We start from the raw sequence: 144,179 nt of genomic DNA, 5'->3' as shown, positions 1-144,179 counted from the left end.
CTATTAATGACCTGTACTATGCCCATTCTGTCACACCAAAATATTACAGTCCAGTTTTCCAGGAGTTCCCACCATAATTCCAAAGCCACCATCACTGGAAAAAGTTCCAACAAAATAAAGTTCACAGTCAGGCCTGCAGCATTCCAATCCCTGGCCAGGGTGCAGCACCCCCTCTCCATTCAAAATATGCACAAAAGTCAGAGGATCCAGCTGCATCTATTGACTGTTGGAGAACAGGATGGAGACCAGTGGGGCTACCCAAGTTTGCCCCCATTAAACTGAACCAGAAACAAATCCCATGCTAGACGATTATGCTGTTTCTCGCTGGACAACTGTATAAAATGGTGCAACTGTTGAACACCCTCTGTAACCCTTTCCTACTTTCTGCGAAACTCCATACCAGAAAGGTCAACATAAGTTTTTACAATTTTTTCATTTTTGTAACTTTTTCATACTTTACGATACATGTGGACTACAGTTGGGAACAGTAAGCTGTGCTGAGCACAGCGGTAGCAGAGCGAGACACCTTGCCCAAAGCATGGTGAGCGAAGCGAGCCATGCGAGGGGACATGGTGCACTAATTGGGGTTCCCCGTCACTTTACGAAGAAACTACTCCAAAAACAGTCAAAGAACTCATGTCGACCTTTTCCATGTCGACCTATTGACCATGTTGAAGTATTGACCATGTCGACCTATTGACCATGTTGACCTACTGCATGTCGACCAATAGTGGTCGGCCTAATGACTGTCTATCTAAGTGTGGTCAACCTAATGACCCATACCGTGTGACTTTTCCTACAGAGCCAACAATATCCTGTCTCACAAGCAGGCAATAATAACTGCTGGTAGCCAGCACAAACCCCATAAAGTATCAATCTTGATATCCAAGTACTCAATAACCTCAACCATCTCTACAGTCATGTCATGCGCAATGGGAACCCCAAATACAATAAACAATGCTGAAACAAGAGCTTCCCATATCATGCCATGGCAACCGGAGCTTAACTGCGATTTGACGTGGGGTTGCCATAGTTCCCTGTGATGTTGCTAGACAGCAAACAGGAAGCTTACAGCTCACCAGGGGACTATGGGACTGATGGGTAATGATGTATAGAGTCCAGCTGTACTTCAAGGGGAATTATGTGTCATCAGGGGTTTAAAAACATGTGACTAATGCTTACCATATACACATCAATCACCTTGAAAAAGAAAGACATTGGTGTTACCAGTGAAGGTCTCAAAGAGCAGATATAAGGACTGGAGACAGACCTTGTTACATCTCAGTGCAGATAAGTCGGAATTTCTGGAATTCCTTCTTATCCATATGCTTAAGAACTGTTTACCAGCAGTTCCATCATAGCTGTAATTTATTTATTTATTACCAGTTATTTATATAGCACACACATATTCCGCAGCGCTTTACAGAGAATATTTGGCCATTCACATCAGTCCCTGCCCCAATGGAGCTTACAAGCTATATTCCCTGCTATATGGACACGCACAGACATTAACGCTAGAGTTAATTTTTTTTGTTTGGATCCAATTACCCTACCAGTATATTTTTGGATTGTGGGAGGAAACCGGAGTACCTGGAGGAAACCCACGCAAGTACGGGGAGAATAAACAAACTCCACACAGTTAGGGCCATGGTGGGAATTGAACCCATGACCTCAGTGCTGTGAGGCAGTAATGCTAACCATTACACCATCTGTACTACTCTGGTAATTGCCCTTTTTGGCTGCTATACAGGACTTGCACAGATTATTTTACATCAATGTTGTTTATGTGTTTTAACATATGATTTGTGTTTTATGTAATTAAAATCTGTACTTCACTATACATTTCATTCTCCATTTTGCATGTATACTATACTATGGCTGGAGACAAGTCTGTATCATATGATACATTCAGGACTAAAACCTTAGGACCCTTGTTAGCGCTGGTTAAGTTGAATCCCTGACTATTTTTATATATGTTGGACTGGTGAAAATTTGAGGATACCTTTGTAAGGAAATCAACTCTACCCAGGGGCATAGCCAGAAAGTTGTGGGCCCCATAGCAACATTTTGAAGGGGCCCCTGTCCCAATGCTTCTAGAGAGATCCTTCTCTCCAATAGTTGTTCATTGTATGCCCCATAATATTGTTCTAGTTTATTTACTGAACTATAGTAGTGCCTTAATTAATGTTATCCCCCATAGTACTGCCTTTGTTTATTTTATTTAACATAGTATGTCACATTGTAGGGCTGCCACTACACACTGGGGGTCATTCCGAGTTGTTCGCTCGCTTTCAGATTTTAGCAGCATTGCACATGCTAGGCCGCCGCCCTCTGGGAGTGTATCTTAGCTTAGCAGAATAACGAACAAAAGATTAGCAGAATTACGAATAGAAAATTCTTAGCAGTTTCTGAGTAACTCGAGACTTACTCCTACACTGCGATCAGCTCAGCCCGTTTCGTTCCTGGTTTGACGTGACAAACACGCCCTGCATTCGGCCAGCCACTCCCCCGTTTCTCCAGACACTCCGCGTTTTATCCTGGCAAACCTGCGTTTTTCCGCACAGTCCCAGAAAACGGTCAGTTTCCGCCCAGAAAAACCCACTTCCTGTCAATCACACTCCGATCACTTCAATGATGAAAATTATTCGTTCGGTCGTGAGTAAATCTACTAAGTTTTGTGCTAAAATACTTAGCGCATGCGCTCTGCGTACCATGCGCATGCGCATTTTTGCCTTAATCGCTCCGTTGCGAAAATCGGCAACGAGCGAACAACTCGGAATGACCCCCATTATGTAATACAGTACTACTAATTCACATTACTATATACAGTGTTCCCAGTTCATAGTATGCCACATTACAGTGCCCCAGTTCATATTACTGTATGTAACATTACACACGTTAATGTATGTAACATTATAATGCACTCAGAGTTTATTTTATACCACAGTACAATTAGCAGGTCCAGGGGTGTAACTAGAGATATTGTAGTACGAAAGGCAAAAGTTTGAAAGGGCCCCTAAGTACCACCCAAAGGTGGGAAATGTATACAACACATGTAACTGTGACAGCAAAGGTGGGCCCCTCTCAGTTCTGGGCACCTGTAGCACAGACAGGTGTGTGGGCGGAGACTCTGAAGTTTGAGTTGAGAGTAAAGGAGTGTGTTTGGTGAGCTCCAGAAACTGCAGTTACATCCAGAGCTTGCAGGGGTATTCCCTGCAGGTTTCCCCCATGGGAATGGATCCTCCTGGGTGATAGGGCTTCCGGCGGTCACCCCATGGTACTGGTTCTAAAGTACGCAAAACCAAAACTCCTGGTGCCCAGACAACTTGTGTGGCTGGCCAGTCTGGTGCATCAGGAAGCAGCATGAGCAGCTGAAGAGACAATGTCAGCAGTGACCCCAGCATGGCTTCAGTACAGAAAGAATTGCAGCTAGCCCTCCGTATGCTACAGGGTGCTCTCCTGTATGACGCAGCACAGGATGGAGCGGTATTGAAAGCTACCTGCCCCGCTGGCACGACTCCAGCAGGGCAACTGGAGCCGCAGTTGGATACCCCCAAACTCTCCCCAAGTACTCCCCTGCATGATGTAATGCAGGGTGGAGTGGCAGCGGCTGCTGTCTGCCCAGGGGAGTGAAGCGAGGGGGGAGGTGAAGCCTTTAGATGCTTTGGAGAATGTACCTGGGTCCCCAGATGATACCAGGGATGAAGAAGAGTGTGAAGAGGAGGAGGAACAGTCCTTTGACAGCTTCTCCATAGAAGACCTGCAGAAAGAAGCTAGGCGTATACAGTCTAGAATTGCTGATAAAAAGAAAAAAAAGAAATAACTGCTACATGTGGGTAAAAGCTGTGTTAAAAGATGCGATTGAAGCTCTCTCTATCACCCTGGAAAGGGGTAAAACCAAATTAAAGGAGAAGCGGCTGGAGAAAAAGGAGAAGCAGATGGAGGCAGAAGTGAAGGGGTTACCTGATTGTGATGGAGGTTAGCTGAAACCTGTGGCCAGCGTTTCCATCAAGTGTACAGAGGCAGTCTGTGCACCTGAGAGTGATTCCAGCTCATCATCCCATGTGCAGATGTCTGCTGAGCTGCAGGAAGAAGCAGCAACTGAGAGTGTGTCAGTCCTGGCAGCAGCAGAGAATGCAGAGGTCACCAGTAAGGTAACACTGTCTTGTCCAGCTCAGGGTGTCTCTGCTCCTGATGATTTCCCTACAACATCTGTGTTATGCACACCAGTGCCTGCAGGAATGTACTGGTGTCTGAACTATTATGCACACCTGTGCCTGCAGGAATGTACTGGTGTCTGAACTGTTATGCACACCAGTGCCTGCAGGAATGTACTGGTGTCTGAACTGTTATGCACACCAGTGCCTGCAGGAATGTACTGGTGTCTGAACGGATAGGGATGCAAAACAAATGAACTCACAGACAGACTGGGGAATATGACATTACGTACACAGAAGGTGATAGGGTAACAAAATAAACACAGAGTGAACAGATAAGCCCAGAGGCTAAACAACTGGGTGTCTCCCTAGTATTAGGAATGCTCAGATGGAAAAAGCAAGATGTTGTGTTTTAATACGTAGAGAACCCGAAATGCTGCTGCTAAGGGCAACAGCAAAACCCTAAAGGGTTACCAATGGGTGTGGCAGTAAACTCCTTGGTCAGAGATGGAATGATAGACACAAGGAGAGTCTCCACAATCCTAATCCTCACTTGCAGTGCTCAGGTTCAGCTTACCGCCACTAAACTGACACCTGAACACCTTTGCACAGTGAGAAAGGATTTAGGCAGGCAAGTCTGAGAATACAGCCACAAACTTGCTAAATTCACAGAGTAGCAAAAGAACCCCAGCAAGTTAAACGACTGACTCCAGTTTTACTGCTAGGTCTGGATTGGCAGAGTGTAGTACCAAACTCCAAGGCCTATTTGCAGTAAGCAACAACAAATACAAAGCTACACAGTACTGGCTAACTTTCAGGAACTGACTAACCAACAAAGATTCAGCAGCATCTGCTTAACCTGAGAAGAGGCCTTATATAGCAGGTGCTGTCCACGCCCCACTCAGACCTCACAGACTGTGAGCACAAAAACAAGCACCGGATCCCCTGCCGTGCACAAAGCCTGTAACCACTGCACAGCAAAAGACCCGAACCGGAGTATCAGCTGCGCTCAGGCCACTCCGCTAGCACTTGTCTCCCGGTTGCCATGACGACGTGGCAGCACAGGGCAGGAGACCCTAACAGTACCCCCCCTCTGACGAGGGGTCAAAGAACCCCTACCACCGGGTTTATCGGGGAACTGCGAGAAGTAAGAGCGTATCAGTCTGGGGGCATGAAGATCACAACTGCGCACCCACGACCGCTCCTCCGGGCCATACCCCTTCCAGTGCACCAAAAATGACAGCCGACCCCGAACCATCTTGGAGTCAAGAATCCTTTCAACAACAAACTCCCTCTGGCCACGTATCAGAAGAGGAGAAGGTCTTCCACTGGAAGAAGGATTACTAATCGCCCGTTTTAAAAGGGAACAAAGAAATGTTTTATTGATACCCAAAGAACGGGGAAGATCTAACTGAAATGCCACCGGATTGATTACCCTGGTGATCTTATAAGGGCCGATGAACCGGGGGCCTAACTTATGAGATGGCTGTCTCAACTTCAAATTCTTGGTAGACAACCAGACGAAGTCTCCTAATTTGAAGCTGCAGGGTCTTTTCCGCTTATCAAAAACCCTTTTGGTCACTAATGACACAGACACAAGGGCTTTCTTCACTTTCCTCCAAATACCTCTAAGGACCGAAACCACAGAGGAACCACCAGGCGTGGAGTCCAGGGGGTCAAAAAAATTGGCCTTAGGATGATGCCCATACACACAAAGGAAGGGAGAGATCCCTGTAGCAGAGTGAGCCACGTTGTTATAGGCAAACTCCACCATGGACAGATGAGCAACCCAGTCAGTCTGACACTTGGAGACATAACACCTGAGGAACTGCTCCAAGGACTGGTTCACTCTTTCAGTCTGCCCATTAGACTGCGGATGGTAGCCTGACGACAAGCTGACAGAAATCTGGAGATCGGAACAAAATGCCCTCCAGAATTTGGCCACAAACTGGGATCCGCGGTCAGAGACCACATCAAGTGGCAACCCGTGGAGACGCACAACATGCAGCATAAATAATTCAGACAGGCGTCTGGCCGATGGCAGCCCAACCAGTGGAACGAAGTGCGCCATCTTCGAAAACCTGTCAACGACAACCCAGATGGCTGTCATCCCCGAGGATTTGGGCAAGTCCACCACAAAATCCATTGAAATGTGGGTCCATGGCTTAGATGGAATAGAGAGTGGATGTAATGGGCCAACAGGAACCCCTCTAGGAGTCTTATTTCGGGCACAGATGTCACATGCCCGAACCCACTGATCCACATCCTTAGCCACCGAGGGCCACCACACCGCCCTAGATAGCAACTCCCGAGTTCTGGCAATACCCGGGTGACCTGCCGACTTCTTGGCATGGAATTCCAGGAACACTCGCTGTCTTAAACTAGGAGGCACAAACAAAAGACCTACCGGAAGGTCTGGAGGAGCCTGCTCCTGTGCTCTAAGGACTAATGACAAGAGGTCCTGGGTAATGCCCACTTTAATACATGATGGGGACACAATGGGCAACGGCTCCTCGGTGGTCTCCTGGATTGGAGCAAAACTCTGCGAGAGCGCATCAGCCTTGATGTTTTTTGACCCAGGGCGATATGTTATCAAAAAATTAAAGCGAGCAAAAAACAAAGCCCATCGTGCCTGCCTGGCATTGAGACGCTTCGCTGACTCTAAATATGCCAGATTCTTATGGTCGGTGAGAATTGAGACCACAAACTTAGCCCCCTCAAGCCAGTGTCTCCACTCCTCGAGTGCATCCTTAATAGCCAACAATTCCCGGTTACCCACGTCATAATTCATCTCGGCAGGCGAAAATTTACGGGAAAAGTAAGCACAAGGATGAAGGCGATTATCAGACACTCCCATCTGAGAGAGCACTACCCCAATACCCATCTCAGAGGCATCCACCTCCACCACAAAAGGACGCTCTGGATCTGGGTGTCGCAGCACCTTGGCCGAGACAAATGCCCTTTTGAGACGGGCAAAAGCCGCTTTAGCCTCACAAGACCAGTGAGCAACATCCGCCCCTTTCTTAGTGAGTGCCACCAAGGGCGCCACTATAGACGAAAATCCAGCGATAAATCATCTATAAAAATTCGCAAAGCCCAGGAAACGCTGAAGCGCCTTCAAACTAGTGGGCTGCACCCAATCCAGGACTGCCTGTACCTTGGAACCCTCTATTTGGAAACCTTCTGGGGAGATAATATATCCTAGAAATGCGATTTGCTGAACTTCAAATTCGCACTTCTCCAGCTTCGCCCCAAGCCGGTGGTCTCTGAGTTTCTGGAGGACTAAGCGTACATGCTTCCGATGTTCCTCCAGGGAATGGGAGAAGATTAGGATGTCATCTAAGTAAACAACTAAGAATCTATCCAAATATTCCCTGAGTACATCGTTCATGAAATCCTGGAAGACTGCCGGGGCATTACAGAGCCCAAAAGGCATCACCAAATATTCATAATGCCCTGAGTGGGTATTAAAGGCAGTCTTCCATTCATCCCCCTCTCTTATTCGGATTAGATTGTACGCCCCGCGTAGGTCAATCTTAGAAAAAATGGTGGCAGTACGAAGCTGGTCAAACAAGACCAAAATGAGAGGCAGTGGGTATGAGTTTTTAATCGTGATACGGTTCAATTCCCTGAAGTCGATGCAGGGTCGCAACGAACCGTCCTTTTTACCCACGAAGAAGAACCCCGACCCAACTGGAGACTGTGAAGGTCTGATAAATCCCTTAGCCAAGTTCTCCTGAATGTACTCTGCCATAGCCTGAGTCTCAGGACGTGACAGGGAGTACAACCTGCTCTTGGGAAGCTTAGCATTCGGCAACAAATCAATGGCACAGTCATAGGGGCGATGGGGAGGTAGTACCTCTGCAACTTTTTTGGAGAACACGTCCGCAAAATCTGCATAACACCCTGGCAATCCTGGCAAACTTAGCTGCGAGAGCCTGACTGGAAGGCTCAAGCAACTCCTGAAACAATCAGTACCCCAACTAAGAATCTCCCCAGAGACCCAGTCAATTTGAGGATTGTGGGCCCTTAACCAGGGTAACCCCAACACCAATGGGGCAAAAGTACAGACAGTCACATAAAAGGACAATTTTTCAGAGTGTGTGGCTCCAATAAACAAAGAAATCTGGCTAGTGCAAGAGGTAATTTTACCTTGGGATAATGGTTCCCCGTTTAACCCACAGATCTCAATTTCCAATGCCAAGGGTACTAAGGGAACAGAGTGTTTCAGGGCAAATTGGCGGTCCATAAAAACCCCGTCGGCCCCACTGTCCACAAAGGCCTCAGTCTTGACAGTTTGACCGAGGATCTTCAAGGTCACCGGAATGATAAATGTCTTCTTGGGAAATTCTTACTTCTGGCCTGACAGGATATTTCCCATCACCCTCAGGCCCTGAAGTTTTCTGGCTTTTCTGGGCATGATACTACCACATGACCTTTATTCCCACAGTACAAACACAACCCCTGCTGTCTCCTCCGCGTCTTCTCACGCGAGGAGAGGCGGGTAGCCCCAATCTGCATAGGCTCCTCGGAAAATTCCTCAGAGTCTGAGGTTCCCTTGGGAAAGAAGGAAACCTCGGTCTCCCTTTCAAGCCTACGCTCTCTCAGCCGTCTATCCACCCGGATGGATAACTGCATGAGCTGATCCAAGCTATCAGGCAAGGGATATTGTACCAGTTGGTCTTTTATCTGGTTAGAAAGACCTCTTCGGTACTGGTGTCTCAGGGCTGGGTCATTCCACTGGGTATCATGGGCCAACCTCCGAAACTCCGTACAGTAAACCTCAACTGGCCTTCGCCCTTGCTTAAGGATCGAAATCTGAGCCTCGGCTGAGGCCGTCTTGTCAGGGTCATCATACAACATGCCCAGTGCCGTAAAAGAAGCATCAACACTTTTAAGCGACGGACAGTCAGGCTGCAACCCATATGCCCAGACCTGTGGGTCTCCTTGTAGCAAGGAATCACTATGCCCACCCGCTGAATCTCCGACCAAGAAGACTGAGGCCTAAGCCGGAAGTATAGCTTGCAGCTCTCCTTGAAACAAAAGAACTGCGAGCGATCTCCAGAAAAATGATCCGGGAGATTTACTTTCGGCTCCATAACCCCTGAAGGTGCTGCTGCTGCGGGAGCTCCGCCAGCGGCCTGGGAGGTGTGCATTTTAATGGATAAATCATTAAATTGTCGAGTCAGGACCTGCACCTGATCGACCACCTGTTGCAACGTATTTTGAGGGGTATGCTCCATATTCCCACAAAATTTCAACAGGAGTATTGGGCTGCTGAATATGTTATGCACACCAGTGCCTGCAGGAATGTACTGGTGTCTGAACTGTTATGCACACCAGTGCCTGCAGGAATGTACTGGTGTCTGAACTGTTATGCACACCAGTGCCTGCAGGAATGTACTGGTGTCTGAACTGTTATGCACACCAGTGCCTGCAGGAATGTACTGGTGTCTGAACGGATAGGGATGCAAAACAAATGAACTCACAGACAGACTGGGGAATATGACATTACGTACACAGAAGGTGATAGGGTAACAAAATAAACACAAAGTGAACAGATAAGCCCAGAGGCTAAGAAACTGGGTGTCTCCCTAGTATTAGGAATGCTCAGATGGAAAAAGCAAGATGTTGTGTTTTAATACGTAGAGAACCCGAAATGCTGTTGCTAAGGGCAACAGCAAAACCCTAAAGGGTTACCAACGGGTGTGGCAGTAAACTCCTTGGTCAGAGATGGAATGATAGACACAAGGAGAGTCTCCACAATCCTAATCCTCACTTGCAGTGCACAGGTTCAGCTTACTGCCACTAAACTGACACCTGAACACCTTTGCACAGTGAGAAAGGATTTAGGCAGGCAAGTCTGAGAATACAGCCGCAAACTTGCTAAGTTCACAGAGTAGCAAAAGAACCCCAGCAAGTTAAACGATTGACTCCAGTTTTACTGCTAGGTCTGGATTGGCAGAGTGTAGTACCAAACCCCAAGGCCTATTTGCAGTAAGCAACAACAAATACAAAGCTACACAGTACTGGCTAACTTTCAGGAACTGACTAACCAACAAAGATTCAGCAGCATCTGCTTAACCTGAGAAGAGGCCTTATATAGCAGGTGCTGTCCACGCCCCACTCAGACCTCACAGACTGTGAGCACAAAAACCAGCACCGGATCCCCTGCCGTGCACAAAGCCTGTAACCACTGCACAGCAAAAGACCCGAACCGGAGTATCAGCTGCGCTCAGGCCACTCCGCTAGCACTTGTCTCCCGGTTGCCATGACGACGTGGCAGCACGGGGCAGGAGACCCTAACAATCTGTTAATGTGTGGTCTGCTCTCCCAGAGGCAGTGCCTGAGTGTATGCAGATTTCCCCAGCAGCAGCTCAGCAGGGCAGTGACTCTTGCACATTGGGGGTTATTCAGACCTGATCACTCGCAAGATATTTTTTGCAGCTCTGTGATCAGATAGTCGCCGCCTATAGGGGAGTGTATGTTAGCTTTGCAAGTGTGCGATTGCATGTGCAGCCGAGCACTACAAAAAAGTTTTGTGCAGTTTCTGAGTAGCTCAGAACTTACTCAGCTGCTGCGATCACTTCTGCCTGTTCTGGCCCAGAATTGATGCCAGACACACTCCCTGCAAACGCTTGGACATGCCTGTGTTTTTCCAAACACTCCCAGAAAATGGTCAGTTGACACCCACAAACGCCCTCTTCCTGTCAATCTCCTTGCGATCGGCTGTGCGAATGTATTCTTCGTTAAATCTATCACTCAGTAACAATCTGCTTTACACCCATACGATGTGCCCATGCATTGCTGTGCATACGCATGCGCAGTTCAGACCTGATCACAGCGCAGCGAAAAACCTAGCATGCGATCAGGTCTGAATGACCCCCATTGTCTGTCTGGGATGGGTTAACAGACAAAACTGGGGAGATTGTTTCTAACATTGTAAACGCACATTATATACTTATAGTGCCGGCCGGCAATACACAAAATCAACAAAATGTCACAATAAACACAATATTTATGCTCTAAATACTTAGTTTCATATGCACATTTGGGTTATAACCACAGCAACTCTGGCTTATATTATGTGCAAAACATGTAACGAACTCTTACATTCAGATACATTGTAATAATTTACCCAAGTTAACAGTGGACCATGTACCTTTGTAGCAATGTTATATAGTACTTATGTCCATATGTCCATTAAAATGGTTAATAAAACACGTGTTAATAGCAATGAGTTGAGCAGTCTTAATATCAGCTTGTTAGTGATACTTAAAGCAGTTCATGCAGCAGCTGATTGTAAAAGATAATCACTGTCCCGCAGTGATGTATAATAGATTTGTGTACCGTACAAAAGCCTCTGTTCAGTCACAATGCAAGCGACGGTCCTCCTGGCTAATCTTTCACGGGTAGCCTTTTAACGGAGTAGAACAAGTATCTGCTTTTTCCACGGTGCGGTGACTTTTTCCCTCCCGGCCGGTGCAAGTACCCTCGGCCTTATCTGGAGTCCGTGGGCAGGTGATTGAAGAGGCGTTCCCCTGCTATGGGGATAGAGCTCAGCTGGCCGGCTGATAGAGATTGTCCACTGTAGTGTGCAAACGGAGATGCTGACAGACGCGTTTCCCCGCCTACTCGCAAGCATCGGCGGCTTCCTCAGTGTCATAAACTCTCTCCTCTACTTCCTCTTTTTAAATAGCCGATTCCTTAATTGGTACATGTGCATTAAATTACTTCTTAAGTCTCCATATTATTTCTTTAGGGAGCTCTGCTTCAAAGCTCACACACAGCTGTGTGTGAGCTTTGAAGCAGAGCTCCCTAAAGAAATAATATGGAGACTTAAGAAGTAATTTAATGCACATGTACCAATTAAGGAATCGGCTATTTAAAAAGAGGAAGTAGAGGAGAGAGTTTATGACACTGAGGAAGCCGCTGATGCTTGCGAGTAGGCGGGGAAACGCGTCTGTCAGCATCTCCGTTTGCACACTACAGCGGACAATCTCTATCAGCCGGCCAGCTGAGCTCTATCCCCATAGCAGGGGGACGCCTCTTCAATCACCTGCCCACGGACTCCGGATAAGGCCGAGGGTACTTGCACCGGCCGGGAGGGAAAAAGTCACCGCACCGTGGAAAAAGCAGATACTTGTTCTACTCCGTTAAAAGGCTACCCATGAAAGATTAGCCAGGAGGACCGTCGCTTGCATTGTGACTGAACAGAGGCTTTTGTACGGTACACAAATCTATTATACATCACTGCGGGACAGTGATTATCTTTTACAATCAGCTGCTGCATGAACTGCTTTAAGTATCACTAACAAGCTGATATTAAGACTGCTCAACTCATTGCTATTAACACTTGTTTTATTAACCATATTAATGGACATATGGACATAAGTACTATATAACATTGCTACAAAGGTACATGGTCCACTGTTAACTTGGGTAAATTATTACAATGTATCTGAATGTAAGAGTTCGTTACATGTTTTGCACATAATATAAGCCAGAGTTGCTGTGGTTATAACCCAAATGTGCATATGAAACTAAGTATTTAGAGCATAAATATTGTGTTTATTGTGACATTTTATTGATTTTGTGTATTGCCGGCCAGCACTATAAGTATATAATGTGCGTTTAGGATATATTAATATTTAAGGAAAAATAAAATCCACATTAGATGTGAATAGCGCTCTCGTTTGGTTTTTCCTTTTCTTTTTCTATTATAGGGGTAAAATACCAATTGCCCCTGAGAGAGCAGCATACACACCTATTTAATCACAGCGCCAGGAATCTTTCTTGTTTTGTTTGTAACATTGTACAGAATATTACTTCTCACACCGACAGTAACTTAGTGCAGCCTTCTAACACCGCGTAAGGGATGCCGGTATTAGACAGAAACACTTTGTCTGAGGGGGTAAAGAAGTGATTCAGGCTGTGTATGGGCAGTTGGATGCTCCAGCCAGGTTAAAATCTGCAGCTGAATTAATCAGTAGTGAAAAAAGGAGACGTGAAGTTACAAATGTAGATAATGTGTCTAATGCTGTAAGTAATAATGATGATGCAAATAAGCAAACTGTACCAGGCACAAGGTCCTATGCTAGCATGGTGAATGCAAAGGTACCCCCGACAGCAGTTACTTCTGGTCAAATTACTAAGAGGAGAAATCTATTGCAATTTAAATTACCAGGGGCAGGTGAAGTCCCAACAAAAGAAATCTTTCTAGAGATGATTTTCATCCTGGGCTTCCATGCTTCGCATCTGTATGCCTGTATCCATCCAGTCAAAACACCTGACTTCGATGTGAGCTTCCTATGCTTTCAGGGCTTACAGACCTTTTGGACGAAGTGGCAGGCATGCAGATCCCAAGCACCATATAACTATAGAACGAATTTGGTGACCAAGCAGGATAAGGTTAAAATAACAATATTAGTTAGAAATTAGTCCATTCCTGCCCAGGACATTTTGTTCTGGCTGTCCAGATTCTGGACGGTACAATCTCATTTGAAAAAGGTTGGTTTCACAATGGGAGTCTGAGGAGGTGCTTGGTCTGCTATGGTTCAGTTAAAAAGTACAGATAAAGGTTTCTTGCACATTCCTTTTGCTGCCTATATTGGTCGAGACCGAGTACAGTTCTTCTACCTGGGCAGCCGCGCACCTGCTTCAGATGTGGAGATTTCGTCACCTGAGTAGCGAATGTAATGTCACCAAGTGCACGTTCTGTGGAAAAGTTGAACATGTGTCAAGAGACTGTAATGATGTTAAATGCAACTTATGTGGGGAGGACAGCCACCCTTACAGTCGATGCCCATGGGCAAGCCATAATATAGAAAATGAACAAGAACAGAGGGAGGAAGCTGTCAGGAAAGAGAAAGAGGATCCAGTAAAGGAAATTGTCTTTGTAGGCCTACAAACCAGGGCTGCTAAAAAAGTGGAAAAGGCAGATACATTTCAGATGGAAAATAGAGGGAAGAGGAAAAAGAAGGTTGACAGTGATGAATTAGTCCTCTCAAATAGATTTGATGCCTTTTCCACTGATGAAGAACAGTAGAGGGCGGTAGTAACAAATGGTAAAGATTTAGTTGATTGTCTCCAAGGTTAGTAAGAGGAAGGCAAAGCAGGGTGAGAAAGCTTCAGTAGGTGACAAAAGAAGGAAACAAGTGGGGAGTGGGGAGAGTAGTGGAGAAGAAGGATTAGAGTGGGATCCAGCATGCACAGATTAAGGGAATGAAGAGGTGGCTGGAGATTCTAAGGACTGCCCGTTACAGGAGATGGTAATAGAGGAAACACCACAGGTAGAGGAGTAGGAAGTGATTGAGATATATTCCTCAGGTTCAGTAATTGCCCCAAGTGGGGCACCTGCAGGTGATCTGTTGGGGGTTCCAGGTTTGCCTCCTAGGTTAGAGCATAAACCACCAGATCCTGGACCCTCACAAAGTAAGGGTGGCCTGTCCCAAAATTCAGGTAATGGTGATGGCATGCAGGGTGCCATTGGGGAGTGGGAAACCTCTCTCAAAGGGAAAGACAGTAGAAGATCTAGGTCTTCAAATAGGGTGTCAGGGAAGAATGTAAAGGAAAAGTGAGCAGGGTCCTGCTTCTATAACCCAATGACACATGGATCCCCAACCCATACGATGTGCCACCATTAATGTGGCTTCCATAGTTTCTGAGCGAGCTCGTTTTATGATTTTTTCAATACAGTTGAAGCTACTCATAAGGGTCAGGGCCTATGGCTACTGAATTCTGAACTACTAAAGGAGGAAAAGATTAGACAATACCTTAGAGAGTTATTTAAATCTCAGGAAACACTTTTGGAGGCTGGATGAGTAGATCTGAGTGGTGGGAAGAAATTAAAAAGAGAATTCTGAGATTCTTCAAGAGGTTGGTAGCAAAAAAGAACTTGATAAAGCAAAATATCTACCAGAGTTAGAGAAAGAAATTAGATTTCTGAGTGTGAAGATAGTGGGGAAATCTCCCGAATGACGGCACAGATAAGGGACTATCAGTATAAACGGCTGGATTCTTTGATTTTGGAGAGGGATTTTGGAAAATACCACTCGCCTGATCCTTACCAGAATTGTGGAAAATCAGTTGAGATGAAGGAGGTGAGGGGTCTTTTTGACAGATAGGGTGTTCTTTGTGAGGATAAGGAAGGCATCTTGGGAGTCATTAGATCCTATTACTCCAATCTTTTGTCTGAGCAGCCACTTATCAGAGAAAGGATGGAAAAATTTCTGAGGGAGATGCCTGGACTTTGTAATCCAAATGCATTGATTGAAACCTTGGGCAGGGCTGTGACGGCAGAGGAAGTTAAGATGGCAATTGATAAGTTAAATTGTAGAAAATCCCCAGGCACAGATGGTTTAACATCTGAGTTTTATAAAGTATTTGCAGATCTCTTGATTCCCCGCCTAGTAGAAGTATATAATGAGTGCCTGGGTGAGGGAACCCTCCCTCCTTCTATGAGGATATCTGTCCTCATATTACTTTCCAAAGGGAAAGATCCATCTCATTTTGAGAACTGGCACTCCATTGCCCTATTGCCCTCCTCAATACAGATAGAAAGATTTTGGCAAAAGTACTTTTCAACAGGTTGTCAGAATTTTCAGAGCAACTGCTATCCCCATATCAGTACTGTACAGTTAAGGGCTGTAGCACATTTAGTGCTGTTCTCGGTGTCTGGGAGGCCATAGAGCGGTGCCGTGATGAGAAATGGGGAAAATACTAGCATTGGATCAGTCTAAGGCTTTTGACCGATTAAATCATGGGCTCTACTTGAAAGGTATAGTTTTCCAGTCAGGGTAGTGAATTAGCTCAGAACAATATACAGTCAGGCCGAGAGCGTCCTGCTTGTTAATGGTTGGGTGGGTCCTACTTTTGAGGTGAGCTCTGGAGTCCATCAGGGTTGTCCCCTGAGCCCCTTCCTGTATTTATTCACGATTGACCCCTTCATAAGAAGATTAGAGAATGGTACGGTGGGAGGGGTGCAGCTGAGCCCAGAGTTTCCTTTTAAAGGGGTGGCTTATGCAGATGATGTCACAGTGGTTCTGTCATCAGTGGCAGAGGCATGTGACGTGGAAGAGCTTATCTGTGAATACTCTGTAGCCTCGTGCTCTAGGGTAAACCAAGAAAAGTGTGAAGCTTTCTGGATGGGGCTGAAGAAGGGAAATAATTTTCCCTTCCGGACAGCCTCCCCCAGGCCACTCCTCAGATAAAGATTCTAGGTATTTATTTTGACCATGGCAATTATGCCACTCTAAATTGGGTGAGGTGTCTGGTGAATGCTGCCCAGAAAGTGGAGTGCCGGAAGAGATGTAAATTCTCTTTCAGGGAAACGGTGGACTTGTGCAAAACTTACTTGATCCCGTTATTTTTATATGTCAGCTATATGTACTTTTTGCCTCAATCTTTATGGGTCAGATTGAACTCCTTGTTTTTCCTTTTATTTTGGGGAAACAGGATGAATCTAATCAAGAGAGGAATTACTTACAAGTCGAGGATAGATGGTAGGGCTGACATGGTCAACTCTGTAGTCTTTTTTGTTACAACCTTTTTAAAATTTAACCTTGGGAGTTTATTGTTAGAAACTCCTCCTCGATGGGTAAGTGGATTTGAGGTCTGGGTGTCCCCCTTCCTTCAACTTTGGCTAGGTGGTGGCCAAGTGAAGAATCCTCAAATTTGGAAAGGGTATCTTCCGATCTATGTTGTCCAGAGCTTGAAAGTGACAAAGCATTGGGGTCTGGAAGTGGGGGAAGTCAAAAGCCTTTCCAGGAAGGAGTTTGGGGGGAGAGGATTTTGCAAACTCATTTTCATGTTCCGCTGTCACTAAGGGATTGCCCAAGTGATGTAGCTTCTGCTGAATTAGCTCTCATAAATTCAGAGAGGATACCGTTGAAGTTTAGAGACATTGCTTGGCTTTCTTTCCATGGGAAGCTTTACGTAAAGGGGAACATGATGTGGAGAAATGCCAATGATCGTGGTTGTCCACGGGAGGAATGTCTAGGGGTGGTGGAGACAATGGACCATATCTTGATCAAGTGCCCCTTTAATGTAAAAGTTTACAAGAGAGTTTCAGGAGCTTTGGGTATCCCATACCTTTTGGAGCTTAGTTACCAAGAGTGGGCTTATGGAGCATTCAAAAGATATGGTGTATTTAATTTGACCACAATTTATTTAGTCAGTTTAGTAGTTAGATATCACACATGTAGGGTCATTCCGAGTTGTTCGCTCGCTAGCTGCTTTTAGCAGCATTGCACACGCTAGGCCGCCGCCCTCTGGGAGTGTATCTTAGGTTAGCACAATAGCGAACAAAAGAGTAGCAGAATTGCGAATAGAAAATTCTTAGCAGTTTCTGAGTAGCTCGAGACTTACTCCTACACTGCGATCAGCTCATCCCGTTTCGTTCCTGGTTTGACATCACAAACACGCCCTGCGTTCGGCCAGCCACTCCCCCGTTTCTCCAGACACTCCCGCATTTTATCCTGGCACACCTGCGTTTTTTTGCACACTCCCAAAAAGCGGTCAGTTTCCGCCCAGAAACACCCACTTCCTGTCAATCACACTCCGATCACTTCAACGATGAAAATTCTTCGTTCGGACAAGAGTAAATCTACTAAGTTTTGTGCTAAAATACTTAGCGCATGCGCACTGCGTACCATGCGCATGCGCATTTTTGCCTTAATCGCTTCGTTGCGAAAATCTGCAATGAGCGAACAACTCGGAATGACTCCCATGGATGGATGGCACGGTGTCAGGTTTCCCTAAGAAATAAAATCCTTCCTTTTGAAGTGGTGGTGGATTTAATTCTGCATGAGGTGGAGAGGATGATGGTTCTAGACAAGAAAAGGGTGGATGCTGTCAGGTGCTCCAATTGGTGGGGCCACCTGAAATCCCCTTGAGTGGGTGGCAGAAATCCTTTTTTAAAGTCTAGCTGGAACTTTTTCTATCCTTCCACATCCCATAGATTTTTGTGATATGATTATTTGATGGAACAGGTTTGCATAGCTCTAAAAAACATTGCTCAGTTTTCCTTTACAAAATGTGTAAATAGTAGGATAATAATATGAAGGTTTTTTTGTTTTGTTTTTTGTACATATTTCTTTACTTCGATGATTTTTCTTGGTATATTGCGGATTGCATTTAATTTATGTTATATTATGTATCATGAGTATGATATATTATTTATTTATTGTATTATATTGTAAATGATAAATTTGTATTTATATATGTATGTACAATATATTGTAAAATAAATTATAAGTTGCAAGTTCAATAAATGGGAGCATTCCCTTTCAGCTCTGGGCCCCATAGCAGCTGCACTCATTGCACCCATGGTAGCTACGCCCCTTGACTCTACCGGCTGCTGATTTATGCACTAATAGATATCCACCCTCCAATTTTTCTTTGTAAGGCCCTAAGTTGCCTTGTGTGAACTGTGCTCATGCATATGCACATAATGGGCCGGATGAGGATAACTTACGTTATCCTTCTAAAATAATAGGGTTCTACTGTATGTGACTATGAATTTACTCTACAAAGCTTTAAATGTCATAAGCCATTTTAGCCTATTGGAGCATTCCCTCCTTTATGTTAGGTTACTTCAACATACCAATCGATATCCCCCACAAAACCTTCTACTGCTAAACTCCTTAACCTCATATCATTTCTTGGTCTCTCCCAGTGGACCTCCTCTCCCTTCCATGTGAGTGGGCACTAACTTGATCATGGGGGTCATTCTGACCTGTTCGCTCGCAGCGGTTCTTCGCTGCGGTGCGAACGGGTGTGGAATGCGCTTGCGTGGTGGGCGCATTGTGCAAGCGCATTGTTGCTGTCGCCGGGCAATGATGCTAGCAAAGAAGAAAGCGGTCGCAGCAGCGAACTGTCAAAGTCGGAAAAATATCATGCTACACGTTGCCATAAATTCACCTTATGCGCTTGCCCGCTGCACATGCACTTTCTCTGGCGTGCGTGCGGATACTCGCAGCTGCGTAATGGAGCTTCTATGGCCGTGCGCATTGGCGCGTGGTATGTGCATTTACGGTAGAGTTTGTGTGCGTCTAGCGGGTGACTCAATCGTTAAATAATAAAACCAAATGGTATGTTTTATAGGTAATGTTCCCCTTAATGATAACTGTAAGTTTGTTTAATGTGACTTGTTCACGGACTTGGGAATCCCTCTTTACATGGTACAAAGGGTCTGATTAAGGTTGAACAGTGGTGTCTGGTACCTAACCGAAGAGTATTTTAACAGCAACAATCCGGTGTTGGTTAGGTAAAGATTAATCGCTCCTGCATATAGTTATGCCATTAGTAGTTTCTGGACGTTTCTCATATTCGCAGTTCATTAACCATGCGGCGGGAATCCGGCAATTCCCTCCCACCTGAGCAGTTTGTAATAGCCACAGCCCACCTGTTCAAATCCACCTATGACCTTTTGTTACAGTACAGAGAGACATTCCTGTGTCCAATGAACAATAAGATTGTAGGGCCCTTTGTAGTACACTGTATGTTGTGTATATAAGGGTCACTATCCCCAGACCGGCCAGTACTCTCTCTCTTCAACATTTATCTCTGATAATTGGAGGACTGGATTCCGGTTGCGCTTGCGAGTGTTCCCCGTATGGTATGTTTCTCTGTGGCCACTTTGTTACCCATTTTAATGTTAGCCATTCATTTTTAGTCGATGTATTTGTGTTTGCGATCGTTCGCTATTGCGTATATTTTTGTTCAGTTATTCTGTTAGATATTAATGTTAGCCTGTAGTGTATGAACTGTTCACTGTTTTCTTTTACTTAGCTAAATATTGTTAGTAAAGGTGTTGGAACCTTAGCAAGGTATTGTGTGTTTATTACATTGCTGAGGGTAATCGGAGCATCTCAATCGCTCAAACAGCTAGCTTACAGACCAAGGTTAAACAGCATTATATCATTGCAGTATCTCAACACTAAGATTTACAGTATAAGCATACTCTGTGTAAGGTTTGAAAGTTTATTATCTGTGTGTACGCTCGCTGTGTGTATTCCGTACTCACAGCGCAGCGTGTGTACGTAACTTGCGTACCACGTGCAAGGTCTTTGTACGCAAATAGCGTACGAAGTGCGTAGCACGTGCACGAGGGACAGCGGCCATTACGGCTTCACGATATTAATAAATAGCTTGTGTTCTAAGGTAAACAAATCAGCTTTATCAATTGAGGGCTCGTCCGTCCTCCACATATCCGCCACTAGCGAGCACAGACTTTATCTGTCAGCAAAGGGCGGGAACGCAGTATCCCTTCGTATCCGTATTGGTGGTGAGGGATACAGAGGTGCTGACTAGATAAGCATCTGTTACGCTACGCTGTAGGAGTGCTGGGGTGGAATCCGAAACCGGAAGGTAGGAAGGCAAGAACAAAACGCTATGATCTTTTAAAACTGTTTATTTCTGTTTTGCGTACGCACACACACACGCACGCACACATATACATTGTTGCGACTCACTCTCTTGTTGCCATTAGAATCGATTATTAGACAAGTGCTGAGGAAATCTGGTGCTATTTAGTTGAGATTATAAGGGATAATTTTTAAGGGAATAATTGTAAAGGACACGCACACAGCATAGCAAATACTGTGCGGTGTACGGTAAGCGATTACAGTTGAACATCGTTTACATTTATAGAAGCGTGTTAGTTGCGTTGCTGTGGGCATATCTGGACTTTGTGCATACGTGTCTCGGGCAACGTGCGAGATTACGTACGCAACACAAAGGCATATGCACATGGCGTGTTTACGCAACGGAGCGTACGGATACGCCCACCGAGACTCAAATCACACGATAACATTGTTTTAGTGGGGGCGGTATAGTATAGCCACCTGATAATAGCACAGGTTTGTTCAGTTTCCAAAAAGCTTAGTTAAAAGAGAACCTTTTTCTATTGCAATACTCAGGGATTGAACTACTGCCTGTATGAAAGGAATTTCTGTACAGAAAGATCAGTGTATATGAGTGAGTAGGAGTGAGTGTGGAAATAAAGGTATTATTTTTTGTGAACCCACAAATCGGGATCCCGTCGGAGACCACATCAGGTGAGTGGACACTTGGTGGCGTGGGACTGGCTTGCCCGCGTTAACATTATACAAGGTAAAAGGAGCAAGTAGTATCCGCAGACAAAAGGACTGCGAAGGTTTAAGCGCAGCCCGGGGGGTTTTGCGGATTACCCATATAGATTGAGCTCCGGCTGAAGGTTTCGCAGCCTAAACAACTGATTCCGTTGGTCGTACAGCGTATAAATATTAAGTTACTTATGCGCAGTGCGACTGGACCGCACGTAATTGTGTGCATTAGTTTGTTACCTTGTTACCCATTAAAATTTACTGTGGGATCATAAACGCTATTTGTACATTCTAACGTGATTTGTGTAGGTTTTTGTTATTTTAAGGGAGTTTCGCTGTTCACTCAGGAAATCTCCAACAACCAATACTTACTGGGGAGGGTAGCATACTCCCACACGCCCCAGTAAATAGATGTTACAAAAAAGATCCCGCGCATTGGGTATGTCCAGTGGTGGGCACATTGCTGGAACTCGTACTGGCCAATTCGGGCGTAAAGTGAGTGAAGGCACTAGTTGAACTTTCACCGTCGCCTTACCGCGAGCAACTTGGTTTGTTTTGTAAGAATTTGCTGAGACAGTAATATCTGCAAACAATGGGGGCCAGTTGTTCAAAGAAGGGACGTCCAACAAGGGTTCACGTTGGTAGTTGTTGGCCCAAAGGGTCAGCACGGTATATAATGTGTGAAAAATACGGATCACACACACAGGTATTTTGCAAAGAATGGGAACGAATTGTAGAGGATGATGGGGAGCAGTTTCCCCGGTTAGGCAGTTTGAACCCTGAGGTATTGCAGAATCTAAGAAAAAGGATAGGCCAAATAAAATCTGCAAAACAGAGGATTAGACATTATGATTGTTTACAGGTATGGCAACAGGAAAGTGAAATACAACAGGAATTAGCTCAGAAAGCAAATTCAAATCCTGGTAGGAGTCTGATAGCAACGGCACCACCACCGTATATAGTAGGGGACAAAGTGGCTGCAGAGAATGACATGCGGGTGTACGATAAGGGTGCACTTAATCAATGTAGTAATGATAAGAATAAAATGAAAGTTAATGCAAATGTTGATACTAACGCTAACCCATGCAAGTTGTATCCCATTTTAAACTTCCCCCAGGAATACGACCAGGAAGATGAGCCCACTACGATTTCAGCTCTATCTCTAGCGGCCACCATAAACGATACTTCAGTGGGCATCGCCCAACCAGTAAGAGTGGTGTTAAAGGCACATAGTTCAGGGACAGGTGAGGTTGTATCTAGAGGTAAATACGGCACTGTACAATATGCTGAAACTGTTGCACCACCCACTGTAGAATCAACCCAGAGTGAAGTAATTAATATTAATCCTGTTAGAGTGATAGCGGTCCCCAATGGGAAGACCGACACAAATGGGGTCACACCCATCAGGAATATTGCAATGCATTGTCCCTGGTCCCGAGCAGAATTAAGAACAATTTTGTCTGAATTTCCTGATCCCAGAAAAGATTTAGCTGCATGTCAGAGGTTCATTAAGGACCTGGGTAACTCCACAGAACCCAACAACAAAGATTGGCGGACACTACTGAGGGCATGTCTGCCCTCTAGTATTGACCTTGTGAAATTTATAGCTGACTGTAAATTAGATGAAGAAGTACCCCTTACAGATGAGTATAATCAAGATAATGTAACCAGAATCAATCTGCAGCTGGGAATATAATTCCCAGCTGTGGTAAAATGGAACAAAATTTTCTCCATCAAACAAACGGAAGGAGAAACGGCCTCTGACTATTTCCACCGGGCACTGGAGGAAATGGCTAAATATACTGGGATCGTGGAAATTGAGGCAAATGTACACCATAGAGAGGTAGCGGTGTCCGTCTTGATGGACGGTTTAAAGGAGGTATTAAGGAATAGGGTGCAAACCACTCAACCTAACTGGAGAGGTATGTCGGTGGCCGCCTTAAGAGAGACTGCTGTTGGGCACGACAGGAACATCACAAGACGCAGGGAGTCACAGAGTGATAGACTGATGGCTATAAGTATCCAAGCCCTTACAACAAGGCCGCCTCAGTCTAAATCTCAGACCCCTGGTGGTAAGCTGCATACGGTAAAATGTTACAATTGTAATAGGGAAGGTCATTTTGCACGTAACTACACCAGTAATCCACACAATGCATATAAAAACCCTAGACAACGACATGACATACGAGATTGGGATCAAGGACCGCAGAGACGGAGTTATGAGCCACACGCAGGGGAAACAAGAAGGTATCCCCCAAGAAGAGACTGGTAAGTCTCTGATAATTCTCATTTACCTCCTTCACAGGTAATAGCTGCCAGCGCAATGCAGGGAGTTCACCACGCACCATAGGGGTGGGGCCACACCTGTAGTCTGCAGCCAGTGAAATTAATTGCGAGCCTTGGAAATGAACCCGTGGTTACAATTGATGTAGCTGGTAAATCTCTAAATTTCCTTGTAGATACGGGGGCGGCCAAGTCAGTGATAAATTCGACCGTGGGCATGAGAACCACTGGTAAAACAATTCCAGCCATGGGAGTAACAGGAGTAGTGCGACAATATCCTTTAAGCAAACCAGCAGAGATTACGATAGGGCCTTTGCATACCAAGCATTCTTTTCTGCTGGCTGCATCGGCTCCGACTAATCTCCTAGGAAGAGATTTACTGTGCAAAATGGGATGCGTCATATACTGTACTCCTGAAGGTGTGACATACCCGAAAACCACGCTCAGGAAGCGCAGGATATGCTAGACTCCCCAACAAGATTAATGTCACACACTGTTGTTGTAAATAGGTGTCCGTCCAAGGTAGAGGAAATGATTTCCCAGATACCGGAATCTCTTTGGACCAAGGATGGACAAGACACTGGATTGATGGCAAACGTAGCCCCAGTAGTTGTGCAAGTAAAAGATGGTAGGATAGCTCCAAAAATCCCACAATACCCTCTGAAGCCAGAGGTGGAGTTAGGAGTTTACCCTGTAATAGAGCGCTTGCTACAACAGGGCATTCTGGTAAGAACGTCCAGCACTGCCAATAGTCCCATCTTCCCTGTTAAAAAGAGTGGGGGGAGGGGTTACAGATTATTGCAGGATCTAAGAGGGATCAACAAAATAGTTGAGAGTCAATACCCCGTAGTGCCAAATCCAGCTGTCATCCTTATGCAAATCCCTCCCACTGCCAAATTTTTCACTGTGATTGACCTCTGCTCCGCTTTCTTCTCAGTACCTCTGCACCCTGACAGTCAATACTTATTCGCATTCACATACAGAGGAGTTCAGTACACTTGGACTCGATTACCACAAGGTTTCATAGACAGTCCAAGTATTTTCTCACAGGCCCTGCATGATTGTTTACAGTCTTTCCAACCAGAGAGTGGATCAATATTGATACAGTATGTGGATGATTTACTGCTGTGTTCAGATTCACTGGAAGCGTCCCTGAGAGATACGAAACAACTCCTGTTTCATCTTTCAGACACAGGACACAAGGTTTCCAAGGACAAGTTACAATTATGCCAGACCCGTGTGAAGTATTTGGGACACTGTCTAACACAAGGACTGAGACACCTTACCGCTGATAGAATTCAAGCAATTCGTGACATGACCCTGCCACAAACCCAGCAACAGATTAGAACGTTTTTAGGAATGTGTGGGTATTGCCGTAACTGGATCCCAGGTTTTTCCATACTAGCCCTACCTTTGCAGGAGATGGTCTCCTCAAACAAACCTGATCGGATTTCGCACACAGACGAATCTGAGATGGCATTTGAGAGACTTAAACAGTGCCTAACGCAGGCACCGGCATTAGGTATGCCTGACTATGGGAAACCCTTTGAGCTGTACGGAACAGAGAGTGTTGGGTGCGCAGCAGGTGTCTTAACCCAGAAGCATGGTGATGCCAGCAGGCCGGTAGCCTACTATAGCGCTCAGCTAGATACGGTAGCGCGATCCCTTCCCACATGCTTGCGAAGTGTTGCAGCAATAGCATTGCTAGTCACAAAGAGCGAAGATGTAGTGCTAGGACGCAACCTCACAATTCATACACCACATGCAGTGTCAGCCTTACTGAATTCTGCCCAAACCAGACACGTCTCATCAGCGCGGTTTACAAGATGGTAATTGGCATTGATGGCCCCCATAAACATCACCATAAAGAGATGCAGCGCATTAAATGCTGCAACGTATCTCCAAGGTGTGCCTGGACAGGCACAAAGGGTGGAGGATGAGAGTGATGGTGAAGGAGGATTTAATACAGGGGATGACACGCATGATTGTATGGAATATTTGACCCCAAATTTCACGGCAAGGCCTGACATCAGTGACAACCCACTGGAAGATGTAGATTTTACTTTCTACACTGACGGTAGTTGTCACAGACAGACGGACTCGGGAGACTTGTGTACTGGATACGCAGTCGTAGATGACCAAGGTACCATAGAAGCAGAACCGCTAGGCCCACCACACTCAGCACAAGTTGCTGAACTGGTTGCCCTAACCAGAGCATGTGAATTGGCTAAGGGCAAGTCAGCCAATATTTACACAGATTCTAGGTACGCCTTCGGAGTAGTCCATGATTTCGGAGCCCTATGGCGACTCTGAAATTTCATGACGGCAGCTGGCACACCCGTAGCGCATGCAGCCCACATCAAAAGACTTCTAACAGCGATACAGGAACCCGACAGAGTGGCTGTTATCAAGTGTAAAGCTCACACATATAGCCAAGACCCGGTATCACTTGGTAACAGCCGAGCAGACGAAGCTGCTAAATCAGCAGCCGGTAACCCCATACAAACAGATAGTACACGACTGATGGTATTTAATACTGTAAACACACAGAAATTGTGTGAAATGCAAAGTTTGTGTTCCCCACAGGAAAAGGCAGTCTGGAGGTCAAAAGGATATGGCCAGGAGTCCTCAGTACTCTGGACAGATGGACATGGTAAGCCAGTGGCACCCAGAGCATACCTTCCAAGTCTAGCGGAAGCAGCACACGGGCTGGCTCATCTAGGCAAAGAAGGAATGTGTAAGCTAGTAAGAGCTTATTGGTGCGCCCCAGGATTTTCTTCCCATGCGGGTAAAAGAGCAATGACATGTCTCACCTGCTTGAGGAAGAATATCGGAAAGGCAATACCGACAGAGCCATCCCATATCCCTCCGACAGATGGTCCTTTCCAGGTAATACAGATTGATTTCATACAATTGCCACCTTGTAGAAATTTTAAATATGTATTGGTCTGTATTGATGTGTTCTCAAATTGGGTTGAAGCATTTCCCGCGGCCACAAATACCGCTGTATTCACTGCAAAGAAAATTGTGCAGGAATTTGTGTGTAGGTACGGTATCCCTAGAATAATCGAAAGTGATAGGGGTACCCATTTCACAGGTGAAGTCTTTCAAACAATGTGTAAGTTGATGGGAATTAATAGTAAGCTGCATACTCCGTACCGCCCCCAGGCGAGCGCGAAGGTGGAAAGAGTAAACAGCACTATTAAAAATAAATTGAGCAAGGTAATGACTGAAACAGGACTGTTATGGCCTGAAGCTTTGCCAATCGTACTATACAGCATCAGAACCACACCCAGGTCCCCTCTAAATCTGTCTCCTTTTGAAATTCTGTTTGGTCGACAACCCCATGTTATGATTAACCCCCAGGATGATTTGAAATGTAACAATGAAGTAACCGTAAAGTACTTGGTTAAGATGAGTAAGCAATTGAGGAATCAGAATGATAATCTAAAGTTGGTGATTCCTGATTTGCCAGACAGTAATTGTCATGACATTGAACCTGGGGATTATGTAATGATACGGAATTTTCTACGCTCAGGTTGCCTTATTGACAGATGGGAAGGACCATGGCCCTCATTCCGAGTTGATCGGTCGCAAGGCGAATTTAGCAGAGTTACACACGCTAAGCCGCCGCCTACTGGGAGTGAATCTTAGCTTCTTAAAATTGCGACCGATGTATGCGCAATATTGCGATTACTAACTACTTAGCAGTTTCAGAGTAGCTTCAGACTTACTCTGCCTGTGCGATCAGTTCAGTGCTTGTCGTTCCTGGTTGACGTCACAAACACACCCAGCATTCGCCCAGGCACTCCCACCGTTTCTCCGGCCACTCCTGCGTTTTTTCCGGAAACGGTAGCGTTTTCAGCCACACGCCCCTGAAACGCCGTGTTTCCGCCCAGTAACACCCATTTCCTGTCAATCACATTACGATCGCCGGAGCGAAGAAAAAGCCGTGAGTAAAAATACTTTCTTCATAGTAAAGTTACTTGGCGCAGTCGCAGTGCGAACTTTGCGCATGCGTACTAAGCGGATTTTCACTGCGATGCGATGAAAAAGAACGAGCGAACAACTCGGAATGAGGGCCCATATCAAGTCTTATTGACCAGCACAACTGCTTTGAAGGTTGCCGAGAGAGAGACTTGGGTCCATTCATCTCATTGTAAAAAAGTCACTGACCCAGAGAGGTCCCGTGATAAAGAACAGACGGTAGAGGTTGTATCACTAGAGTGTCTGTTCAGGGAGGATTGAGACGACACCTGAGCGCTGAGAATAACAAGACCGGAAGCTTGTCGAGCCAGATTTCTTTTTCCCATTTGTTATTTTCTCCAGTTCCCACCTCCCTCCTATTTCCTTTCCCCCTTCTTATTTTTTTTCCTTTTACTCCTCTAAGATGGACTTGCCCCAAGAGACTGTGATCCGAATTTTCCTGTTGACCATGATGTTGACCAGAGCAGTCTGTTTCGGTGAGAGTACCATGGAGGTCGAGAAAGGATCTCGAATGGGTTCTGATGACCAGGATGCAGGCGTAAATTTCCAAGAGCAACATAATCTCCGAGCAAAGGCGAGTATCAGAAAACGATCTGGTAGCATTGACAATAGAAGAAATTGTGAAGGATTGTTAGCTGAAGAGAACTGCATCTGTAGGCACTGTGACAATATAGTTGAGGATGGGTGCATCAAGAAATGTCAGTCCAGTTTTAATGTCCACATGGACCGGCATCCATTGAGTGACTTTCACTCCCTAGTGGGTAAAGTGTTAAACTAGACAGACTGTTGGGTATGCTCTCAAGTACCTCAAGGTCATAGCAAATCAGGACTAGTACCATTCCCTTTAACTGTAAGAGAGGTACTTGAGCTAAGTGGTGGGAGGCCGGTGGACAAGAGGTTTAATATCTCTAGTCCTCCTAGTTTGAAGCTCCACCAATATCATGTGGATAGGTCCTTAGTGTGCTTTAACATTTCCAATCCCCGAAAGCCGGGAAATTGGGAAGTGTCGAGGAGTAATCAAACCATGACCTTTTCATACAGAGCCGACAGAATGCCCATAGACACAGAACTTATACGCCAGATAGCCGACCATGGAAGATTTTTCCGGTATAGATACACTCTAGGAAGTAGGACCATGCGAGTTGGAGAAGTATCACCAGGATACTGTGCACATATCGTACAAACAGATACGTGTACTAAACAGATGGGAGAGTTAGGGTTAGGAGATTTCACATGGAAAATTTGTAACATGATAATGTCCTACTCCGTCCCATATGTTCTCCCCGATGATGCATATTTCATATGCGGGAGGAAGGCGTATAAGTGGCTTGCCCCAAACTCAGAGGGATTGTGCTTTATTGGAAAAGTACTGCCTGAAGTAATGACTGTATCCCATAACAAAATGAAAGATATTCACCGCAGTGCCCAAGCTCCTTATACTCACACTCATTACGAACACGTCGTTAAACGGCACCTGATAGAGAGGACAGAGCATTCAGCCTCTGATCTGATCCATGAATCCACTGGGATTCAATTCCTACTCGCGTTAGATATCACTCGTACCGCCAGAGGAGTGATAAATTATAAATATATATCTGCGCTTGCAAATTTATTAGACAATATCACCGAAATGTATGACAACACATTCAGGTACACTGGGAAAGAGTTACAAGCCTACAAAACAGAACTGGTTCAGCATAGGATGATTCTCAATTACCTCACAGCAGTGACAGGTGGGTATTGTGTTACCCTTGCAACTCAATATGGAATAAAGTGCTGCACGTACATTACAAACAGCACGGAGGACCCAGCCGAGGTCATAGACCAAAAGATGGATGACATTTTACAATTAAAGTGGGAGTTTCGAAGGAAACACAATCTCACACTCGCTGCTGTTGGTAATGAGCTGACCAGTTGGGTGTCATGGTTGAACCCACGAAATTGGTTCTCGGGTTTAGGAGAATGGGCCCAAGATATTATTATGGATGTAGGGAAATTTCTTTTGTGTATTCTGGGGGTCGTCATATTGGTTGACCTGATATTTAGATGCGTTCAGGTTTTAACGAAGAGTAAAAGCAATACCAGGGTGATGAGCTTGAGGAGCGAGGACACTGTAATAACAACAACTAATTTGATTTATGACCCAACGATAGAGACAATGGCCCTCATTCCGAGTTGATCGGTCGCAAGGCGAATTTAGCAGAGTTACACACGCTAAGCCGCCGCCTACTGGGAGTGAATCTTAGCTTCTTAAAATTGCGACCGATGTATTCGCAATATTGCGATTACTAACTACTTAGCAGTTTCAGAGTAGCTCCAGACTTACTCTGCCTGTGCGATCAGTTCAGTGCTTGTCGTTCCTGGTTGACGTCACAAACACACCCAGCGTTCGCACAGGCACTCCCACCGTTTCTCCGGCCACTCCTGCGTTTTTTCCGGAAACGGTAGCGTTTTCAGCCACACGCCCCTGAAACGCCGTGTTTCCGCCCAGTAACACCCATTTCCTGTCAATCACATTACGATCGCCGGAGCGATGAAAAAGCCGTGAGTAAAATTACTTTCTACATAGCAAAGTTACTTGGCGCAGTCGCAGTGCAAACATTGCGCATGCGTACTAAGCGGATTTTCATTGCGATGCGATGAAAAATACCGAGCGAACAACTCGGAATGAGGGCAAATGTTGTGATGAAAATGTGATTCCACGGTCCGTTTCTTTCACCCATTTCTCCTTTGTTTTCCTCCAAGGTACAAAGACATCCGCTTGGAAGAGGAATTTGACAACCTCTTTTATACAGACCATTGATGAACTATGCTACAAGCCCCATTTTCCCTAGTGACTTTAAATTTTACGATAGCCCAAATATTTTAGTGACTAACTTTCTGGACAATGGAAAAAAACTTTTGCCGTCATTTATAGCAAAAGCATAAGGAGACTACAGTCAACATGTACATCAAGACAAGACACAAGACAAGACCTCAATCGGCAAATGTATATTAAACTCACATAGTTTATGACTGCATTTACCATAATTGCTTCTTATCTTCATTTCTACAACCTCAGGTAATGACACACATAGTCGATAGGGAATATATGCACAGATATCAGCACTCACATATCCCCCCATTCATGTATCATCAACTAAAATGTGCTCCCCCATTTGTTGCAACCAAAAGCCGAAAAGAGCTCGGTAAAGTTTGACAGCCCATCTACAGACCCGTAATACGGGATAAGAAGGAATTCAAATGTATACTTCGCAATACCTCGAAGCTTGATTTAAAACACGTACGGCACGATGATACAGGACCCCTCAAACATGGATTCATACACACATGCTTCTACTATCTCACTAGGTCATACCTTTTTCCCACCTTCCTCTCATCTCCCTTACCCAATCATAGAAATGTATTTACATATGACATATATTTTTCTCTCTTTTTGAACTGTTTTAGGAAGTGGCAGTTATTGGTGACTGCCAAAGGGTGGACTGTCAAAGTCGGAAAAATATCATGCTACACGTTGCCATAAATTCACCTTATGCGCTTGCCCGCTGCACATGCACTTTCTCTGGCGTGCGTGCGGATACTCGCAGCTGCGTAATGGAGCTTCTACGGCCGTGCGCATTGGCGCGTGGTATGTGCATTTACGGTAGAGTTTGTGTGCGTCTAGCGGGCGACTCAATCGTTAAATAATAAAACCAAATGGTATGTTTTATAGGTAATGTTCCCCTTAATGATAACTGTAAGTTTGTTTAATGTGACTTGTTCACGGACTTGGGAATCCCTCTTTACGTGGTACAAAGGGTCTGATTAAGGTTAAACAGTGGTGTCTGGTACCTAACCGAAGAGTATTTTAACAGCAACAATCCGGTGTTGGTTAGGTAAGGATTAATCGCTCCTGCATATAGTTATGCCCATTAGTAGTTTCTGGACATTTCTCATATTCGCAGTTCATTAACCATGCGGCGGGAATCCGGCGATTCCCTCCCACCTGAGCAGTTTGTAATAGCCACAGCCCACCTGTTCAAATCCACCTATGACCTTTTGTTACAGTACAGAGAGACATTCCTGTGTCCAATGAACAAAAAGATTGTAGGGCCCTTTGTAGTACACTGTATGTTGTGTATATAAGGGTCACTATCCCCAGACCGGCCAGTACTCTCTCTCTTCAACATTTATCTCTGATAATTGGAGGACTGGATTCCAGTTGCACTTGCGAGTGTTCCCCGTATGGTATGTTTCTCTGTGGCCACTTTGTTACCCATTTTAATGTTAGCCATTCATTTTTAGTCGATGTATTTGTGTTTGCGATCGTTCGCTATTGTGTATATTTTTGTTCAGTTATTCTGTTAGATATTAATGTTAGCCTGTAGTGTATGAACTGTTCACTGTTTTCTTTTACTTAGCTAAATATTGTTAGTAAAGGTGTTGGAACCTTAGCAAGGTATTGTGTGTTTATTACATTGCTGAGGGTAATCGGAGCATCTCAATCGCTCAAACAGCTAGCTTACAGACCAAGGTTAAACAGCATTATATCATTGCAGTATCTCAACACTAAGATTTACAGTATAAGCATACTCTGTGTAAGGTTTGAAAGGTTATTATCTGTGTGTACGCTCGCTGTGTGTATTCCGTACTCACAGCGCAGCGTGTGTACGTAACTTGCGTACCACGTGTGAGGTCTTTGTACGCAAATAGCGTACGAAGTGCGTAGCACGTGCACGAGGGACAGCGGCCATTACGGCTTCACGATATTAATAAATAGCTTGTGTTCTAAGGTAAACAAATCAGCTTTATCAGACCGCAAGGAGATTGACAGCAAGAGGGCGTTCCTGGGTGTCACTTTACCGTTTCCTGCCATTTTCGGGGAGTGGTAAGTAAAACACAGGCGTGTCCAGGCGAACGGAGGGCGGAGATGTGACATCAAAGCCGGCCCCATCAATGCTGAGATCGTCGCACAGGGTAAGTATGTCCAGGGCTGGTCTTGTTTTACACAAAACTTTTTTAGCTAAGGAGGGCTGCATAAGCGTTCGCAGCCCTGCAAAGCTAAAATACACTCCCCCATAGTCGTGGATTAGCTGAAAGTTGCTGGCTGCGATCAACTCGGAATGACCACTATTGTCTTCACTCACTGTTGTAAGATATCAGACTACTCCAAATCCCCATTCCCCATCTCTGACCATCATCTGCTCTCCTTTAACTTATTCCCCTCTTCTTTTCCACATCTGTCTCCTAAGGCTAAATAGTGTATGGTGCACTGTTTAGTAGACTGTTTACTTTCTCAATCTTTCCTCTAACTGTAATTAGAAGAACGCCTCATTAACCTCTCCTCAATTTCCTTTGTGGAAGATGCTACTATTACTAATACTAACTGCCAAGGAGGAGTGAGCAGAGAGTCACACACCTAAATAAATAAGCATCTCCGGAATTAACATCTAGTCACACTGTTGTGCTTTCGGATCAATCAATTTACAACATGGCCATTTTCACTTTAGGATGCTGTGTTTGTACACACTTTAATGTATGTAAATCTAAGCAAGTTTGAAACTAAAGTGTTTATTTTTGTAATAGTTTTGGTCTTAAATCTCAATGTTCTGGTTTTCTAGATTTGAAAATGCAATTGGTATACAGAAAGCTGTATTTGGAAAATGTTTAAAACAGACACATTGATAAGTAGTGTTAAATTGGATCATTGTGTATTTCTGTAACCTACAATAACTGAGAGTGAAATGAGTAAGAGAATTGTAATTGCCAATTTCAAGCAGCTAAAAAATACAATTTATAACTAAATAAAAGTGGACAGCTCTTTAAATTGGAAAGCTCATTGGAAAATATTGTTACGTGGCCACTTTTAATCTAAGTAAAAAGCCTTACCGAGTCCATTAGGTATTTTCATATATCAGTGAGATATCACCCATTCAATTTTTATAGATAAAGCTTATGTTATAAAAGTGTACAATGTGGGATCAAAGTCTATGGTTTAAGCAAAAAGTTATTTTATTCTTTGCTATCCCCTAGCAAGCATGCAACATAACACGAATGCATCGGAGCAGTGGCGTATCTATAATAGGTACAAAGTGTACAGTGCATACAGGCCCCTGAGTTCAGGGGGGCCCACACTGCACACCCTGCCCCCAATTTTTTTAATACTTGACCTTTCGGAGTCCCGCGTTGGCAGCAGCAACGCTGCACGGATAATCCATAAAATGACGCTGTAGCCATTTTCCCTGCATTTAGCACATGTGCAGTTAAAAATAACCAGAAAAATGTCCACTGCGTCATTTTACTGGAGACCTGCGAATGCACACTGGACTCTGGTACAGCACTATGGTCTCTAGTGACCCTAGTTATACTGCGCTGCCAGCTAGAAAGGAGTGGGCACAGACAGAGACTGAACATGGCCCGCTCCTCTCTTAGTATGCCCCTGAACAGTGGCGTAACTGTAGAGGGTGCAGGGGATGCAGCTGCATTGGGGCCCGTTGGCTTTGGGGGGGGGGGGGGGGGGAAGGCTATCCCACTACACCCTCTAAAAAATATTTCTCTTCATTTTTTATTTCTAATCACTGCTACCACTGTGGGTTCAGAGCCCGGCAGTGTACTTACAGGGAGCGCCGAAACCAGATATATAATAAAAATAAATATACAGCTTTATAGTTTAGTGTATAATTGTTAGTATTCAATTTGGTGGAACAGTACCACCATTAGGAGCTGCAAAAACTGGATATTAAATAATAGTGGTTATCAATTGATAAGTATATGGATTTTTTGGTGGTTTTGTAAGCGCTGTGTTTTTATAAGGATTACTTACAGGGAGAGAGGATGGAGGAGGGAGGCGGAGCCGCTTGTTATGCAGAATCCGTAAGCATGGATGCGCCTGCAGAGGCAGTGCCGGTGGTGCATGGCTGACGGTTGTGGCACTGTATAAGCACAATCAGTGCACATCCGTCAGCTTCTGCAGGTGCAGCCACACTTCAGGGTAGTGTTTAACAAGTGGCTTTACCTCCTGCCTTATCTTCCCTGGCAGTAAGTACACTGCTGTGCTCAAGAATAAAAAAATAAAGACAAAAATAATAACAATTAATGATAGAGGGTACAAGCCACTAAGCCCTATAACAGCTGCATCCACGGCATCCTGTATAGTTAGCGGGACTGGCCATGTCTGTCTGTCTGTCTATATCCCCTCCCATCTGTCTGTCTATACCTCCATATGGTGCTCTATCCGTCTGTCTATGCCTCTTCCCGCCCTTCCGACTATACCCCCATGTGGTGCTCTGTCCAGATGTCCGCCTTTACCCCAGTCCATCCACCCCCCCATCTGTACGTCTATGCCTCCATCCCCATTCTGTTCTGTAGTCAAGTAGTGTCTCTCCTGCTCACTCCTTCTCCCTCTGTCTCCCCCTCTCTCTCCCTAATACTCTCTTTCTCTCTCTCGCTCCTCTCTTTTTCTCTCCCCCTGATACTGTCTCTCTCTCTCTCATTCCCTCTTTTTCCATACCCCCCCTCTCTCTCTCCCTCTCTTTAACTTGCTTTCTTTCTCTCTCACTCCCCTGTCTCCTGCCCCTAAGGGACATTGTAGTGACAAAGACTGGGGCCTTTTCAAGATTTTGCTATGGGGCCTAGTTATGCCCCTGCCTCTGCATCAGAGATCTGCCCCTGATAAAACAAATAGGTAACATATACAGTAGTTTTAAGACAGTACTATCCAAGAAAGGATATGAGAAGTACTCGCTTACGTGGGCACTCTGCCCAGGGCCGGTGCTAGGGTGTTTGGCGCCCCCCCCCCCCTGCAAATGATAAATTTGCGCCCTCCCATATGTTAAAAAGGGACAGCGTGCGCCACAAAAAAGGGTGTGGTCTCATAAGGAAGGGATGTGGCCACACAATGGTACCCCAATTCAAATTATGCTACACAGTAGCACAATTTTATTCACATTACCCCAAACATGGTGCCCCTGATTCACATTACACCACATAGCAGTGTCCCTTATTCACGTTAAAGCTACTCAGTAGTACTCCTTATACACAATGCCCACAGTAGTGCCCCTTATCAGAGATGTAGCCATGGTGCCTGGAGCAAGGGTATATTTTGAAAACCCCCTCCCCTGTATTGAATTGGGGGCATGTTACATTTGAAAAGAAAAAAAATATTTTAAAATCCTAAATTGGTGACAGGCCCAGTTTCCTTTCATGCCCGCCATGCTCAAAACAGGAATAGTGCATGCTGAAGGCGTGCATCAAAAATATAGTGGTGTGGCCACAGAATAGTACCAATTCACATTACACCATGCAGTTGTGTCCATTAGTCACATTACACTGCATAGTAGTACCCTTATACACATAATGCCACACAGTAGAGCCCCTTATACACATTATACCACACAGGACAGCCACTTATACATGTTATGCCAGAGAAGATCTGCTTATACATGTTACACCACAGTAGAGCCCCTTATTCACATCATGCTAGGTAAAGCCCAATCCACACATTATGCCAGGTACAGCCCATTATTCACATTTTGCCAGGTAGAGCCGCTTATACACATTATACCAGGTAGAGCATTTTTTACACATTACACCAGGTAGAGCCCATTAAACACATTATGGCCCTCATTCCGAGTTGATCGCTAGCTGCCGTTGTTCGCAGCGCAGCGATCAGGCTAAAAATCTGCATTTCTGCACATGCGTATGGGGTGCAGTGCGCACGCGCGACGTACTTTCACAAAAGCCGATGCAGTTTCACATAAGGTCTAGCGACGCTTTTCAGTCGCACTGCTGGCCGCAGAGTGATTGACAGGAAGTTGGTGTTTCTGGGTGGTAACTGACTGTTTTCGGGGAATGTGTGTAAAAACGCAGGCGTGTCGGATAAAAATGCAGAAGTGGCTGGGAAAACGTAGGCATGACTGGCCGAACGCAGGGCGTGTTTGTGATGTCAAAACAGGAACTAAACAGTCTGAAGTGATCACTAGCTAGGAGTAAGTCTCGAACTACTCAGAAACTGCACCCTCTTTTTTTGTAGCATCGTTGCGATCCTTTTGGTCGCACTTCTGCTAAGCTAAGATACACACCCAGTGGGTGGTGGCTTAGCATTTGCACTGCTGCTAAAAGCAGCTAGCGAGCGAACAACTCGGAATGAGGGCCTATGTCAGGTAGATCCAGTTACACACATTATGCCAAGTAGAGCCGATTATGCCAGATAGAGCCGCTTATACACATTATGCCAGATAGAGCCACTTTTACACATTATGCCAGGTAGAACCCAGTATACACATTATGCCAGGTAGATTCCATTATACACATTATGCCAGGTAGAGCATTTTATGCACATTATATTAGGTAGAGCCAGGGCTTAAAGTGGTCCTGGAGAGGTGTTGGAACTCATTTCCCCCACCACCTACTCCCCTCCCATTAGGCAGAGCCGGGGCTGATGGGAGGATGTTCGTCCCCCCTGCAAACTACAAATTTGTGCCCTAACCCACATACTGTAACAATAGTAACAATTCAAGTTCCGCCACACAGTAGCACAATCTTTATTACACTTCACATAGTGCCCCTATTTCATATTACAGCACAGAGTAGTGTCCCTTACTCACATTATGATGACACACAGTACTGCCACTTATACACAATGCGATGGTAGCAGTGCCCCTTTTACACATAATGCCCACAGTATCAGTGCTGCTTATACACATAATAATGCTCATAGTATCAATGCCTTTTATAGACATGCCCACAGTATCAGTGCCACTTATAGACATAATAATGCCCACAGTATCAGTGCCACTTATACACATGCCCACAGTAGCAGTAACCCTTAAACACATGCCCATGTTATCAGTGGCATCAATACACATGCCCACGGTAGCAGTGCCCCTTATACACATGCCCAGGGGAGCAGCGCACCTTTTACACATGTCCACGTTAACAGCGTCCCTTATATACATGCCGAGGGTAGCAGCACCCCTTTTACACATGCTGTGGGTAGCAGCACCCCTTTTGCACAATCCCAGGGTAGCAGTGTGCCTTTTGCACATTCCCAGGGTAGCAGCGCACCTTATACACATGCCCAGGGTAGGCGCGCCCCTTTTACACATGCTCAGGATAGCAGTGCGCCTTTTACACATGCCCACGGTAGCAGCTCCCCTTATGCACATGCCCATGGTAGCATAGCCCCTTATGCACATGATAAATGCCACATATACACACACACTGAGTGCCCTACACACACACTGCCCACACTCACATAGAGTGCCTGCACTGCTTGGCTGCCCTGGTGACTGGAGTGAATGAGTGATTTCACTCCAGTACACAATTCCGCAGTGTGACTAACTTTGTTTCATGCTCGGCGCTTGGGTCCTCTAAATGCTCCTCTGCGCGGCACACTCTCCTTCTCCTCTCCCACACCCCGTATCTGTAGAAGGTTTCGGCTGGGATTGCACCTCCTCCGCCTTCTCCAGCTACCTCTCGCATGCTCTGCTCTGTTACTCAGCCAAAAGCAGTGGCTCTGGAGGATGGCAGTGGCACTGTGTGTGGGCTGTCGGGTGGCAGCAGTCTCTCTGGGGCAGAGGGAGAGGCAGCCAGAGGGACATTACTCGGGAAACCGCGCTACACACTGCTGGCACCGCTGCTTGTCACCCAGTGTGACAGGCGAAGCAGGAGCAGCAAGGTAGCAGTGCAGTCAGAGTGCCTCTTCAGCTTGGCGCCTACCTGCACTGCATAGCCTTGCTGAGCGGGTAGTGCCGGCTCTGACTCTGCCTATATTGTATTAAGTTTGAAGATATGGGGGGTCATTCCGAGTTGTTCGCTCGCAAGCTGCTTTTAGCAGCTTTGCACACGCTAAGCCGCCGCCTACTGGGAGTGAATCTTAGCTTCTTAAAATTGCGAACGAAAGATTCGCAATGTTGCGATAAGACATCTCTGTGCAGTTTCTGAGTAACTCGAAACTTACTCGGCATCTGCGATCAGTTCAGTGCTTGTCGTTCCTGGTTTGACGTCACAAACACACCCAGCGTTCGCCCAGACACTCCTCCGTTTCTCCAGCCACTCCCGCGTTTTTCCCAGAAACGGTAGCGTTTTTTCACACACACCCATAAAACGGCCAGTTTCCGCCCAGAAACACCCACTTCCTGTCAATCACAGTACGATCACCAAAACGAAGAAAAAACCGTGAGTAAAATTCCTAACTGCATAGCAAATTTACTTGGCGCAGTCACAGTGCGAACATTGCGCATGCACACTAAGCGGAAAATCGCTGCGATGCGAAGAAATTTACCGAGCGAACAACTCGGAATGACCCCCATAACTTTTAATTAGTATGCATTAAAGAAAACTTTGTTTCATTAAAAAGGCAATGGTTAAAAAAAAATGAGTGAGCTATATACACGTGCAAAATATAGACACATGTTTTAGAAAGAATATATAAGGAATTATAAGAGGGGTACAAAAAGATGGATAAACCAAAACAAAACAATTTTTTTTTTGAGAGAGAGCAATAACTGTATATTACCATCATAAAGTATTCTATAAATTCCAATTAGCAAATTGCCCTTCTGTGTGGCATATTATACGGGCTCAATTTCAGCGATAGACTAAACATTATGGGTTTGTACAGTGTGCTGTTTGGTTAAGTAATCAAAGGAAGCCTGGGCTGTGCTGCTAGCTACAATCTGTTAAAGAAATATATAATTAGCAATATAAACATTGTTTCAAACTGTAGCAGCACGGACCAACCAGGGAGAAATTCAAGTCAGTAACTGACTGATAGGTGAGCTTTTTTGGTCTAAGGTAATAATGGGACATAGAAGATTAATAATAATTCATAATCATGCGTTCATATCAGTTATACCCCTTTCACACCGTCAATGACGGATTCCACCCGGGAACTGTAAATGGGTCATTCCCTGGTGGGATCCGGCATTGGATCCTATCAGCAGGCTAACTGACCCAGCAATTTACTTTGTCGGTTGCCAAAGCGGCGGGGGGGGGCGAAACCAGCAGCGGGGGCGGAGCTCATCTCCCCACCGCCTCTGCCTATGTAGTGAATGGGTCCCGGGTCGCATCAACCCGTTCACGCTGCCACTGACTCGGTATTCAACCCAGGTATAAAACTGTTTTATTCCCGGGTTGAATTACCAGGTCTGGTGACCTGGGAATTCGACCATGGACCTTTCACATCACACACTGACCCATGATATTTTCGGGTCGATACTGGGTTATTTGTGCGGTGTGAAATGAGTATCACTGATAGTATTGTCACTTTTATATTTTTTGCGGTATTACTCCTATTTGTTTTAAAGAACAGGGCACTTCATACAGTGAGCAAATTCCAGTGCTTCCAGTGGGTTATAAAGCAAGTTCCGGTTTCTACCTACAGTATGTGTGGTGTCTCCCTTGTCCTGTTGAAATCAGTGCAGGATAGGTGATAGACTCACTACGCAGTGAGAACACTGGTGAAATCAGATATTGAAGAGAAAACACAAATTATACTGTACATCAGTCTGTATTGCCATCAGATGCTGCTTCCCATTATATGTAATAAGTATAGTGGCAATGGGTGAGCGATACTCATTGGGATACTGTGATGTATGGAAGGAAGGTTAGACGTGTAGGCAGCTGTAATATCAATGGTTTGCACCCTGTTACTTAATAGTATTGTAGGACTGCAGTGTCCAAAAGTGAAGTTTCAGTAAGCCTTTTTACCAGATATATGAAATAAAGAAATGCCCCTTTAAAAATACGTTAATACTTGGTGCGGGGCTAGGTTGCCCTGGTGTAATTCTTTATCGCCCACTGGTCAGGTAAGGTTGGTTTCGGATATGTCCCTTTGTGGAACCAGAGGCTGCCGTGGGTTGTCAGCAGTGCAGGGAAATCCTGGAGGTTCGCTGTGTATGATCAAGTATAGCAGGGCATGCGCCCCGGGTGCAGGATGTGAGGGGGTGCCAAGGAGTTACAGAAGATCAGGGATTTTTGTTATTTTACCGGCAGTGCTGTGCTGTTCCAGTGAGACAGCAGACAGCTCCCAGGGCAATGTATCTTACACACTTGTCTGCCTGCAGCTGGCTCTGACGCTGTGCAGGTGAGCTCACTACTGTCTTAAACTCTCTTCTTTGCCATGCAGTGCTGCGACTAGCGTGCAGTGCACCGTACAAGCTATAAAAGTGCACCATGCTCCCAGTTAGCAGTACAGGTTGAGTATCCCTTATCCAAAATGCTTGGGTCCAAAAGTATTTTGGATATGGGATTTATCCGTATTTTGGAATAATTGCATACCATAATGAGATATTATGGTGATGGGACCCAAGTCTAAGCACAGAATACATTTATGTTTCATATACATCTTATATACACAGCCTGAAGGTCATTTAATACAATATTTTTGGTCTGAATTACCCCCATAGTACAGAGGAGCATGTAGTTGAAGCGGGGCATGTGATGCATAGGGCATTTGAGGCACATACGGGAATATTGTCCAATAGTATCTCCTTATCATTTTTTTTTTTAATAATCTGGCCTCTCGCATCTGCTGCACAGTCAAGGAGGCTGCCATTTTCCGGAAGTGGAAAGCCCGTGTATGTGATGGTTAGTGGGAACCCCTGCTCGTACACAGTGGACTCTGGTACAGCACTAGAGTCTCTTGCCTACTCTCTCGGAAAGGCCGGAAGGCTCCCGAAAATCGGATGGCACTCCCGACCCCCCGTGGAAGTAGGCAAGTCTCCCGCATGCAGCTCAATCCCCACTGCTCCCCGCCGCTCCCCACCACTTATCGCATCCCTCCAGCTCATATCACCATCCAGTCACACAGAAGGGGCGGGGCGATGACGTGAATTGTGTCACCGTAGCCCCTCCCCTTGCTTTACAATGCCGGTAATGTGGGGATTGTAAAGCGGGGGGTGGGTCTATGATGACGTGATCACGTCACCACGCCCCATACCACCTCCTCCACACCCCCGTGCCACCTCCTATACACCCCTCCTATGTGACCAGGCTGCTCCCTCCCTCCCGGAGCAGCTTGAATGTAGGCAAGTATGTTCTAGTGACCCTAGTGCTCAGACTTCTACTGCGCTGCGGGCTAGACAGGAGATGGCCCAGACAGAGACTGAACACATCCCCCTCCTCTCTTAATATGCCCCTGCATAAGAGATCTGTCCCTGATTAAACAAATGGGTTTTATAGGTTTTCATGGAAACTGCAACATTTTCCCTTTGATATACTGTACTTGCAATATGGTATATTACCATACAGTGCCAATCATATCTGCACTGGATTATCATTTGTAAGTGCATTCATTAAACATAGTAATGATTAATATGTAAAGATGCCAGTTCATTATCAGGGGTTGGGTGGCCACCAATAATTAAGTATCCAACTCACTGCAAGTAGCCGCAATGGATACTAAAACACAGGAGCAATTCAACATTGCTTGATTGTGGAGACAGCTGACATGGGAATGGATATTTATATACAGATAAGTGCTTTCTCTTCCCTGCAGCAATGCGTAATCACATGCACACTCATTGCGGTTGCAACTATGCACACATGCCCATACGCGAGCACACTTGCCGTAGCAAATAAAACACGGGTGCAAATAAATGCAACTGCGAGGAACAAGTGCACATCTGTAGGTCAGAAAACATCTGTAAGATGACACCTTAATTGTGATTGTGGGACTAAAGCAAAGGTGGATGGAAATCACGTCACAACGGAGTCTTCATGCGCAGTGGTACTGCAAAAATATGCTAATGTCGGGATTTGTGCAGAGACACCCGCTGGCTGCACCACAGGCAACAGCAGTTGCTCCATCAAACTCCTGCATCTGCTCAGATGGACCATTACAACTAAGATGTAGGAGCCAGTGCAAGTATGAATGGACTGCGGCACACCCAGAAAACATTGATAACACGCTGATGTTTGACAAGCCACCCCACCCCTTACTTCCCATCAAACTGACTGCCAATCACTGTCCATCCAAATCCTCACTGAGATCACCATCGCTAGTCAATCACCGGCCTGCGCATGTGCAGTTCAACATATGCGCAGTTCCAGGGGCACTTCTAGAGAGGAGGAGGCGCGTGTGCAGGATCGGTCTGGGTCCCCTGCACTCTAGCCAGCAGAACTATACAGATCTGGGCACTAGGGTCCCTAGGGATCCCTAGCGCTATCTCAGAGCCTAGAGTGCATGCGCAAATCACTGGGAAAATGGAGTGGCGGACAGTTTCCCAGTGATTTTCTTACTGCGTTTGCGCGAATCACAGGGAAAATGGCGCCATGCCATTTTCCCAGTGATTTCTGCAGTGCTGATGCTGCGCCACGGGACGCCGGAGGGTAAGTATTTAAATGAATGGGTGCAGGGCGTGCGGTGTGGACCCCCCTGGACCCCTGGGGGCCCGTGTGCACCGCATGCACTGCACCCATTATTATTACGCCAGTGCGCAGTTCAAAAAACATTGCTCAACTCTGCAAAAATCATTACAGTATTTTTCCCACCTCAGAATTAGGCCTAGTACTGTATCAGCCAATAAGAGGGGTGGAGTTGTGATTTTAGTCAGATAAACCTAAATGGTTGAATGTAACAAACAACTTACAGGTATTTATTATTTTTATGTATTACTTATGTGGCACACACACATTCTGCAGCACTTTACAGAGAATATTTCAGTCATTAACTTCTGTCCCTGCCCCAGTGGAGCTTACAATCTATATTCCCTATCATGTGGTAACACACACACTAGGGTAATATTAAAGATTACTGTGCCTCAGCCTTTTACTTCTAAACCTGCCGGTTTCGATCTCCAGATACATTTAAAAAAAAAAACAACTGTTGGTGACTATTTTTCACTTTTTGTTCCCACTCACGTCAATACCTGGTTATGTCACTGCCTCTGGAAACGACTCCAGACCTCTAGATGTCCTCTGGTGAGCTATCCACCAGGGGTTAAAGTGGGGGGGGACGAGGTGGAACTGAGTTCCACCACCTGTAATGGTAGGGGGAACTAGTTCCACCATCTCCATTGCCCTGCACAGTAATTCCAACAGAAAAGCCCACCCCATTATCTGCGTATATCGATGATACAGGTGGCACTAGTGTTACTGATGAGCTGCAGCCACCTACTCCTTCCTCAGGTCCTGGTGCCTCCATGGTCCTCCTCCGTGAGTTCCACCACCTCACCAGGACCACTTAAAGCCCTGCTATCCACTATGGTCATCTTTTACTATAATCCTGACCCAAATTCATCAGGAGTAGCACATGTCCAGCTTCCTCACCCACCTGCTCCCCTTCCACTTTGCATCCTCTTATCTCCGCTTGGTACCTGCTCTGGCTTTCAAGGCCGGAGCTCCATCTCCACGTCACTCTTGCCTCACACTTGCCTTCCCCAGCTACCATCCTATATATTACTAGCAGAAGGATGACTTTTATGATTTTCATATTTCTATGATGCCATTGTCTAAGCAGGGCACATCATATATCAAATAAAAGGTCTCAGTCTGTAGATTTGCAGGCTTTGTATTTGGATGCTTAATTTCGGAGTTATGAGGCAAAACATCCATCTGCCATTTACAATGCATCACCATTTATCTCTGGAAAATGTGACAGTTGGTGAACTCTGCCTGTGCACATGCTGAATGACCTGGAACATGTGACCTGCCAGTTGGTCTGAAAACTGAGACAGGTATTTGCAGCTACCCACTAAGCAGGGATTTTTCAAAATTTGACTCCTAAGGGGATTAAAAAGGGTCAAATGTTTAATCGATCAAACCTTTGGCAGATTGAAACTAGGCACATCAGATAGTTTCCATTAATGTGGCCTTTGATCTCAGACAAGCCTAACTGCTTCCCACCTGGCATCAGCTACTGGTGTAACAGCAGTACTCCATAAAGAGGGTGAAAGCATTTATCTGGGTTTTCTAATTAAGCGTAGTCTACTGCATTTTGGAAGAAACAAACAATGTAGACTTCACACCCTCTCCCAGCTCCAACTACAAATACTCTTAAATAAAATATCTGCCAGATATGTGGGTCTACAAAATGATGTCAAACTATATGTCAAGAGACACAGTAAAAGGGGAGAGTGAGCTCAGAACCTCAGTTATAATGTTGGTATGAACATTACATATCTCCCAACTGTCCCGATTCCAGCAGGACAGTCCCGATATTCGGACACTGTCTCTATGTCCAGCCCACGGGCCACAGTGTCCTGCAGGTGGGGTGCAGAGCTGGCCCTAACCAATATGATGTCCTAGGCAAGATTTTGGCTGGTGCTCCCTAACACCACCGCTAGTTCCGCCTCTGACCCTGCACCCCTTTCCCAGCACCATCACCCCTCACACATAGCAGTCCTCATTATATTTTAAATAGGAACAGTTTGCACATTCGGCACACAGCCCAAAAAGGGGCTTGTTCTTGCTGGAAAGAGGCATGGCCACACAATAGTACCCCCAATTCAAATTACGCAACACAGTAGTGCAATTATTCACATTTTATCATGCAATAATGTCCCTTATTTACGGTACATCACAAAGTATTACTACTTTACCTTATATACATTATTCCTCACAGTAATGCCCCTTATTCACATTACATCACACTGAATTGCTCCTTATTCACATTACATCACACTGAATTGCTCCTTATTCACATTACACCACAACATATTGCTCTTTATTCACATTAGACCACACAGTAATGCCCTTTCTTTACATTACCCCACACAGTAGATAGCCTCATATACATAATGCCACACATTAATTAGGCCTTTATACACACAATATCACACAATAATGCCCCTTACACTTCATGTTATTAATGTCCTTATAAACATAATGCGCCTTACACACAATGCCAACCTTTATTAATGCTCTTATACACATAATGTCCCTTATACATACGCTACACATTGTTAATGCCATTATACACATAATGTTCCTTACACATATGCTGCACATTATTAATGTACTTATACACATATTGTCCATTACACATATGCCACACATTATTAATGCTCTTATACACATAATGACACACATAGTGCCCTTTATACATATACCACACATTATTAATGCATTTATACACATGACATACTTGATGCAGGGCAGTACGGATGGTGTAATGGTTAGCATTACTGCCTCACAGCACTGAGGCCATAGGTTCAATTCCCACCATGGCCCTAACTGTGTGGAGTTTGTATATTCTCCCCGTACTTGCATGGGTTTCCTCCGTGTACTCCGGTTTCCTCCCACAAACCAAAAATATACTGGTAGGTTAATTGGTTCCTAACAAAATTAACCCTAGTGTGAATGTGTGTGTACATGTGGTAGGGAATATACAATGACAGTATTCTCTGTAAAGCGCTGCGGAATATGTGTGCGCTATATAAATAACTGGTAATAATAAATAATCTTACACCAAACACTATTACACTACCAACCCACCCACCCACCCACAAACAGCACTTACAAGGCAGCTAACACTGTGACCTCTGCCTCTGCTTGTATAAAGATGTGTCCTCATACAGCTTGCCTCAATATGCTATGCAGCAGGAGATGCCTGGCGTGAGTCAGCTGGCAGCTCTAGGTCAGCTCAGCTAATGTCCAGCACCTTTCTTGTCAAAAATGTGTCTTATTTATGTTGCTATGTGACTAGGATGCACAAGCAGCTTCTGCTGATTAAAATATGTAGCATGCCTATATTTTGTGCGTGACTGTGGCTGTATCTGCATACCGGAAAACACTGTAACGTAGCATTTTGTATGCAGATACAGCTGCAGTCACACACAGAATATAGGCATGCCACATATCATTTTTATCAGCAGAAGCTGATTGTGCCCTTAGGCATTACATTGTTGGGGTGAATAAGTTAGGAGAGCCTGTGTGTCATTGCTGCTCTGCTATGCAAAGCAGCCGGGATCACTGAATAGAGACCCCACTCTCTTTAGCTGAGGCCCCACCCCTTTTTGGGGGGCACAGGCGCTACCAGTGCACCAGGTCCCGAAATCTACAGCTATTAAAGTTGGGAGGTATGACATTATATTGACTTTATGATCACTGCAGATCACTTAAATGAAATATATAAAAATAGTGGATTAAACATGTTTGAACACTATTAGACGGTCCTGTGGACTGCATTTAATGTCATGTTTTTATGTTTAAGACATTATGCTGTAGATAACATGATTATATGAAAATGAATAAGCTACTACATTTCAGCTGTTCCAACCAATCTTTATCCAATGGAACAGAGCTAATAATATAAAAATATATGTGTAGACCACAGGTATGGAATGTAAGTCAAGACACAATTGATAAAAATTATTACAGGTTGAGTATCCCATATCCAAATATTCCGAAATACGGAATATTCCGAAATACAGACTTTTTTGAGTGAGAGTGGGATAGTGAAACTTTTGTTTTTTGATAGCTCAATGTGCACAAACTGTGTTTAATACACAAAGTTATTAAAAATATTGCATTAAATGGCCTTCAGGCTGTGTGTATAAGGTGTATATGAAACATAAATTAATTGTGTGCTTAGATTTAGGTCCCATCACCATGATATCTCATTATGGTATGCAATTATTCCAAAATACGGAAAAATCTGATATCCAAAATACCTCTGGTCCCAAGCATTTTGGATAAGGGATACTCAACCTGTAATTTATTAGCTAAAGAATCAGCATAGACAATAATATCAGTATTCATATAAAAATATAACCTCTGTAAAAAAACATCAATGATCTAATAAAACGCCACATTAATCTTAATGGATTAATTTAATAGAAATAATCATATATACAGTATGAAGCTTATAATATCCAGTAAAGGAATCAGCCTTGTGGAAATGCAAGTCCCAGGATGGATAGGTGATGCACTGGATCTATGTGCAAATAAATGTATTTAAATCAAGTTCCCCCACGCGACCAGAAGTTTAGGAGCGAATGGGAGGTGGATGTCCCTGTGCAGGTAAAACATGCACTGTGTGTGAACTGTGAATTAAGAGCTGGCGGGGAGAGTCTGCAGACTGAACGTCCGTCTTCCATCAACTCACCAATGTGGTGTCGCAGTCTCTTCCAGGCTCAATAATGAGTACAGCAGACGTCTTTAAAATCTGTATTCTGAAATGGACCCGTCCTGGTCCTAACTGGCCTGCACGGGGGGCTCACCTTCTCAGTTGATGGCCAAGTATGTGCACTGGCAGTGGGGAGTCAGTATGCAAACTGCCTTACTGTATGTCCTCCAAATGTGCCTTGCATATGTGTGCAGCTAACCTTTCCCAACTACAGTAATAGCAGTGCCCAGTGCCCAGTGGTGCAAGTAGAAATATTTTCTTAGTGGTACTGAGTGCTGAAAAATGGGCGTGGCCATGTGTTGTGAGGGGTGTGTGGCCACATGGTGCTAGTGGGAGTGGCTACATGACACTAGCGGCGTAGCCACACAACAGCCCCTTTTTTTTTATCTGAAAGCAAGGCTAAACATATTTAGTAATGTCTCCAGTATAATAGAAATATATAGTGCTACCTCCAGTATAATAGAAATATATAGTAATGCCCCCAATTTACTAACAATATATAGTAATGCATCCATTATAACAGGAAAATGCAGCCACTGTCGCACTCCCAGTAACCCTGACAAAGTGGGAGGAGCCGTCATGCTGCCAAGCACCATGGTCTTGTTGCTTTGTGCCACATTATAATTGTGGTAATGGCAGTGTGTGGCAGGTGGTACTGCATACCTGCTGCCAAATTCTTATGTGTACTCTGTACCCGAGCGTACCCACATACTTGCACTGCTGCCAGTGCCCAGCACCTCCTTAAGTCTTCATAAAGCAGATTAGTAGGTTAGCCTGGAAGCAACCTCTGACATGTTCTACTCTTAATCAGACGTTTTTTTCCAACAGAATATCTTTAATTTTTATATTGTTATTAGCGCTGTTCCATTGTATAAAGATTGGGTGGAATAATGTGGTTGAATTGTGTCAAAGATTTAACAAGGGAACTAGTGGCTTATGAGAAATACTGTATATTTAAAAGTATTCATACTGTATCTATTATAGTAATACATACTGGGGACTTAATATTCCCACTAATAGCGCCAAGCAATTTGTTGGTTCTTTTTGTATACATTGCAGCTGTGCCTTATATATGCATATATAAAATAGGACCCATGCAATACATAGATAATTTTAAGGATTATGCTATCTGTGACTATTCTAAGCATCTTTTGGCATTACAAATTTCTTTTATTGGCATTTTTAGTTTAGTTAACAGCATTTTAACCGGTATGGAGATGAAACTTATGAGTTCCAATAAACCTACAGTATCTCTGCTTACGCATGCAAGTACTGTATGCAATGGCAGAGACTTTGGTAGGCTAGATACTCAATGGGGGTTAATCAGAATTGGTTGCAGATTTTGCTATAGCCAGCAAAGGGCAAGACTACGCAGGATGTGTGGTTCCGCCCCGCTATGCGATCGCAATTAAATTGTGCTCGTATCAAATAGAGGTAGATCTCTGCTTATGGAGCATCCGGCACCATATTTCCACTCACAGGAAAAATGTTTCTTGATATCCTCCCCCCCAGTGCCACGTTGTCACTCCGGACACCCTACGCCTATCAGTCGCGATGTGATCGCATCCTTCCTTGATGTGATCGCCTCTTGATAGCCCACGCACGCGCACTGTGGCCACTGCACATGCACAGACTCGCAAAACACTGCCTTCAGAGCGATCACAGCTATAGTGATCAGCTCTGAATAAGGCCCTATATCCTCCATGAACCCACCCCCAACTGCAAGTGTAAGGATGGATACACACTAGAATTATGGGGGTGATTCCGAGTTGTTCGCTCGCTAGCTGCTTTTAGCAGCATTGCACACGCTAAGCCGCCGCCCTCTGGGAGTGTATCTTAACTTAGCAGAATTGCGAACGAAAGATTCGCTAATTTTCTCGTAACGATTACCCCGCAGTTTCTGAGTAGCTCCAGACTTACTCTTTCACTGCGACCAGCTCAGTCCTTTTCGTTCCTGGTTTGACGTCACAAACACACCCAGCGTTCGCCCAGACACTCCCCCATTTCTCCAGCCACTCCCACGTTTTTACCTGAAACGCTTGTGTTTTTCCGCACACTCCCAGAAAATGGCCAGTTTCCGCCCAGAAACACCCACTTCCTGTCAATCACACTACGATCAGCAGAACGATTAAAAAACTTAGTTACGCCGTGAGTAAAATACCTAACTTTTGTGCTAATTTACTTGGCACAGGCGCGCTGTGTACATTGCGCATGCACAGTTTGTGACTAATCGCTCCGTAGCGAAAAAAAATAACGAGCAAAAAACTCGGAATGACCCCCAATATCAGAATGATTTGCAGTATTATAATGACTAATCGTCTAGATCATCTAGTGTGTACGCACAATTGCGTGCTCCCACAGGTCACATGTCACATTTTCTGGTCGGCCATGCTGTATGGCCAATCAGACAATATTGAATGCGGGGCTCTGCAGTGTAATGAGGGATGGACCAAAGTATTGTTTCATCATTCATTGCATCTTGTAGTATGTACAGGCAATCTTGCATGGTCCTGGCTGAAGGGAGTTCGGCCCGACCATCAGAACTATTGGCTGTCATCCTATTGTGTACCCACCCTAAGCAATGGTGAATTTGGTTTAACATGTGGTGTCACTGGCATTTTCTGACAGCCAGTGTATAACCCACCTAAGACAATTTAGAACTGTTCACTTTTAGCAGAAAAAGACACCTTCAAACAGATTGCTCCTTACATAGACTTAAAAATTCTCTGAGTTAAATATACCAGGCTCATTTACATTCCCATGTATTTATACAGTATAAAAAAAATCAACAGATGATGTACTGATTGCACTTAGTTCTCTTAGGTAAACATAATCCAACACTTCCAAAACTGAAGAACATATGCTGGATTTCAACAAATGCCCCTCTTTATGTCCCATATAAATGTGTACCATAATTTGATATAGATGGCCACAACAATTTACCTAATTTAAATGTATATTATTTATTATTAATTTGTCAAAAGATTATGGTGACATGGGGAAATGTATCAAACCATTTTAAGAGTAGAGAAGTTATGTACAGCAAACAACCAGCTTCTATCTAGCATTTAACTAGTACATTCTATAAAATGAAGGATAGAAGCTAACTGGTTGCTATGGGCAACTTCTCCACATGTCATTTTTCCATTGTTTAGAAGTTTTGATACATATTGCACATAGTCTTAGTCAGAATGTGTCAGTCAGTTAACTGTGTTATAGAAGCACAGGTAAATTGATAAATGGGATATATGTTTGTCCCAGGTTTCTGGCCTATGTATTTTAAACCAGCAAGAAAGTCTGTTTTGCGAAAAAGACTTGATGAGATTTTGGGCTTACAGTAAAAGCCGGATGTCGGTCCTGGGGGTGTGGATGTGAGATGGAAGGGAGGCCTCCAGCCACAGAGACCATTTTGGGTCTTTAGGCTTTCAGACTGAGGGCAGGCTAATTAGTGCCTGCACCTGTAGGAAGCTGATATAAGGTCTGTCATCATTTGGCTCACTACCTGGGGAAATAGGAAGCAAGCTTGTTGTGAGGCTCTGTGATTTACTGACTGTAAGTACTGTGCATATGCCTATGTTTGTGGTAGGGGCATTAGGTCCTACAACTCGGAGAGAGGGAATCTATAATGTTCAGTTAGTGCCCAGACGGGCTAGGATTTCTTTTTAGGTTTTATTTATACTGCACAATAAAACTAGCCATGGCTAGATTGCATGAAAACTCTGGACTGGTGTGCTATTTTCCTAGCTGCTGTGTGTTTGGAGGAGCCCATCTATCCCAGGAGAGGGCACTTCTACCCTGATCTCCTTACATCTGTCATTACCTTATGACTCGTGTATAGTACTATTTATTTTATTTATCATTTTAAAGTAGAAATTGCATTGCATTTTGGGATGGATTTACCAGACTTTTTTTGCTGGAGGATATTGTACAGAAGATACAGTACTGTGGGCAAGATTTATCAAAGCTTCGAGAGGGATAAAGTGGGAAGAGATAATATACCAGTCAATAAGCTTCTATGATTTTTCAGGCTGTGTTTGAAAATGACAGGAGCTGTCTGGTTGGTACTTTTTCTCTCTCCACTTTATCTCTCTCTGAACTTTGATTAATACCCCCCACTGTATATATCATACACTTTTCACAGAACTATGGTATTTGATTATGTGCAACTCATTAATATATTTCTGTTTAATCAAAAATGTGACATGATAGAAAAGGGAAAGACAATTCAGTCCTCAGATTTATTTTAACTTTAGAACACACACAATTGTTCATAGAGATACTTCTTAAAGCTTGTTTACACGATACAACTTTAAATTAGAGATGTGCGTGGACCTTCACAAGTGCTTTGGTTCAGATTTGGATTGGTTTTGAATTTCTTGAAAATTGATAAAAACAGCTAAAATGTAGTCATTTGGACCTATTTTTGTTCCTATAGTATTATTATCAGTAACATTCATTTCCAGTCATTTTTATTCAGTTTTTACCACCTCACAGCTCACAAACTTTTCCAACAATTTTGGCCAAAGGGTGCAGCAAGCTGGCTGGCTAAGCGAAGCAACAGAGCAGCGGCACAAATACACGCCAGTTTTAAAGACTATAGCACATCTATGAAACATTGTTGAGCAACAGTGAGAGGCAGGATAGCAGTTTAATAAACTATATGACCCCACAAAAATATTGTTTTCTTTAATGTAGAAATACAGTACTCTATCTCAGAGGCCCAAGAGCTGTACAGGGCAAGGGAAGTGGAGTTTGTAGTGGAAGTCAGGTAAAGCATTGATTGATTGATTGATAAATTGATTGATTGATTGACTAATTGATTAAAGAGGATTGATTGATTGATTGATTAATTATTTGATTGATTGATTGATTGATTGATGGCTCACCTCCCACAGTGTAACCTTTGTATTGGGCTCAAAATGGCTGCCTCATCAGGTACGCTTGTTGATAAGAAGATGAAAAATACACGGACCTAACAGTTTTATTGGGACCTTACTCTGAGCATTAGGAGGCTGCAATCACCAGTGTCATCTCTTTTAGGGATAGACTATTCCACTCAGGGTAATCCTACGCTGTGCACCCAAGGTGGCTGCCTCTCCTGGTACCTTGTTAGGGTGGAATACAGAACCCATGGAAGTTATTACCCAAAAGGCCTACACCAATCCTGTATTATGCTTACTGTGCGTTTAAGGGTTTTCTTTTTATGTCTGTGTGGCTTGTCTATTGCTTTATTATGAGTTTATTCAGTAGCAGTAGCTAAGCATTGTGATTGGCAGGTGGCAGGAGTATGGGGGTTTGGAGTAGTACGGGAAACGCAGGTATTTCATGGACATTTTCGGAGTGGCTGGATGATGTTGCCTGTGTTTCCTGCAATGGGAAACATGTCGCCAGTGCACCTGCATATGCAGCCTGGCTGTGTATGCAGGGGGGCTACCTGTATTTCCCAATTTCTATGATGCAATCTCATTTGAAATGCGATCGCAACGCAGTGTGGTGCTACATATACTAGATGGCCTTGTCCTATGTTGGGCGGCTCCCAGCATGTGATTATTAAACAGAAGCAGTTTTACAATTTTAGCAAAACTGCTACTGATGCTGAATAACCCCCTATGTGCATTGTTTTTGATGTCTATAAAGTACCTTAAGTCCTGTCAGAGAAAGAGTGCTATAGAAATGAAATTATCCATATTATTATTATTATTATTAATAATAATAATAATAATAATAATAAAAGAGAAAAAAATAGACAATTTTTTTTAAATAATCCTAATGTGAAATTTGATTTCTAAATTTTAATACAATTGCAAACTAGACTATGCAGCAAATCACAGGCCGAAGGAGTCAGGACAAAAGATATTCAAATGACCTTGTGAGAGACAAAAGACCATCAACAATGCTTCCACAAAAATACAGTATCACACTATTATAATTTATTATACATTGCCAGTCAAGCACACACAAGACAGGATGATAAGATGCATGAGCTAGTAAAGGATAGACTTGCACGTTCCAAGAGATAGAAGACCATCAACAATGCCCCTCTAAAAATAGTGTTATACAATTATTATTTTAATTTATTATACACTGCCAGTCAAGCACATGCAGGATAGGATGACAATAAGAAGCATGAGCTAGTAAAGGATCAATTTGTGAGATGTGAGAGACAGAAGACCGTCAACAATGCATCCCCAAAAATATAACATTATACAATTATTATTTTAGAATTTATTAAATGCTGCCAGTCAAGCACACACAAGGGAGGATGATTGTAAGAAGCATGAGGATCGACTTTGCGAGAGAGAAAAGACCATCCACAATGCTCCCAAATAATACAGCCCATAATGAAAAGAAAACTGGTGCATGATAAAATTATTCTTGTGTCCTCCTACCTACTCCTTTTGTTGTATATTAAAAAAGACATGCACAGTTTAACAAATAAAGCACTTCAGCGACAGGAGCTGCCACCTTTGTGACTGAAGTGCTTGGTTTGTATGGGCCCCCACAAAAGACCACATCTTTGAGGTTTGCTTAAACAAATATGTCAATGGGTTAATGCAGCTAACAGTGTTGTTATTCGTAGTCACATTTAAAACATGTCAGACTCATCATCACCCTCCTCACTGTTGTAAGTATAATCATCATCATTATAATCACCACACACTATTAGCTTATGCCCAATAGAAACCATTATTATAGAAGAAGTTTATGTTTGTTGTAAATGGCAGCACAGATCTACAGTACTTCGTAGAATTTGTAATTAATTTTTAATGAACATCAGTTTTTCCATATTGTTTGGAAGTAGCCTCATATGTCGATCACTCACAAGGTTTCTGGTTGTGCTAGAAACTGTTTGAGTTTACGCTGGAGGGTGGGCAACTTATGTACACCAAAGCGAGTTTGTACAAGGGGCTCCGAATTGGCTTTGTTCCCTCCTAGTATTTGAAGGGACTTTGTGACATGCTAATTTGTACATTGTCATTAAAATTATCCTCCACCAGTCTATTGATGTTTACTGTATCAGATTGAGTCATGGTAGAGGTCTCAATAATTGTAGCCAAATCTTTTCAGCCTGGGCAGATGTCATAATAATGTTGTTTCACTGTGAACTGAGTTGACTCATTATCATTACCAGTGGGTCTCTTACAAAAGGTAAGGTTTTTTTCTGGGAGCAGCAGTTGCAGCATGAAAAGCTGAAGCAAGAGACAATGGTGGTAATTCAGAGTTGATCGAAGCAGCAAATTTGTTAGCAGTTGGGCAAAACCATGGCCCTCATTCTGAGTTGTTCGCTCGCAAGCTGCTTTTAGCAGCTTTGCACACGCTAAGCCGCCGCCTATTGGGAGTGAATCTTAGCTTAGCAAAATAGCGAACGAAAGATTCGCAATATTGCGAAAAGACTTCTCTGTGCAGTTTCTGAGTAGCTCGAGACTTACTCTTCCAGTGCGATCAGTTCAGTGCTTGTCGTTCCTGGTTTGACGTCACAAACACACCCAGCGTTCGCCCAGACATTCCTCCGTTTCTCCAGCCACTCCCGCGTTTTTCCCAGAAACGGTAGCGTTTTTTCAAACACTCCCATAAAACGGCCAGTTTCCGCCCAGAAACACCCACTTCCTGTCAATCACATTACGATCACCAGAACGAAGAAAAAACCTAGTAATGCCGTGAGTAAAATACCTAACTGCACAGCAAATTTACTTGGCGCAGTCGCACTGCGGACATTGCGCATGCGCATTAGCGACTAATCGCTCCGTTGCGGAAAAAAAATAACGAGCGAACAACTCGGAATGACCACCCATGTGCATTGCAGGTGTGGCAGATATAACATTTGCAGTGTGTATAAAAAGGCCTGATTAAGAGATCTGTGGCACTGCACAGCCTCAGGGATGCAGCTGTGCAATACCGTAAACTAATATGCTAATGCAGCATCTGCAATCTGAGTGCTGACCCTAGGCTCGGCACCTGTCAATCATGCTGCGGCAAAGTGGGGACTGCCAGCGATCATGTAGGACTCGTTCTGCACATGGACATACCCACAAACATCAGAGATGTACAGCAAGTAAGCCATTGGGTTACGTGGAACTCTGAATCAGGCCCAGAATGCAGATCTATTTTTTTAGAAGAACAGAAACACTGAATGTCATCTTTTACTATGTATACGCCCTTACTTTATCTGGAGAAGCACAACTTACATCTGCCACTTCTCCATATAAATTATAAATATGGTTAATTTTTCCCTTTTTAGATTAGTTTAATGCAAGTTACAGTAAGATGTAGACATTCTGGTCTCACGCTGAGCACTAGATGTAGCCTTGTACTGGAGCATCCATCAGTAACTCTGTGTCCCCTGTAGTATTACTGCAATCTACCACTCCCATCACCTCCTATAACACTGCAAAACCATGATCAAGCTGGGAGTACATCTCCTTAAGTGCAGGTACTTCGCCGTCATGCTGTCACGCTGACACCGTAACTTTTATAATAGGTTCTTAATATGTCTAAGGGGTACTTAAATAGCTTAAGCTTTCATCCCTCCAGTGTAAAGATGAAAATCTTGTAAGAGCCTGGCTCACAAGCAAATGTAAATGCAGATCTCTCAGTAGTGACATTTCAAAAGAGTCCAGTCCCACCAGCAGCCAGCCATTCCTCTTTATCAGCTCTACTGTCACTCATGTTGATTAAGTCTGATAAACACTGCAAGTCTCCTGGGGCAGAGGAAAGGGACACAAAACAGCCATGCAACTGACATAAAAGCTGGGCGCCTTTCTTCACACAGAATAGAACTTGATGGTTTGAATACTTTTGAAACCAGAAATATTTCTTTATTGAGTAAAATGAGACCTAAGATTTGAAGAGAACTTGTTCAGTCATTCAGTCGGCTCCTTTCCTTATCTGTTTTTCAAACCACAGATTGCATTTGGTACTCAGACGCTGTTTATCTTCAATAAAGTCCCTTGTGCCTTAAATAATTGTCGTTTTTTTAAGGAATGAACTTCATAAGTAACTTTTACTGGAGTAGGTAACTGCACTTTATGTGATACCTGCATGCTATCAGTACTGGGGAAGGTGCATCTTAAATTACATTGCCTGGGGACAATATTTAGAAGTTGTTACTCTTAGAAAACCTTATAGCAAAATACATGCATATATTAAAACATACATTCATACATACTCATATATGCATATATACATGCATGCAACACAGCAGTGTCTGCACTATTTAGTGTGGGATGTACTAAAGGAACAATGTATTAAAAACCCTATTTTGGGGGGGTTTTTCCGGCATTTTCAGACGTACTTATTTATGGACGTTCACTTACCGATGCGGAGCGTACTGCCAACTTTTGCCTGCATTACTCTTAAGAAGTCTAATGGCTTTTTTACTCATCCGGCAGCCTCAGCCGCTCAGCGCCGCTCACTGCGACCGCCCTCACCCCCTGTGCTTGCAGCCTCCCAGCATGCTCCTGGATCCCCCAACCCTCTTCTCCCCAAGCTATCCAGTCTCACCTTCTAGGTCCAGAGAGGAGGAGATTGATGAGCCCTGCAGACGTCACCACCAGTTGGCTCCCAGGGCTAGAGGTGGAGGAGACCTACAGACAACCTCTCTCCCAGTGGCAGCAACTTTGCAAAGGGCAGCTCTTGCGATAGTAATTGCATATGTTAGTACATACAGTATGTGATTAGTATAATTGCAATGTTTGGTGGAATGTGCTCCACACTCTTTGTACATTCCACCCTTAAAGTATAATTCTAACAAAGTGAAAAGCATGAAATATCAAACATATCTTCTGTATATGTAAAAAAAAAAAAAAAATTTGCATAATGCATGTGGGTGTTGCCACTGGCAGGTGCACATATAGTGTGCAGGGTGTGTGCCCAAATGCCCCATAAGCTGGCCATACATCAGAACGATATCATTCTAACCAACCAACTTTGGGTTTCATTGTCACAGCGCCGGCAGCAGTTCCCGTAGTCCTCAACACCAGCAGTGGACCCCTTGTCATCAGCCCCAGGAGCAGTGGGATCACTGACAACAGCACCAGATGCTGGAACATCAGACTTCCTGGACCTGTCAGGTGAGGCAAAAGCGAGCTGCAACATGCTGTCTATACATCCCCCCGCCTGCAACACTGGTAGATCCACAACCCCCCAGAACAAAAGCACAATCTCCACACTGCCCGCACCCCCAGAACATCAGCACAGTCTCCCCTGTCCCCACACCCAGAACAGAAGCACAGTCTCCACTGCCCAAACTCCCCAGAACAATAGCACAGTCTCCTCCACCCGCATCCCCGCATCCCCCGAGAACAGCAGCACAGTCTCCACACTGCCCGCCCAGAACAGCAGTATTATTCTACTGAGCTGCACTAACCACTCTGTGTTATGCTGTACTGTGCTACCTAACTACTCTGTTACTGTACTGCACCTCAGATACTCCCCTAGTACAAGTGGCACTGCACCTATCCTGACATATTTCTCTGTGCGCTAACCTCACACACCTCCTCCTGACCTCTCTCTCTGAACCCTAATCTCATCCACCTCTACCTGACCTCTTTACCTCTGCATCTTAACCTCAACTACCACCTCCTGACCTCTCTCTCTCTCTCTGCACCCTAACCTCACTCTCCTCCTCTCTCTCTGTGCACTAACCTCAGCCACCTCCTCCTCTCCCCTCATTCTCTAAAGCATATTCTCACCCATTACTACCTGACCTCTTTATTGCTGCGCCTTATCCCTAGCCATTTCCTCCAGGCTTCTCTCTCTCTCTCTCTCTCTCTCTCTCTCTCTCTCTCTCCCTCTCTGCACCCTAACCTCACTCACCTCCTCTTTCTCTCTCTCTCTGTACACTAACCTCACCCACCTCCTACTGACCTATCTCTCTCTCAACCCTAATCTCACCCATCTCTACCTGACCTTTTTATCTCTATGCATTAACCACAGCCACCTCCTCCCGGCCTCTAGCTCTCTGCACCCTAACTTCACTCACCTCCTCTCTCTCTCTCTGTGCAGTAACCTCAGCCACCTCCTCCTGACCTCTCTCTTTGTCTCATATTCCTCCTGGCCTCTCTTTCTCTATGTGCCCTAACCTCACTCACCTCCTCCTGACCTCTCTCTCTGTACCCTTTTACTCCTGGCCTCTTTCTCTCTGTGCCCTAACCTCACTCAACTCCTTCTGACCTCTCTCTCTCTGTGCCCTATGCCTCCTGGCCTCTCTTTCTCTCTGTGTCCTAACCTCACTCACCTCCTCCTAACCTCTCTCTGTGCCCTATTCCTCCTGGCCTCTCTTTCTCTCTGTGCACTAACCTACCTCAGCCACATCCTCCTCCTGACCTCCCTCTCTCTCTGTGCCCTATTCCTCCTGGCCTCTCTCTCTCTCTCTCTCTCTCTCTCTCTCTCTCTCTCTCTCTCTCTCTGTGTGGCCTATTCCTCCTGTCTTCTCGTTCTCTCTGTGCACTAACCTCAGCCACATCCTCCTCCTGACCTCCCTCTCTCTCTGTGCCCTATTCCTCCTGGCCTCTCTCTCTCTCTCTATGGCCTATTCCTCCTGTCTTCTCGTTCTCTCTGTGCACTAACCTCAGCCACATCCTCCTGACCTCCCTCTCTCTCTGTGCCCTATTCCTCCTGACCTCTCTCTCTCTCTCTCTGTGCCCTATTCCTCCTGGCCTCTCTTTATCTCTGTGCACTAACCTCAGCCACATCCTCCTGACCTCTCTCTCTCTCTCTCTGTGCCCTATTCCTTCTGGCGTCTTTTTCTCTGTGCACTAACCTCAGCCACATCCTCCTGACCTCTCTCTCTCTCTGTGCCCTATTCCTCCCGGCCTCTCTCTCTCTATCTCTGTGCCCTATTCCTCCTGGCCTCTCTTTATCTCTGTACACTAACCTCAGCCACATCGTCCTCCTGACCTCTCTCTCTCTCTGTGCCCTATTCCTCCTGGCCTCTCTCTCTCTCTCTCTCTCTCTCTCTCTCTGTGTGGCCTATTCCTCCTGTCTTCTCTTTTTCTCTGTGCACTAACCTCAGCCACATCCTCCTGACCTCTCTCTCTGTGCCCTATTCCTCCTGGCGTCTCTTTTTCTCTGTGCACTAACCTCAGCCACATCCTCCTGACCTCTCTCTCTCTCTCTCTCTGTGCCCTATTCCTCCCGGCCTCTCCCTCTCTCTCTCTCTGTGCCCTATTCCTCCCGGTCTCTCTCTCTCTCTCTCTCTCTCTCTCTCTCTCTGTGCCCTATTCCTCCCGGCCTCTCTATATCTCTGTGCACTAACCTCAGCCACATCCTCCTGACCTCTATCTCTCTCTGTGCCCTATTCCTCCCGGCCTCTCTCTCTCTCTCTCTCTCTCTCTCTCTGTGCCCTATTCCTCCTGGCGTCTCTTTATCTCTGTGCACTAACCTCAGCCACATCCTCCTGACCTCTCTCTCTCTCTCTCTCTCTCTGTGCCCTATTCCTCCTGGCGTCTCTTTTTCTCTGTGCACTAACCTCAGCCACATCCTCCTGACCTCTCTAAAAAAGGATTTTTTTACTGCGATATGTGATCTCATTTTTGAGGGGCAGATGACACTTTGTAATAAATATGTCTGTAAATTAGTGAGGCTAAAGTTTAAAATAAGACTACTATCCCTTGAAACTTTTGTTCACCAAAAATTTAAAGTTTGAAATAAACTTTATTTGAATAAGAAACTCCACTCTCCCCAAATTCTCATTCACCACTATATAAACTTTTTTGTAGTAAAAAAAAAATATTATGTTCTCCTGACATAGGGAGGGCCTTATTCTGAAGTGGGAGCGAAACAAAAAAAGAGCTAGTGACTGTGTACACCTTGGCAAAACCATGTTTCACTGCAAGTGGGGCAGATTTAAAATGTGCAATGAGATCTATATTTGAGAGTGGTGTGTCCATACTCAAATCTAAATTGCAGTATAAAAGCAAAGTGTCCAGCATTTGTGGGCTATATACAAAAGCAGCTGGTATGTACCCTATAACAATAACTGTATTTGCACCACTTCCAGTGCTGCATGATTTGTCCAGTCCAGTTGCATGGTTGCTTGCTCCTCATTTGTTAGGGGAAGGGTCTTCAATTTGGGCTACATTAGAGGAAAAAACATTTTTTTATTATTTTTTTATATTAAGATTGGGAACAAGTGTGTCATTTTTTAATTTAAATAAAGCTTATTTAAACATGTTAGTTTTTGGTGTGATGAACAGAGACATTGGGCACAGTTGAGTTTCAACATACCAGTATAAATGAGGCTTTCAGGTTTCACTGTGCTGTTATTTTAGCCTCTACCGTAAAGTTCTGTAGCACAAAATCCCATTCGACTAATGCACTTGTCTACAAATGCTGAACGTTGCTTGTTGCGGGGTAATTATCTTTAATTCTACTTCTTAGCTGAAAGACTTAGTTCATTTGATCAATGTGCATTATTTCTGGAGCAGTGCACACTCCTGTATAGAGATGATTCAGAGAGTGCTGACATCTGATGCATTGTTCATCATGATATATTTTCACTTTCTAAGCAGGATATCTAAAGCTAAAATTGTATCTACATGGATAATTTATGTACCTATTTCAATATCAATTCACACGTGCTGTCTTTGAAGCACTGATGAGCCAAAAAAAGTATACTCTATTTTTCAGCTATTTAATACGAAATATGTGAAAGATATATAAACAGAAAATAGATTATCTGGTAGGGAAGAATGCTCCATTTATTTGATCATTTACTGTTATTTATAAAGCACATATATATTACGTAATGCTTTGCAGAAACTATTTAGTTATTACATCATTTCTGTGTCCCAGTGGTGCTTACACTCTATATTTATCACAAAGACATTAATGTTCATTCCGTCAGGGGCATTGGGTGAGAAGAAGGCCCTGGTTAAAACTGACCCCTAGTGTTGTGAAGAAGCAATGTTCACCATTACACCACCATGCTACCCACAACCATTAGGAAAGAAAAAAGAAAAAAAGAAAAATGAAAGTGTATGGAGATTCAAATACATTTTACTTAATTGCACAAATACAATAGGTACACACTTAGGGGGTCATTCAAACCCTGCCGCTAATACGACTTGCAGCGCAGTTTGCTGAATTCAGCAAACTGCGTGTGTGTGCAGCAGGAGCATTGTGGCTGTTCAGACTTACACATTGCGGTCGCATCTTTGATGGATGTGATTGACAGCAGCCGGCATTGTGGGGGCGGAGTTACATTTTCGGGGTGGCTGCATCACATCACACGCAGCCGCTCCGATAAAAAAAAATTGCCGGGGGGGGGGGGGATTCAACCTTAGTTCCGATGCGTCCACAATTAGATTGCAGATGCATCGGGAGGTGGCCTCACACATGTGCTCGGCGGCCTTGCCTTCTGCTGGGTGGCCCCCAGTATGTGCAGAGATGAACACAGATCTGACTGCCTATGCACTAATCTGTATTCATCTCCGAATAATCCCCTAAATGCCACCACCATTAGACCTTGTTTGACCTGCCTGGACTTGTACAACAAGCAAAGGAAGGATGGAAGCTTGAGGACTCAAAAGGAGAAAAACTTTATAGACCACTTTAGCAGACACACCTGATTTTATTTTGCTTTGAAAGCCTCTATAAAGTTAGGAAAGTAATAATGCACCTAACTGTAGCGCATTGATAGGGGCATCGCACATTCAGACATAGCTTGGTTTTTAGAGTTGCCTGTGGCCGAGTATAAGCCTTAGATAAGTTAACCCTAGGGATGTGTGCCGACTCAAATCACTGGGTTTTGGGTTCTTGTTTTGGATCTGTTTCTCCTTCGTGTTTTGGATCTGTATTTGTTCTGCCAAAGCCTCCCTTGTGAGTTTTGAATCTGTATTTATTTTGGATCTTATTTTTTTTTTTTAAATCATAAAAACAGCTACAATCTCAGAATGTGGGCCTTTTTTTGTTCCTACAGTATTATTAACCTCTAACATTTATTTACACTCATTTCCTTTCAATTTTGACCACATCACAGTATTGTTTTCATCTTAAGTCGGATCTTGCAGGTTTTGAATTCCATATAATGGAGCCGCATCCGGGACTCAGCGTGATTGTACTCCCTTTGCCACGATGTCTGTAATAAAGTGGAAATATGTTGAATTAATATAAAAATTGGTTTTGTATATTGGTAAAAAAAACACATTTACATGGTACTACATACAGCTAGATGTAGCGGAACCTTCTCCAGGTTGAACATAGCTTTCAGGAACTGATCCTACATTGAGGCTGAAAATAATCTGTACAGATTATTACAGCACCTAAAAATATATATTGTACAATAAATATTTTTCATTGTTTGTACTGCTGTCAAAATTGCCTGGAAATGAATGCTATTGAGGTAAATAATACTCTAGGAACAAAAAAAGGCCAAATCATGTAATTTTAGCTGTTTTTGTAATTTTTTAAAAAACTATGAAACTAATATCAGCAAAAATGTTCTAACACAGACCTTTATCAATAATTAGATCAGGGGGCCAAGGGAGGCAGAGTATGTATGTACTGGATGGGAGCATTGATTAGAAATTTCATTTATTTTGTTTGATTTAAAACATTTAAATTAATTGTTGGTGACTGTCATTAATGCATAGACAACAATTTTTATTGATTATATTATTGCACTGATCTGCCTTTACTAATCCGACTTTTACTTTTTCTTTGATTTTACATGCCGTGAATTAAGACATTTATGCCTCTCCTCTCAATTGTTTGTCCTTCATATTTATCAACAAACACGAACCACAGCACACACAACAATTTGTACAAAAAATTTACCACCTACCGTGTCACAATAAGTGTATGAGTCAGAGATAATAATCTACAGTTTAATTTCACCAACAGTGTTGCACAATACGTGTATGAGTAGGAAATAAAATATATTACTATGATACCACCTTCACCAACAGCATCACACAATATGTGTGTGCATCAGAAATAGTAATCGAACACTGTGGTTGACATTCATTCACCAACAGTGTCGCACAATACATGTATGAGTACAAAATAATATACTGCGGTCTGACCAGCAGTGTCACAGTACTTATGAAAATAAAATAAAATTTTTATAGTACACAGGGGTACAGCACAAACAAAAAATATATTTTTTTTTTATAATTATATTTTTAGACACTTTGGTTTTAGCTTTAACTAATTTAATTTTACACTGGGGCGGAGCCCCTGGATGGACGCACAGATCACCCCTTTCAGATACAGCAGACAGAGCACCCCCTCTGGACTGATATAGCAGAGCACCCCTTTCAGATACAGCAGACAGAGCACCCTGCCTGGACTGATATAGCAGAGCATTCCTTTCAGATACAGCAGACAGAGCACCCTTTTCAGATACAGCAGACAGAACACCCGCCCCACGCCAGACAACACACTACTGAAACGGACACATCCATCCAGTATACTCTCCACAGCTGGAGTGAAGATGGTGCAGATCACTGAGGACCTTTATAGAATATAAAACCCTTGAGACGTTCGGCCTCGATTTGGGATCTGAGTAAGGTGGGAGGTCCCAAGATGGACTCAGATCCGGACTCGGATTCCAAAGTTTGGGTGGGTCCTTTTCTCGGAGGTTAAACTCCAAGGCAAGTTGGAATGTGCAACATTTAAGATTTTTTAGGTTGCATTTTTGATACATTCATTCAGTTTTATTATGCATTTTTGTCAGTTTATAGTTTTGAAGGGGCAGTGTTTAAGTTTCTATAGTCACTACTGAGTAGCAGCACTTTCTCTTGTTTTCTGGAAATTTCTCATACCCAAACCATTTTGTTTTTATTGTCATTGCCTTTTTTTTTTATAGTGGAGGAGAGAACGGCTATACAGTTGACTTGCTATTGTTTAATAGTTGAGTGCTCTCTAACTAGCAGTTATTAGGCTTTTTTTCCCTGCTGGGAATTTACACTGCCCATCTGGGTATATTTGATTTGTTGGGAGAGTATTTGATTTGTTGGGAGAGTTAAACATCAATGTTTTCAGTGGGATACATTTATTTTGTCTTTCTTTTGTCCACCGGCATACTAGAATGAATCAATATTAATGAATTTTTATGCCAAATAAACCTAATTGGAATGCCAACTGCTTTTGTCATGTGTCTTTATTTTATTAGATTAATTGTCACTGTATTTAATTACATTATTAAAGCTAGTAGTGATTTTTTTTATTGTGTTACTTGTGTTTTTTAGTGTTACTTGTTAAAAGAAAATCCCTCAGTTGTTTGATACTGCTTACCTTACAATGTTATACTCTGCTGATGTCTTCTTGTCTTTTGTCATGCTACAATAGATAAAAACTTGTACAGAAACATAAAGGCCAAATGGAAGCCATTAAAGGCATATTATTAAAAATATAGGGCAACTGTACACTATATCAGACACTAAGGAATTACTATTTTGTCCAATGGCCTTTACAAAGCTTTTTCCGAGTCTCTACTGTACATATCTGCTGGCGAATTACTGTTTTTATTTTTGTTTTTGATGTACCTTATGGGGCACCCATAAGATTCTTATGTTAAAGAAACATCAAGAAAAACAGACAGACCTCTATAAAAAAGACATGGCGTCTATGCTTCCCCAAAATAATTATTCTATAGTCTAATACATTGTACTTGTATTGCTGAATTCTTTTGTTGGAGTTAAACAGCACTACTGCACATACACCATGCTGGCTACTTTAGGGAGGCTACAATCCCTAATCAAGAAGGCCGCTGTCTGTACTTTTGCGCATGCCTGGTGCCATCTTGTCACTGTGTGCGAGTTCCCCAATGGGACACGGATGTGTTTTACTTCGCTCCAGATAATTGTCTCAGGGCATCCGCTGGTGTGTACCAATATTCTGCTATACCACCGCCAGTTGAAGTCCATATTCCAACAGAAAGGTGTTACTGGAGTACACATTTGGAATATTTTAATATGATTATGCTCTTTCTTGTATGAGAGGAATGCAATGAAAATAGTTAAAGTGTTGATCAAAGAAAAGATAAAATCACCACAAGACAAAACCAACAGGTCTTTACTAATAATTAAGCTGAAAAAATATCACTGTCACTAATTTAGATGAAGAGTCTAGGAAAAAAAGAAGCATGGCAATGTGAGATATGTCTGTCTCTTATTATTGTGTCACTGTGTGCTGACAGCAGCGCTAACCTTTTTTTGTAGTAACTGTCATTATGAAAGGCCAGTGTTCACGTATCTCCATGACAATGCAATCAGTGTACACCAGTCTACTGCATGATGTAGGACACTTGTCTATTGTGTATTCATCATGCTACAGATACATGGTAATAATGGGTAGGTCTTATTCTTATAGTCCTATTGAGCAATGGTACTGTGTGAACGTTAACTGTTCAAATATTACTCTGTTTAATAGAAAATCTCTTTATTATATGCTGACATGTTACCAGTACAATAGGATGGCATATACAGTATAAGACTTGGGCTGACACACCTGCCCCATACCAGTGCATGTGATTTCAAGGGACACTGTTCACACACTTTTCTTTATGACCCTTCTGTGAGGGTATTTGGTTTAAGAAGGTGTATTTGAACATGGTCAAATGGTTTGTTGCTGGAGAACAGTGATGTGCGGTGAGGTAAATGGCTGAGGAGGCACTGGCTAGTACCAGAGACACATTTACACACAATGAGATTTACACACAATGGTGGTCATTCCGAGTTGTTCGCTCGTTGCCGATTTTGTTGCTAAATGCACATGCGCATGGTACGCAGGGCGCATGCGCTTAGTTATTTAACTAAAAACTTAGCAGTTTTGCTGTTATTCGTGCGGCGCTTTTCGGTCGCACTGCTGATCGGTGAGTGATTGACAGGAAAGGGGCGTTTCTGGGTGGCAACTGAGCGTTTTCCGGGAGTGTGCTAAAAAACGCAGGCGTGTCAGGTAAAAATGCGGGAGTGTCTGGAGAAACGGGGGAGTGGCTGGCCGAACACAGGGCGTGTTTGTGACGTCAAACCAGGAACTAAATGGACCGAGCTGATCGCAATCAAGGAGTAGGTCTGGAGCTACTCAGAAACTGCAAGAAAATATTTAGTAGCAGTTCTGCTACTCTTTCGTTCGCTATTCTGCTAAACTAAGATACACTCCCAGAGGGCGGCGGCCTAGCATTTACAACTCGGAATGAGGGCCAATGTGAGAATCAGAAAGTGAGAGATTTAAAAGTGGCAATCATTTACATGTCAAAACCAGTTTGATTTTGCCATGTAAATAATTGCCACTTTAAAAAAACAGAAGAGGTCTCACAAAATCTCTCTTCCTGATTACATTCCCCCCAAAATATAAGCCCAAGGGTTCATGTGGGCATTATACAAAGAGGAAGCAGTATATACTGCTGGAAATTTGGTGAGATTTGATCACAGATGTGCGTAAAAGTTAACTGATCTCACTGATCCAGACGGGCTTCATTGTATTATGTGCGGCAGTGTTTTACTAATCTCAAAGTGATTGTGAAACATGCAATATCACAAAAGAGCGCTAGATACTGATCATTACTATATAAACATTTTATTCAATCACATAAAATAAAAGCATAAAAAATGCAATGCATATTTTCATAAAATAATTATTCTCACTGCTGATATTATTTACACGCTGCCATATACTGTATCCCAATTGTATATTGCACAGATGTCCACATCCAAAAGACCAGTGTGGCTGGTTCGCTCCAAAGCAAATTATAGAGTCCCAATTTGTTTTAGGGAATGTGAATGGTGTTCACTAGATGGTGAATGTTCAGCTGTATAAACGATGGGCGCTATGCTGCTACCTCCCCCGACCGCCAAACAATTTTGTGCTCACCACTTATTCTTTAGAGTCTCATGTGAGACTGGCTGTCAGCATGCGGAATCCGTTGTGGTGGTGTTCTATTCAGTTCACCGGGGAGGGAGGGCGCCGTTCGTAGCTGCAGAATTCAGGCAGTTTGCCGTGTGCTGGAGTCCGGAATGTGGTGCTGTGCTTGTGTAGATCTCAGGGAAAAACAGCAGCGTGAGATGTCCTTAACATGTTTCTCCGTGAAAATCAAACCACGGTTTCATCAGAAGACCTTCGAACGGCACCCTCCTTCCCCGGTGAACTGAATAGAACACCGCCGCTCCCACCAACCACAACGGATTCCGCATGCTGACAGCCAGCCTCACATGAGGCTCTAAGGAATAAGTGGTGAGCACAAAATTGTTTGGCGGTCGGGGGAGGTAGAAGCATAGTGCCCATCGTTTATACAGCTGAACATTCACCATCTAGTGAACACCATTCACATTCCCTAAAACAAATTGGGACTCTATAATTTGCTTTTGAGCGAACCAGCCACACTGGTCTTTTGGATGTGGACATCTGTGCAATATACAATTGGGATACAGTATATGGCAGCGTGTAAATAATAGCAGCAATGAGAATAATTCTTTTATGAAAATATGCATTGCATTTTTTATGCTTTTATTTTATGTGATTGAATAAAATGTTTATATAGTAATGATCAGTATCTACTATCTAGCGCTCTCTTGTGATATTGCATGATTCACAATGACTTTGTATCTATTTGAGTATCGCAGAATACTCATGTGGGAGCAGCTATAAGTATATATATATATCAGTATATCAATTCTATTATATAAATTGGGTGACCAACAGCTTTATTTTGTGCCTTAAATCAGAGCGCCTGATTTGATAATTTTAGGAGTCATAATTATCAAGCACTATTTTACTAATCTCTCCCTGAAAACACTGCCCAACAATACGCATTACATCGACATCGCTGAACTCAAATTGAAGAATCACGGTAGTTTAGTAAATTAGTGTGGGGTTTTTTTTTTCAAAAAAGTTGCAATCTCAAACGGCCGATGTCAGCTGAGATTGATCTTGGCTGAAATCATCTGCAACATGAGTGTTAGTAAATTTACCCCATTATCTCCCGCATTTATTATTGCAATAGTCCTCTTACTGGTCTTTCCAAAAAGAGACTCTCACCACTACAAACAATAGCTGCAGCGCTAATTTTCCTCACTAGATCTTCATCGTCTGAATATCCATTCTGTTAGTCCCTCCATTGGTTACCTGTATTCTACTGTATTCAATATAAAATACTTTTACTCACACACAAGGCCATTAATCAAACTACCCCAACGTACATGTCTTCACTTATCTCAAAATATCTCGCAACTCTTCAAAATACCTATGTTTCTCATCCACACTCATTATTTGCTCCTACTCATGATTGCAAGACTTTCTTCAGGCTGCACACACTCTGTGGAGTGCCCTCCTATGCATAATAAGTCTCTAGTCTCCAAACCTTCAAGTGTTCCCTGAAAACTCATCTCTTCAGGCAAGCTTATCAAATTCCAGATCCACCCACATAACATCATAAACTTTCCTAACAAATTATATCCCCACTGTACAATCCTCACATAATTCTCTTTCTTCACTTTCCCATCCTTCTGACAACAGGTCAATATTTCTGTATGACCATAGCATACAGCTCACCAAGAACCTTTGCAATCTGGTGGACCATTATGCAATAGATAACCCTTATCCTAGTGTATAAATGCCAATTCCCTATAGATTGTAAGATTGCAAACAGGGCCTTCCTACCTCGGACTGCCTGTTATTACCCAGTTTTGTTTTATCACTGTTTCCAATTGTCCTGTAATTTTGAGTGGGAGCAAGTAATGCATGTGGATGAGAGATGCAGATCTCATGCAGAGCAGAGAGGTCGGGTAGGAAGATATTTTGAGATGAATGAAGACATGTATGATGTAGAGATGAGCGAGTTCGGTTCCCTGAGAACTGAACCCCCCCGAACTGCATTACCCAAGCCCGGATCGGGTTTTCCCACCTGACTCTGAAACCAGAACGAGGCAAAACATCATAATCCCGCTGTCGGATTCTCACGGGTTTTGAATTCCATATAATGAGCCGCGCGTCGCCGCCATTTTCACTCCAGCCCCGTATAGTGTAACGAGATATATGGGTCCGTCCTCAGTGCCTGTGCAGGAGGGAAAGTGGGGTGATGATTCCAGTGCTGTTTGTGTTGCTCAGTGCAGTGTAGTGTCTTATGCTGCATCAGTCCAGTCACAGTGGTGGTGTCCTCTGCTGCCATATGTCCAGTGCTGCTGTATAAGTCCAGTTCAGTGGTGCTGTGTTGTGCTGCATCAGTCCAGTGGTGGTGTCCCTGTGCTGCTGTTTATGTCCAGTGGTACTGTTGTATATGTCCAGTGATATTGCTGTATATGTCCAGCGGTACTACCGTATAAGTCCAGTGGTACTGCCATATAATGCCAGTGATACTGCCGTATATAAGTCCAGTGGTACTGGTGTATAAATCCAGTGGTATTGGTGTATAAATCCAGTCCAGTGGTACTGCCGTATAAATCAAGTGATACTGCCGTATATGTCCAGTGATACTGCCGTATATGTCCAGTGATACTGCCGTATATGTCCAGTGATACTGCCGTATATGTCCAGTGATACTGCCGTATATGTCCAGTGATACTGCCGTATATGTCCAGTGATACTGCCGTATATGTCCAGTGATACTGCCGTATATGTCCAGTGATACTGCCGTATATGTCCAGTGATACTGCCGTATATGTCCAGTGATACTGCCGTATATGTCCAGCGGTACTGCTGTATAACTCCAGTGATACTGCCATGTATGTCCAGTGGTACTGCCATATAAATCCAGTGGTACTGGCCTATAAATCCAGGTCAGTGGTACTGCCGTATAAATCCAGTGATACTGCCATATATGTCCAGTGGTTCTGCCGTATAAATCCAGTCCAGTAATACTGCCATATATGTCCAGTGGTACTGCCATATATGTCCAGTGATACTGACATATATATCCAGTGGTACTGCCATATATGTCCAGTGGTTCTGCCGTATAAATCCAGTCCAGTAATACTGCCATATATGTCCAGTGGTACTGCCATATATGTCCAGTGATACTGACATATATATCCAGTGGTACTGCCATATATGTCCAGTGATACTGCCATATATGTCCAGTGATACTGCCATATAATTCGAGTGGTACTGGCATATAAGTCCAGTGGTACTGCCGTATAAATCCAGTCCAGTGGTACTGCCAAATAAGTCCAGTCATACTGCCATATAAATTCATTCCAGTGGTACTGCCCTATAAATCTAGTGGTACTGCCGTATAAGTCCAGTGGTGCTGCCGTATAATTTACAGTGGTACAGGTGTATAAATCCAGTGGTAATGCCGTATAAATCCAGTCCAGTGGTACTGCCGTATAAATCCAGTCCAGTGGTACTGGCGTAGAAGTCCAGTGGTACTGGCGTATAAGTCCAGTGGTACTGGCGTATAAGTCCAGTCCAGTGGTACTGGCGTATAAGTCCAGTCCAGTGGTACTGGCGTATAAGTCCAGTCCAGTGGTACTGGCGTATAAGTCCAGTCCAGTGGTACTGGCGTATAAGTCCAGTCCAGTGGTACTGGCGTATAAGTCCAGTCCAGTGGTACTGGCGTATAAGTCCAGTCCAGTGGTACTGGCGTATAAGTCCAGTCCAGTGGTACTGGCGTATAAGTCCAGTCCAGTGGTACTGGCGTATAAGTCCAGTCCAGTGGTACTGGCGTATAAGTCCAGTCCAGTGGTACTGGCGTATAAGTCCAGTCCAGTGGTACTGGCGTATAAGTCCAGTCCAGTGGTACTGGCGTATAAGTCCAGTCCAGTGGTACTGGCGTATAAGTCCAGTCCAGTGGTACTGTCCTGTGCTGTATATTATTTACTCCATTAAAAGGGGTTATTAATATTTAATCCAAATAATTTTACAGGGATTGCCCTGTGTGGTGTAGGGATACGATGTCCTGTGCCACATATTGTGTTATATAACTCCAGAAAAATAATGGAGAACAAAAATTTAGAGGATATAATAAGGAAAGATCAAGAACCACTTCCTCCTAGTGCTGAAGCTGCTGCCACTAGTCATGACATAGACAAAGAAATGCCATCAACGTCCTCTGCCAAGGCCGATGCCCAATGTGATGGTAGAGGGCATGTAAAATACAAAAAGCCAAAATTCAGTAAAAAGACCCAAAACATTTAATTTAAATGGTCTGAGGAGAAACGTAAACTTGCCAATATGCCATTTACGACATGGAGTGGCAAGGAACGGCTAAGCCCCTGGCCTATGTTCATGACTAGTGGTTCAGCTTCACATGACGATGGAAGCCCTCATCCTCTTGCTAGAAAAATTATAAGAGTTAAGCTGGCAAAAGCACAGCAAAGAACTGTGCGTTCTAAGATGGTATTACAAATCCTCAAGGAGAGTCCAAGTGTGTCAGCGGTTGCGATGCCTGACCTTCCCAACACTGGACGGGAAAAGGTGGCTCCTTCCAGCACTTGCAGCGGGTGTGCAAATGGTGGAAGTAGCACCCACAGTCCAGTTTCTGATATTCAAATTGAAGATGTCACTGTTGAAGTACACCAGGATAAGTATATGGGTGTTGCTGGCGCTGAGGAGGAAGTTGACGATGAGGATTCTGATGGTGATGTGGTTTGTTTAAATGAGGCAATGGGGGAGACACCTGTTGTCCATGGGATGAATAAGCCCATTGTGATGCCTGGGCAAAATACCAAAAAAGACACCTCTTCGTTCTGGAATTATTTCTCCACAAGTCCGGACAACAGGTTTCAAGCCATGTGTTACCTCTGTCAATCCGTAATAAGTAGGGGTAAGGATGTTAACCACCTAGGAACATCCTCCCTTATACGTCACCTGCTGAACATTCATCAGAAGTCATTGTCAAGTTCAGAAACTTTGAATAAGAGCATAAGCAGTCCACTGACACCTAAATCCCTTCTTCCTCTTGTACCCAAGCTCCTGCAAGCCACATCACCAACTCCCTCAACGTCAATTTCCTCCTCAGTCAGGAATGTCAGTAGTCCTGGAGGCCATGCCACTGGCAAGACTGAGGAGTCCTCTCCTTGCCGGGATTCCTCTGGAGTATCCTTGAGTGGTATGCCTACAGCTGCTGTTGCTGCCGCTGCTGTTGTTGCTGCTGGGAGTCGATTGTCATCCCAGAGGGAAAGTTGGAAGACCACTTGTACTACTTCAACTAAGCAATTAACTGTCCAACAGTCCTTTGCGAGGATGATGAAATATGACAGCAGTCATCCTGTTGTAAAGAGGATAACTGAGGCCTTGACAGCTATGTTGGTGTTAGACGTACGTCCTGTATCCGCCATTAGTTCAGTGGGACTTAAAGAATTTCTTGAGGTAGTGTGTCCATGGTACCAAATCCCATCTAGATTCAACTTCACTAGCAGGTGATACCGAGAATGTGCAGAGACGTCAGAAAAAGTGTCCCCAGTGTCCTAAAAAATGCAGTTGTACCCACTGTACACTTAACCACGGACATGTGGACAAGTGGAACAGGGCAGACTAAGGACTATATGACTGTGACAGCGCACTGGGTAGATGTATTGCCTCCCGCAGCAACAACAGCAGCGGCACCAGTAGCAGCATCTCGCAAACGCCAACTCATTCCTAGGTAGGCTACGCTATGTGTCACCGCTTTCTGTAAGAGGCACACTTCTAACAACCTCTTACGGAAACTGAGGGACATCATCGCAGATTGGCTTTCCCTAATTAGACTCTCCTGGGGATTTGTGATATCAGACAACACCACCAATATTGTGCATGCATTACATCTGGGCAAATTCTAGCACGTCCCATGTTTTGCACATACAATTCATTTGGTGGTGCAGAATTTTTTTAAATGACAGGGGCATGCAGGAGATGCTGTTGGTGGCCCTAAAAATTGCGGGCCACTGTCGGCATTCAGCCACTGCATTCCGAAGACTGAAGCACCAGCAAACACACCTGAACCTTCCCTACCATCACCTGAAGCAAGAGGTGGTAACGAGGTGGAATTCAACATTCTATATGCTTCAGAGGATGGAGGAGCAGCAAAAGGCCATTCAAGCCTATACATTCACCTATGATATAGGCAAAGGAGGGGGAATGCACCTGACTCAAGTGCAGTGGAGAATAATTTCCGTCTTGTGCAAGGTTCTCCAGACCTTCAAACTTGCCACACATGAAGTCAGTTAAGACACTGCCAGCTTGAGTCAGGTCATTCCCCTTATCAGGCTTTTGCAGAAGCAGCTGGAGAAATTGAAGGAGGAGCTAAGATGGAGTGAGTCAGCTAAGTATGTGGACTTATGGATGGAGCCCTTCATTCGCTTTGCCAGAATTCAAGGGTGGTCAATCTGTTGAAATCAGAGCCCTACATTTTGGCCACCATGCTTGATCCTAGGTTTAAAGTCTACATTGTATCTCTCTTTCCAGCAGACACAAGTCTGCAGAAGTTCAAAGACCTGCTGGTGAGAAAATTGTCAACTCAAGTGGAACGTAACTGGTAAACAGATCCCCCTTAATTTTCTCCCGCAACTGGGGCTGCGAGTATAAGATTTCCTAGCTCACCCACTGGTGGTGATGTAGGGAAGTCAGGAGCATGAGCTGACATCTGGTCCGGACTGATGGACCTGCCAACTATTACTGAAATGTCTACTGTCACTGCATATGATTCTCTCACCATTGAAAGAATTGTGGAGGATTATATGAGTGACAGCATCCAAGTAGGCATGTCAGACAGTCCGTATGTATACTGGCAGTTAAAAGAGGCAATTTGGATGCCCTTGCACAAACTTGCTTTATTTTACCTAAGCTGCCCCCCTCCAATGTGTACTCCGAAAGAGTGTTTATTGCAGCCGGTAACCTTGTCAGCAATCGGCATAGGAGGTTACTTCCACAAAATATGGAGAAGATGATGTTCATCAAAATTAATTATAAGTCCTCCAGGAAAACCTTTACCAGCAGTTACCTCCAGAAAGTAATACAAAAGGGATTTTTCCCACGCACTCTGCTGACTGTTAGTAAGAAGAACTATATACTATGTAATAATAGGAAATTTAGAGCTCTTCGTTACATATGTTTTGCAAAAGATATGATAAGCCTCCAGGCCACTTCACGGCTGCTCTATTACTGGAGGTCCCTACCTAAGCATAGGTCCAGGGCTTGGACCCCACAAATTTGGCTCAGGCCCGACCACCCCAGGGCAGCACACCATTGAAATACTAAAGTGTTAATATGTGTTAAGAAAGAAGCAGAGGCTATGGGTTAGAAAGTGCTACAAAAATAAGGGTGTTAATAAAATACTCAAAAGAGTAATATTAGTGAAAAAATAGGAGTGTTACATAAGTGCTAAATAAATAATATGGCATGCTACCCCAAGGTGGCCCAGCCCCACCAGACCTGGGGGGTACCACTCCCCAAACCCATACACAGCATAATAATAATTACAGCCACTATGGGTCATACAATTGCTTAATGTATGGCCACATGATAATGGCACATACAGAACATATCCAGATTGAGAGCTAGTTTACCTGGAGGCACCCCTGTATCCTCCAACCGGCACCACAGGACCCAGCATGCCCTCCTAATGCTGGCTCCATCTATGCCTCTCTGAACTGCAATAAATAGTGGAAAACTGCTCTAATCAAGCTGGTAACAATCCCCAGGTGCTGCGGGAGGGGGTTACTCTAGACAAGAAATACAAAAGGGATTTTTCCCACGCACTCTGCTGACTGTTAGTAAGAAGAACTATATACTATGTAATAATAGGAAATTTAGAGCTCTTCGTTACATATGTTTTGCAAAAGATATGATAAGCCTCCAGGCCACTTCACGGCTGCTCTATTAGGTAGGGACCTCCAGTAATAGAGCAGCCGTGAAGTGGCCTGGAGGCTTATCATATCTTTTGCAAAACATATGTAACGAAGAGCTCTAAATTTCCTATTACATAGTATATAGTTCTTCTTACTAACAGTCAGCAGAGTGCGTGGGAAAAATCCCTTTTGTATTTCTTGTCTAGAGTAACCCCCTCCCGCAGCACCTGGGGATTGTTACCAGCTTGATTAGAGCAGTTTTCCACTATTTATTGCAGTTCAGAGAGGCATAGATGGAGCCAGCATTAGGAGGGCATGCTGGGTCCTGTGGTGCCGGTTGGAGGATACAGGGGTGCCTCCAGGTAAACTAGCTCTCAATCTGGATATGTTCTGTATGTGCCATTATCATGTGGCCATACATTAAGCAATTGTATGACCCATAGTGGCTGTAATTATTATTATGCTGTGTATGGGTTTGGGGAGTGGTACCCCCCAGGTCTGGTGGGGCTGGGCCACCTTGGGGTAGCATGCCATATTATTTATTTAGCACTTATGTAACACTCCTATTTTTTCACTAATATTACTCTTTTGAGTATTTTATTAACACCCTTATTTTTGTAGCACTTTCTAACCCATAGCCTCTGCTTCTTTCTTAACACATATTAACACTTTAGTATTTCAATGGTGTGCTGCCCTGGGGTGGTCGGGCCTGAGCCAAATTTGTGGGGTCCAAGCCCTGGACCTATGCTTAGGTAGGGACCTCCAGTAATAGAGCAGCCGTGAAGTGGCCTGGAGGCTTATCATATCTTTTGCAAAACATATGTAACGAAGAGCTCTAAATTTCCTATTATTACATAGTATATAGTTCTTCTTACTAACAGTCAGCAGAGTGCGTGGGAAAAATCCCTTTTGTATTTCTTGTCTAGAGTAACCCCCTCCCGCAGCACCTGGGGATTGTTACCAGCTTGATTAGAGCAGTTTTCCACTATTTATTGCACCTCCAGAAAGTACACAGGGACCTGTGATGGTGGATTCCCGTGGGGATGAATTAACACTGTGAGGAGGATGTACATGCTGAAAGGGGTGAGGAATCAGAGGATGAGGTCGACATTTTACCTCTATAGAGCCAGTTTGTGCAAGAATAGATTGATTTCTTATTTTTGGTGGGGGCCCAAAAAAAACAGTCATTTCATCCAAAGCCGTGTGGCAGACCCTGTTGCTGAAATGATTGGTTTCTTAAAGTGTGCATGTACTGTTTAAACAACATAAGGTTGGGTGGGAGGGCCCAAGGACAATTCCATCTTGCACCTATTTTTCTTATTTGCATGATATGCTGTTTGGGTCCTAGTTTTTAAAGTGCCATCCTGGCTGCCACTGCAGAGCCACTCCTAGATGGGCCAGGTGTTTATGCCACACACTTGTGTTGCTTAGCTTAGCCATCCAGCTAACTTATTGCACCTCTTTTTCTTCTTTGCATGATGTGCTGTTTGTGGCCTGTTTTTTAAATCTGCCATCCTGTCTGACACTGCAGTGCCACTCCTAGATGGGCCAGGTGTTTGTGCTGCACACTTGTGTTGCTTAGCTTAGTCATACAGCCACCTCTTTTGACTTAAAAACAATATTGTGAGGTGTTCAGAATAGACTATAACTGAGTGGAAATGAATGTTATTGAGGTTAATAATAACGTAGAATCAAAATTACCCCAAAATTCTGTGATTTTAGCTGTTTTTGTGTTTTTTCAAAAATCATCCAGATTCAAAACCAAAACCAAAACACGAAAGGGTGGTTTTGGCAAAACCATTCCAGATCCAAAACACAAGCATGGAACCAGAATCAAAACCAAAACACAAAAAGTGTCCTCCGCACATCTCTAGTATGTTGGTACAGTTTGGTTAATAGCCTTCTATGTAAGTGTATTTTTTTATTGAATACGGTAGAATAACAGTAACCAATGTAGGGACTAACAGAGTGGATCAGCAGTCTAGCGAGGAAAATCAGCCTCACAGCTGCATTCAAAATGGATTGTAGTTGTGAGAGCCTATTTTTAGGAATACCAGAATGCAATAATCAATGTGGGAGATAATGAGTGCGTGGATTATAGTGTTCACAGTGTCTTGTGTAAGATATGGTCATATTTTGGATATGTTTCTTAGATGTATGTAACATGATTTTGGACCAGATTGAATGTGGAGAACAAAGGACAGTTCTGAGTCAAGAATGACATGTAGGCAGCGAGCTTGTGGGGTAGGGTTAATTGCTGAGTTATCAACATTGATAAAGATACCAGGTTGGTAGCTATTATTGGCCAGTGAAAATATAATTTAATTCTGTTTTGGAAATACTAAGTTTGATGTGGCGAGATGACATACAAGATGATATGGCAGAAAGACATTCAGTGACACAGCCCAATACAGATGGTGACAAATCTGGGTAGGATAAGTACGTTTGAGTATCATCTGTGCAAAACTGAGCCTTGGGCACTTTAACTGATAGAAGTAGGGAAGAGGAGGTGGATTCAGAGTCTCTCCTCAGGGATTTGTGACTTTTCTGTTCCTGAATGCATAGTTTGTTCTACTGCCTTTTTCACTCTTTTTTTACAAGTCTTCTTGACTCTGAGTAAAAAGGCCTTGCTTTGTCATGAGAGGCAGAAGAAGATGACAGTTACAGGACCACCAACTTTTCCTTGCCACTGTGTGTGGTAAATGTCATGTTCACATTTTTATGCTTTCCTGCATCAGCCTTCCCTTTATAAGAGGTGTTTTTTGAGTATAATCTGTGCACAAATGATACTGGAATCCAAAAGAACTAATTCATTTGGCAAGAGATGTGGTATAGATTGAGAAAAGCAGAGGATCTAAGACTGAGCCTTGTGGTACTCCAACAGTTACAGGTGTTTTTTCTTTAACACTGGATATTGGGTTTTTAATTTTAGATGCTCTATCTTAGACTCACTATGCTCTTAAGAATTGGCTCTAGTAGGTGACGTTCCTGGACTAGCATCATCATGACTGGAGGTAGCAGCTGCTGCACTAGTGCTTGGTTGCTCTTCTCTAAACTGATCATTATCCATTTTTCACGTCACAGATCACTGCGTGGATTACAGGACTTATATATAGAAGCACACTAGGGTAAAGCGGACCAACCAGTTCAAACAATAGATATATAGATGCAGCATGACACCTATACATAGTCTCTTTATACAGCACAGCCACTTGTGAGTCTGGAGTCTCAGCACATCGAATACAGCAGAGTACAGTGTAGCATACAGCAGTTTGAAGCGTGACCCCTCTACATAGTCACTTTATACAGCACAGCCAATTGTGAATCTGGAGTCTCAGTACAGTATATGCAGCAATCAGCATGCGTTACTGTGAAATGGCGCAGAGTCCCGGCCATGGCACCTTATACAGAATCCCAGTCCCACAAGAATCCCGCACCGGGTGGATGATGTTCGGTCTTGAAGTGGATCTGAGTCTGGGTGGTACACCCGAGCCGTGGCTCGGGTGGACTTGTATCTCCAATGTTCGAAGCAGTCTGGATTTCCTGGAGGCTTCCTCTCTAGTGGCAGGTAAGTCCAGTTGCCCTTGAGGGTGTGACATTTAGCTATTTAGGGGTGCAAAATTAATTTATATCTTGCCCTCTCCCCCCCCATCCAAAAAGGTTGTGGTGCCCCTGATTATTTGTATGGGATATGGAATATGTCTGCTGGGAATATAAAGTATAGTTGTTTAAAAGAGGACATGCAAAAAACCTACAGAATTTTTTTTTTTTTATCAAGTTATGGGAAGAAGAGTTTCTGTTTTTCCCTCTTCTTCCTTTAAGTTTTGTGTCTTATAAAACAGTGCAGGTTTGTTAGCCTCTTTGGTATAATACAGTTTTCAGGATTACTTCACGCTTGCCTGGAGCATGATTTAGAGGATTATAATATAATTTTGTTTTGTTTAGAATCCCCATCAAGGCAGTCCTAGTTTTACTGATTTATTGTGTGAATTTCCTCTTGAATTTTTATGTGACTCTTGATCTCCCCTGAGGTGCTTCTTCAGTTTTGATTGGCTAATGCAAATTTCCAGTGGAGATTAAGCATAAATGAGCTTGAAATTGATTTATTATAATGAGTGAAATTGAGGTCTAAGGTCTTTTCTTTTCTTTTTAAAAACCAAAGCTGCTAAATTACAGCAATATTTTGCAGTTACTGAAAGAACAATGTAAGTATATGTAAATTGCTCTATAACATTTCATGTCTTGAGAAGTAGACAAGCTCTTCACAATGTATCGGAAGGTAAGGGAATAAAGTAGTTCTAATCGTGGATTTCTGAGTATTTGCCTCTCATTTAAATCCTTTGATTTAATTTTCAGGTCATTTTGTCTTGTAAGGTCAGTGTGAATGAAAGACAACTAATCTTGTAATTGGCACTATGCAGCTATTTTATGCAAATTATCAACTTGCTAATTGACTAGTCAAGAAAAAGGGACTGCAACCAAGACTTATGGTGATGCATGAAAATGTGGTTTATTTTGTGATTTGAAAATCATCATCAATTGGATGTAAATTTTCAAGGACAAACTGGGTTGTATGGTTTAAAAACAAACTGCTGTTTGTTTGTTTGTAGTAAACCGCCTATCTGCAAACTGAAAATCATGCAGACCTTGTTAGCTTCTGACTTAAACCTTTGCAAAGTGTCAGATTATGACTAATATGTATTACAGTATGCCATATAGAAGGCATATCCTTATGTGCCCCAAAGACCTGGCACAAGGTAGCAAGTTGATAATGTTGACATTTGTGATCAGAATGCTACTGGATGCTTAATTTAAAGCTGCATGTATCTTAGGGTACAGTATGTGTCTAAACAATGCTTACAGCTATATTTAACCATTCATCTGTAAATTGAGCACTTTTCTGTCATCTTTTTACAGGCATTGTACTACTACTAACACATGGATTTATTTACCAGAGTACCTTAGAGCAAGCAGAGGGGTTCAGAAATGTTTTTTATACATTGAAACTATTTTATGCATTTGCAGTGTCATGGCCTACTGTGACTTTTTAAAAAGTACATTTATTTTTCTGCCTTGCTTTCTCTCCAATGTTTATGCAAAAGATAACTCCAGCACAGAATTGGTGTTTGATATGGAAAATGAAACCAGTATTAGTTTATGTGCGTGTTGCCACAATATAAAAGTTAAAATTTAAATGGTACTATACGCACCTCAAATTAAAGGTAAGATAACAGAATAATATATGACTCAAGCTTCCATCATCTTGTGGACCAATTTTTTTTGCCATCTTTAGTAGAGGAGACAAAGAATTATTAACATAAGCATGACCATAGTTTGGTGCTGTTACTGGCAACAGTGCAAATATAGACTAACAATTATAAACAAGAACCATTTATAGTTATATATGGTTGCATTAAACACTTTATTATTTTTCAATTCAGATGCTCCAAACCATTTTCAGGTTCACACCATCCACTACTTGATATATGATGTCAGACTGTTGACAGTGCGCATTTAGTTGATGAGCTAATTCTCAGTGAAATTGATGTCCCCAACCAATAAGTCCTTTATTTTCATGCTAAAAAGCCTCAACTGTGAACGCTCACAGATATAAACAGGCAGGACACTAAAATAAATGTAGACTAATTCTACATCTCGCAAAAAAGAAAATAAATAAATGAATAAGAACCATGAATAAAGAACACACATCCCATCAAACTAATAGAAATTAACATAACTAGCTGAGAAAACATATCAATAATATAGCATCCTCAAAGTAAAAAATGTATATAGGCATATGTACTAGGAAATTCTGTAAACAAGGGACATCAGTTAAAGTCTGATGGGAATTTTTTAGGATTGTACAAAAATCAATAGATCTATAATTAAAATATATAATACAATAAATATGATTATAGTTTACTGAGGAATAAATTGTCAAAAGAGTGATTCAAATGCTAAATTTCTAATCTATTATAGGAGAAAAGGCGGTATAATTAATATCCATATTAAGACCAAAAAATATCACTATTTTTAATATGAGAATCTTTTAAACCTTTTTTTGGGATAACTTATACTGTGGGTTTTATCCCAACCTCTCTCAACTGAACTGACTTAATCACTTTCATTGTTAGGTCCCTTGCTTCCTTATTATGCATCTCCAGAAGTGTTTTAACATACTGTGGGTAAAAATGGCAGTTTCAAAATTTCACATTTTCTTATAGTATCTATAAAATTGGAGTCCATAATGACATTCTAGCAGATAGACCTTAAAGCTGGTACAGTGTGTTCAGTCTCATTTTACCAGCGAATGAGTCGCATGTGCATACGCTTCGCAATTGTGACTAGCCCTGTCCGCGTTTGACTCGTTCCCAGGAGCATGCGCACCATGTAACCCTACCGGTCATGGGTTTGCATGCAGCGCACGTTCATGGACTCACTAGTTGTGGCAAATTGTCCGTGATTGCAAGGGTAAGATGAGGCTGGACACATCTGTATTACATGTAAAACCACTGACTTTGTATTTATTTATTTTATTTATCTATAAAAGAATCAAAAGAATTTGTTTGCCAGGCAATTTTTTTCAAATTTTCACTTTGTCGAATGAAAATAAAGACTTTATATTTATCAGTAAAGAGTTTGTGACTTCTTTTGTATCAAGAAAGTTAGCACAAGTTTACATATTCAACAGGCATTTTATATTTGTGTGGCAAAAAAACTTTACAATTATTTTAATATAAAGAGTATACATCTCCAAAATCTTTTTTACTTAAAACCAAGGTCTGTAAAATTATTTAAAAAAACTTTTATTTGCATTAAAGCTTAATTAAATCATTTTTAATGTGATTTAGCTCATATTATCTTTCTAATTTTTTTTGTTTATAAAATGCAATAAAAATAATAAAAAAAAACTTAATTGTCCACTTAGTTATTTCGGAATATGTGTAAATTAACTTTTTTTTTTATTTTTGAACCATATTTTGTGGCACATTAAAGATATTAAAAAACATTTTAAATTAAGTAATGATTTTAATCTCATTACTTATGATAAAGTTTTAAATTGATAACAACTATTTTATAAAGATTCATTCAAGACTGTTATTTGTTCTTTTTTATTTATTAGAAAATGATTTGCCTAAGACTATTTTTGTATGTCATTCGTATTAATTGTTTTATATATATACTGTACTTAAAGCATTGCAAGAATCTTCCTCATATTAAACTTCATTTAATAAGATTGGTCTTTTTGATTCTTATCACATCAATTTTGCCTGTAGATTAGATACATGCATGTACTACAGATAATACAGATCATTTGGATAATGATAAATGACTTAATTGTAGTTGTATGGATGACTTTGTGCTTTCTAGTTGGAGTTAGTAGCTCCTGAAAAACCTTAAGTGGTGGTAGACAACTTAAGAGTGAGTGGGAGAGATACTAAGGAGTTTAATTAATTGTGTAGACAAACCATTTTTTTTTTTTTTTTTAAATAAAACTGTCAGACCCATGTCATACAGGCTAGAGTGACTGCGGGAGTTTGACAAAAGTATTGACAGTGTTAGAGATTAGAGAATCTTGAACCAGGTCTGTGACAGATCCCCACTCCAAAAACATAGGCAGGTTATTAACCCTATTTGTTCACACAAGCCAATGTAGAGATTGAGAGTACTCTGCATAAACCATATACCCACATGTGTGTGGTCAACTCCTGTTTGTCAGTGCCCATGAGATAGGAGGCAATCAGGGCCAGTGTTTGAGTATCCTCTGCTCTGTTATTTACTTCACTGTCTATGTGCAATTACCACTCACTGCTTGTACTTGGAAGGTGAAATGGCACCCATGATGGAAAGGCGGGCTGGGGAGTCACACTGGAAGTATGGCGCAAACCTGAACTGCTTAACTTGATTACCGAGTTCTGGCAGTCCTGAGCACAATTAACCTTTCTTTAAAAACACCCACCGGGACCTTTGCATACCAGTAATATTCATGTTAAACGTTTTTCCAAACAAAAATTGCTACAGTATATGCAGTAACTGGGTGACTGTTGCTAGTAGCTAGTTAGCATTTACACCAGAGGAAAGGGAAACCTATAAGCCCAATATTATTCACTATTTAAATAAATCTATTTTAGTGACTCAATAGATGATTTTTGCTAACTGTCACTTGTTTTTTTTTTTAATACAGTAGATACACACAAGGACATAACTAGGGGTGGGCATGTGGTAATGCCGCCCAGAGAGCTGGGAATACCCTGCAGCCTGTAGAGCCGCCTCACAGCTGTTAATGCTCCGGCTCTCAGCTTCTTCGTGGTACTGGTAGCATTGCTCCCTCTTCATGTGATTATGATAGCACATGTTTATGATGCGGGCTGACATATGATGGATTTTTACCCTGCTATGGACCTGGATTTACACTCTAGAAAGGTGTATCTAGAATTATGTCACAAAATGAACTCTGAATCCTGCTTACAGTACTAGTGCTGTCATTTGAACAGCTGGCATGCTCCCGCTGGCCTGGACAGTAAATACTGTATAAACATACTGACAGCCTGTATCCACTGCTGCATGGGTATCACCATATTGTTTTGATCAGCTGACTCTGGTATCATCTAGTTACTGAGTAGATAGTTTCCTCATGACTTGAGCCTTCAATGGCAGACCATAGCACCCTATTTAAACCCTTCAGTTGCACCTGCTCATTGCCAGTACAACTTGTACCTTACCTGGTTCCAGTGTCAGTAGCTCTGCTCCCTGATTGTTGGCTTGTTTGTAGTATCTACCATCTGGTGCACATTTCATTGTGCATACTCGAGTTTCTAAGTCAACCGGCTCCTATCGTATTGCTCCAGCTTTTCCTAGTTGTATCCTATATACCGCACAGTGCTCATCCTTATTACATCAGCATGTATGACCACTCATAACCAGCAGTGTGTATTACCTGTGTGCACTGACACACCTCTGTTATTCATTGTTTTAATGGTCTCCAGATAGTGCCTGCTTCCATTGCAAGGAAGTATGCCAGCTCACTCAGCCTAGTACCTACAGTATACCACACTTCTTAACTGCTCAGTTATTTTAGGCTAGCTCCAATGGTACAGTAGCACTGAATAAAGGAGTAGCATCATTAGACCTCTAACCAGTCCTGCCCATTGGTCCCAGTTCAGAGCACAAACCTTACTCTGAATCAAACATTGGTGGTCATTCCGAGTTGTTGCTAGCTGGTTTCGGTCGCTGTGCTGCGATCAGGCAAAAAAATTGCACTTCTGCGCTAGGGTATGCGGCGCAATGCGCACGCGCGACGTACTTTCACAACAGCCGAAGTAGTTTTAACCAAGGTCTAGTGACGCTTTTCAGTCGCACTGCTCGCAGCAGAGTGATTGACATGAAGTGGGCGTTTCTGGGAGGTAACTGACCGTGTTCAGGGAGTGTGTGGAAAAACGCAGGCGTGTCAGATACAAACGCAGGTGTGCCGGGGAAAACGCAGGTGTGGCTGGCCGAAAGCAGGGTGTGTTCGTGACGTCAAAACAGGAACTAAATTGTCTGAAGTGATCGCAAGGTAGGAGTAGGTCTAGAGCTGCTCAGAAACTACACAATCTTTTTTTTGTAGCCGCGCTGCGATCCTTTCGTTTGCACTTCTGCTAAGCTAAGATACACTCCCAGAGGGTGGCGGCTTAGTGTTTGCACGGCCGCTAAAAGCAGCTAGCGAGCGAACAACTCGGAATGAGGGCCATTAACTGTAGGGATTGCTCTTTCACCTGAGGTTGCCCATTTACTGTGTAGTCTAAAAACTCTTGCCTACTGTTACTGCATCTGTTGGAAAAATCTGTCTGCATTGTGGCATTCAGACCTACTGACATCAAGAAAACAATATGGCAGTCAAGATCAATGTGGCAGTCTAGATAGGCACATCATCAAAGAGGTTTTATATCTGTCAGAAATACCCTTTTAGGCCTTTAAGTATATTTGTTTAAAAAATCATTTTAACTGTACCTGGAAGTATAGTCTCAGAATGTATCAGTCCTTATAACTTTGAAATGACTTTGTTTTATTCTATGTGCATTTATGCTTTTTATAGACAGTAGTCAAACACCATGTTATTATGTGATTACTTCAAATTTCAACAACATAAAATGTTTCAGGTTGGATGCTTGCTTCTAATTTGGATTCACTTTGTACAGGTCCCAAGAGAACGTAACAGAGACATATCTTCGCTTTATATCAAAGTGCCAAGTTGGGAGGATTTGGCACATACTGTAACCCTCTGTAACAGGGAAATATAAAAATATTCACTCTGGCAGCGAATACACCTGACTTCCAATAATCAGTTTACAATCTGTATTTACATTTTTTTTTTTTTTTTTTTGCTTGTGCATAAAATAGACTTGTTAGTTCAAGAGGCATCATTAAAATGTGCAAAATGCACCATGATTTCACAGGCATCTACAAAATATCTGACATTTAGTTGAAAGGATTTAGTGCCTGATTCATAGGTGTATGCAGTAGGGATTACTGCTAGAGCTTTGGCTGCATCAGGACCTGCCAGCATATGCAAATGCAGCCAGAGGTATGGTTTGTAAAAAAAAAAACCCATAGGCGGCTGTTGTCTGCAGCATTGTATCGCCACAGCACACATCGGTCAGCCAATGAGAAGCCTGAGAAGCCAAAATCTACCTATTTTACTGAAGCCAAAGATATTGCATCTGAAGATGCAGACACTTAGTGGCGGCTACTACTTTCTTGTTGAAGGGTGGCTGGGAGACAGTTAGTTCTGGCCAGCCGTGCCCTGGCTCCTGCGCACAGGATCTGACAGGTGCCAGGGCTGGTGCATGCACACAAGTGGTGGTGCAACAGCGCAAGCGGAAAACAGTGGCTTCTATGGACTGCATGGCTGCAGCCCATAGAAGCCAGGTAGGGCTGACAATGAGACAGGAAAGGGCTTCACTCTGGAAGCACACTCTGTCAGTCGCAGCCTGGCCTGGCAGAGGGAGAAAACACCTCCCTCTAGGGAAATCTGTCATGTAGGTGATTGACAGTTAGCTCTTCAGGCACAGTGTATCTACTGCAGGCACAGACTGATATACTAGTAAAGGCTTTTGCTTGTAAGTTTTTTCAAATACCTATGAGCACATAGGGAGAGAGCAATACAATAACCTGGCTAAAAATGACACCTATCTTCTGAATGAATGGCAGCATTCTAATTTAATAAACAGTGGAGCAGATTCTTCACTCCGATGGTTTACACAGTGGTGGATTTCCCAGTAGGCATATGAGGCACATGCCTAGGGGCGGCACTTGCTGCGGTACACAAGGCTGATGAGGCCAGGCGATTCCTTTTTTTTGTCATTACAACTTATTTTTTCATATTTTATTTTGCAACTGTCAGGAGTGGGACAATGGGGATCAAATTGTGGTCCGGGAGTTTACCAGCAGAGTTAGCAATTGGGCTTAAAGGCCTGATTCTGATTTGCTCGCACTGCTGATTCTGGATGCATTTGAGCGATTTTTTTCTTTTGAGCATGCTTTTATGCCACACTGTGCATGCATCTAGATAGCACATGCACAGAGTCATAGATGTGGTAGAGGCACTCGTGAGGAGCACAATCTCAGTGATGTGTCAAAAATGTAGTAAGCATTTACGGGCAGTGACAGGAAGGAGAGATTGATCTATCTTATGGATGTGTCGCAGGTATGTCACAGAAATCAACTGCATACAGAGATGTTTTACCACTCATCTAGGAAGCCATACTCAGAGGAACTGCTCCTGCCACAGGGCTATTGCAAGTTCTAAAAGTTTGACTGATGGAGGTGACTAAATATGCACAAATCATTATGTTAATAGATGCTCAAAGTGGGCATCTCAGTCCTTGTGCATTCAGATTCACACTTTTACACCAGGTAAGGACTTTGTAGCACCATTTGCTACAAATTATTGGTGCGCCACACGCGTGAGTGGCAGGGAGAGTGAGTGCTGCAATGCACCTTTCGTATCCCCTGGTAGTCCTGCAAAGGTGCCTGGGGTGCTGTGTGATCAGGGAGTTAGCTGTGTGTCTGTTGTTTTGGGGTGCGCAGGGGGAGTGGCATTTTGCTGTCAACTGTATGCTGTCAGCTATATACACAGAACGAGGCAAAACGTCATCATCCCGCTGTTGGATTCTTGCGGGTTTTGGATTCCATATAAACAGCCACGTGTCGCCGCCATTTTCACTCTGGACTTGGAGAGTGAGGGAGACAGACCTGTCTCTCTTTGTGGGTGGTGGCGTTGGGTGGGGTCAGTTTGTGATCTCTAGGGGTGCTGTTCCTGTCACTGTGGTGTCCCTGTGATGTTAGGGGTGAGGTCCTGACTGTCACTGGAGTTTGCTGTGCTGTTAGGGGTGCTGCAACTGTACATGGTTGTTGCTGTCCTGGCTGTCACTGTGTTGTACAGGGGGGTAGGGACACTGTCCTCCTGTATGCAGTGAAAAAACAGGGGTGCTGGCCCTGTCTTGTATGCTGTAAAAATTCAGGGTTGCAATGAAAATAAATGTACACTGGCTCTGTCTTGTTTGCTGTAAAAAATCAGGGGTGCAGTGAAAATAAATGTACACCGGCCCTGTCTTGAATGCTGTAAAAATTAAGGGGTGCTATTGTTAAAATAAAAGTAGACTGTGCTGTATGCTGTAAAAATACAGGAGTGCTGTTGTTAAAATAAAAGTACACTTGTCCCGTATGCTGTAAAAATACAAAAAAAAATACAGGGGTGCTGTTGTTACAATAAATGTACACTGGTCCTGCATGCTGTAAAAATACAGGGGTGCAGTGAAAATAAATGTACACTGGCCCTGACTTGTATGCTGTAACAATTCATGGGTGCAGTGATAATAAATATACACTGGCCCTGTCTTGTATGCTGTAAAAATTATGGGGTGCTATTGTTAAAATAAAAGTACACTGGTCCTGTATGCTGTAAAATTCCAGGGGTGCATTGTTAAAATAAAAGTACACTTGTCCCGTATGCTGTAAAAATACAAAAAAAAATACAGGGGTGCTGTTGTTACAATAAATGTACACTGGTCCTGCATGCTGTAAAAATACAGGGGTGCAGTGAAAATAAATGTACACTGGCCCTGACTTGTATGCTGTAACAATTCATGGGTGCAGTGATAATAAATATACACTGGCCCTGTCTTGTATGCTGTAAAAATTATGGGGTGCTATTGTTAAAATAAAAGTACACTGGTCCTGTATGCTGTAAAATTCCAGGGGTGCATTGTTAAAATAAAAGTACACTGGTCCTGTATGCTGTAAAAATACAGGGGTGCTGTTAAAATAAAACTACAATGGTCCTATATGCTGTAAAAATACAGGGTATATCACAAATCTCCAAGGAGAGTCCAAGTGTGTCCACGGTTGCGATGTCTAGGCCTGACCTTCACAACACTGTACCATTTGCACACCTTTTGCAAGTGCTGGGAGTAGCACTTCCAGTTCAGTTGCTGATATTGAGATTGAGGATGTCACTGTAGAAGTACACCAGGATGAGGAGGATATTGGTGTAGCTGGCACTGAGGTGGAAGTTGACGATGAGGATTCTAATGGTGAAGTGGTTTGTTTGAATAAGTCACCAGTGGAGACAGTTGTCCAAGGGATGAAAAAGCCCATTGTCATGCCTGAGCACAATACCAAAAAAGCCACCTCTTCGGTGTGGAATTATTTCTCCACAATTCTGGACAACAGGTGTCAAGGTACATGTTGCCTTTGTCAATTCATAATAAGTACGGATAAGGACGTTAACCACCTAGGAACATCTTCCCTTATATGACACCTGCAGCACATTCATCATGTCATTGTCAAGTTCAGAAACTTTGGGTATAGCATAAGCAGTCCACTGACACCTAAATGATGTGGTTTGTTTGAGTATTATTTCTCTGTGAGGAGGATGTAAACACTGAAGGGGGGAATCTGAGGAAGAGGATGATAACTTGCATTGTAGAGCCAATTTGTGCAAGGAGAGATTAATTGCTTCGTTTTTGGTGGGTGCCCAAACAAACCAATCATTTCATCCACAGTCATTTTCTTTGCCACATCATTCCAGGGGTGCTGACCTATATGGGGTGCTGAGCTCTACTCTATCAGTCCAGGGGTGCTGCCCCATTTCCGTTTAGGTCCAGGGGTGCTGTTGCCTGTCTGCTGTGCTGTGTAATTCACCAGGGTTGCTACCTATGCTGTATAAGTCCAGGGGTGCTGCCGTATAATTCCAGGGGTGCTGCTGTACTTGTTCCTAGGTTTAAATTATAGCTTAGAGCAGAATATGAAACAAGCTTTAACATCACAAACAGATTTGTGAAAACATAGCTGCAAAGGTGGAAATGGAAATTACAATTTTGACGAACTGTTTTCCAATGAGACCACATTTGTGGCCAAAGTCAGTCAGACTGAGAAGATGCAGAATCATAATTCAACTCAACTGCCGGAGAGGTAAAGGTGATATTTTCTGCTGGAGCATGAGAGTGTGGTTCTTCTCATTTATTTCATGTTAGGGACTCACTCAAATGAATGGCTCCAATTAGTCAACCTTAATTTTGATTTATTATTAATGTTCCACATTTCGGGATTATTTATTTACAAGATGCGCATTTGTTGTACAGGGTTCTTTTCCTATGGGCTGCACATGGTTATCACAAGACCTTGCGATGTTAGAAAAACAGAGTTTAAGTGATCTTGCATTGCATCAGCTTTCCATTGCACTGCAGCACAAGATGGGCCAGGAGCTCCTGTGAGGCACAAACAGTTACCGAGTAAGGCCCAGTATGAAGATGTTTGGCTTGCCATGCTGAGGCATTCTGTGGGCATTGCTTCCTCCCACAGTCCTACTTTTAGTATGAAATTATTTTCGACTGTAGAGTAGCAAGCTGCACTAGGGCAGGGGCTAAATAACTAAAAATTCACTGCACAGTCCTGCTTAGTACTGTACCGAACCCACCCGACTCAACTTGCCCCATCCTGGGCTGCTAAAATATCTAAGGGGCTGCTTTATTTAAAAATGAAATATGAATAAAATAAACAAGACACACAGGTATGCTCACATGCGTGTAAATGGGACACACGGGTATGCTCACATGCGTGTAACTGGGAGCTGTGAAAAACAAAAGTAAGGCATCTGCCACAAAATATGTAAATAAAATGCAATAGAAAAGTGGAAAAAGAAACCCACGAGATTTTAACAAAATAAATCTCCAAACTCAGTGGAGGGGAAAATGTTAAATCTTGATCTTGTGGTATACACCAGTTTATTTGCATTCCAGCATTAAATCCGAAATTATCTTAATCCCTGAAAATGGAAAAGGAGGTACAAATTCGGAGGCTTTGTCCCCTAGTTGTTCAGTTTGTCCATTAATGTGGTAATTATATATTTGCTTGGTTGAAGATCTTTCCGTTCCACACCAATATAGGAGTGGAGGCGAAAGCCTGTGTGTTGTTCCTGATTGCATGTGCCTCTCAATTTTAATCATCTTCTTGACACTGTCCTCTTCCTCTTGCCTCTTCTCATAATGTGAAAAGTCATCAAAGAAGGAGGTGGTATATTTGTAGCTAGCTATGTTTTGGAGAACTTGGCGAGCTTTTTCAAGGGGACCACCTGTCTCTGAAATTATGGGTTTATTAAACTGTGCATGTCCTGTTTAAACAACATAAGGGTGGGTGGGAGGGCCCAAGACAATTCCATCTTGCATCTCTTTTTTTTCTTTGCATGATGTCCTGTTTGGGGCCTAGTTTTTAAAGCTGCCATCCTGTCTGCCACTGCAGTGCCACTCCTAGATGGGCCAGGTGTTTGTGCCGCCCACTTATGTCGCTATGCTTCATCGTCCAGCTACCTTGGTGCAACCTTTTGCCCTAAAAACAATATTGTGAGGAGTGAGGTGTTCAGAATAGATTGGAAATGAGTGAAAATGAATGTTATTGAGTTTAATAATACTGTATGACCAAAATTACCTTCAAATTCTGTGATTTTAGCTGTTTTTATGTTTTTTCCAAAAAAACATCCAGATCCAAAACCAAATCCCGAAAAAGGGTAGTTTTGGCAAAACCAATCCAGATCCAAAACCAAAACACAAAACCCAAAAAGTGTGCACCGCACATTTCTAATTATATACCACATTTAAGACATATTAATGTACTGGTTTTATTTGTTCATTATCCATCTGAAATGAAGCAAAATATATACAATATACTCATTTATATATGTACAAAGTGGAGTCAGTACCATTCATTAGTATAAATAAACCGTTCCTTCAACACTGTTCTGCCTAAGATGTACACTCTGGGCAATGAAGTGTTACATTTGGATTCTTCTATCCAGTGCAGATTTGCGCAGTAAAGTTTATTATTCACAATATTGTTATTATAACTTTCAATTTACGCTTAAAATTAGTTGGGGTGTATTTTTCTCTGAAAGAGGCCAGGAGTGGTGGATATGACAAAGAGACTTTATATACTGAGGCATTCTGCTGTCTGTTATCTAACATGTAAATAGCACAGCCAAAGGAATTCATTTATCTCCTCACTTGCCTCTGTATCTCCTATAAACCAGACTACACTATGCAGCTACAGTGTGATGTGACAGGAACAAATCTTTTTAGCACTCAGAGAGATTACTGATAGGACTGTCCGACTCATAGAAACAAAGGCCCTCACTGGCGGTGCTCAAATCTCTAGTGCACAAAATGCTATTTGAATCACTGTCTGCTTTATGACAGCAGGGCATTTCACTGCCTTGACATGGATAATAGCAGGCAATGAGAATAAAATATGACATTCTCTTTTTTTTTTTCTTCTTTTTTTTTTAAAGATACGTTAAAGTACCAGTAAACTAAAATATGAGCTGCTGTGTATGAAATATCTGGAAATCATATACAGTAAACACACATAGATGTAGGAAAAAACAACAATAGGAAAGCGCTATTTAATCTGTAGTAGATTTTTATTATTTTAATAAATTTTATCACATATCACTATATTTGATACCGGCCAGCATCAATACCCATAAAAATACTTTTACAATTACTCCATATTCCTATAAAAACAAAATATTTCATTTACAATATTGTAATCATTATATTCACTAAGAAGCAACAAATACAAGAGTAGCTGCACCTAAAGTGCTAATGGCAACAAAGTCTCTTTGTAGTAATCTTCAGTGATACTTTGTACCACCTACAGTAACTGACAGAACACTTGCTGGTTGTTCCACATAAGATCTGAGTCATGCACTTCACAAGCTGTTAATAATCTGCACTCAGCTCTGTTGGCTTCTATAACACAAAGCATTCAGCAGATTTGGTAATCGCTCCAGAGAACGTAGTGTTAATAAGAATCATGTACTTTCACACGCTGTTATTATTTTATACTCAATGTCTGTTATCTTATGTAGCTTTGTACTTTTAGCACCTGTGATAATTGCTCCACAGAAACGTGGTGTTAGTATGTATCATGCACTTTACAAGCTGTTATCTCTTTATAGTTTGCACACAGCATATAATTGCTTTTAACTTGGTTAGTTGCTTTTTCTCACCACTCCTGGTATAAAGCACACTGGTCATGCATAGCCATGCAGCCTTAGGGTGAAAAGTCCATATCTTCCATATGCAGTTTAATTACCCAGGTGTAGTTTTGGACCATTCAGCATACCTGTCAAATCACGGATATGGTAATGTCCCTCCCGGCTGGAGCTCTCCCCGGCAGCCTTATCTGGAGTGCGTGTAAGGTCGCTTCTCACCACTTGCACCTCTTCTCTCAAACAGCAAAGTGAGCTGTAAGATACAGGCAAATATGTGATCTGTAACTGTGTCCCGTGAGCTGGGAGATCATACAGATGCGTTTCCCCGCCTTCTATAGATCAGCGGCTTCCTCAGTGTAGATGTACATGTTCAAAGCTGAAGTTATCACAGAAATGGCAGTAAATGGAGCCCAAGGGGTCTTTTGAACTCTGGAATTCACAATTTCTCATAGTAAATTCCTTGAATGATATTTCAAAGGGTCTGAATGTAAAATTTCTGCTAACAGAAGGCAATAGATTGGAGTGCCCCCACATACAGCAATAGTGCTAGTCTGTTTCATAGCTTTTGTGCAAATATCAAGGCAATTCACATCCATAGGTGATGGAGGTCAACCAAATTTAAGGTGGGATGTAATAGCATTCGAGTTTACCAGAGGGGCCTGATGTCGTCCAAACTTGGATGTTTTTTTAAAGCGGCAGTGATTTACAAGGCGTGGTTTTGCCATGTAAATGACTGCCGCTTTAAAAAAAGTCCAAGTTCTGCTGACATCCCACACCTCCGGCAAACTTGGACGCTCTTACATCCCTCCTTTAGTGTTACCATATTTGGGAAGAGATGAGACACAAGGCCTAATTCTGGTTCACACAGAGACGGGTTGTGTCTATTGTCGCACTCATAGCTACATCTTATGCTAATGCAGTGGCCTATTTCAATAAAACAAAGATACCCAATTGCAGTGACTTATACCTATTGAAGTACTTCTTGGTGGGTGCTTAATTGCACCATTGGTGAGCCATCAGATGCATCATCAAAATTTGCACCAGCCCTGTGGCATTTCAGTTTCTCCGGCTGGACATGGACTCCTGTGTGAGTGGCTTTGCACCTTTTGATGCAGCCACTGTTATCGACACAGCCACATCTGCCTAACCGCCCCTGTGTTACCTCCAAGTGGACCCACTCAAATCCACACTTCTTGCTCCACTGTGCACTAACAATTGGGATGCATGCAGAATGTGACTCAGACACATGAGCAGTACTTATAACATTGGCCAACTATGCAACATCAGCATTGCCAGGCCAACTCTGTCTTGCCAAGTTGTAAAAATACACCACATTGCTTTTACTAACCTTACACACCTTTGAATCATATACCACCACCAAGACACTGGTGATTTCATTAAGACCATACAGTAAATATGTATTGCATGTGTGTCAAGACAGGTCAGAGGAATAGTATAATAAAAAAAAATATTAATTAAAAAATGCTTATAATTACTTGAGGAAATAAATCTTTCCCAGGAACAGCGAGTTAAACTTAATGCAGATGTCCATTTGTTATTCAATATTCCATACAGAAGCAGCACTGATGACCAGAGCCGTAACTAGACATTTTAGCGCTGTGTGCAAGAAACAACATCGGTGCCCCCTCCCCCCCACCAATTTAAAATAGGGCCAGTGCACGCAACAAAAATATAAGGGTATGGCTTCACAGAGTCCTCTTTTTTCCACATTACACCAGGTAGAGATCCCTTTTACCCAGGAAGGCAGGTTGAGTCCCTTTTTACACATTACAGCAGGCAGAGTCCCTCTTTTTACATATTACGGCAGGCAGAGTCCCCTTTTTACACATTACAACAGCAGAGTCCCTCTTTTTACACATTACTTCAGGCAGAGTCCCCTTTTTACACATTACAGCAGCATTCCCTCTTTTTACACATCACAGCAGCAGAGTCCCTCTTTTTACACATTACAGCAGCAGAGTCCCTCTTTTTACACATTACAGCAGCAGAGTCCCTCTTTTTACACATTACAGGAACAGAGTCCCTCTTTTTACACAGTACAGGAACAGAGTCCCTCTTTTTACACAGTACAGGAACAGAGACCCTCTTTTTACACATTACAGGAACAGAGACCCATTTTTTACATAGTACAGGAGCAGAGACCCTCATTTTACACAGGACAGCAGGCTATCACTGGGGAAGGAGGCAGACTGTCAGCTCTGCACAGTGGTTGGGGGAGCGGGAGGGAGAGTGCTGCTGTCACACAGGACACTGCCGGGGGAGATATATTACCCGGCTGCTGCTGCTCCTGTTCCCCCCGCCATCCTCACATAGTCAGCGGCAGGACGCAGCCACCCCCTGCCGTCCCCACATAGTCAGTGGCAGGACGCTCCCACCCTCCCGCGATCCTCACACAGACAGCGGCAGCATGCAGCCACCCCCGCCATCCTCACATAGTCAGCGGCAGGATGCGGCCACCCCCCGCCATCCTCGCACAGCAGCAGGATGCGGCCACCGCCGCTTTCATACCCTCACTGCATGGAACACGGGACTGTGAGCCTCTCGAAGCCAGCACTGCCACTGCTGTCATCTCAAGGGCGACCAATCGCGGACAAGGCGCACAATGCGCTCCAAGTAGAAGTGCGCTGTGTGCAATGCACACAGCGCACACATGTAGTTACGGCTCTGCTGATGACCAGTATACAGATGTGACCTTCATTCGCACCAAACAGACCCTCTCAGCATGACAGGTCCCAAGCTACGGCATTGAGCGTCCTTCTCATTCAAATTGTGCATCTTTTTTTGCAAAAGTAATACAACTGGAAGTGACAAAACTACTCCGCTAGATAACGCTAATCGATTTGATATGCAACATTTGTACAGTATATCTGTATACGAATGATTCTGAATACTGGCCCTCATTCCGAGTTGATCGGTCGCAAGGCGAATTTAGCAGAGTTACACACGCTAAGCCGCCGCCTACTGGGAGTGTATCTTAGCATCTTAAAATTGCGACCGATGTATTCGCAATATTGCGATCACAAACTACTTAGCAGTTTTAGAGTAGCTCCAGACTTACTCTGCCTGTGCGATCAGTTCAGTGCTTGTCGTTCCTGGTTTGACGTCACAAACACACCCAGCGTTCGCCCAACCACTCCCCCGTTTCTCCGGCCACTCCTGCGTTTTTTCCGGAAACGGTAGCGTTTTCAGCCACACGCCCATAAAACGCCGTGTTTCCGCCCAGTAACACCCATTTCCTGTCAATCACATTACGTTCGCCGGAGCGATGAAAAAGCCGTGAGTAAAAATACTTTCTTCATAGCAAAGATACTTGGCGCAGTCGCAGTGCGAATATTGCGCATGCGCACTAAGCGGAATTTCACTGCGATGCGATGAAAAATACCGAGCGAACGACTCGGAATGAGGGCCACTGTATGATGTGCTACAATGCAACGACAACAGCTTTCTTTTAAGCAAAGTTCCACTGAGCTTCATCTTTGACTTTGTATGAGTTTAAAACTAGGCCATTATCTGTAATAGACTTTGGTGCTGAGATGCAAACTTTTTAAAAAATGGAGATTTATGGTAGACTTACCATTGTTAAATCTCTTTCTGCAAAGTACATTGGGTACCACAGGGAAACAATGGGTGTAGAGTGGATCTTGATACAGGGAGCCACCAACAGGCTAAAGCTTTATGCTGTCCCAGGATGCAATGGGGCCTTCTCTATAACCCCGCCTCCAGGCACTGTGAGCTCAGTTTTGTTAACCAGTCCAATGTAGGAGCAGGCAAAAGAGAAGGCAGATGTTAGTCACATAGAACCACATTCTCACAACAGGAGAATGGCCAGTGGCTAATGCCATACAAACCCATAGAAGCTAGGTGCGTCAGCGTGGGCACCCTGTGGAACCCAATGTACTTCGCAGAAAGAGATTTAACAATGGTAAGTCTACCATAAATCTCCTTTTCTGCAGCAAAGTAAATTGGTTTCCACAGGATAGTATCGGGTGATTTCCTAAAGCAGTTCCTCAAGGGAGGGGACGCACCTTAGCGGGTTTGAAAACCCAGCATCCAAAGGAAGCATCCTGGGAGGCGGAAGTATCAAAGGCATAAAACCTAATGAACGTATTCACTGAGGACCATGTAGCCGCCCTGCACAATTGTTCTGTGGATGCGCCATGGCGGGCTACCCAAGAAGGTCCAAAAGACCGAGTATAATGGGCTTTAATAGCAGCAGGAGCTGGAAGTCTAGCCTGCAGATAATCTTGTGCAATCACCATTCTAATCCATCTGGCCAAGGTCTGCTTATTTGCAGGCCAGCCACGTTTGTGGAAACCAAACAGTACAAAAAGGGTATCTGATCTCCTAATAGAGGCAGTTCTCTCCACATATATGCAGAGATCCCGTACCACATCCAAACACCGGTCTTTGGAGGACAATTCAGAAGAGATGAAGGCCGGAACCCAATCTTTAAAATAAGATGAAAAGATGACACCACCTTAGGTAAATAACCAGGGCGAGTTCGAAGAATTGCTCAGTCACAATGAAATATCAGAAAGGGTGGACGACAGGACAAAGTGCCAAGGTCTAACACTAATCTGGCAGAGGCAATAGCCAGTAAGAACAGGACCTTAGCCGTAAGCCCTTTAAGGTCCACTGACTCAAGAGGTTCAAATTGAGACTCATGCAGGGCACTCAGGACACCAGACAAATCCCATGGAGCCACAGGAGGGAAATAGGGAGGTTGTATCTGCAATACACCCTGAGCAAATGTATGAACAACAGGTATAGATGCAATTTTTCTCTGAAACCACACCGACAAGGCAGATATGTGAACCCTGAGGGAGGCCAGTCGAAGGCCTAATTCCAGGCCTTGTTGCAGGAAATCCAGGATTCCGGATGTTTTGAATCTGTATGCATCATAGTTGTTATCAGCACACCAGGTGAAGTAAGAATTCCAGACCTTATAATAGATCCAAGCAGACGTCGGCTTACGGGCTTTCAACATAGTTTGAATGACCGCCTCACAGAAACCTTTTGCTCGCAGGAGTGAAGCTTCAAGAGCCATGCTGTCAAAGCCAGTCTGGCCAGGTCTGAATAGATACAAGTGCCCTGTACAAGGAGGTGCGGTCATTGAGGAAGTAGAAGAGGACGGTCTGTCAATAGACCCTGCAGGGCTGAGAACCAATGCCGTCTAGGCCACGCTGGAGTGACTAGAAGTAGTATTCCTCCTTCTTGCTTGGACTTCCACAGGACCCTGGGCAGTAGTGACACTGGAGGGAACACATAAGGCAGCTAAAAGTTCCATGGAATGGCTAGAGCATCCACGAATGCTGCTTGAGGATCCCTGGTTCTTGATCCGAATACCGGAACTTTGTGATAGTGTCGAGACGCCATCAGGTCTACATCTGGTAGGCCCCACTTGTCCACTAGGAGTTGAAAGACTTCCAGATGAAGACTCCACTCTTCAGCGTGCACATCCTGGTGACTGAGGAAGTCCACTTCCCAGTTGAGGACACCTGGAATGAACACTGCCGATATTGCTGGCAGTTGGCGATCCGCCCATTTAAGGATTTTCGGCACTTCCAACCTTGCCATGTGGCTTCAAGTGCTGCCTTGATGGTTGATGTACAGTATGCCAATGTGGTGGCATTGTCTGACCGTACTTGAACAGGCCTGTTCTATACTAGAGACAGGGCAAGAGACAACACATTGAACACTGCCCACAACTCCACAATGTTTATCGGGAGGAGTGATTCCTCCTTGGTCCACTGACCCTGAAAAGAATGTTGCTCCAACACCATGCCCCATCCCCTCAGGATGGCATCCGTTGTCAGCAGGACCCAGTCGGGGATCTAGGAGGGACGGCCCCTGCTTGATTGCTGGTCCAGAAGCCACCAGGTCAGCAACAGATGAACCTCCGGAGCCAAAGTGATCATATGAGACCTGATCCGGTGAGGTAGGCCATCTCACTTGGCAAGGATTATCCTCTGCAGAGGGCGGGAATGAAATTGAGCATGCTCCACCATGTCGATTGTCAACACCATTAGGCCAAGTACTTGCATCGCCGACTGTAATGACACTATGTTGGGGAAACAAAGTATCTTATCCTGTCCTGAAGTTTCAGGACTTTCTCCGGAGACAGGAACAGACATTGACTGTGCGTGTCCAGGAGTTCTACCAGGTGCACCATGCTCTGAGCTAGGACTAGCGAGGATTTCTTCCAGTTGATGAGTCACCCGTGGGCTTGTAGGAATCTTACTGTCAGTTGTAGATGACTGAGGAGGACATCGTGGGAGTTTGCCAGTATCAGCAGGTCGTCTAGATACGGCAGGATCCTGATTCCCTGACAACAGAGATGAGTCATGGGGACAGAGGTACCAGCACTACCACTCCTGTATCCAGGAGAGAACTCACAACCTGCTGTAAAGCTTGCACCTTTAACTGATCCAAGGGGATGACCGTGGCGCAAAACTGGCAAGGGGGGCATCTCTTGAATGAGACTGCATACCCATGAGGAACACTTCTTGCACCCATGCATCTGAAATGGTCTTTAACCAGACCTGGGTGAACAGCAGAAGTCGGCCTCCCACCCAGGGGTCCCCTAGTGGGAGGCCCACCCTGTCATGTGGAAATACTCAGGAAAGGGTATAGGAGAAAGATCGAATTCCCTAAAGTGGTGCACAGTAATAAACAACAAATAAAACATAACTTTTATTGTATAGTATACATTTTAAAAGCTAGCAAAATATAGATTAAAATAAAAAAGATAAGTGTGAAGAAAAAAGTTGTAAATAAACATAAAATGCTGCACACTGAAGGTCTCTGTGCTATTCAATTCTCATAATAAATTTATATAAATTGATGTTCGTGTCTCATTTATGAAATATTTTTATAGTTATCTAATATTCTTGACTATTCAGCTCATACAATTTCACTTGTGTATTTCACTGTAGAGTTGACAGAACCGTGTGTGTATCAGTTTGCTACATTTGCTTCAATTTAACAGTGATTTCCTGTAGTTTCCTTTTTTTAGAAACATTGTATCATTATTGTGTCTAGCACCCATGCATCTGAAGTGGTCTTTAACCAGACCTGGGTGAACAGCAGAAGTCAGCCTCACACCCAGGGTACCCCCAGGGGGAGGCCCACCACATCATGTGGCAGGCTTGTCTTGTTTAGATGCAGGCTGATGGGTCACCCAGGACTGCTTTGTCTTGAGCCTTGTGGTTATGGGAGCATGAGATTGTCTCAGGTATGCCTGAGCTTTTGCTTTCCCTTGAGGCCGAAAGGAACGAAAAGTGGTACCTTTTGCCTTCTGTGCAGAAGGATTAGTATTTGGGAGGAAGGCAGTCTTAGCACCTGCAAATTCAGACTCAATTTTATTTAGGTCTTCTCCAACTAAAATGTCTCCCTTAAAAGGGGGTACCTCCAAAGGTATTTTTGGAGTCCAGGTCCACCTTCCATGACCTCAACCACAGAATCCAGCTAGCCAGGACAGACAAAGTCGACACCTTGACCGCCAACACACCCGCCTCAGAGGACACCTCCTGTATGTAATAGATGGCAGTGGTAATGTGAGACAGGTATTGTCTGGCATTGACAGATATATCATCAAGCAGGTCATCCTCTATTGCCTGAACCCATGCTTCAATACCTTTAGCAGCCCAAGAAGCAGCAATAGTTGGTCTACAGTATTAACAGCGCCTGTAAGGGCGTAAATATATTTCAGGCATCCCTCCACACGATTATTTGGCATTTCATTCAGAGAAGTGACAGTGGTGGCAGGCAGAGTGGATGACACTAGTAGGCGGTTGATATGAGAATCCACTGGCGGTGAATTTTCCTATTTGTTACCAAACTCTGCAGGGGGAGGGTAGTGAGTCAAGGCCCGTTTAGAAAGAGAGGGAACTTTTTCCCTGGATTAGCCCAGGGTTCCTGCCTGATATTCACCAAATGGTCAGAATGGGGTAATAAATCTTAAACCACCTTCTGCCTTAAACATATCAGTTTTCTTAGTGACAGTAGTGGATTCCTCAACATCATCAGTGTTTAGTCGGATTTGCTTAAAAGCAATAACTAGAGCAGGAATATCAATCTGTAATTCAGAGTCCTTGTCAGAAACACCTGATTCAGTGTCTGACAGGACAATACCCTCTTCTTCAGATGAAACATCTGAGAGAATTTAGTCAGATTGCTTAGATTTTAAGCATGGATCTCTCCGTGAGTACCCCCCTTAAGCCCAAAAAGAACTATCTTTGATCTTATCTTTACAAAGCTTTACTACAATGTTTTTTTTTGAGTGGAGAGGGTTTTATTTTTTACCTATGTTTTCATTAAACTTATGTTTTCATTCTCCCTGTACCTACTAGCCATTACAGAAACTTGGGTTACTCCCTCTGACACTACTTCTCCTGCTGCTCTCTCTGCTGGGGGCCTTGCATTCACACACACACCCCGACCTGGAGGTCACCATGGGGGTGTTGTTAGGGTCGTTTTACCTTCTAATTACTCCTACCAACTCATACCACCAGAACCATCCCTTACATTCTCTACATTTGAGGTCCATGCTATACACCTCTTTCAACCAGTCCATCTTAGAGTAGCTGTCATTTACCGCCCCCCTGACATTGCTTCCAAATTCATTGACAACTTTGCTTCCTGGCTTCCTCACTTCCTCTCTTCTGACATTCCCTCCATTATCCTAGGCGATTTCAAATCCCTATCGACATCCCCACACAATCCCCTGCCTCTAAACTCCTTAACCTCACCTCTTCACTTGGTCTCTCCCAGTGGAACTCCTCACCCTCCCATGTGAATGGGAGCTCACTGGATCTGGTCTTCACTCACCGTTGTGATATTTGTGATTTTTCCAACTCCCCATTTCCCCTCTCTGACCACCACCTGCTCTCCTTTAACCTATCTCTCTCTGCTTCCCCATCTCTACCTCCTAAGGCTACCATCACTAAGCGTAACATTAAGGCTATTGACACCACATTCCTTTCATCCCTATTTGACTCACTTCTCTCTCCTATTCTCTCTCTCTCATGCCCTGAACAAGCCACTTCCATATACAATGCATCTCTTACTTCTGCTCTTGACTCTGTTGCTCCACCAACCACTATTCACCCTCGCAAATTAACACCTCAACCCTGGCACACCAAATGCACCAGATATCTGCAAAAATGCTCACGTACTGCTGAGCGACACTGGAGGAAATCACGCTCTAAGGCAGACTTCATCCATTTCAAACTTATGCTCTCTTTCTCTTGCTAAACAGTCCTACTTCAAACAGTCCTACTGCACTTTCTCTTGCTAAACAGTCCTACTTCAAGAACCTCATCTCCTCCCAGTCTTTCAACCCCTGGCGCCTCTTTGCCACTCTTAATTCACTCTTCTATCCACCTCCACCTAGTCTCCCCTCCTCACTCTCTGCTCTTGACTTTGCCACTTACTTCACATCCAAAATTGACTCCATACGTCAGGATATCACATCACACCAGACCATCAGTAACAAGCCTCCTCCCATCCCTTACCACCCCTCCCCATCCCTCCCACCAACTCTGACATCTTTCTCCCATGCATCTGGAGAGGAAGTCATGGCCCTCATTCGTTCCTGTCCCCTCACCACCTCCCCACTTGACCCTATCCCCTCCTGCCTCCTTCGCTACCTCTCTCCTTCTGCCTGTTCCCATCTTTTCCACCTTTTCAATCTCTTCCTCTCATCAGGCACTGTCCCCTCTGCCTTCAAGCATGCACTCATCTCTCCTATTCTTAAAAAACCTACCCTTGATCCAAACACTCTCTCCAACTACCAATCAATCTCTCTCCTCCTTTTTGCCTCCAAACTCCTTGAGCGTATTGTCTACTACATCCTTTCTTTCCTCACACTCACTGCTTGACCCATTCCAGTCTGGCTTCTGTCCTCTCCACTCCACTGAAACTGCCCTTACAAAAGTATGCATTGACCTCCATGCTGCCAAATCTAAGGGCAACTACTCTCTACTTATTCTTCTTGATCTCTCTGCTGCTTTTGACACTGTGGACCATCCTCTCCTACTGCAAATCCTTCACTCCATTGGTCTGTGTGATACTGCCCTCTCTTGGCTGTCTTCCTACCTCTCTGACCATTCATTCTCTGTCTCCTCTCATGACTCCACCTCCCCATCACTTCCACTAGCTGTAGGTGTACCCCAAGGTTCTGTCCTTGGTCCTCTTCTTTTCTCTCTCTATATGTCCTCACTAGGTAAGCTCATTAGTTCTTTTGGTTTCCAATTTCATCTCTATGCTGATGACACTCAAATCTATCTTTCCTCTCCAGACCTCTCCCCTGCTCTCCTCACTTGTATATCCAACTGTCTCTCTGCTATCTCTGTTAGATGTCCCAGCACTTTCTTAAACTTAACATGTCTAAGACCGAGCTGATCATCTTCCCTCCCTCCCCCATAACCTCACCTCCTACAATTTCATTATCTATTGATTGCACTACTATCTCCTCTAGCCCCTGAGTGCGCTGTCTTGGAGTAATCCTTGACTCTTCCCTCTCCTTCAAACCACACATTCAGCACCTCTCACAATCCTGCCATTTTCATCTAAAAAATATTTCCAGGATCAGACCCTTTCTGACCCAGGATGCTACTAAGACCCTTATCCACTCACTGGTCATCTCCAGACTGGACTACTGTAATCTCCTCCTGACTGGCATTCCAGACAAATAACTCTCTCCACTCCAGTCTATCCTCAATACTGCTGCCCGGCTCATTTTCCTCACCAAACGCTCTACGTCCACCTCTCCTCTCCTGCAGGACCTTCACTGGCTTCCCTTCCCTTTCAGAATCCATTTCAAGCTTCTCACACTCGCTTAAAAAGCACTCACCCACTCCTCTCCCATCTACATCTCTGACCTTATCTCCCTTTACGTTCCCACCCGTCCTCTTCGCTCGGCTAATGCACGCCGACTCTCCTGCCTATGGATTACTTCCTCCCACTCCTACCTCCAAGATTTTTCACGTGCTGCACCACTTCTCTGAAATTCCCTTCCTCTCCCCCTCAGACTCTTCACCTCTTTACTAAACTTCAAACGGGCTCTCAAAACCCACTTCTTCACCAAACCCAGCCAAATCTCTTCCTAACCCTCTGTTCCACGCTCTCTATGTACCCCATCTGTGTCACCACTGTCTGTCTACCCCTCCCATTTAGAATGTTAGCTCTCACGAGCAGGGTCCTCTTCCCTCATGTGCTTATCCTTTTTCTTACTTTAATAATCTTCAACTGCCCCAAATCCAGCAGTCTTCTGCCACCTGATACTTATTTCAGGGTTATCTGCTGATGTAGCTATATTTATTTACCCTGTACTTGTCCTATATTGTTGTCAACTGTAAGTTGCTGTTTTCCTGTTTTGATTATTTGTTTATGTACTCTGTAATTGAGCGCTTCAGAACCCTTGTGGCACCATACAAATAAAGGATGATGATGATTCGTGTGTTAAGAGGGGGAAGCAGCCTGCTTAGATGACCCAGAGACATGGGAGTGACCTGGGGTAGATTTTTGTCTGACCAAGGAATGAGTCAACTGCAACTGGTTAGACAAATCAACCGCCCCAAGGCGGATTCACCACTCTATACCTTATGTTTCCCTGTGGAAACCAATGTACCCTGCAGCAGAACTGATGATACAGTTTGCTACACTTCTCTATAACGTATAGACTAGAGATGTGTAGTTCGGTTTCGAAGGAACCTGAAACCACCTGAAATTCCGGGTTATGAGTAGATCCCAGTCCCCTATTTTTCGCCAGGCTTGGATCCAAAAATAAGGAAAAACTTCATCTTCCCGGCATTAGATCTTGTGTATTTTGGATTTGATAAAAGTTCCTCCCTCGTGGTTTTGACACTATCTCACACTGAGTACCAGAAAGAGAGGGTATACAGCAGGCTGAAGTGTGATTAAGGGTTACAGTGACTGTGATTAAGGAATACTATGACTATGATTAAGGGCTGTTGGCTATTGTGTCATACACAGTGTCATCAGTGAAGAGCTGTGGGCTGCAGCATGACTGTCAGTGAAGAGTGTGGGCTACTGTGTCAGTGTCATCATCATTATCATCATCATCATCAGTAAACTAGGGCTGTGTGCTGCAGCACTGATTGTGATTGTGTAAGTGTCTGTCATAATTATCATCAGTGAAGGGCTGTGGGCTGCTGTGTCAGTGTCATCATTATCAGTAAACTAGGGCTGTGGGCTTCAGCACTGTCTGTGACTGTGTCAGACTGTCAGTGTCATCAGTGAAGGGCTGTTGGCTACACTGTGACTGTCGTGAAGATTAAGGGCTGTGGGATACTGTGTCAGTGTCATCATTGAATGATTGTGGGCTGCAGCACTGTGACTGTGTCAGTGTTAAGCAAATCATCATTATAAAAAATGTGAGTGTTCAGGACAGGTTTAGGCACTACTATTAAAAGAAAAAATAACTTCTGTAGGTGCCACCATTACTAATAGTGTTGTTAATCGCAGTGTTAAAAAAAAGTGTGTGTTATTTATGAGACACTGTACTTAAAAAATATTGTTTGGTAGGAGCCATCATTACTTACTTTCTAAATTAATCAATTAAACAAATCAATAAATTAATCAGTTTCTTTCAACCCTTGGAAGGAATCATTGGCTATTAACATTGTAATCTTTTAAGGCCTTTTTTTCAGTGTATTTAAAACATATTGATATGATATTAAATTTGTTTAATTTTCTAAATTAATTACAGTAATCATTTTATTCAATCAATTAATCCATTTTAATCAATTAATCAACCAATCAATGCTTTTTCTGCCTTCCATGACATACTCCACCTCCATTTCCCTATACTACCCTGGGGCCTCTTCTTTTGAAAACATTCTTTCTGCTGGGTCATAGAGTTCATTGAACTGCAATCCTGCCTGACCCTGCTGTGCCATAATGTTTCATAGATGTGCTACATTCTTAAAGTGACTACCTTGGGTTTGTGCCGCTGCTCTGTTGCTTAATATAGCCAATCAGCCTTTGGCCTTTATTGGTGAACAATATTGTATGCTGTGAGATGGTCAAATTGAATAAAAATTACTGGAAATTAATGTTAACGAGGTTAATGATATTGTAGAAACAAAAACAGGACCAACTGACATGATTTTAGTTGTGTTTTTTTTTAAATACAGATCCAAAACCAAAACGCCCGATGGTGATTTTGGCTAAACCAAAACACAATTATAAATTCAGCCAAAATCAAAACACAGAGGTCGGCACTCATCTCTAGTATAGATGCTAGTTGTATGAGGACAAACCTGTATTATGTGCTGTAGATTTTATTCTGGTAGCAACTATCAGGGACAGACTGGATATTCAAGTGTACCTGTAAAATTATGAACCATAGATGGTGTCATCATTGCTTAGCATCAATGGCATGATACCATCTACAGGGAATCATCAATGGTTCTCACCCAATGAGCTACATCCCTGCTGTGGAGAATAGCAGACAGTGGGCTTAGTGGGAAAGAGGGCATGGCTTAGTATGTCACCACGTGGCAAGGAAAATCTCAGTGCCCTCACCACCAGGGGGGGGATTGCCACCTCACAGCCATTGATGATGGAGAACCATCAGATCTCTGGCATCAATGGCAAAAGCATTGACTATCATCACTGATAGTCAATGCTTTGACCGTCGATGGTCAATAACCATGAACAGTTCATCACTGAACTGTTCATGGTTATTGACCATTGACGGTCAATGACCATCCCTACTGTCCTGAAGCAGTGTTGTACTGCCAGTATGTGTGCAGCCATAATGCCAGATTTAGGCAGTGTTAGGCTGTTACTTGCAAGTGGATTCATTTTTGATGGCAAGCACTAGTAGGGGATAAGTTGGAGATATGGCTTGTTGAAAGTGTATTGAGCATTCAAGGATTACTTAAATACAGCTCTAATTCTCAAAATATAATTTAATTCTGATAACAGATTATTTCATAAACAATTTTAGGAACTCAATTGGTGTGCAAAATTAAATATAACCATTGTGTACCATTATTTGTTTTCTTTAATGAATGCTTCTGAAAAACAAAATGCTGACCTAGCAATTGCATTATGCAGATAAAAATTTTCCTATGCAAACAAAATATATGCCCCCTGCTGTCCTTCACATGAATAGACACATGTGAAAGCAAGACCTATTTATGGAGAATATGTACCCCCTGTAATGAGCGAGCCTAATTACAAAATAGTTTAAGGTGTTTTGTTATTGCCATGTGTGCAGGTTTAAGCTGACTACCGGCTATGGGTGCTTATATATTATGTATTAATATCTGGAAACATAGCCAGCTTTTAGACTCCAAATGATCCCTCCATTTGCTATAACCACCGAATGACACAGTCTGTCTAATGTGTTTAGGACCAATTGGCCACAATTTTTTTTCATCGGCCAGTCTGCTGGGCAACCAGATCTCAGCAGTTTTACTATTTTCTTTTAGTGTGAATGTTCAAATCTATATATTTCCACAGAAATCTAATATGCTACTTAATTTTAAAGATGTACGGCTCAGTTCCCAAGAGATCCGAATCCACCTGAATTTTGTGGATCTGAACCGAACCAAAAACCTTTCCGAATCCCCCAAGTAGATCCAATCTGAACCAAGTCCCGGGTCAAATCTTCCAGCGGTTCGGAATTCAGATTACAATCAAACCAATCATAATGGATCTAGGGAAACAAGGTCTGATTTAGTTTGTCAAAATTATAATAATTATGCCTTATAAAACTGACTCTTTTTATTGTTTAATATGAGTTTAACAGTGCTGCTACAGTAGTTTACACCATAAAGCATTTTTAACTATTCAAACAGATTATTTAGAAAATAGTAAGTTTCAAAAAATATGTGGACCAAGTAAGAGTCAATAAAAGTAAGGGAAGGGTAGCATGGAAAATTGCTGTTTGAAATTTGTTAACGTTTATATGTGTCTGGTAGACCAGTATTCCTTGTTAGATGAAATTTCCCTATGCACTGTTAGAGTTGAGGGTTAAACAGAAGAGGTTGTTGCTTTATGAAAGAGTCTGTATCCATGCTTAAACATTAATATATTCTATAAATCAATGCAAGCATGCATATTAGATAAGAATACACCAAATTTATTTTTCATGTTTCAGACAAATCCCAAACCATTTTTCTAAAGATTCTGCTGAATATTAAATTAGAATCTCAATGTAATTATTATACAGTAAATAGGAATTTATCATTTGAGTTCCTATCACTTATCTGTAATTTTAAGTGAAATCGCTGGGCCTGAGCACTGGAAACTACAAGCAAACAAGACTGAATGTTGACATCTATTCACCTGTACTATTACTGTAAGTGCTGAATGGATAGATAAGTGTTACTTATCCAACTCACTTTATAAACACAGTGAACATGCTCATATTTTGCTCCCCCTTAACACATCTGACTTAAGCAGTTGCAGAAGATTGTGCCAGTATGAATAATAGTAGCCGTGGTACTAAGCTAATGTTATTTTCTTAGTCTGTCCAGTATAAGCAGAAATGGCGGCAGAAGACATACTGTATAACACTTACTGTACACCTTTAATGTTTTGCTGATGGTCTCTGACTTGATCTGAGTAATTTTTTAGTTTCTCTCAATGTTGATCCAGATTTTAATTTTACACAACAGAAAAATCATTTTTTTTGTTGTCAGAAAATTGTTAAATTAAAAATATTCTACAATTCATATTAAATAATAGGCATTTTATATTGAGATGTGTGGTTTTGTTTTTCTAGAAACCCAAATTTACCCGAATTTAGGGAATCCAAATCGAACCAAGTTCTGGCTAAGATCCCTTTAGGGTATCTGAGCTGAACAGAGTCCTGAATCAGAGTTTGCCTTGGTTCGGAACTCAGATTTAAGATCATAATCTTTGGTTTTGGATTGCATGTAAGTCCCTCCCTCAAGATTTCAGGTGCCAAGTCAACAGCAGAGTGTGGTCAAAATTAAATTACTGGAAATTAATGGTATTGATGTTTACAATACTGTAGGAGCAAAAATAGGTCCAAATTACCCAAATAAGGTACTGTGGATTACAACCTATCTTTGGCTACATCCAGCCCCTCACTTAGACATCATCCACCTCTGTTCTCTGAGCAACAAATAACTGACTTATTGCATTAATCTACTAATATCAGTATATTCAGGCTCTGATTTGCTGAAGGATCACTGTTTCAAATCAGGATCTATTTCCAGGACACATTATCACTACCCCCCACAAGAAATCTACTTCAAAGGCCTCTCACACTGAGACTTTTCACACCTACACAGTAGGAATTGGCTTCTAACACCTTTCCAAAAGACTGCCTATCCTAGGATAATTGACTAAATCAGCAGTTATTTTATTTATCACTTGCTTCAAATATACCCAATAGGTTATAGCAATAACTTTGTTCATAAACCCATTATAATTTTGGATCACATACCAAATTTGGGGAAAACAAAACACAAAAAGGAAAAAAAAAAAAAAAAAACACTGCTTTCTCTCCCTCTCTCATCATCATATGCAGCTCAAACTTATAGTAATCTGTCATTGATGACCAAATGTATATGTATTGCTCCAGCTTCATTCTTTCACTCCGCCCACCACGTTCTGCAGTTCCTATCACACCATCACAGGCTTCTAATCTCCAATCCCTTGGCATTTTAAAAAGAAAACACAGGCGCATTCATGGGAAGCAAGCAAGCCGGAAATGTATTTCCCCCGGTAACCATCTAAGTCCTTTGCCCACCTGCTCACCCCCATATTCAAAGAACAATCAAATAGAAGTGATACCCAAAAGACGGCCCTGTGTTTGGAAGAACAGAACTGTCAACTCTCGCTTTGTGACCCCCATACCCAGAGCTCCTGCACTTAACATAAAGAAAACTGAAGGCCCTCTGGTATGCCCAATCAGGTCAGTCCTTTGTAATGCCAGATCTATAATAAACAAGACTGCAACAATTGCTGACCTTATTGAATCTGCAGATCTAGCCTGTATTACAGAGACCTGGCTAGATGAAAATGCAGCACCTATATTGGAGGCTGCAGTACCAACTCTGTCATCCACAACCCAAGACTGGACCACAGGGGTGGCGGGGTGGCTATCTGCTTCAAAAAAGAACTTAAGCTTAGGGTCCACCCTATTGAAATTACTCGCTCATTCGAGTGCATTGCTGCCTGGAGTTCGACAGGATTAGGTTTCGGAGTACTTCTCATTTACCGGCCACCTGGAGATGGAAAGATATTTCTACAAGAAATTGCAGACACTGTTGCTGGCCTGGTTCTGGAACATCAAAGATGGCTCATCCTCGGGGATTTCAATGCATGGGTGGATGATGAGCTCTCACGCCTTGGCCAAGACCTCCTGTGCACAATGAATGGTCTGGGCTTCACACAGGTCATTCCCTCTGCCACACATAAAAGTGGTCACACTCTCGACCTTGTCTTTCAGATTGGATTAGAAGTCACTGACCTAAAAATAAACCCAGTCATCTGGTCAGACCACTACTCCCTTTGTTTCTCAGTTGCAACCCCTCAAATAAGATCTCTGCCCGTGGAGTTGACCAGGTATCGTCCAAGGAGGGGTATGACTCCCCAAGCTCTTGCAGCAAATCTGGATCTCTCTGCTATACTGGGTGCCTGTGAAGATCCTTGTTCTCTAGTCCATTATTATAATAGGGATGTTATGGCTGCAATTGATATTATCGCCCCTGTGCGCAGAAGACCTCGTAAACCACAACGTCAAGCTCCATGGTTTGACAACAGTGTTAGTGAGCTCAAGAAAAGGGGGCGTAGACTGGAAAGATGATGGAGGAAGACTAACCTAGTGGATGACAAAATAAAACTAATAAAGCATAATGAAGAATATCAATCGACAATCACTCGTAAGAAATCACAGTTCCTGTAAAATGAGATCACAGCAGCAAACAAAAGGCCAGCTCAACTTTTCCGCACAGTGGAGATGCTTTGCAAGCCAGCATGCCTGCAGACTAATGAGACCCTCTCCCAGGCAAATAAAACAAAAGAAACGGCTGCGCAATGTACCAGGGAAAGAATAAGAGCCGACATTAAAAAATAATTAATTTATTAACCATAAGCACTAAATAAAAACAAACTATTACAATAACAGTTAGATATATTAGATAGTTATATATATTATGTTGTATTGTTAGGTACACCTTGATAGGTACAAATATGGTAGATATCGTGGTGAATTGAGGCAGCTTGTATAAATTAGCTTGCTGAAAGTCCGCAGTCACTCACATGGATTATCACACAAAATAGTTATGTGATAATATGAAAGAGATGGAGTCTAATATGAATTGTTGTAGCTCCATCTTAAGTGAACTGGATTGTAAAAGACAATCCGCTATTGTAGATAAACCCTTCTGGTGCGGAATATTTGAGTAAAGTGCCTGTACATCACAGATCATAAAGAAAAAGGAGGTTTTCCAATTAATTTCTGCAAAGATGTTCAAAAAAGAGGTAGTATCCTGGATATGTGAACGAAGTGCAGAAGCAAGTGGCTGTAAAAAATAATCAACAAAATGTGACAAATTAGACGTGAGGGACCCAACACCAGAAATAATGGGTCTACCAGGAGGTGCAGTGAGTGACTTGTGAATCTTGGGTAAGTGATAATAGGTAGGGGTATTAGGGTGAAGTGGTATCAAGTATCTTGATTCATCCTTTGATAAGATGCCTTTATCTACAGCAGCCTTAACTAATAGTGTCATGGATTTATGATATTCTTGAGAAGGATTAGCAGATAATTTAATATATGTACTAGTATCATTCAGTTGTCTGAATGCTTCAGTTAAGTAATCATCTGTATTCTGAATTATAATTCCCCTGCCCTTGTCAGCAGATTTGATGACAAGGGAGGGGTCATTAGCCAATCTCTGAAGTGCTAATCTCTCTTGAACAGATAAATTATGTCTATATTTAAATTTTTTCTTTTCTCTCTGACATAAGTTGTTGAAATCATCAAGTGTCTTTTTGTAGAAGATGTCTATGGGAGGACTTCTATGGTGTAGAGGAAAGAATTGGGATTTATTTTTAAATATGGATCTCCGTTCTTCATTACATTCACAATTGTAAATGGGAAGCTTTGAATTGGAGGTGTTGTTCTCTAGGAGCAGGGACTCTAACATATCCAAACTAGTTCTATCCTGTTCATCTAGGATTATAGGTGTACCCTCCAGTTTACATTGGACCAATTTTTTGGTTGCAAAGTACCTCTTACGTGCTAAGGTCCGAATGTATGTGTTAAGTTCAACAAATAAATTATAGAAGGCTGGTGGCTTAGAGGGGGCAAATTTCAAACCTTTAACTAAAAGGCGAGTTTCAGATTTATCAATTACTTTGGAGGACAGGTAATATACATTAGTCTGATCTATACTCTCAGATCTTGCTTTTTTCCTCTGTAACTTGCAGCCTCCTCTGCATCCTCTATGCTTTCTTCCCTTGCTCTTTTCGGGTAGTCTGTCCATAATAGTTCGTACCGATTGTGTATATGGTATGGAAGTTTGAGTTTGTATTCCCTTTGTACCTTCTCTAAAAAATTAGTGGTGTTTGATATGTTGGTTGTGTGTGCTGTAGCCATGGAGGGGATACTCTTCTGAATCTGGGTTTTTGGTCTTACTGATGGCTCAGCTAAAGAGGTTCTCTGAGGGGAAATAGAATGATTGTGATGGTTATACATATTCAAAGACTTTAGATTTTTATTGGGCTGGTGTTTTTGATCAATCTGATCAGATCTCTTAATGAAGTTAGAGGTTCTATTGGATCTCCAATTAGAATTACTCCGTGACCTTCCCCTATTGGAGGGGTTTGAACCTTTATTAAAGCTACGAACTCCTATTCTGAATATAATCAGTGTCTATATTAAATTTCTTGTTTTTACCTTCTATAATCTCTTTCTCATATTGTTCTAATTTGCGATTGAGCTTGAGATCATTGAACTGAAATTGAGGATGATCAGAAAAAGAATTTAAGCATTTTTTAGTATCCTCTATTTCCCGGGATAGTTGCACAGTTTTATCTTTACGGTAGTTTACAAGAAGTTCCATTAGTGAAAAGGAACAATTATCTAGTAACAAATTCTATTTGTCTTTAAGCAAGGGATCATCCACAAAGGATAGCGTTTTGAAGATTCTGAGGCCCCTAGGTATTTTTTTGGTTTTGATATATTTTTGTAAAGTGACCATGTCCCACCAGTGGCGGGTTTCTGTCTTCATAAGATCTTCTAGTTTATAAAATAGAGTATTAAACTCCCTTTCGTGGTCATTCTGAATAGAGGGTAATATATTGGTCTCAGAGTCTTCATTAAAGCTAGCCTCATATCTAGATCTCCTCTTAGCACATTCAGATAAACATGTCAGATCAGCCATTGGGAAATCAATTAAAACAACAAAGAAATATTATAAAGATGAGCAATAGTTATTAAGGCAGCTAGGAGGTTACACCAAAATTAATTAGAAGAACAAAAACCAAATAACTGCTTGTAAAAGCGCCTATGTAATAGACTAGATAATAAAAGGAAATTCCCCTGATAGAACGCGCGGCCGTAAACACTAAGTGGGTGTCAGATAAAGGATAATAAAACAAAAGAAACGGCTGCGCAATGTACCAGGGAAAGAATGAGAGCCGACGTTAAAAAATAATTAATTTATTAACCATAAGCACTAAATAAAAACAAATTATTACAATAACAGTTAGATATATTAGATAGTGATATATATATTATGTTGTATTGTTAGGTACACCTTGATAGGTACAAATATGGTAGATATCGTGGTGAATTGAGGCAGCTTGTATAAATTAGCTTGCTGAAAGTCCGCAGTCACTCACATGGATTATCACTTGTGGTAGCGCTTGTGAATATTAATTAGCAGAGCGGTCCCAGGTAAAGCACAAAATTCCCGTCACAGTACTGGATCGGTGAAATAAATACCTCTCCTGTGGGCTGGTCCGAGACCGGGCGTCCCCGTTTTTTTGTCCTGCGTTGCCCACTAGTGCTGTGCAGCAAGGAGATGAGGGGAACCGCCGGGCTGGTGGAGCGGGTGAGAGCCGCATGCTGGTGTGAGCGGCTTTGCAGAGATCAGGGAAGCGGTATACAGGTCCGTTGGTTCACGGCAAGTTGCTTCAGATATGGGTACCTGGATCAAGGTGTGTAGGAGAGGCGGAGTCCTAACACGTTTCGTCACGTATCACGTGACTTTATCAAAGGTATATTCATGCCTCTAGACTGGATAGTATTTAAAGCCAAAAGGCCAAGAGTGCACAGGTGTATATAATCAATGATTAAACAAGGATTAGTTAAAACACTATTATTGATTAAAAATTAAAAACGTTGGCTCACACACTAAAATGCCTAATAGATATAATAAAGACAGTTTAGTAATATCCACAGAAAGTTATTATAAAGAATATACTAAAGTCTATTAAATAAATACAAGCTCATTATATCTAAATATAAATACAATATAAACAGACAACAGATAATAATGACACATAATTAAAAACGCATATGCGGACAATATAACTAATTAGATATCCCAAAAGGCTGCATCTGACAAAAAAATTTTGTTTATGATTCTCATCGATTTTTATACAAACAAATTTCTGTTTGTTTATGATTCTCATCGATTTTTATACAAACAGAAATTTGTTTGTATAAAAATCGGTGAGAATCATAAACAAACGGTGTTTATTGTGCCCGAGGTAATATACAGATCTTTTACTCTCACTTGAATAATCCTTTGTAGCTATGTATAAATATATTTATGTATACACAAATGGCTCCTGAGAAATATAATGTTAAACAAAATAAGAAATAATAAAAAAATTAAAATAAAGAAAAGAATAAAAAAAGACAAAATTGTATCGGACTGGGATCCGAACCCGGGTCTCTGTCTGTATAGGATCAGTGACCAAACCTCATGAGCCACTGGGCTGCTCTTTGGAGTATAGGTGAAAATAAGTAAGTAAGGTATACTGGCAATGAAACCTAGTGTCCAGCTCTGAACTGGACAAATCAAGCAGCTGATTTATAATGGACATTGCTGTGATGATAAAGGACAATGACAAAGATAGATCCCAGAGTGGAATCAACCTGGAAAAAAGTGATAAAACAGCAGAAAAACCCCCCAAAATTTTTTGTAACATATAAAGAACATTATTGAATAATCCTCAGTAGAAGAATAAAAAACAAGAATAGATAAAGCAAATAGTATGGATAAATAGATACAGAGATTAATTCGACTCATAGAGTCAGCCTATAACCCACAGGGGAAGAGAAGTAACAATCTTAATATCAGAGATCAAACTCAATTGATTCATTTAGTCCTTCTGGAGAGAGGGTTCTCAGTTTGTGGATCCAGTAGTTTTCCCTGAGACAGAGTTTCTTATATCTATCCCCACCTCGTGACGTGTGCATAATGGTTTCAATACCAATAAGTTGAATTTCCTCAAATTAGAATCTCTTTCATATTATCACATAACTATTTTGTTTTTAACAAGAATAATTATTTACAGACACTTGGGATGGCCAATGGGACGAGGTTCGCGCCCAGCTTCGCCAACCTGTACATGGGGGCCTTCGAGCATACCCATGTGTGGGGGCGGAGCTTTGGCGCGGACCTTGTCTACTATGGCCGTTACATAGATGACATGTTTTTCATTTTTGATGGCGATATCTCCTTTTCTTCTGATTTCGTCTCTCAGTTAAATAATAATGAATTGAATTTAAGTTTTACTAGTACTTCACATCGATCTATCATCTTTCTTGATATATCCTTGGAGGTAGTTGATGGTAGAATCCTTACTAAAACCTTTCGGAAAGAAGTTGACACTTTAAATTATTTACAATATGATAGCTCACATTACACGTGGTTAAATAATATACCCTTTGGACAATTTAGACGTATGAAATGCAATTGTAGTGATCCACATGATTATCATTTGCAAGCGGATGAACTTTTCCTTTCTTTCCAACATAGGGGTTACCCTTTGGCTCTGATCAAATCAGCCAGACAAAAGGCTGATAAGTTAGTAAGAAATGATCTGCTATCTTATAAATCACATTCACAGAAATTTGAAAAAGAACAGCCCCTTTTCCTTTCACAATTCAATAGTTCCTCATCGAAAGTTCGGAAAGTTCGTAAGATTATCCGTAATAATTACCCCATTTTACTTACAGATCAAGTACTCAGAATAGAATTAAATGATACACCTTCCGTTATTTTTAAAAAATCTAACAATTTAAAACATGCTCTGGCTCCCAGCCACTTTGTAGATAAAAGGACTGCAGATACGTCTGCAATCCCACTTAATACCTCCCACTGGCTCTCCAACATCAAAGGATGCTTTAGATGCGGTGCAAAACAGTGCATCACTTGCTCTTACATTCAGAATAATTCTAAACTTTTCATCTCTTCTGGTGGGAAACAATTTGAGATACGTTCCTTTGTCAACTGCAACAGTTCTTATGTCATTTATCTGTTAGTTTGTAAGTGTAACCTCACTTACGTTGGTAGAACAACCCGTAAACTCAGGACTAGATTTCTAGAACATAGACGAAACATACAAAAGGGATTCTTTTCTCACAGTGTCTCTAGACACTTCTCTGAAATACACCAAAAAAACCCTGAGGAAATTCAACTTATTGGTATTGAAACCATTATGCACACGTCACGGGGTGGGGATAGATATAAAAACTCTGTCTCAGGGAAAACTACTGGATCCACAAACTGAGAACCCTCTCTCCAGAAGGACTAAGTGAATCACTTGAGTTTGATCTCTGATATTAAGATTGTTACTTCTCTTCCCCTGTGGGTTATAGACTGACTCTGAGTCAAATTAATCTCTGTACCTGTTTATCCATAGTATTTGCTTTATCTATTCTTGTTTTTTATTCTTCTACTGAGGACTATTCAATAATGTTCTTTAAATGATAAAAAAATTTTTTTGGTGTTTTTCTGCTGTTTTATCACTTTTTTCCAGGTTGATTCCACTCTGGTATCTATCTTTGTCATTGTCCTTTATCATCATAGCAATGTCTATTATAAATCAGCTGCTTGATTTGTCTAGTATAGAGCTGGACACTAAGTTTCATTGCCAGTATACCTTACTTAATTATTTTCACCTATACTCCAAAGAGCAGCAGTGGCTCATGAGGTTTGGCCACTGATCCTATACAGACAGAGACCAGGGTTCGGATCCCAGTCCGATACAATTTTGTCTTTTTTTATTCTTCTCTGTATATATTTTTTATTATTTCTTAAATTGTTTAACATTATATTTCTCTGGAGCCATTTGTGTATACATAAATATATTTATACATAGCTACAAAGGATTATTCAAGTGAGAGTAAAAGATCTGTATATTACCTCGGGCACAATACAACACCGTTTGTTTATGATTCTCACCGATTTTTATACAAACAAATTTCTGTTTGTTTAGAATTTTCATTGATTTTTATACAAACAAATTTTTGCAGCCTTTTGGGATATCTAATTAGTTATATTGTCCGCATATGCGTTTTTAATTATGTGTCATTATATCTGTTGTCTGTCTATATTGTATTTATATTTAGATATAATGAGCTAGTATTTATTTAATAGACTTGAGTATATTCTTTATAATAACTTTCTGTGGATATTACTAAACTGTCTTTATTATATCTATTAGGCATTTTAGTGTGTGAGCCGACGCTTTTAATTTTTAATCAATAATAGTGTTTTAACTAATCCTTGTTTAATCATTGATTATATACTAGTGATGAGCACCGGAAATTTTTCGGGTTTTGTGTTTTGGTTTTGGGTTCGGTTCCACGGCCGTGTTTTGGGTTCGAACGCGTTTTGGCAAAACCTCACCGAATTTTTTTTGTCGGATTCGGGTGTGTTTTGGATTCGGGTGTTTTTTTCAAAAAACCCTAAAAAACAGCTTAAATCATAGAATTTGGGGGTCATTTTGATCCCAAAGTATTATTAACCTCAATAACCATAATTTCCACTCATTTTCAGTCTATTCTGAACACCTCACAATATTATTTTTAGTCCTAAAATTTGCACTGAGGTCGCTGGATGACTAAGCTCAGCGACCCAAGTGGCCGACACAAACACCTGGCCCATCTAGGAGTGGCACTGCAGTGTCACGCAGGATGGCCCTTCAAAAAACTACTCCCCAAACAGCACATGACGCAAAGAAAAAAAGAGGTGCAATGAGGTAGCTGTGTGACTAAGATAAGCGACCCAAGTGGCCGACACAAACACCTGGCCCATCTAGGAGTGGCACTGCAGTGTCACGCAGGATGGCCCTTCCAAAAAACACCCCCCAAACAGCACATGACGCAAAGAAAAAAAGAGGCGCAATGAGGTAGCTGTGTGACTAAGATAAGCGACCCAAGTGGCCGACACAAACACCTGGCCCATCTAGGAGTGGCACTGCAGTGTCACGCAGGATGGCCCTTCCAAAAAACACCCCCCAAACAGCACATGACGCAAAGAAAAAAAGAGGCGCAATGAGGTAGCTGTGTGACTAAGATAAGCGACCCAAGTGGCCGACACAAACACCTGGCCCATCTAGGAGTGGCACTGCAGTGTCACGCAGGATGGCCCTTCCAAAAACTACTCCCCAAACAGCACATGACGCAAAGAAGAAAAAAAAGAGGCGCAATGAGGTAGCTGTGTGAGTAAGCTAAGCGACCCTAGTGGCCGACACAAACACCTGGCCCATCTAGGAGTGGCACTGCAGTGTCACGCAGGATGGCCCTTCCAAAAAACACCCCCCAAACAGCACATGACGCAAAGAAAAAAAGAGGCGCAATGAGGTAGCTGTGTGACTAAGCTAAGCGACCCTAGTGGCCGACACAAACACCTGGCCCATCTAGGAGTGGCACTGCAGTGTCACGCAGGATGGCCCTTCAAAAAACTACTCCCCAAACAGCACATGACGCAAAGAAGAAAAAAAAGATGCGCAATGAGGTAGCTGTGTGACTAAGATAAGCGACCCAAGTGGCCGACACAAACACCTGGCCCATCTTGGAGTGGCACTGCAGTGTCACACAGGATGGCCCTTCCAAAAACTACTCCCCAAACAGCACATGACGCAAAGAAAAATGAAAGAAAAAAGAGGTGCAAGATGGAATTGTCCTTGGGCCCTCCCACCCACCCTTATGTTGTATAAACAGGACATGCACACTTTAACCAACCCATCATTTCAGTGACAGGGTCTGCCACACGACTGTGACTGAAATGACGGGTTGGTTTGGACCCCCACCAAAAAAGAAGCAATTAATCTCTCCTTGCACAAACTGGCTCTACAGAGGCAAGATGTCCACCTCATCATCATCCTCCGATATATCACCGTGTACATCCCCCTCCTCACAGATTATCAATTCGTCCCCACTGGAATCCACCATCTCAGCTCCCTGTGTACTTTGTGGAGGCAATTGCTGCTGGTGAATGTCTCCACGGAGGAATTGATTATAATTCCTTTTAATGAACATCACACTTGTGGGAGGGCAACTTAGGTAGAATAAAGCCAGTTTGTGCAAGGGCCTCCAAATTGCCTCTTTTTCCTGCCAGTATAAGTACGGACTGTCTGACGTGCCTACTTGGATGCGGTCACTCATATAATCCTCCACCATTCTTTCAATGGGGAGAGAATCATATGCAGTGACAGTAGACGACATGTCCGTAATCGTTGTCAGGTCCTTCAGTCCGGAAAGAGAGATCCAAGGTAGGTTTTAAATCTAGGATCGAGCACGGTGGCCAAAATGTAGTGCTCTGATTTCAACAGATTGACCACCCGTGAATCCTTGTTAAGCGAATTAAGGGCTCCATCCACAAGTCCCACATGCCTAGCGGAATCGCTCTGTGTTAGCTCCTCCTTCAATGTCTCCAGCTTCTTCTGCAAAAGCCTGATGAGGGGAATGACCTGACTCAGGCTGGCAGTGTCTGAACTGACTTCACGTGTGGCAAGTTCAAAAGGTTGCAGAACCTTGCACAACGTTGAAATCATTCTCCACTGCGCTTGAGACAGGTGCATTCCACCTCCTATATCGTGCTCAGTTGTATAGGCTTGAATGGCCTTTTGCTGCTCCTCCAACCTCTGAAGCATATAGAGGGTTGAATTCCACCTCGTTACCACTTCTTGCTTCAGATGATGGCAGGGCAGGTTCAGGCGTTTTTGGTGGTGCTCCAGTCTTCTGTAGGTGGTGCCTGTACGCCGAAAGTGTCCCGCAATTCTTCTGGCCACCGACAGCATCTCTTGCACGCCCCTCTCGTTTTTTAAATAATTCTGCACCACCAAATTCAAGGTATGTGCAAAACATGGGACGTGCTGGAATTTGCCCAGATTTAATGCACACACAATATTGCTGGCGTTGTCCGATGCCACAAATCCACAGGAGAGTCCAATTGGGGTAAGCCATTCCGCAATGATCTTCCTCAGTTGCCGTAAGAGGTTTTCAGCTGTGTGCATATTCTGGAAAGCGGTGATACAAAGCGTAGCCTGCCTAGGAAAGAGTTGGCGTTTGCGAGATGCTGCTACTGGTGCCGCCGCTGCTGTTCTTGTGGCGGGAGTCCATACATCTACCCAGTGGGCTGTCACAGTCATATAGTCCTGAGCCTGCCCTGCTCCACTTGTCCACATGTCCGTGGTTAAGTGGACATTGGGTACAACTGCATTTTTTAGGACACTGGTGAGTCTTTTTCTGAGGTCTGTGTACATTTTCGGTTTCGCCTGCCTAGAAAAATGGAACCTAGATGGTATTTGGTACCGGGGACACAGTACCTCCAACAAGTCTCTAGTTGGCTCTGCAGTAATGATGGATACCGGAACCACGTTTCTCACCACCCAGGATGCCAAGGCCTCAGTTATCCACTTTGCAGCAGGATGACTGCTGTGATATTTCATCTTCCTCGCAAAGGACTGTTAGACAGTCAATTGCTTGGTGGAAGTAGTAAAAGTGGTCTTACGACTTCCCCTCTGGGATGACCATCGACTCCCAGCAGCAACAACAGCAGCGCCAGCAGCAGTAGGCGTTACACGCAAGGATGCATCGGAGGAATCCCAGGCAGGAGAGGACTCGTCAGAATTGCCAGTGACATGGCCTGCAGGACTATTGGCATTCCTGGGGAAGGAGGAAATTGACACTGAGGGAGTTGGTGGGTCGGTTTGCGTGAGCTTGGTTACAAGAGGAAGGGATTTACTGGTCAGTGGACTGCTTCCGCTGTCGCCCAAAGTTTTTGAACTTGTCACTGACTTATGATGAATGCGCTGCAGGTGACGTATAAGGGAGGATGTTCCGAGGTGGTTAACGTCCTTACCCCTACTTATTACAGCTTGACAAAGGCAACACACGGCTTGACAAATGTTGTCCGCATTTCTGTTGAAATACTTCCACACCGAAGAGCTGATTTTTTTGGTATTTTCACCAGGCATGTCAATGGCCCTATTCCTCCCACGGACAACAGGTGTCTCCCCGGGTGCCTGACTTAAACAAACCACCTCACCATGAGAATCCTCCTGGTCAATTTCCTCCCCAGCGCCAGCAACACCCATATCCTCCTCATCCTGGTGTACTTCAACACTGACATCTTCAATCTGACTATCAGGAACTGGACTGTGGGTGCTCCTTCCAGCACTTGCAGGGGGCGTGCAAATGGTGGAAGGCGCATGCTCTTCACGTCCAGTGTTGGGAAGGTCAGGCATCGCAAACGACACAATTGGACTCTCCTTGTGGATTTGTGATTTCGAAGAACGCACAGTTCTTTGCTGTGCTTTTGCCAGCTTGAGTCTTTTCATTTTTCTAGCGAGAGGCTGAGTGCTTCCATCCTCATGTGAAGGTGAACCACTAGCCATGAACATAGGCCAGGGCCTCAGCCGTTCCTTGCCACTCCGTGTGGTAAATGGCATATTGGCAAGTTTACGCTTCTCCTCCGACAATTTTATTTTAGATTTTTGAGTCCTTTTTTTACTGATATTTGGTGTTTTGGATTTTACATGCTCTGTACTATGACATTGGGCATCGGCCTTGGCAGACGACGTTGATGGCATTTCATCGTCTCGGCCATGACTAGTGGCAGCAGCTTCAGCACGAGGTGGAAGTCGATCTTGATCTTTCCCTATTTTTGGAACCTCAACATTTTTGTTCTCCATATTTTAATAGGCACAACTAAAAGGCACCTCAGGTAAACAATGGAGATGGATGGATACTAGTATACTTATGGATGGACGAGCGACTGCCGACACAGAGGTAGCTACAGCCGTGGACTACCGTACTGCGTCTGCTGCTAATATAGACTGGATGATAATGATATAAAAAATATATATATATCACTACTGCAGCCGGACAGGTATATATTATATAATGACGGACCTGCTGGACACTGTCAGCACTGCAGACTCCTAAAGTAAGCTACTAGTATCAAGAAGATAGAAAAAAAAAACCACCACAGGTAGGTGGTATACAATTATGGATGGACGAGCGACTGCCGACACAGAGGTAGCTACAGCCGTGGACTACCGTACTGCGTCTGCTGCTAATATAGACTGGATGATAATGATATAAAAATATATATATATCACTACTGCAGCCGGACAGGTATATATTATATAATGACGGACCTGCTGGACACTGTCAGCACTGCAGACTCCTAAAGTAAGCTACTAGTATCAAGAAGATAGAAAAAAAAAAACACCACAGGTAGGTGGTATACAATTATGGATGGACGAGCGACTGCCGACACAGAGGTAGCTACAGCCGTGGACTACCGTACTGCGTCTGCTGCTAATATAGACTGGATGATAATGATATAAAAAATATATATATCACTACTGCAGCCGGACAGGTATATATTATATAATGACGGACCTGCTGGACACTGTCAGCACTGCAGACTCCTAAAGTAAGCTACTAGTATCAAGAAGATAGAAAGAAAAAAACACACCACAGGTAGGTGGTATACAATTATGGATGGATGAGCGACTGCCGACACAGAGGTAGCTACAGCCGTGGACTACCGTACTGCGTCTGCTGCTAATATAGACTGGATGATAATGATATAAAAAATATATATATATCACTACTGCAGCCGGACAGGTATATATTATATAATGACGGACCTGCTGGACACTGTCAGCACTACAGACTCCTAAAGTAAGCTACTAGTATCAAGAAGATAGAAAAAAAAAACACAACAGGTAGGTGGTATACAATTATGGATGGACGAGCGACTGCCGACACAGAGGTAGCTACAGCCGTGGACTACCGTACTGCGTCTGCTGCTAATATAGACTGGATGATAATGATATAAAAAATATATATATATCACTACTGCAGCCGGACAGGTATATATTATATAATGACGGACCTGCTGGACACTGTCAGCACTGCAGACTCCTAAAGTAAGCTACTAGTATCAAGAAGATAGAAAAAAAAAAAACACCACAGGTAGGTGGTATACAATTATGGATGGACGAGCGACTGCCGACACAGAGGTAGCTACAGCTGTGGACTACCGTACTGCGTCTGCTGCTAATATAGACTGGATGATAATGATATAAAAAATATATATATATCACTACTGCAGCCGGACAGGTATATATTATATAATGACGGACCTGCTGGACACTGTCAGCACTGCAGACTCCTAAAGTAAGCTACTAGTATCAAGAAGATAGAAAAAAAAAACACCACAGGTAGGTGGTATACAATTATGGATGGACGAGCGACTGCCGACACAGAGGTAGCTACAGCCGTGGACTACCGTACTGCGTCTGCTGCTAATATAGACTGGATGATAATGATATAAAAAATATATATATATCACTACTGCAGCCGGACAGGTATATATTATATAATGACGGACCTGCTGGACACTGTCAGCAGAATGCGTTTATAGAATAAAAACACCACACGACGAGTGTTTAACTTTTTCAGGCAGACAATCACAATATACTGGTGGTCAGTGGTCACTGGTCAGTCACACTGGCAGTGGCACTCTGGCAGCAAAAGTGTGCACTGTTAATGTACTCCTGCTATAACTGCTCCCCAGTCTCCCCCACAATTAAGCTGTGTGAGCAGTGAGCACTCAGCACAGTCAGATATACATAGATGATGCAGCACACTGAGGCTGAGCACAGATATGGTATACTGTGTCACTGTGTATCATTTTTTTTCAGGCAGAGAACGGATTATATAAATAATAATAAAACTGCACTGGTGGTCACTGGTCAGTCACTAGTAAACTCTGCACTCTCTGAGTACTCCTAAGCTCCAGTAAATCAAGTGTCTCACTCTCACTCTCTATCTATTTCTATTCTAAACGGAGAGGACGCCAGCCACGTCCTCTCCCTATCAATCTCAATGCACGTGTGAAAATGGCGGCGACGCGCGGCTCCTTATATAGAATCCGAGTCTCGCGATAGAATCCGAGCCTCGCGAGAATCCGACAGTGGGATGATGACGTTCGGGCGCGCTCGGGTTAACCGAGCAAGGCGGGAAGATCCGAGTCTGCCTCGGACCCGTGTAAAAAGGCTGAAGTTCGGGGGGGTTCGGATTCCGAGGAACCGAACCTGCTCATCACTATTATATACACCTGTGCACTCTTGGCCTTTTGGCTTTAAATACTATCCAGTCTAGAGGCATGAATATACCTTTGATAAAGTCACGTGATACGTGACGAAACGCGTTAGAACTCCGCCTCTCCTACACACCTTGATCCAGGTACCCATATCTGAAGCAAATTGCCGTGAACCAACGGACCTGTATACCGCTTCCCTGATCTCCGCAAAGCCACTCACACCAGCATGCGGCTCTCACCCGCTCCACCAGCCCGGCGGTTCCCCTTATCTCCTTGCTGCACAGCACTAGTGGGCAACACAGGACAAAAAACCGGGGACGCCCGGTCTCGGACCAGCCCACAGGAGAGGTATTTATTTCACCGATCCAGTACTGTGACGGGAATTTTGTGCTTTACCTGGGACCGCTCTGCTAATTAATATTCACAAGCGTTACCACAAGTGATAATCCATGTGAGTGACTGCGGACTTTCAGCAAGCTAATTTTTACAAGCTGCCTCAATTCACCACGATATCTACCATATTTGTACCTATCAAGGTGTACCTAACAATACAACATAATATATATAACTATCTAAAATATCTAACTGTTATTGTAATAGTTTGTTTTTATTTAGTGCTTATGGTTAATAAATTAATTATTTTTTAACGTCGGCTCTCATTCTTTGCCTGGTACATTGCGCAGCCATTTATTTTGTTTTATTATCCTTTGTCTGACACCCACTTAGTGTTTACGGCCGTGCGCTCTATCAGGGGAATTTCCTTTTATTATCTAGTCTATTACATAGGCGCTTTTACAAGCAGTTATTTGGTTTTTCCTCTCCCAGGCAAGATGCAACGAGTTTGCAAACTTCTTTGCAGATAAAATATCCACCATCGGTCTGGAATCTCCACAGTGCCATCAAATTAGTGCCAAACTACAAAGCCTGCCAATATAAGCTACCTGCCTTCATGGACCAGCTTTGACCCAGTGGATGTAAAGGACACTGCTGAAATTGCTCGGATTTTGCGTCCCACCACCTGTGATCTGGACCCAGCCTCAACCAAGCTTCTAATAGGTTGTATGGATATAATTAGTCCTGTCTTTGCAAGAATTGTTCAATGTTCTTTGCATACAGGCATTTTTCCTGGAACCCTAAAGGAAGCAATTGTTAGACTGCTTCTTAAAAAACCTAATTTAGATCCCAACTGCATGACCAACTACAGACCTGCATCAAACCTTCCTTTCCTTGGAAAGGTTATTGAGAAAGTGGTTGCAAATCAACTGGAAACCCGCCTGACAACCCATGATATTTATGATCCATTTCAATCAGGATTCAGGAGAAGACATAGCACTGAAACAGCTCTGGTGTGTGTGTTAAATGATCTTCTGATGGCAAGAGACAGAGGTGACTGTTCAATATTAATCCTTCTTGATCTCTCGGCAGCATTTGATACCGTGGACCATGGCCTTCTGATTGAGTGACTGATACATTTCTGTGGTCTGGATGGCACAGTCCTAAGCTGGTTCAAATAATTTTTCACAGGCAGGTCACAGAGTATCGTCTGGATTATACTCATCACCACCAGTGCCATTGCCATGTGGTGTCCCACAAGGTTCTATACTATCCCCCATGCTTTTTGCAGTACAAATGCTCCCATTGGGCGAAATAATCAGGCGCCATTCCCTGGTCTACCACTGCTATGCAGATGATACACAACTGTACTTGTCCTTTGCTCCGGGCACTGATAACCCAATAGCAACCCTAAATGGCTGTCTAGCTGAGCTACAGGAGTGGATGAGCGCCAGTTGGCTGTGACTGAACCCAGATAAAACAGAGGTCCTTATGATACGACTGCAACTTCAAAGGACAAGACTGCAGCATAGCCAACCAACTGGACTTACACTCGGGGATTCAGAATTACAGACCAGTGATCATGTGCGGAATCTTGGCGTTGTCCTGGATGGTGGCTTGACACTTAAACATCAGATATCAGCCACAATCAAATCCTCATTCTTTCACCTGAGGAACATAGCCAGAATAAAGCACTTAATTCCCTCAGATGATATGCCAAAAGTCATACATGCATTTGTATCATCTCGATTAGACTACTGTAATGCCCTCTACCTTGGTCACCCAGCAAAATAATTGCAACACTTACAGCTGGTGCAAAACACAGCTGTCAGGCTGTTAACCAACCAGCCCCGTTCTAGCCACATAACACCCATCCTCTACTCCCTTCACTGGCTGCCTGTAAAATGGCGAATAATCTTCAAGATTGGCTTACTGAGTTTCAAAGCATTACATGACCAGGGCCCAAGGTACCTGAAACAGCTTCTGACCCCATACTGCCCCACTTAATTACTGCGATCTGTAGATGAAGGACTTTTAGCAGTACCTAGAATTTCCCGTAATTCATCTGGGGGCCAAGCTTTTAGTCATGCGGCTCCGACTCTATGGAACTCACTTCCCCGCACAGTGCGAGAGGCCCCAACTATAGAATCCTTCAAAAGTAGACTCAAGACTTTCCTGTTTACTCAAGCATTTCCATAGTGTCCCTTTTAGTATCTTCATGCTCCTGTATTTTATGAAAATGGACTTCATTATTTTCTGTACTATATTATGCTATGTATCTGTTAAGCGCCTTGAGTCCTATTGGAGAAAGAGCGCGATATAAATAAAATTATTATTATTATTATTATTATTATTATTATAAATTACATGACTTTAGCTGTTTTTCTTAATTTTTGAGAACTCCAAAATTAAATTTGAATCCAAACCAAAACACTTGTGGTTTTGCCAAAATCCGAAAATCAAAAATAAAACGCTGAAGGTGGTTTTAGCAAAACAGAATCAAATTCAAAACACAAGTTTCTGCACACATCTCTAATTTTATAAAACTAAAGCAAATTGCAAGTCTAAATTAATACCATATCATGGATAGTAAAACCTTGTATGTGTGACCTCCATGCAGGGGTCATTGCTCCTTACTGTAGCTCCATTCCACTCCCTCACCCTTCATCTTCACCTCTATTGTGGTCTTTTTTTCTATTTGCTCCTCAGCTGCCTGGCACCAGAGAGTATGGGTGGCGGGCGGCGGGTGTGTGCATTCTGGACTGTTGGTGAGGCTTGCACTCTGCTGCGCAGCGTGACCTCTATCACTTTGTCACAGGCAGAGGCAGCCAGGCAGCATCTGAGCTGTATGCTGAACTTGCTCAACTGCCCGGCATTGAAAAAGAGCATTCGCTCAAATCTCGGTATTGGAAGTCCTAATCCTGGGATTCAATCCTGGCTAATAGTAGGCCAAAATCCTGGGATCCCGTTGATCCCAATCCGGGATTGGCCACCCAAGTTTAAACCCATTTATCACACAGTATACATCCCAACACCAACAGGTTAGAAGAATCCTTACTAATTATTGTAGTCTCTTGAGCAAAGATCCAGTTATTGGTATGGATCTCCCAGATCCCAGCGCCTAACCTGAGATCAGAGATTGTAAGAAGTCATTGTCCAGCTCCCCCTAAATTAACCACTGTTTTATCAAAATTATTTTTTAGGTGTGGGTGCTGCCCAAGAATATGCCCAATACTTTCAGGAATAAAAAATAAACAGTAGTGATTTATGAGAAACAATGTAATATAAGGGAAGTCATCACATGTAGTTTTATCAATGTAGTGTATGGCATCTAATGTTCTTGTGGCCTGTTTTATATTGCCCGTACAAGCAGACAATTGAAGATACAAGTAAGCGAGCACCTACGCAATATTAAAAAAGGCGTAGAAACACATACTCTATTGATGAATTTTAAGGAGAAATATAATTGTGATATTAAGTATATAAAAAAACTTTTACGGCCTTAAGAGGATCACAGGTGACACGAGATGTAAAAATCTAAATAAGAAAACTAGATGTAAATGAAATGAAAATGATTTTTAATTTTAAGACCCTTATTCCTACGGGTATTAATAAGGATTTTGAATAAAAGTGTTTTTTATAGTTATTCTTATCTTATGAATACTTACCTACTTTGTGATTGTATTGTAAATATTACTTTGTATTTTAATTTTATTTGTTTTTACTGAAGGATATTTATGAGGTCTACAACAATATATCCACCATTGTATTTATACATTGAAATGGTCCCTTCAAATATGGCTGCCGGGAGTGCACAATTGAAGACCAATATGAACACCGGGGATATGTGTGCATCTTAATTGAGGTCATCCTGTATGAGAGGACTACTGAATATGTAACAGCATACAGCAGGTGACTCAGCGCTTCTGGATGATGCTCCCGGCAACACATCACTTACGGTTGCAGCCTTTCTATCTGGACGTAATGTAAGCCTGTACTTACGGTTACGGCTTCTCTATCCGGATGTGATACAAGCCTGTATTTGTATCTCGCTGAAAGCGGGATGTTTCTTACAGGATGGACATATGACTTCCGGTCATGACGCGGCGGTCCCGCCAGAAATGAGGAGGACGTATACCATCCTGTTATGTATTAAATAGAAAACCAGAAACGGCCTCTTCTAAAGGAAGTTTTCTATGTTACAATATTGGGATCCATTAGATTAGGTGATCTATGTCTAATTTTAGGGTTGTTTAAGATTGTTGCTAAAGGGGTATAAATTCCCAGCATGGTTCCATTTCCCATACACCTTGACAAAGATGCTATAGGTATCGAAACGCTTTGGAAGGAAAATAGGCTGCATCTATTTGGACTTCTGCCCCAGGACAAAGAGGACTGTTCCAGGGATGCCTGAGGTTCTTCTGGGTTCATGTGATTTTTGTCTACTTCTTAGTAGACCATTCCATCTGGTAGGAGTTCATTTACCTGCATTGTGTTCTGATACCACTGTGTATTTTATGTGCTTTTGACTGTGCTTGACAGACCTATATATTTAATAGGAGTCTGTTTTACTATCTGTTCTTTTACAATAAATATTTCTTTGTATGGTTTTATACTATGAAGATTTTTTACTTTGCTTTTATGTACCTTGGAGTATCTGTGGATTAAACAGGATAAAAAGAGATGGTCTTCAGGTCCATTAAAAGCGGACTGATCCCACTCCCATTTCACCTATCTGTCTACTATTATTGTAGACCCAGAATTGCGTTAGAAATCCAAATAATCAGAATCTGAAATTGTGATTCCATACTTACAATATTACACTATGTCTGTATTTTTATTGTGTTTTTTTTATGAGGTATTGAACATACATCGATACATGAACTAGCCAGTTGAAGAGTAACATAAGAATGTGAAGAATTGTGTACACTAAGAATGCTGTGCATTTATTGTAGAGGGGATCCTCCTTTTTGTATATTCAACCCTAACTCAGGCTGCCTTAGTAAAACCACAAACAACGGACACCTATGTAATACCAAACACAGCTCATGAATAAAGATGTCAGTATTTATTTGGAAAGTGGAGTGAGCTTTGGTATCCTGGATAGGCTTGTGGTCAGGCAATGCTTTTCAAAGGTCATTCTTCTTTCACCAGGCTCTGGAACAAGAGTTTCTTCAGAATAAATACAGCAGCCTATCAAGGCCAACAGCACATTGTAGCTTTACATACTGTAGTTAATTGACAACGCATTAATGAGCTAAGTACAAACAACATAAATCAAAAGCATATATATGTTAAAAGCAGTATGCAAATAAAGCTTTGTACTTTGTAACCAGGTAGTCATAACATATATCAAAATACTTTAAGAAGATTAGTATCAAGATTTTCATTTTATAACAGAAAAGAAGGACAGCTAACATGAAAATAAGCTGGAAATAGTTAATTCATTTCAAAAGCGCTGCTCAATTAGAAGACGTGTCATTAAAAAACAAATATGGCATATACTGTATAATGAGATCCATTGATAAGAGCAAGGCCTCAAAAAGAGACTTTACATATTTATGAAACAGAGGGAATTAGTTAGTTAATAAAGATGACATTGAAGCAAGACAAAAAGAATGGATGCATAATTACATTGTAAATCATATAAGATAGTAAATTGTTGATGCATAATCTTACGCATAGAAATTATTAGATGATTAGGTTTAATTTGTTCAAGTAAAATCATTATTCATTTAAACAATGTGTCAGTAAAATTAATTTGTCAGTAAACATATTCAGTTTTACTAACAGTCAAAGGGTAGTTATGTAAACTATCTTAGCTGAGAAAAATCAATCTATGAAACAATACATTAGGCACAATTAACTTTAAAACATGCTTGTTGAAAAGCATACTTTATTAACGTCTTATGTATGAATTAGAATATTGTTCTAAGACAAATATAATAGCATAAAAATTACATAACTGATCATCATAAAATAGGAAAACGTGTATCCTAAATTTGCATTGATATCATACAGTACATGTTATTGAAACTACCGAGTATCAAAATACTCATAGTATACTATACTCAACTATAGAGTTGAACATATTAAGGGTACATTGGGGCGGGGATGATCAGAAAATGCCAGAGACTACTGCACCGAGCAGAGGAGGCCAATCCAGAGGTGCACATGGGCTGCCTCCTCTGTTGAAACGCCAATGTCTGCAGTGCAACATTTGTTTGCCTATTAGTGTGCTTTTTTTGGTTTGCTAATAAACCTGAATAAGACCCACAGTTAGAGTATTTGAGTGTGATACTATGGTATACATGCAACTCAACTCCTGTCTTTATATACTGCACCAAATACCTTTTATCAGCGTCATAAAATAATTACTGTATATACAGTAGTATACATTTATTTGCATTTATTTAATACAAGAAAAATAAGTACGGTTCACTAATTGGTAGCTGTTATAAGTGCTGAGAAAACTGCATTCAAGAAATATTGACAGACCAAATTATAGAGGAATAAAAAAGTATATAATTATAAAGCTTGTCTAAAAAGACTAATCTATATACTGTATATAAATGCGAAAGTCCTCATTCACTCACTGACTCATCGCTAATTTTCATACTTTCCGATATGTTAAGAAGATAAAATTTAAAATAGGTATTCTGTAGGTGGGAAATTGGAAAACTATGCAATTAGATTTTTAATATACCTCCCCTAAGGGGATGAAAAGGGGGTTGACATAATGACGTCATTTCTGATGCGTAGCTTGCGTTGCATGAACGATAACGCCCAACTGGACAATTGAATTAAAATTTGGATTGCCCCTCCAGTGTGTAGAATTTATTAAACTACAAAAATGATCCTGTCACTTTTTACCATATCTGCTATGGGTGCTCCTCAGGTAACAGCAAGGACTATGAATTAATAATTATTTATATTAACTAGAATTGAGCTGGTATGGGTTTTACTTGGTTTTACTCGGATTTACTCGGTTCTCAAAATGGCATCTGATTGGCTATCCAAAACACAAGACATCCGTGAGCCACTAAGATGCCGTTTTGAGAACTGAGTAAATCCAAGTAAAACCAAGTAAAACCGAACCCGCTCATCTCTAATATTAACACCTCTTAAATTTACATCTCTATACAGTAGATTTACCAGAATGTCAACACTCATTTAAATTTACAACTGTGAAAATCAGAAACTCCTGTGTGAAGAACGGGTAGAACAGCTATTAATACAATAAATTGTACTAAAGCTCAAACTGAAGAAAAGATTATACAGTCAGCAAAAATGGTGGTAAAATGCATAATCTTATGCATAGAAATTATTAGATGATTAGCAATGATAGGATAAACATAAAAAATAATAGGCTAAAAACGGAGTAGACAAATTACGTATTTCCTAAATGACTGCTCATTTAATTCTGACATTAGTAAGGGGTCACCTATGGTACAGTAGAGGGGAATTATGTTACCTACCATATTACAGAGACAAATATATTTACAAAAGTAGAAGTGTTACCTGAAATTGGAATTTATTTGTGGGCAGCTATTTAATTAATTGTTTTTTTCATTCAATTTATTTTTCATTTTCAGGTGAAAACACATTGGATCCATGAAGTTGCAGACCTACTGGATGTAATTTTGTGGCCGCAATAGTGAGAAAAATTACTGCTTGCACTGATGAGATTTCACCTGCCTAAGCAGACGAAACAAATTCCCTGATAACTGCCGTCATCAGGGATAATTGGATAGCTTTGGGGGAGCTAATTAGCCATGGTAAATTACCGCAGCTAATTGGATACTGCCCTAAGAGTCCTGCTTGCAGTGCCATTAATGAATCTTTTTAACCAATCACTGCTAAACAGTGGTGGTTGGAACCTAGTGGCTGCAGCGCAGTCCAAAACTAAAAGAGTGGAGCCACCTACTGAACCTCTGATAAAAAAAAAAAGAAAACCCTGGTGCCAATCACATACTTAGTGTTAAAACACTTTGCCTGCAGTTTTCTATAAATACTGGGAATACTCTACACTTTCAAAGACAGGACAATACAAGAAAAGAAAAGAAAGCACTGGCAATTTGTACTACAAAGTTTATTAAACCGTTATGAATACTTTAACAATTAAAACTGAATTTTAGCTGCCCATATAAAAGGTATATGTGCTGTAATAATTAATACAGCTTGGTAAGAAAATAAGAGATTAACAAATCATTAATATATGGCCAGCTAAAATAAAAAAAACTGCATTACAGTGTTGGGAGAGCAATTGAAGGATAAAATATTCATAACCTCTAAACGCTGTCCAAGATTGACGGACGGGAGTCAGAGGGATCAGCAGCAAGCCCTCAAGGACTCACCTGGTGCATGCAGCACAGCAGCAATGGATAAGTCCGCCCCAGTCTCCAGTGTCAACCAGTTTCCATTGGCTAGCTGACTATCTACCATCCACAGACTTCTCTGGCACATGAGACTCGGGGGTGGGCAGATAGTCATCTAGCCAATCAAAGTGGGTTGACATCAAAGACTGGGAGGCAGGTTTATCTGCCACTGATGTGCTGCACTGTCCCAGGTCTGCTTGCTGGGAGTTTGGTGTGTAGCGCTCCCACCGCTTAGTTTTGGACTGCACTGCAGCCCCAGGTACTCATCCCCCCACTGCTGCTGGCAGATATAATTATATAATTCCAGGTGTTTGGAGGCAAATGTGTTTCCACCAGAGAAAAATGCACAAATTAAAATTTAACTCATGACCTGTGAGTCTCACATCAGTAGCAGGAAATCGATTTCATTATAAACACACAAATGTTGACTATTTAGAGTGAAACAAAATAATTCAAAGAAGCTTGGATTTAAACCTGGGAGGATTATCAGTTTATAGAGTTGATTAACCATTTGATATATGTTACAAAAAAAATTGGTTATAAGCTGAAAATACTGTAGTTGGATTGAACTGAAGGTAAGAGAATGATAGACAGTGTGTTGTAATTAATCGTTTAAGTTTCAAAAAAGAGTTGGTGATCATGGTGACCTCAGGGTTCAGTAAATTTAAAAAAGTGTCTTTAACTATTTTATGATCATTTACGATCTAATTTTCTCAACAAAGAAAAAAGAGAGTATTCTGATGAAAAAGATGTAGCAGATTTTATAAAAAGTAACAAAACATGAAGCTTTCCAAGAAAGGACTTGGTCAGTGCTTCAAAAACTCAGTCCTCAAGGCAGCCTTACAGTGAATATTTAAGGATACTGTATGTCATGTTTAAATACAGAAAGGAGGATCACAAACTATATGTGATCTAAGGTGTTGTGATTACCTGCAGAAATAATCACCAATAATGTTTCCAAGTGACTGTATATATATAATTTTGTATTCTTTCAGCTTAGATGTGACAAAATGGCTGACAGGCAATGTCCTGCATTTAACCTCTATGCATATAGGTTCCGGAAGATCTACAGATCATAAAAGTTAGGGATGAAAGCAATGTGCCATGTGCAATGACATGTGCAATGACCAGACCGGAAGTTATAAATACTGATAAGAGGGAGATGTCAGGGAAATCACAATTTCTCCTGTGAGCTGACCTCAGAATTGTACATTGTCCAAAATATAAATTATCTGTGGCCTGGGACCCTGACATGAAGTTGTAAAAGGGGACTGCATTTCTACATCAAAAGCAGATATTGCCAAGCTCTAAACATTGAGGTCTGATTAGCCCAATTAATTTGTTATGTCAACAGGGAGGGCTCTGTAAACAGACCAGGGAAGTGTGACCAAATGTCCTGATTGGAAAGTTCAGGAATCCTATTTCCTGGCTAATGTCATAAACGTCTAAAACTTCCAATCCACAAATCCAGGCTTAGGAAGATGTGACTCCCAGAGCCCAGACCTCACTCTCTTTGAAAGAGATTCATACAGTATGCCTTTGGGCTACACCCCTCCCACCTGCCTGTTGCCAAGCACCAAGTATGTAAAAATGGTGTATGTTTAGTGTCCAGCTGATGAAGCTGTGGACTATATCTGTCTCTCGCACTGGGACAAAAAGTACATCTCTTGGGGACTCAACAAATGTTGGAGATGACCTGAGTTATTCTGTAAAACTTCCCCACAAACAGAACCACCTAAGTTCGTTTGAGTAAGTGAGTTAGGTTTTCTGTATTTTTTATTTCTTTTCATTTTGTTGAGATTGCTGTATTCTGTGTGTGTGTGTTTAAAATATGCTTAACAGTCTTTGTAACCTTTTTTGTAACTAAAGCTCTGAAGTAATCTTGAAATTAAATATCTAATTTTAGTTCTGATTCTGTGATTCTTATGAACCAAGGCCTCGTGGCCCACATCTACTTATTTTTCTAAGTATTGCAGTGTGTCTGTGACAGGTAGAAGCAAAGGCTACCATGCATTTATACGCTAATTTCCTCTTGCCGGTGGCAGCTAAGGTATTTGAGTGATCCTGTGTGTCGAAAGGGACCCATATGTCGCATGCGGCAGTTCTCGAATTGGCATATTTGTGGAATTGGCCGGCAGCGTCGTGACACTGTATGTATAATTGAGCACAGGTGAATTAATTAGCACTTAAACCTTTCTGATTTAATAATCTGTGTTCTGCGATGGATAGCCTTAAAACTAGGACATGTAGGGTGCCTTGAGGACCATGTTTCGAAACCACTGGTTTATGGGTGGAGCCAGAAAAGCCTGTTTACCTAAACTTGAGACAACATATAAGACATGTTTTCCTTATGCAGGACCCCCAGTTCCTGACAAAAGTTGTTATTATATAGTAACATTATTGACTGTACAATGCATCCAGTAGGTATTTGCCTCATACATTGCTGCTATCTTTCCATTATGGAGGGTACCTGGGCATGATGTTACTTTAAGGCATTGAATGCCATCACCAAGCTGCTGTATATACAACAGGAATCTGATATTTTTATGTCAGAACTTTTTCAATTAAATTACAGTGGAACATATAATCTAGAAAAGTGTTGAACAGAAAGTTAAGTACGAGGGTGGCTCAATAAGTAAGTTAACAAGACTTCTCACATGTGTAATGTTTTCTAAGTCATTCTAATTTCCTCCCACCCAGAGCAGGTAGACCACTGCTTCTCCTCGTTGCCTTCAGACTGTGCATCTTATCAGTCATACTGTCCCAACATCAGTTGTAAGCATGTAAGATTTTTGCATCTACAGTACTGTAAAGGGCACATCAGCAGTTGTTATTTATTGCCAATTTGTTGAGGTGTATGGTGATAACGTTGTCTTGTGCAGCAACAGTCACCCAGGTCATTTTTTTACAAATTGCCCATTGCTGCTCACCTTTAATGTCTGTCCTGCAGATATCAAAGGCCATGCACCAAACCCAAACCTGTTTCCATGACATGATGTTATCATAGTGCACCGCAACAAGTTGGTAGTTAATTATACTGTAGCTGCTGATTTGCCCTTTAAATGCAGGAATCTAATCACACTATGCACCTCAATGCCTGGCCATTTTCCGCCAGCCCTCCGTCTTACAGCTGATGTTGGGACAGTATGACTGATATGAGGCACAGTATAATGGTCGTGAGGAGAAGCAATGGACTACCTGCTCTGTCCAAGTGGGAAATTAGAATGAAATAGAAAACAATACACATGTGGCAGGTCTTGTTATGGGTGTGATACACTATGCTGGTGGTCAGGATACCGGCAGTCACATGACCAACCATGGCATAATGTCTTTTAGAATGCCAACAGGGGATGTGGTAATTAATTTACCCCACCCCTAACCTAACCTGCCTGGGGTGGTGACTAGTGCTTAGCACAAAGGGAGTGTAGGCTATGGCTAATCCAAGGAGGTGGCAGCAAGGCTATTGACACAGGGGGTGGTGGGTATGGCTACCCCCCTCTGGTGCATCACCCTAACACTACCGGGCCCTAATCCTCACCCCAATTCTTAATTTCAGGATGCCGTTTGGTCGGGGTCCTGGGGCAAGGATTCTGAGTGGTGTCGGGATTCCGTCAACTGCCAGGATGCTGACCGCTTTCCCTTTGTTACCTTACTTATTGAACCACCCACATTATTCCCCACACAATATGGCATCCTCCATATTTACCATGCACATCATTCCTGCTTTTACTATTTTTTTATATTATTGTAATATTTTGGCATTGTTCATCATGAGAATAACCATTTAATGATGTTGTAGCTTGTTCCATTAAGCAGTAATTGGTTTGTGTTGTCATGTAGTCTTATTTTACAAATATGAAAGCCATTAGTAACATTTTTACTGCTTTCTATTGTTAGTCCTCTAAATATATTGGATTTTTTTCTCAGGCTTCCCACATAATCCCCCTGCATTTGAAATTTAAAGAAATCAATTAATTTCTAGTGACATTTAGAAAATTAAAATATACATGAAAATTAATATCATGTTTCATCAAACAACAGAGAACATCATTTGAGCCCTAGAGACAGAGGAAGTAAATGGTGTCTAACAATAATGTTATTTACAGAACAGTAAAACATTAGAATGCTCCATGAGCGTATTTGTGGATATCAGTCACATGATATAATCCTATGCTAAGTACTATGCAGTCCAAACAGTATTTCTGCATGTTGCTAAATTCTATAATTGTGACCCTATTAGTTTCAAATTTATTGGGATTAAAAATATACCTTTGTGGGGGTTAATCATTTAGTTATTTTTAGGAAATGTGAAACTTAACGGATATTTTGCTAATTGGACCCCAGCATAATTTGTAAATAAATTGCCTTTGTACTAGCTGGACACAAAATCAATTTGCCTGTTAGAGATCATCTCTTAAATGCATGGCTGGATGACTCTGGAAGAGTAAACCAACTGCATGTCCATTTTACTAGTGGTCCTATAAGTGCATTTTATACTTCACTGTCTAATAAGTTGTGACAAAAATTGATCTATTGGAACATTCCTTTGTAACGCTCTGTTTTCCCAATATGTCTGAAGTTCCAATTGTAGCTGTGAAGGGCTACACAACACCAACAGTAGAGCTGGTCTATGTATCACTCAACCTGGTGTCTTTGCAACTGTTCCCCTTCCTTTTACAGTACAAGTTTAAATGTCAAATCCAGTGATAACAGATTAATGTAAAGCAAAATAGTTATTAACTATGTTTCTGCTATTATAATATTTATTTCTCTTTAGAGACTACTTCCAGCTTTCATTTTTTAAGCCTTAACTGCAATGTTCTTAGTAGTATCCCACCTACATCTCACATCTACATCACTTAGTTCCAAACACCTCTCTTTATTACAGTAGCTTGCACTTTTATAATCAAAATATTTTTGGCATTTCTGTGTTGTTAGGTTCCATAAGTAAAGCTTATTTTTTATTCTGCAGTAATTGCACCTAAGTAAATTTAATATTTATTATTATTATTAATAATAATAATAATAATAAATAGCTATTCAATTTGTAAGAATTGTGTGTTAAATATATTCTATTGTATGTCATTGAATAGATGAAACAGGGAACATTACAGTAAATGCACATTTTCTGTATTCTCCCTACAGTTAATTACTTTTCTTTAAAAGCTGCAAATCAGAAAATGACCCCAACATTGTATTTCCTCGTTCTCTAAAGTATGTCGAGTCTACTCATTTGTACTTTATTCTAGACTTAAGGTAGTTATATGGTAAAGAGCAATAGTATGATTTTAATTTGTTTTTTAACTTACTCATTTTTGGACAAACAATATCTAGCCTTACCTTTATGGTGAAAACATGATGTCCTAAATGTTCTTCCAAAGTAAACTAAATGTGTTAGTGAGTGGCAGTGAGCTTATAGTAATTAATAGAGCAGTCACTGTTTTTCTTCGAACCGTTAGAATTATTATATTATTATTATTATTATTATTATTATTATTATTATTATTATTATTTTTTATTTTTATTATTATTATTATTATTATCATCATTATCCTTTATATGGCGCCACAAGAGTTGTGGTGTGTTGAATTTGCATTGCATTAAAATATTAAGAATCCCTAATGTTAGACAAATAAAAAAAATTGCTAATTCAGTGAATATTGAACAGATCCAACAATGTAAGAGCCAGTCCAACCATAAAAAGACCATTTCCAGAAAATGAAGTCTGTTTGCACTTGTGTGACCCGTCTTCGGAACATGTTCTGGCTTTTAATTGTGATTATTACAGGTGTAGTCATGCTCATTGAGTGCGGCTACATTGCAAACATGCACTGCTGGAGTATCTAGGCGATCCGGCGCCAAGCCACGCCGAAGCAGTGCACAAAGACACCCCCATTTATGCAAATGGGATGCATGCACATCTATGACTTGCACGCTTTGCAGACGTGAACACGCCCTGCGATTGTCAGGGCACAGCTAGGCGTGGATGTAGCTGTGATGAACGTTGCTACATCTGTATTTAAATAAATATTTAGAAAAAAAATATTTTTTTTTTAGAAAAACACTAATTTTCTTGTGAGCTGCAAGCATGTAAACATGTTTGTGGCTGCCAAACTTGTGCAGTTCATATGAAGGGGGATGTTTGGTCCTTGGTTCCATCACCACATTTTCATAGTTATCATTAACAGCCATGGACAGGCTATACAAGTGGATGCTGTTTGACTCTATTTACAATTTTTATACTATACAGTAATACAGCATAAGCCAAGGCTGCACAATATATATTACAGATATGCGTGGACACCTGTGTTTTGGTTTTGCCAAAACTTCCATCTGTGTTTTGGTTTAGTTGTCAGTTTTTGGCAAAATTATCCTCACATGTTTTGGTTGTGGATGTTTTTTTTTTTAAATTGCTATAAACTGCTAAAATCTGGTGATTTGGGCCTGTTTTTGTGGTTTTTTTTTGGTCTTATATCCAGGCATGACAATGGCCTTCTTTTTATCATGGGCAAGACTTGCTGCCACTAGTGGCTGACTTACTTTTACAAAAAACATCCTCATTAGCACCTGATACTCAAATATCCCCCTCATCCTGTTGCACTTCCACACTAGCATCCTCAATTTCTATGTCACCATCTTTACTTGTACTGCTAATCCCCACATGTTCATAGGGTGCAGAAACAGTAGAAGTGGCTTCTCTATGAATATAGTGTCAGAAATGCCATATTCACACATTACTAATATGGACATCCCTAGACTCTCCTCAGGGATTTGTAAATATACAGTTAGTTCTTCAGTCTTAGTGTACTTCTATTTTTTGGACATTGATTTGTATGTTGCAAAGGTGACACCTCTACTAGACTCAAAGTGAGGTGTTGCTTCAACATATTAGGTTACAGAAGAATATGACTTACTGTGTTTGGCCAATAGGTATTCTTCTACTGCATGAAACAGCAGTAGCACTAGCAGGACCACCACTCCCAAAAAAGGCCAATGCCTGAGACCTTCCTTGACACTGCATGTGGTGTATGGAATGTTGACAATTTTATGTTTTTCGGCAGTAAACGTTTCCTTTATTATTAGAACTGATGTTTTCTTTAACATTGTGAAATGTTTAGATTTTAGGTGCCATTTTTCTACTGTTTTCCCTGGATCACGTTTAGTAGATGTTGAAGTAATGTACTATCATGACTGGCTGCAGCTGCAGAACTAGTTCTGGGTTGCTACTCCTGCTCTTCTATCAACTGATCCATATTCATATATTTTTTTAAACACTGAAGCTCACAGCACTTCTAGTAATGGTGGCACACTGGCACCTAATGAACATTATATTATTTAACAACCCAATGGCTGAACATGAACAACACACACAAGTTTTTTTGTTGTTATTATTTTGACACACTGCCACTCACAGTGCTTCTAGTAATGGTGGCACAGTGCCCTTTAAATTTATAATAGAGATCCAACAGGCTTTTTTATATATAATAAATGATACAGTGCCCCTTTACGATAATACAGTGAGTACTCCTACTGGTATTTATTTTTAATAATATGATTGACACAGTGCCCCTTTACTGGCTTGCCCTTAAGACAGTGTTCCTCCTCCAGGCCTGACTCCTAAATTGGATTATTTGAATTATATGTCTATGCCTCCCCTCCTCCGTTTTGTCAGTGCTGCCATATATATCTAAATATACATTTGAAATGTTTCTTTAGTAAACCAGACTTGCTGCTGCCCCACACACACCTTAAGTATTTGAATGTTATAGCTAAGCCTCCCCTCCTCTGTTTTGTTAGTGCTGCGATATATATAAAGTTTGAGTTTTTCTTTAGTAAACCAGACTTGCTGCAGACCACAGCCCCACACACACACCATAACCATATGGTGTCCTGCTGCTCACAATCCCACACATGCCCCAACCCTCAGATAATTTATTCCAGCTTCAACGTTTGGAAGTAAGCAACCTGTCAACAGGAACACATATAAAGTTTTTATGTCTTCCTGATGAAGAGCTGCTACCCACAAAACGTTGAAGCTGGAATTAAATATCTGCTTCATACCAAGCTGCAGTGTTATGTGTCATGCTGTATGCAGCATTTCTGCATTCTCCATACTGGTTGGACATATATATATATATATATATATATATATATGTATATGTATATATATATATATATATATATATATATATATATATATACGCATACCAAAAAACCCGGCACTCACTGTGGGGAATTCCAGTTAAGAGCTGCGGTACCTTCCATAAGTCCTCGAAAGACCTGGATACAAGCAGCAATAATGGCGGCACTCCACAGACTTCAAACCGATTTAAAACAGCTTTTGCTTTATTGCGACGCAATAAAGTAAAAGCTGTTTTAAATCGGCTTGAAGTCTGTGGAGTGCCGCCATTATTGCTGCTTTTATATATATATATATATATATATATATATCCAAAAAGATACAGGCACTCACCACTTCCTTGATGATGAAAACTTTATTGGTGTGTCTCACATAGAGACAGTTAACAGCGTGTCAGCAAAAGGTGTCGACGTTTCGGCTCCATCTGAGCCTTTTTCAAGACTAACAAGATTACAGCAGGTTCTCACCCAGCAGCCCATGACACACATCAAACCCTGGAGCACTTTTATAGCAGAGGCATATCACAAACCCCGCCCATCAATCAACCAACAGGAAGTAACAAAAACACTGGTATTCAAGTGTTTAACATGTCTAATCAAGAATATGTGTACAGCCAATCGAATGTCCTATGATATCAAAGAATTACACAACATGTGAACACAATCACAACTATTTAAAACCAAGGGAACAACCGATAGCGGCTAATAGCCGCATTACCGGAAGTGCTGTGCGTTCCATTGCCAGTGGAACGCACACGTCTATCCGGCGGAAGTGGATTTAGCGGACGTGACGTGCGCTCCACTGTGTATGTGGCCGGAGGTGTAGATGGCATAGAACGGCTGTACGTCGTCGCTAAGCAACCCGACTGACGCCAGTATATACGATAACATGACCGACCAAAACACATAAGTGAATATGAATTAATATAGTCATAAATAGTGTGTAATAAGGCGCGCAAGCACGGGAATAATTCATAGATGTATTAAACATAGGGCAGGGGCTCCATATTAGTCCTGAGTGCGGAACAAGCATTAACCACATTAAACATCTTCTTAGTTTGATTCCAATAGATGACAAGTAATTATTACATAATAATTCATATTTACTATTGTCAAAACTTCATTCCTGAGATAAAAGCTCGTTAACCGCCTATCACTAACCAAAAGAACCACACATTCTCGCCTTTGTACATATATATATATATATATATATATAGAATAATTCAGAATGACTTATACAGCTTAGCTGAGAAATGTGTAATAGAAGTTTAAAACACATAATATGGATATAGATGGAACCCAGGACTTAATGGAGACCATATTGGGTGTGTGATATTGCCTCTGCCACTAGGTGAACCAGAGTGATCACCAACACAAAAGACAAGAAAATCACAAACAAAACAACACACATAATTGTAAACATACATTATGAAAAATACGGATATTAAAAAAGTCTAGTCATAGCCCTATCCAAGAAAAATATTGAATGGATTTGCCTCATTTAGGCCTCGTGGTGTCAGAGTGTCCAGCTCGTATATCCATTTAGCCTCTCGTTGTCGTAACTGCCTCTCCCAGTCGCCCCCACGTGGAGGTTTTGGTACATGATCAATCAGCATGCACTTCAAACTGGAAATTGAGTGCCCCCTACTTGCAAAATGTTGTGCTACTGGTTTGTCAGTGTTAGGGTCTCCTGCCCTGTGCTGCCACGTCGTCATGGCAACCGGGAGACAAGTGCTAGCGGAGTAACCTGAGCGCAGCTGATACTCCGGTTCGGGTCTTTTGCTGTGCAGTGGTTACAGGCTCTGTGCACGGCAGGGGATCCGGTGCTGGTTTTTGTGCTCACAGTCTGTGAGGTCTGAGTGGGGCGTGGACAGCACCTGCTATATAAGGCCTCTTCTCAGGTTAAGCAGATGCTGCTGAATCTTTGTTGGTTAGTTAGTTCCTGAAAGTTAGCCAGTACTGTGTAGCTTTGTATTTGTTGTTGCATACTGCATATAGGCCTTGGGATTTGGTACTACACTCTGCCAATCCAGACCTAGCAGTAAGACTGGAGTCAGTCATTTAACTTGCTGGGGTTCTTTTGCTACTCTGTGAACTTAGCAAGTTTGCGGCTGTATTCTCAGACTTGCCTGCCTAAATCCTGTCTCACTGTGCAAGGTGTTCAGGTGTCAGTTTAGTGGCAGTAAACTGAACCTGTGCACTGCAAGTGAGGATTAGGATTGTGGAGACTCTCCTTGTGTCTATCATTCCATCTCTGACCAAGGAGTTTACTGCCACACCCGTTGGTAACCCTTTAGGGTTTTGCTGTTGCCCTTAGCAACAGCATTTCGGGTTCTCTACGTATTAAAACACAACATCTTGCTTTTTCCATCTGAGCATTCTTAATACTAGGGAGACACCCAGTTTCTTAGCCTCTGGGCTTCTCTGTTCACTTTGTGTTTATTTTGTTACCCTATCACCTTCTGTGTACGTAATGTCATATTCCCCAGTCTGTCTGTGAGTTCATTTGTTTTGCATCCCTATCTGTTCAGACACCAGTACATTCCTGCAGGCACTGGTGTGCATAACAGTTCAGACACCAGTACATTCCTGCAGGCACTGGTGTGCATAACAGTTCAGACACCAGTACATTCCTGCAGGCACTGGTGTGCATAACAGTCAGACACCTTTGAGACCAATGCAGCTCGAATTGATGTGCGATGGTTAGCCATTCTGTCACGGAAGTTTCTAGTTGTCATGCCAACATAATAGTACCCACAGGGACAGATGATGATATAGATTACATGGTCCATGGTACAATGTAATTGGTGACGAATTTTGATTTGTTGACCACTATGTGGGTGTGCAAAACTTGCACCAGTCATCATCGACCAGCACGTGGTACAATTAGGGCACCGGTAGCA

The 144,179-nt window shown here is 42.5% G+C and overlaps 1 long non-coding RNA gene across 1 annotated transcript; it reads left to right on the top strand.

The window, feature by feature from the left end:
- Nucleotides 1-51,050: 51,050 nt before the first annotated feature.
- Nucleotides 51,051-129,377, top strand: LOC134970168 (uncharacterized). Its single transcript, XR_010189708.1, has 3 exons — nt 51,051-51,119; nt 57,514-57,637; nt 128,490-129,377. It is a non-coding gene; the product is annotated as an uncharacterized LOC134970168 (long non-coding RNA).
- Nucleotides 129,378-144,179: the final 14,802 nt, after the last annotated feature.

This window comes from Pseudophryne corroboree, chromosome 11 (assembly GCF_028390025.1).
Source record: "Pseudophryne corroboree isolate aPseCor3 chromosome 11, aPseCor3.hap2, whole genome shotgun sequence".
Taxonomy (NCBI): Eukaryota; Metazoa; Chordata; class Amphibia; order Anura; family Myobatrachidae; genus Pseudophryne; species Pseudophryne corroboree.
The sequence above is the reverse complement of the archived record's forward strand: the minus strand, read 5'-3'. Positions and strand labels throughout refer to the sequence as shown.